General features: G+C 39.7%; 2 protein-coding genes across 4 annotated transcripts; both read right to left on the bottom strand.

Annotated features, from left to right (window-relative positions):
- Nucleotides 1-5,052: 5,052 nt before the first annotated feature.
- Nucleotides 5,053-12,168, bottom strand: arpp19a (cAMP-regulated phosphoprotein 19a). Its single transcript, XM_063065965.1, has 3 exons — nt 12,015-12,168; nt 10,448-10,570; nt 5,053-7,732 (listed from the first exon to the last, which is right to left on the bottom strand). Exons 1-3 carry the CDS (start codon nt 12,072-12,074, stop codon nt 7,562-7,564), a joined length of 354 nt encoding a protein of 117 aa, XP_062922035.1. The 5' UTR covers nt 12,075-12,168; the 3' UTR covers nt 5,053-7,561.
- A 15,148-nt stretch (nt 12,169-27,316) lies between these two features.
- Nucleotides 27,317-118,324, bottom strand: atosa (atos homolog A). Of its 3 annotated transcripts, none has more exons than XM_063065967.1 (12): nt 118,156-118,324; nt 58,760-58,944; nt 58,387-58,592; nt 54,817-54,942; nt 51,854-53,432; nt 45,040-45,165; nt 43,542-43,621; nt 42,324-42,429; nt 40,692-40,850; nt 40,382-40,450; nt 35,041-35,240; nt 27,317-30,754 (listed from the first exon to the last, which is right to left on the bottom strand). In XM_063065967.1, exons 1-12 carry the CDS (start codon nt 118,169-118,171, stop codon nt 30,601-30,603), a joined length of 3,006 nt encoding a protein of 1,001 aa, XP_062922037.1. In that variant the 5' UTR covers nt 118,172-118,324; the 3' UTR covers nt 27,317-30,600. The 3 variants fall into 3 exon arrangements, with proteins under 3 accessions (XP_062922037.1, XP_062922036.1, XP_062922038.1); XM_063065966.1 differs by having other exon boundaries at nt 27,318-30,754; nt 45,040-45,168; nt 118,156-118,321; XM_063065968.1 differs by lacking the exon at nt 118,156-118,324 and adding an exon at nt 94,259-94,444 and having other exon boundaries at nt 27,318-30,754; nt 45,040-45,168.
- Between the last annotated feature and the right edge of the window lie 25,855 nt (nt 118,325-144,179).

Raw genomic sequence — 144,179 nt, 5'->3', positions numbered from 1 at the left:
GTTGATGAAGCAAGACGGGAGGAGGGCAGGAGCAACACAGATATGAAGGCTGGAAGGTAAGGAAAATAATAAATGAAAACAGATTCGGAATCAGGTTTATCATCACTGACATTTGTCATGAAATATGTTGTTTTGCAACAGCAGTACCGTGTAATACATAAAACTATCATGTTATAAGAAATATGAAATATATGTAAGTGGTGCAGAAAGTGAGATACTTTTCATGGCTTCTTGGTCCTTTCAGAAATCCAATGCCAGAGGAAGCAGCTGTTTTTAAATATTGAGTGTATGTCTTCAGGCTCCTGTACTCCCTCCCTGATGGTAACAATGAGAAGAGGGCATGTCCTGGGTGGTAAGGGTCCTTAATGTTTGATGCTACCTTCTTGAGGCATTGCCTATTGAAGATATCCTCAATTCTGGGAAGGCCAGTACCCATTATGGAGTTGGCTGACTTTACAACCCTTTGCAGCTTTTTCTGATCCTGTGCCCTGGCATTTCCATACCATATGGTGATGCAACCAATCAGAATGCTCTCCACAAATGCTATATAAAATTACTGGAGTCTTACGTGGCATACTAAATCTCCTATTGCTGCTGTATGTATGCCTTTTTCCTAATTGCATCTGGAGAGATCTTCAGAGATGTTTGCACCCAGCAACTTGAAGCTGCTCACCCTTCCCACTACTAACCCTTCAATGAGGATTGATACGTGTCCTCCCAACTCCCCCACCTGAAGTCCACAATTTTCCTTCTGAAGTTGAGTGGAAGGTTTCCATTGCGACATCACTCATACAGCATCGCCGTGGCTATCCCTCAAGGTCGAGGTTGATGGTCTTCATTCTGAAGAAGTGGTATTTGTTTGATGTGTACATGATGTTGCACTCCAAGCAGCACACAATACTTCACAAATCAACCAACTGATTCCAATGGCATGGAAACCACGACGATTGGAGCTGATGGATTTGTTGCAGCCTTCCTCCGCCTTCACAGCTGTTGAGTTCAAAGTAACTTCGTCCACCTGTTCCACCGTTGAGGTCTTGGTTGGATTGGATTGTTCTTTCTCAGGGACCTCACCCTCAACCTTACCACCATGGGTGACCCTACCAGGAGCATAGCTCCAGACAGCATTGCTCTCGGGATCACAGGACCACACAAGCTTCTCCACCACGACAAGGTGATAATCCACGGAGAAGCATACAGCATATAAAAGAGCAATGATGAGACTAGTTAGGAGGGAATAAGGACAGACATAAAGTGTAATTCTTCTAGTTATGTTTGGCCATATACAAATACAAGTGTCAATATACAAATCCAAGGATCCCTAAAATGACAGTACAATCAAATAAGATGATAAAGGCATAGGAGTATTTGCCTTCAATAGGTGGGGCTTAGAATATAAGAGCATTGACTAGATCGCAGCTGAAGGACTGTGCATAGTTCTGGTTTCCACACTTTAGGAGGGACGTGACTGCATTGGAAAGGGTGCAGAGGAGATTAATGCTTGTCTGAAATAAAGCTCATCAGTGACGAGAGACTAGATAGTCTTGTTTGTCTTGGAGTGGAGGAGGCCAAAAAGGGACCTAATAGAGGTTAAAAAACTTAGAAGTCTAGGTAGCGTAGATTTTCTCCAAAGCAGAGTTATCAAAAATTAGAGAGCATAGTTTTAAAGGAAATCTGGGTTTTGCAACCAGAGTGCGGCTGGAATCTGAAATCTGAATGGGTAGTAAAGGCAGATACTCTCATAACATTTAATAAGTATCTGGACAAGCATTTGAATCAAGACATAATGGCTGCAGGTCAAATGTGGTGAAATGAGATTAGTTTGGACATAATGAGCTCAAGGGTTATATTTTTGTGTTGTATGATTCTATCAGGATGAGATTGAATAAGAAAGCAATGTGAATTGGAGATTACATGAAAAAAAATTATATCAACATAGACTCATTTTGAAAGTTGTAATAAGTGAAACCAACTTTGATGTCCAGAATTAGATTGATAACCTCTGGGATATTTCAGCAAAATGGCAGATAAATTGGTAATTCTAACACCATCACACTCAAGCTGAGACATTTGATGAAGCATGAAAATTTAGCATTGGAGGCCAGAGAGTAGTGAATCTTTGGAAATCATTGCCACAGATGGCTGTGGATGCCAGGTTTCCTGAAAAAAGAGATTTACATTTTCACCAGCCCATGACAACTCTAAGTAGAGGAAAACCATTCAAGGTGTTGAGAACCAAGTCTTTGCATTGAGGTTTACATAGAAGACTCATGCAAATGAACCACCTTCCTTCCAATTGACCATCTGCTTCATCAGGCACCACCTTTTTTCAGCCACACCCTGCAATGTTCAAAGGCAGCAAAAAAAATTGACACCAATTTATCTGGCACCTTTTTCCAAAGCCAAAATCCTTTTGTAGGAAATAGTGTGGGGACACTTGCATAATCACCTTGTTTATTTCAATACAACAAATTAATCAACAATACCAAATTCAGAGAATATATTTTAACCATTTAACTTTTTCTGTTTTGAAATTTCTTCCTATAAACTTCCATATGAATTGGTTTGTAAAATTTATATAATTATGTAAGTCACCATAACCAACTAGCTAATTATTGACAGGAAGAGGAAACTAGAGTTCCATGAGCCAGTCCTCAACGGGATCAGAGGTGGAGAGGGTCAACAACTTTAAATTCCTCAGTGTTATCACTTCTGAGGATATGTCCTGGGTCCAACACATAAATGCTATAACAAAGAAGGCATGGCAGTGCCTTTATGTCTTTAGAAGTTTGTGAAGATTCAGCAAGTCATCTACAACCGAGACAAAGTTCTATAGACATGTGGTGTAGAGTATACTGACTGTCTGCATCATTGTCTAGTATGGAAACACCAATGCTCTCGAATAGAAAAGCCTATGAAATGTAGTAGACACATCCCAGGCCATCATGGGTAAAGCCCACCCCACCATTGAGTACATCTACACAAAGTGCTGTCACAGGAAAGAAGCATCTATCAAGAACCCCCACCATCCAGGTCATCCTTTCTTCTCACTGCCACCATCAGAGAGGAGGTACAGGAGCCTCAGGAGCCACACCACCAGGTTCAGGAACAGTTACTACCCCTCAACCATCAGGTTCCTGAACCAGAGTAGATAACTTCATTCACTCCAACACTGAACTGTTCCCACAACCTGTGGACTCGCAAGAACTCTTCATCTCATGTTCTCAAGTTATTACTTGATTTATTTATTTTTTTATTTTTGCAGTTTGGTTGTCCATCTTGAGTGAATTTTTCTCACTAATTCTATTGTACATCTTTGTACTTACTATACATACTCAGGAAAATGAATAAAATGAATATACTTTGACAATAAATTTACTTTTAACAGTAGTGTAGTACAGGCCTTCTAGTCCATAATGTTGTGCTGACTCATTAACCTACTCCAAGATCAATCTAACTTTTCTCTCCTGTATAGCCCTCATTTTCTTTCATCCATGTGCATGTCTCTTAAATCTCCCTAATGTACCTGCCTCTATCACGACTCCTGGCTGCGTGTTTCATGTACTCACCACTCTGTTTAAAAATCCTGACTCTGACATCTCCCCCATCCCATTCTTTCCTCCAATCACCTTTAAATAATGCCCTCCCGTATTAGCCATTTCCATCCTGGGTAAGAGGCGATGGCTATCCACTCCAGCAATGCCTCATCTTATATACCACCATTGTCATTTCTCATTCCCTCCAAAAAGGAAAACCCTAGCTTGCTTAACCTTTCCTCATTAGACATTCATGCCTGGTAAATCTCCTCTGCACCCCCTTCTAAGGCTTCCAGATCCTTCCTGTATTGCAGTGGTAACAATTCTCATTCTAGAGTAACACTGCTTTTCAGTTCCTGTAAATCTAACAGCCTCCTCTGGTTTTGTAGATATCTGAATATACATTTTGGCAATGTTTTGTTCCAGGTCCACAAGAATAGACCTTCCTTCAGGCTACGCTCCGTCAGAACCAAAATTTTTGGTGCTGATACTTGTAGCAGACAACACTTCTCTCTTTCCATCTAGAAATAGTGTTTTTTTTAACATAAAATCAATCAATAAACTTGTGCTAATACCCGAGCCAGAAACTGGTGATTATTGGCTCAATTGTTTGGACCAAAGACGAGTATAAACCCTAGATTGACTGGAGAATATAAAAACTGACTCTTAAAAACGTGACCAAAAAGACTGGAGAGTTGCAAAATTCCATCTATTTTAAAGTCCAGAAGAGAAGCTCATGGGATATCCTGCTGCATTCTTCCAGTATTGTGTGTGTTGCTTGGGATATCTTTACCCCTGTATGACAAAACCGATGGTTTAGGAGCTATAAATGCCAGTTTTCTTAATGACATCCACACCCCTTTCATTGCAATGGAAACATTTACCTGATTAAATTTAGTCTTACACGTTTAAGGTTTATTGCCATGGTCGATTCTGGACTGAAAAAAAATGGCAGATATTCCAACAGCTCACTGACTGGAAGCTGATAGCTATGCAGGCAGTTCTTCATCTGCAGGTTTGCATAAACTCCTAGGTGGCCAAGATGAAACTATTAATAAAAAGCTTAGTGTCTTACATTCTTTAAAAATAGCTTTTTTTAAGTGCCAATATACTAAATAGATAAGAATTTGAAGACCAAGATCTTGTGATAAAGTAACACCTGACAGTTGGAACAAGTGGCACCTCACTGAGTGGAGGATTTTTAATTTCACTATTTCAATATAACACATTTAGTTCTGTTTTTTTTTAAAAAAATGATTATTCACTGTGATTGCCTTTGATGCTGTACTAATTGCACAGAAATTAAGACAATTAGACTAGCCTTATTCAGAGAGAATGGAGGTCAGCTGAAACACAACTTACAATTGTGACTGTGCTTCAAAAGATTCAGCAGGCTGTCAAGCTAAATTTATTTTGGTTAAAAACAGAAAATGTTGGATACACTCACTAGATCAAGTAGCACCCACAAGGAGAACAGCATCATAGTTACAGGTCAGCTCTGCCCCGCCCCCCACCACCCACCTCCCACTAAGCATTTGGAATTTGGAACACCTTAAATGACATCAAATAAGTACGTCATGGAACCTGTCAAGTATTCATCCATGCCTAGTTGAAGATCAGGCAATAAACTGCTAGAGATGAAATTGAAGAAGTGGAGCAGCAAATCAAGTGGAACATCACTCAAAATGATAATTATTGCAAGTTTAACACTCGGGGGAGTTATTGACGCAGACACTGAGTTCTGATAGTAGGCTATATTGAATTATAATAGTTATCTTTCCTGTTCTTTATTGATATTCAAAAGCTAAGGCTTATGTCTTGATTCTATTAAAATATTCAGTTTCCACTAAAACTGAAATTAGCCACCAAAAATAAAACACGTTTTTTTTCCAGACCAAGAAGACTTGTCATAAGCTACAAACATGGCACATTCAACGAGACAACTCTCAATATTACAAAGTCACCACCAATTTAAGCACTGATTCATCCAAATGACAGAGGAAAATACAAGTGGATGGCATATCTTAGTGCTTTTGGAAAGATTTGGCTAAACATTCTTCCCCTCCCCATCTTGGAGGAAACAATGTGCAGATTGGATTACATGTATAAAGGAGGATTTAATTTTTTTTAAGTATTGAGTACTGTGTTGAATAATGCTCTTTGAAGATGTACAACTTGAATATAAATTTCAAGGGTGGCATAGTTGAGATTAAAATATCAAGGTACAGTATTAAACTGGGATTGAATTTCACTCCAGCAAATTACTCCAAACCTGCTCACAGATCAGCCAATCTGATATGAAATTTATCACTGTGAGCAAATTATGTCCATGTGTCTTTGATGGTTAGTCATTTGGTAGAAATGATTCAGGTATCATGCCAAGCCTGTTCTGAATTGGCTTTAAGTATGTATGGGAACAAGCAAACTGGTAGCATGCATGACACCTCCATCACTCAGGGTCAACCATGGATGTTGTGTCCTAGCTGAATTAATAAGCAAGTCGAGGCAGTACAATATGGAGAGCAAGCTCCCCCTCTTTACATATCTCATGAACTCAAAGGAATGGCAGAGACCAATACAGTTTGGCACCAGCAGCATTGAACTCAATGCCTTTGGGACTCCAGCTCTGGATTGGTCACTCAGGGTTTATTCCTTCTCCAAGATGAGCTGTGAGCCACAGCTAACGAGGCCATCTGCCCAAAGCAATGCAGACAACAAATACATTTACAGTAACTGGCAAATGCTAGCATAAACCAACAATAAAAGCACTAATTCAGATACTGGAAGTAACGCGAAAGTGGTTCAAATACTAATTTGAAAGTATCATTTACTTTAAGACAGAGTTTCACTGATGGCTCCTGCAATGCTGCTGTGCCAAACTGTATTGGTCACGGCCATTCCTTTGGGTTCATTAGATGCGTGAAGAGGGCGTGCTACATGGGCAACAGCTTGCTCTTAATATTGTACTGTTCTGACTTGCGTATCTAGACAACTAGAAGGTAACATCAGGGTTGACCCTGAGTGACAGAGGCCACATGCATGCTGCCAGATTGCTAGTTTCCATACACACTTAAAGCCAGTCCAGATGGGGGAACATGCTTAGCATGGTACCTGAATTATTTCTACCAAATAACCAACCAATGACACATGGACCCAACACAATTAACCACTCCCAGTGATATCTGGAGGGTTGAGATCACCTTACCATTATAAAGCACTGAAACCTAACAGAGCAGAGAAGACTTCAATACCTACACTCTTGATTTATATATAGTAAACTAAGTGCACACATTCCCAGCATTCAAATGCAGCAACAGTACATAGTGCAAAACTATTTTATTTACAAAAAAATGGCACAAAGTGACTGCACAGTTTATGCTCATGCACATTTCAATCACCTTGAATATATAGCCACCCTAACCTACCAATCTTTAGGGATACCATTCAGAACTACAAGAGGCACAAGTTGTAGATTGAAATACATCCAGGAAGGGTATAGCAGTATGGACAAATATTGTCCAATTAACAAATATTTTAGTAGGTTTAACATTTCTGAAAGGTCAATGAAAACTGGGTTGCAATTTTTAAAAAAATATGTTTTGTGCAATTGTGTTAACATCCACTAAGGACTGTCACTTGCAACACTGAAGTTAGTAATAAACAGGGAAATGGTTAAGAAAAACAAATCAGACTTACCCAATCTAGAATTTTACAGTAGTACTAATGATCTTGAAACAGTAAAATCAAAATAATGTCAATACTTCTACATGAAGTTATATTTGTGCCTCAGTACTGTAGTCCACTACTTCCTACTTATAACATCAATGTCCTTGCCATCAGTGCATGGTTTAGTATCTGAAATCTCATTGTTCTGTGTTTACTGATCTTTCTTGCAGCAACAACAGTGTTGTAGTTATCTGCCAAGCTGTCAGACATATTGATGTAATGGTACAAGAAAAAAGCTAAAACACAGGAATTAATAGCAAGAAAGAGGAATGACAAGTTTTATGCATTCTTCAAGGTTATCAGACAGCCAGTTTGCTAGCAACAAGTGAAGGTTTTCTCTGAGGCAGATCTTGCGGAGTAGGAATGTGTTCGCCCGTCACTTGGTTCTTGTCGGCTCCACTGTTTGGCAGCTGCTTATTCTTGATTTTAGCTTTAGCCATATTGTAATCTCCTGAATCGAAATACTTTGGCTGCAATAGAAAAGTAATTCACAGTAAATAATCCCATTTCAAAACTTGCTTACAGTTTACTATTACAAGTCTGGCTTCTGATATTTTAAATCTGCAATTCCTCCATTCAATTTTTAACAAAGAAAACAAGGAAAGGCAGTAGAGATTAATGAAAAAGTCCTGAAGAATATGAAGGCTTGGAAGTATCAAGACATGTATGAACAAGTTTAGTAATACAGTTAGATGGAGGCAAAGGCAGAGAGGTTATGCAGTTATCTTATGTAAAAAAAAAGAGTAGCCAAAAATGGAGTACTGTATGAGAGCTTAGGAAGGAAGTACAGCTTCCAGAGAAAATGTACGTTTATATAAACAAGATTTTGGCTTCCAAAAAACTAGCTGCTGGAATTCTGAAACAGAAAACAAAAAATGCTGTAAACATACTGTAGATCAGGCAGAGGCTGTAAAAAGATAATCAGCTAATGTTTCATATCTGGGATTTGGTTGATTAAACTTTGTTTTCTTTCCCAAGTTCTGAAGATGGGCTGCACACCTGAAATGTTGCTGTTTCTCCTTTTCTCAAATGCAGCCTGTTCTGCTGAGTGTTTCCAGCAGCTTGTTCTATTTCAGCTATTCTTTGAGCAAAGTGGGTTTTGATAGAAATGACAAGATTCAGTCGAGATGCTACTCCAATTCGATGACAGTTTAATAAGTAAAAGCAAGTGAGGAGTGAGGGGGAAGTGATCAAGAATTTATTGTCCATTATGGTGATGAAAGGATTTTTCAAAAGGGAACTGAATTGAGAAAAAATTTGCTAGTCTACAACAAAGGAGCTTAAAGGATTGCTCCAAAGGACTCAGTTGACTAAAATGACCTCCTGATTCAGTAAGAATGGTTGAAAAGTTGACTAAAAACATCAAAATGCTGCACCTCAATGCAAATAAAGACAATGATATATATCTTTTATACATCGTTCACATTTATCCAGAGCCAATGCTTTTCCATATAGTCATTTAGACAACAGAATAACAACGGAACTGAAGCAGTTGGATTATCAACAGTGTAAATGCTTGTATGTGGATAATAGCATTACAATGTATATTAAAAGTAGTAACCCAAATTAAGCCTCCGTGAAGGAATGACAAAATATCAGTTGCTGTGTTATAGAACAAATAATGTAAAAGAAATATATTTTCTTTTAAAATAAAAAAAATCAGTGCTACTAAATTAACTTTAATGATCCAAACACATTGAGACATTGTATGTTCAGCATTACATTCTGTCCATTTTATCATTACTGTAAAGAAAGCATTATTAATTTGAGTTTAGAATCCTGGATAATTAATCAAGAGCATCTGAAGGTAGGTAAATAAAAAAGGAAACTTATCACAGCAGAGGAAAATGACGTATGAAAAGTACATCTTAGTAAGAGGAATTTGCACAGCTGAAATGTTGAGAAGAGTCCATAGATGGAAAGGTAGAAATTCAGTACATCCAGTAAGATAGAGCCTTGGTAGGATGGGGCCCATCTAGAAAATCTAGCAAAATTCACAAGGTAAAGAACAATGCTTAGAGAGCAGGTGGAACTTGCAGCACAGGGAACCTTTTTCAGTGACTAAATTGAATATCAAACCTGAATTGGCAAAAAGGGGGTAACCAATTAAAAGCACTTCAATAATCTGGTAGCTAGAAAATAGGATAAGATAGTGAGTCAAGAAACATTTTAGTGATACTTCCTGCTACGACATAAGAGCCCAAAAGCCAATACTCAACATTTTAGGCACACCTTCTTCCCCTCCACCATTAGATTTCTGGACAGTCCAAGAACACTACCTCCTTATTCTTCTGTTGCACTATTTATTTTTTATTACTTGTAGTAATTTATCTTGCACTATACTGCTGCCACAAAACCAATTTCAGGACATGTCAGTGATAATAATGTCAAAGAAAACAACCAATTAAATTAGTACCACCATCATTGAAATAGTAAAATCTGGAGGGAACTTCAGAGTTTAGGATTTTAACAGATAAAGGCACAGCTGAGAAAAAAAAAACTCATTAAAATTTGTAAGTTCATATAGGCCTAGAAATTGAAGAGGTCAAATTTCTCTTTAATATGGTACTGGAGGAAACAAATCAGGGGATATGAAAACAAGGATAAGATTTTAAAAAATCTACGTGCTGCTGAATCAATAATTTAAGTAGTTCAGTAAACAAAGTGATATGCAGAGCAATCATATCCAGCGAGAGCACAGGAAGTAGACTTCAAACCAATGTACAGTAGAACAAAGAATGCAACCAGTGAGTGTTTTCAAAGACTCAGTCTGAAAATAACAAAGGATAAAACTGTTTCTGAAAAAAACCAAAAAGTGTATAAAAGGATAAAATACCTTCAGACCATTTTTAAAAATACTAACTGAAGGAAAAAAAGAATTTTTATTACGAACAAGTCTAATTATCAGAGTTACGAGCACAAATACTAGTATATAGGTCCTTTTCAAAAGAAATGTTAACGTGCAAGTTCTTCCCAAACAAATTCTGATTCCCACTTTTAGATGCATTGTTTGCTTTACAGTCAGCACTGTATGGCTTTTTAAAAAATCTATATTTAATGCAGCTGGAAATGCTGCCAAGAAGTATGCATACAGAAATAAGTATGCCTAACACTAGACCAAGAAAAATCCAAAAGAATCCACAAGATTCAGCTGATATGCAATATTTCTTCCTCTAAATACTTGCATCTTTTTGTAGCCGCTTCCTCAAAAATTCCGATCCACCAGGTTTCTGTCCTAACTTTGGATACTTTAACTTCAACTTGGCCTCCTCAGCCTTTTCAGGACTGATGACTGTGTCCTCCATTTCCTGAAAAGGAAATCCATTAGGAAATTTAGTTGGACAGTTTAAAAACCAAGCACATGATCATAGAACATTATCAGTCGATCATCTCATCAACCCAAACTGTTGTCTTCCTGCTACCCATACATTATAGCCATTTTATTTTAAAAGAGGTAGTTGTCAACAAACTGATCTTTGATAATCCATTGTTTAGTAAGGGCATTGTCAGAAGGTAGGAGAATGGGATTGAGGGGAAATATAAATTAGTCATGATCAGATGGTGGGGCAGACTCAATGGACTGAATAGCTCATTCTGCTCCTGTCTTACGATACGATCTCTTCCTCCATATTAACTGAAGACTACTCTTTGGTCACTGCACATAGCACTTGGATGTGCACAGACAGGTAGACTAGCTTAGTATACCAAAGCATAAAATGACAGCTCTGGCAATGTTGCAGTTCTGTTGCACAAGATTGAAGTACAATTTTTTAATAGACTAAACTCAGATTTGGCAGGAATTGACATAATGACACAGCAAGCCAGTTGAAAAATCTTCAGCTGGTCATTTGTGACATCGCAGAAATCAAAAGAGATCATAGTAGACTTAACATAATTGGAAATGAACAGTTCATATTTAACTGAAATACAAAATTAAGTCAAACAAGCCATCTTGAAGTTAATCAAAATGATTTCTCAAGCTGTCCTTCAAATAAATCAAATCAAATTTTAAGGGGAATCTGATTACAAAACATTTTCATAAAAAAAGCAATGTTCAAATAAATTGATATTGGGACCATTTCATTTGAATTCAAACCTGACGTAGGAAGTATAATCATGAAAAATGAGCATCAAGGTGTATGTTATAAATACATTTGGATAATTGGCATGCAAAAAGCAAATAATTTCAATGTGAGTCAAGCAATTTACTCTGGAAAGTACCCCTTATATTTTGCCAATAAGGAAGAAAAATCAATTACACTTGGAAATTAAGGACAACAAATGTAGACCAACATAAATGTATTAAAGCACATTCTCCTCAACGGAGGGACACCAGATTGCAGATGCTGGAATCTGGACCCAGATTACTTTCCTCCCACAGATGCAGCACGACCCACTGTGTTTCCAACACATTGCTTGCAGCTGTTCAACAGAAAATACAGATTCCCCCCCCCCCCAAAAACACATGGAAGCAGTGAAAGACCGCTATTACAGGGGTTTCCGTAAGGAAGCAGAATCCGTTCGCGCAAAAATTGCTCCCGTTTGCCACAGTACTTCACAGAGTCCTGCTGAAAACATCCACACGATTCTCCCTCCTCCCCATTCCACCATCTTCCCCCTTCCCATGCCTGGCAGCCTCCCCACCGCCCCAAGGCTCCCACCCAACCCCGCTTTCCTCTCCCTTCCGTTCCTCAGCCACCCACACCCCTCGCCCTCTGTTTCCCCGGCCCGGCCTTCCCTCCAGCTCCCCACCTGCCGCTCTTCGGTCGACGATCCCTCCAACCTCTTCACCGCCTCGTATTTCAGTGACATCGCCAGCGGACCGAAGCAGAAAGCCACTAACCAGGCCTCCGCCGCCCTGTATCCCTCCGCAGTGCAGCCCTGGTGCGCACGCGCCGCCACGCGCTGCGTCGTCCCCAGCCTCGGTCCCACGACGCCGCCGCCCATTCATTACGTCACAGAGCTCCAGTCCCCGCAAAAGTTTTTTTCTTGTGTATATTTCATCGCATTCACAATTTACTCTATTGAAATAACTATTTTCATCCATTTCTTCTTAACTCATAATTACTTATGAATAAAGCTTTTCTGAGTCGGATTCTGGGAAATGTAGTTTCGAATCCTTTCGAGACGCCCTCACATGTTCAGCAGTCAAATTGTATCTGTTTCAGAGGAGCAGACGACAATGCTGAGCTGCAGCTGCTGAATATCTGAAATAAATTCAGAAAACACCATAAAACATATGGGCAGAATTAGGCCATTCGGCCCATAAAGTCTGCTTTGCCATATGATCATGACTATATCATTTTTCTTCTCAACCTCATTTCCTACCTTCTCTCCATAACCTTTGATCCCCTTGGTAATCATGAACCTATTGACTTCCACTTTAAATAACCCCAGTGACTTGGTCTCCACAGCTGTCTGTGGCAATGAATTCCACAGATTCACTACCCTCTGGCTAAAGAAATTACTCCTCATCTCTGTTCTAAAATAACATCCTTCTATTCTGACAATGTCCTCTGCTCCTAGGCTCTTCCATGATTGGAAACATCCTCTCCATATCTTCCTTATCTAGATCTTTCAATATTCAGTATCTTTTAAACACCAGCAAGTACAGGGCCAGAGCCATCAAAAGCTTCTCATATGTTAACCCTTTCATTCCTTGGATAATTCTCGTGAACCTCCTCTGAACCCTCTCCAGTGGCAGCGCATCCCTTCATAGATATGGGACCCAAAGCTATTCACAATTAGAAAGCCTCAACATTACATCCATAATTTTATATTCTAGAACTGTTGAAATGAATGCTAACAATTCACTTGCCTTCCTTACTACCGATTCAACCTTGAAGTTAACCTTTTGGCAAACTTGCACTAGGACTCCCAAACCCCTTTGCACCTCCAATTTCTGAATTTGCTCCCTGCTTAGACAATAAATAAATAAATAACAGATGTAACACCTTATATTCCGTCTGGGTAGCCTCCAACCTGATGGCATGAACATCGACTTTTCTAACTTCCGCTAATGCCCCACTTCCCCCTCGTAACCCATCCATTATTTATTTATATACACACATTCTTTCTCTCACTCTCCTTTTTCTCCCTCTGTCCCTCTGACTATACCCCTTGCCCATCCTCTGGTTCCCCTCCCCGGACCTCCTGTCCCATGATCCTCTCATATCCCCTTTGCCAATCACCTGTCCAGCTCTTGGCTCCATCCCTCCCCCTCCTGTCTTCTCCTATCATTTTGGATCTCCCCCTCCCCCTCCCACTTTCAAATCTCTTACTAACTCTTCCTTCAGTTAGTCCTGACGAAGGGTCTCAGCCTGAAACGTCGACTGTACCTCTTCCTAGAGATGCTGCCTGGCCTGCCATATTTCATCTTCCACTTGTTTGCCCATTCTCTCAATCTGTCCAAGTCCTTCTGCAGACTTCATGCTTCCTCAACGCTACTTGTCCCTCCACCTATCATCTACAAACTTGGCTAAAAAGCTATTCATTCCATCATCCAGATCATGAACATATAGCATGAAAATTAGCAATAGTCACCAATGCAGAACACCAATAGTCACCAACAGCTAACCAGAAGAGGCCTTTCTCTTCTGCCAGTCAGCCAATCTCCTGTCCATGCTATTATCTTTCTCGAAATATCATTATTTTATCTTGTTAAGCAGCCTTATGTGCAGCACCTTGTCAAAGACCTTCTGAACATCCACTGACTATCCTTTGTCTATCCTGACTGTTATTTTCTCAAATAATTCTAATTGATTTGTATGGCAAGATTTCCACTTAAGGAAACCATGCTGATTTCTGCCTATTTTATTGTGTGCCTCCAAGTACCCCAAAACCTCATCTTTAATATGGATGCCATAATCTTGCCAACCACTGAAGTCAGGCTAACTGGCCTAAGAGAGGAGTAACATTTGCAATTTTCCAGTCCATTCCAGAATCTAATGATTCCTGAAGCATCACTACTAATTCCTCCACAGTCTCTTCAGTTACCTCTTTCAGAACCCTGGGGTGTAGTCCATCAAGTCCAGGTGACATATCTACCTTCAGACCTTTCAGTTTCCCAAGCACTTTCTCCTTAGCAATAGCAACTACACTCGCTCCTGCCCCCGACACTCTGGCATACTGTTGGTGTGTTCCACAGTGGAGACTGACACAAAATACACCATTTCTTTGTCCCCCATTTCTATCTCTCCAGCATAATTTTCCAGTGGTCTGATATGCACTCTTGCCTCTCTTTAACTTTTTATATACAGTACCTGAAAAAAAACTTTTGGAATACTCTTTTATATTATTGTCCAGCTTACTTTCTTATTTCACCCTTTCTCTACTTATTGCTTTTTTAATTGCCTTCTGTTGGTTTTTAAAAGCTTCCTAATCATCTGGCTTCCCACTATTTTTTGCTATATTGTATACCCTCCCTTTTGCTTTTATGCTTTCTTTGACTACCTTTGTCAGCCATGGTTGCCTGGGCCTCCCTTTAGAATGTTTCTTTGGAGTGAACTGATCCTGCACCTTCCAAATTACTCCATAAACTCCAGCCATTGCTTCTCTGCTGTCATATCTTCCACTTCCAATCATCTTTGGCCAGCTCCTCTCTCATGCTTCCTCTGTTACCTTTACTCAACTGTAATACTGATACATCCAATTTTAGCTTCTCCCTCTCAAACTGCAGGATGAATGCTATCATAATATAATTATATATTGCCTATTTTATGTCAAGAATTCTCAGCAGATCAGGGAGGGAGAGAGAAATAGATTTAACTGTGCAGATCAATGAAAGTCTGTCATTCAGTCTACTCTAACCTTCAGTTAGGTTATGGCAGAGCACATGCTTCAAAATCAAAATCAAACTTATTGTCATATGGACTATACCTGCATGCATAGTTGCAATAAAAACCTCACTTGCAGCAGCATCACAGACACATTGTATTCACAAGAAAACAGGGTAAATCATACACTTTTTTTTACAAGGAAGAACATAATTAGAAGAAAATAAGAGCAAAGTTCGTTGTAGGTACAAGCACGACTTAAGATGCTAGAAATCTAGAGCAAAACACAGAGAGTGCTGAAGGATTTCAGTAGGTCAGGCAGCATTAATGGAGGGAAATGAGTGGGCAATGTTTCAGACTGAGATTCTTCATCATTCAGAGTGGTTGTAACATTACAGTACTGAGGAAGTGCAGGCTGGTTCAGGAGTCAAATCGTTGAAGGAAAGTAACTGTTCTTGAACCTGGTGGTGTACCTTCTGTCTGATGGTAGCTACTAGGAGATGGCATGGCCTGGATAGTAGGGATCGTTGCTCACAGATATTGCTTTCTTGAGACAGCATCTAATGTAAGATTCTACTAATGACAGGGAGGTATTGTGCCCACTGGTATAGGGCTGAGTCCACAACCGTCTTCAGCTTCTAATGTTTCTGTACATACAAAATGCCATGCCAGACCACGATGTAACCAGCCGGGACACTTGCAACAGTACATCAAATACCAAATTTGTGGAAAAATTCTGTTCCCGTCAGCACTCCCCTGAAAAAGTAATGGCATAATGCTTCTTTCATTTACATATTTTTGTCCAGGTCTTTCAACATAATAAAATGAGCTGAGCCACTTCATAAAAGTACAAAATTACCTCGCAGAACTTGACAGTGGGATGAGGAGATGTTTGGGCAGAAGAGCAATTGAGAGCATAATGAATTCCAACCTGATTCTGGGAATTGCACAAGGACATGGAAGTGGGTAGGTGGGTTGTGAGTGGTCATAAGTGCGGATGAAAACAAACACCACCATTCCTATCACCTGTATACTATGAAGGACAGTAATTGATTTGATAAATCGGCTGCTATAACAGTTGGAATTTGCATTTATATAATATACTATTAGAGAGCACTGTGCAAATATACTGGTGAAAATGAAAGTCCTAAATAGAAATTGCATAAGCTCTGAATTAAATCTTGAAAACACAGCTGAAAAGAAATGAGAAGTTGTTTCAGATACAGCCCCAGGGCAAGGACATGACATTGTGGGGGAAAAAAATGGGATAAAAAGCAAGAAATGTTTAATCATACTGCCAATGGCAAGGGACATTTTCTTTGAAACTATACAAAGAAATCAATGATATACAAATATTATTTCACTGATATTTATTTTAGTTTTTAAGTTAGTCATCTTAACGTTCTATGGTGTTCTGCAATCTGTAAATATTTAAAAACATATTTAAAATTATGCTTTTATTTTCTGGTATACAAGCAATTTGGTAACATCGTTGTTGCTGGATGCCTAAGTATCCCAGGGATTAGCAAAGGTGATCGCTGAATCTTTGGGAGCAGATTTCCTGAAGGATAACAGCAAGCACCATTTTTCACAAACTTTGCAGTTATGTCCTTTACAGCTATACTCGTTTCTCAAGGGCATTGATTGTTGTAAATAATTCTTTTATCCTATAGAGAAAACAATGCCTTTGCCTTTTGTATATATTTTTTTACAAAAATGATTCATTTTTAAAATTTTAGATGAATGCTATAGCTGAGTCTTGGTGCCCCATGGCATTATAAGTACCTTTGCCTCTGTACTTTGAGTACTCATTGGCAGTGCGACAACAGATGGAATACCAAATTTTCCTTTGAGATAACTAGCTAATGAATCCTACCTGTGACTTCAACGTGATAAAATAATTTAGAAAGATCTTGTAGGCTTTAGTAGGATGATCAAATAACTTATAATGAGACAATAAGGTCTATGCATATAGTTAACCTACAGTTTTAGAATTACGTTCAGCACCCACTTTATTCGCTACAGGAGTGGAACTTGGTGTGGTCCTCTGCTGCTGAAGTCCATTGACTCCAAGGTTCAATATGTTATGCATTCAGAGATGCTCTTCTACACACCACTGTGGTAATGAATGGTTATTTGAGTTACTGTCAGCTTGAACCAGTCTGGCCATTCCCTCTGACCTCTCTCATGAACAAGGCGTTTTCACCCATAGAACTGCCATTCGCTGGATGCTCTTATTTTGTTTTCACACCATTCTCTGTAAACTCCAGAGACTGTTGTATGTGAAATTCCTAGGAGATCAACAGATTTTGAGATACTCAAACCACCCTGCACAGCACCAACAAACATTCCATGGTCAAAGTCACTTAAATCACATTCCTTCCCCATTCTGATATTTGGTCTGAACAACAATTAAGTCTCTTGACCATGTCTGCATGCTTTTGTACTGCCACATGATTTGCTAATTTGCTATTTGCACTCACAAGCAAATGTACAGATGTACCTAATAAAGTGGTCACGGGATGTATTTAATTACTTTGTTCCGACTATTCAAGTTAACTGGTTTGGAGACACGAAAGATGGTAGACGTTAGAATCTGGAGTTAACTGGTCTGATCAATTGCCATGAAGGCTCAGATTGACCCCGAGATGGCTGAAACAAGTAAAATTCTTCAGATGCTGGAGATCTAAAATAAAAACAGGAATTGCTAGAAGTGGTCAGGAGAAAAGGCAGTGTCTTTGTAGGGAAAAGCAAAGTTAATATTCTTGTATCCCCAGAATCCTTTATACAGTCTTAGTCTCTACCCACTTATTAACCTTCCTTGTAGTTTATTTCAGTCTTCCTTCTCTTTACGTATCAGTCCATGATTGAAAGTTGATGACTAAACTTCAGTTATGACCAATCTAAAATGTTTATCTCTTCAGATATTGCTTGATGTGCTTATTTCCAACATCTTTGTTCTTTGTTCAACTCTAGCTTACATTTTCCATAACAGTAATTGAAGTTAACTTAGTTGATAAAGTACTGGCCAAACTTGCAATGAACTGTCAGCAAGTATGGAATGGAATGGATGAAAGAATATATTTTTGGTTACATTATGTGGATTGACGGTTCCATAAGTCAAAAGCCCCAACTAGTGTTGTTCAAAACTTTAATATTGTGTCTCAGCAAATAAAAACAATCTTATAATCATATAGGTCCTGATGAAGGGTCTCAGACACATCAGTCCTTTATTCCTCTCCACAGATGCTACCTGGCCTGCTGACATTTTGTGTGTGTTACTCCTACAACCATATAACCATGTCATTGACCTGCCCTGCTACCTTTATGGATCAGTGGACATACACAGGAAGACTCCCCTGTTCCTCCAGACCCCTACTCAATACTATTTAATATACAGCATGCACCTAGGACTTTTGCACAGTACTGTATTTTTACACATGGAGTGAAAAGCAACTTTGTAAATCTGGCAGGAGCAAAGAATGACAAAGAATGTTGGGATTGGCGAGGGTGGAGCGCTGTGGGAGGGGTGTGTGACAGGTGGCAGAAAAGGAGTGCCAGGTGTTAGGGGGGTGGCACAGGTATGAACACACCCAGCCCTGAGACACCAGGCAAGGTCATTTGCAGAATGCCTCTTTGGTGCTTCCCACCCCTTCCCCTCTCCCTTCACCTTTTCTCAACCATGATTCCCCTCTCCCTGCCCCCTTCCCACTCTCAGTCCACAATAGAGACCTATATTAGACTCAGGTTTATCATCACTTACATGTCATGTAATTAGTTTTTTTTTGCGTCAGCAGTACAGTGCAATACATAAAATTACTACAGTACTGTCTTAGGCACTGTAGCTATATACTGTATATATATATATATATATATATGTGTGTGTGTGTGTGTGTGTGTTTGTGTGTGTGTATATATATGTGTGTGTGTGTGTGTGTGTGTGTTTGTGTGTGTGTGTGTGTGTGTGTTTGTGTGTGTGTGTATATATATGTGTGTGTGTGTGTGTGTGTGTACGCGCGCGCTGACGTCTTCTGTATAGTACTGTTTTGCCTTGCTGGACTCTTATAAAAGCATTTACCTCATTCTTCCATTTTATTAAGTTCCATTTCCTATTTTCTGCCCAACTGACAAAGCCATCTAATCTTACCTGCATTCCAATTTTTGTGTCAACTGCAAGCTTTTTCTCTGTGTTTCCAACATTTAGGTTAACATATTACACGGCAGGAGACTGAGAACTCTGGAAACCCACTAGGCTACAACCTTATAAAAACATCCATGAACCATTACCCTTTGCTTCTTGCCAGAGAGCCAATTTAAAAATCATGACATCGGAGCAGAGTTAGGCCATTCGTCCAATCGAATCTGCTCCACCATCTGATCACTCAAAGTTCAAAGTAAATTTATTATAGTAAATTTGTTACTATATACAGAATTGTCTTGAGATTCACTTTCTTGCAGGCATTTACCATAAAGGAATACAATAGAATCTACCAAAAAAATACATAAACCAAGACTTCCAAACAACCAATGTGTGAAATACAAACTGTAAATAAAAAAGTACTGAGAAGATGGGTAGCAAAGAGTCCTTGAAAGTGGGTCTGTAAGTTGTTGAATCAGTTCAGTGTTGTGGTGAGTGAAGTTATCCATGCTCGTTCAGAATTATAATGGTTGTAGGGCAATAGCTATTGATTCATTATTTCTCAACCTGATTTGCCTGCCTTCTACCCATAACCTTTGATGCCCTTACCGATCAACCTCTGCTTTAAATATACCCAACAACTGAGCTCCATGGCTATCTGTGGTAATCAATTCCACAAATTCACAGTTCTCTGGCTGAAGAAATTCCTCCTCATTTCTATTCTAAAGCGACATCCTTTTATTCTGAGGCTGTGCCTTCTGGTCCTAGCCTCTCCTACTACTGGAAATATCCTCTTCCTCTCTATCAATATCTCCCCCATCCTTCTAAACTCCATCAAGTAAAGAATCAGAATCAGGTTTAATATTGTTGTAGCATGGATGAAATTACCGGAGAGACAGAGTCACTGGTAGATACAAAGCAGCTTCTTTATTCGATACAACAAGGTACAGCAGGCATCTTACGGACGGAGACACTTTCCGTAGAAAGGTCTGGTAGCTCAGTGTGGGCTCAATATTTATATGCTAAACACAAAGGCAATCGCTACTTAAAAAGTTAAAGACAATGCATCCTGTTGAAGCTACACACAAGATATCACACCATCCTTCCCTTCCGACGCCAACATGTCTGGGTTGGTATCCACAGCCTTTAGGATTTACTTGGCATTTTATGTGCTAACATAGAAGACAATTAATATATATAATATATAGATAATACTGTCTTCAAAACTACAGCATTAGGTCAAACTACTGTGCCAGAAGCACCTGGTATTCACAGCTTTTAGGAAGCCCATTGTGGTGGACTCAATCCACAGTACTTTGTCAAATAGAAGTCCGGTGACCAAAATCATTTAAGTGTAAACAAATCATCTACCCAAAAAAACTCACTCTAACAGTCCCTCCTCTTGGCCTTCCCGGACAAAAATTAAATTTGTATCAGGAAAAGCCAACCTAGGAGGATCTGCTCAAACAGGGCAGCCAAAAAATGCCCTCTCTTGAAAATCCCCCCCCCCCCCAATCTTATGTACCTCTATCTATCCTTGCATTACCTAATTGCTACCTACCAAATGTTAAGCAGAGAGGCTGTCACAAGTCTTTAGGAATGCAGCTCCTTTTGTGTGCCTGCAGGCTGACTGCATCTTAATCACATTCCTCTGTCTTCAGTCCTTTATCCTCTGGTCACTGAAACGCTCCTTCCAGGAGCACCCACAGGCCTTCTCATCGATGTACAGGAAGGGGTTGGGGTGGTCTCTATGCACATGTCTGCAAGGACCTCTCCCCGGTGGCACCCCCTTCCGATCACTGGCCCAACTGCTGAAAAGGGCCCTGCTCCTCAGACTGGGGGTGACTGCTTCCAGATGCCGTGTGCAGTCTGAAATGCCATCGAAGTGGTGGAACTTGCCGTCTCTGCTTTAACTCAAAAATCCCTCCCCATCTATTTCCCAATAAATTTCTATACTATGCTATAAAATTAATCATCTGCCTTCAGCAACCAGCCTTCTTTACAGAGTACCATCATCATTACACTTCAGCAGGCTATTCGTGGTTTTCCAACAAGCTCTCAGTGTCTTCTGCCTTTGTGTTTTCTCCAGGTATGTTTTCATCAGCTGTGGTCAGGTCTGACACGGTCAGCTGGTGTTCCTCGCTTAGGTTCTCTGTAATTACATGGTTGCTGGGTACACTTGATCCCCCACTCTGTCTGTGGGAGCAACAAGAGGGAGAGTTGTTTGCTTTAACCTGAGTCCAGTGTTTCCACTGGCTGCCTCGCTGAGTCTGTACACAGACACACGTATCATTCGTTAAGAGTACCGTCTGTGGTCCAATCCACCTGGGGGCAAACCCTGGCCTTTCTGGCAGCACCCTCACCATAACATGGTCGCCGGGCTGTGGAAGAACTATCCCCTTTCCCTCTGGCTCTTTCTGATCAGCGATTCACTGTTGTTGTTTCGCTCGGTCCTTTAATACTTTAAGTTGGTTACAAAGGTCTTTCACATATTGGGTCATTCTATCCCTGTAAGCCCCAGGCTCCCTGCAACCCGTAATTACCCCATAAGGGAGTCGCATTGCTCACCCCATCAATAATTCGTAGGGGCTGAGACCTAAACTGCGGCCCGGGGTTGCGCGCAATCTCATCAGGATTCCTGGTAATACATCAACCCATGTCTTTCCTGTCTCAGCTATAGCTTTGGCTAACGCATTCTTGATTGTTCGGTTCATCCTTTCTACATCCCTGAACTCTGGGAGTGGTAGGGTATGTGGAACTGTTGTCAAATCCCTAGCAGTCAGCACATTTCCTTCATCACTTTCCCCATGAAATGTGCACCCTGATCTGAATCCACCTGGACTGGGGTTCCCCACCTTGGGAGGATTTCCTGAACTAGGATCCATGCAGCGGTGCGGGCGGTGCAGTCCCTTGTTGGGAAAGCCTCTACCCACCGAGTGAAGTGATCCTTAATTACTAGACAGTAACTTTTCCCTCTGCTTTTTGGCAGGGGCCCTGTGAAGTCTGTCTAGATGTTTTCCCAGGGTCCCCTTGGCCAAGGCTGATTTGCCAGCTGTAGCTTTCTGCCCTTACCAGGGTTATGCTGGGCACAAATGATACAATGGTGGCAGAATTTCTCAACATCCCCGCCCATCCCTGGCCACCACCAGTCCTGCCGGAGGGTTGTGATTATGCTCTGCCTTCCCTGATGCATCACCCCATGATGTAACTTTAGTAGTATCGGTCTAATACAGGGTGGGGCCACTGCGACTCTTTCCTCCCCATGTGTCCAGCACCCATCTGATCCCTCCTTTGCTCCTTTTCTCCTCCATTTTTCCTTCTCTTCTGCCTCTACCCCTTCATATAATTTTACTAAGCTGGCTTCTGTCGTTTCCTGCTGCACACTTGCAATTTCAATTGCCTCTTGTTCCCCTGCTGCTTTATTCGCAGTAATGTCTGCCCTCAGAGGATCTGGGAAAACTTTATGTTCTGGAGTGGCCGCAGTCTCTCTGAGTATTCCCTGGTGTTTTTGTCCCTTCGCTACACCCTGAACAATGGTCAGTGTGTCAGTTTGTATAGGGTCCTGCTTAGGGGGTTTATACAAACCCTCCTCTATTTTAACTCGGTCTATCTCTACCTGCTCACAATCTTGCTTGTCTCTAGCCCACACAGCTGGGAACTGCTGACAAGGTAACCCATAGACACCATTCTGACTCCAGTCTCTGGTGATCGGGGCAACTGTGCCTATGCTAGCCAGGCCGTGTATTCTGTTGGTTGTGCGCGTTCGCTGCCCCTGACTCGTCCATATTATTTCTCCCTCTCCCGAATCTATAACAGCTCCTGCTTTCAGTAGGATGTTTATTCCAATGATCGTGCCCTCATTATTTGGACATACCCAGAAATACACTGGAAGCTGGACTCCCCCGATTTCTAGTATTTGCTTCTCGCTTCTTTCTGCTTTTACTGTTTTCCCTCCTACACCCCTGATATAACTGGCCTGTCCGGTTGTTGGTAAGGGTAAGTCTGTTATCGATATTGATGCCCCTATGTCCACTAATATATTGCATTGCCGTCCCCCTAACAATGCCGTTGTGTACATCCACAAGTCACCAGCGCTGCCAGTGGAGCCCACTGCCACATCTTTTTCTGCCTTAAGAGGCGCTGTCACTAACTCTTTGATCTGATCGACAGTCAGACTGGTTGCTGATGGGGTGAGTGACTGAATGTCTGCCGTGATCTTCGCCTGGGTTTTCCCCCTCCCTCTTGGACACTGTCTCCAGCCATGTCCCGATAGGCCACAGCTGTAGCATATCAACTCCTTCACTGTTTTATACTTGGTACGGCAGTCCTTTGCTAGGTGTCCTGGCTGCCGGCAAGTAAAACAAACTCTCCGGGACATCACAGCAGCTGCATCCACTATACTCACTTTACGATTTCTCTTGCCTTTTCTTTGGTCTATCTCACTGGCCCATGAAACTATCTCAGAGTAGTTGCACCCTACCGTTATACCTAAATCTAAAACTTCTTGGTGGGCTGAGCTCAGGCCTTCCTTCAGCATTTTTAGGAAGACTGGGTCGTCCCTCCCTGGATTATCCAACCATGAATACTCCTCATATGCTCGATATTTACGTTCTGCATAATCCATGGCTGTCTCGTCAGCTTTTTGAATCACTGCCATTATCGTTCCCCAGCTACTCTCGCCTCCCCCACCTCCAGCTGCTGCCTCACTTCCCCTTTAAAAGAGCGATATCTTTCTTCATTACTGGGGCTCCCGGTAGTTGCCCATGTACCATCACGCACCCCCTTGGCCATTCTGTTCCACATATTCCTCAGGCACTTGGCTTTCACTAACACATGTATATCTTTAGGGTGCATCTGGTGAATTCCAACCATTTCTTCGAGTTTGCGCCAGAATTCTGAATTCCCACAGGCGACTTTAAGTGAGCGCAACTCAGACAAAATGCTCTGTTTCTCCCCAGGGTTGAAGGGCTTATGAATGGTCGTAATCAATGTCAAGGGCTGGCTCGGATCATCAGGGTTCTCAGCCTGACGTTGCCTCTCAATAGGTGCCACTCTAGTACATTTATCCGGGTAACACCTCTCCCTGAGATATCCCCACACTAATTCCCACACTACGCAAAATATAAAAGATGGGTAGTAGTTAAACAGTACATACTTAAAACCACAGAGTATGTATTCCATAATCTGCCACTTTTGAGTACCTGAACTCATGATGCCTGCTGTATTCCCCTGCATCACACTTGCACACGCATACACCAAAATGCAGCTCCCCAAATGAGTATACACGCCCCTACTCTGGTGTCTCGAACCGTACCGTTGGTTCGCAACTGGTGGTCCAAGTCACACCAAGTTAACCAAGTTAACATGCAAAGATTCCTTAGTTACATAAACACACATGCACACGCACACACTACTTTAATATCTACCAGTTCAGCTCTCCACGTTCGTGATAACTCATGTTCCCGTGTGTCCACCAACCGAACAGACCCAAGTGTGAGTGTTATTTCAGAAGAATACTCACCAACTTAAGACTGCTAGGAACGCTGGTCACAAAGGTATCCCACTCCTGACACCAAATGTTGTAGTGCGGATGAAATTACCAGAGAGACAGAGTCACTGGTAGATACAAAGTAGCTTCTTTATCCAACACAACAAGGTACAGCAGGCATCTTACGGGCAGAGATGCTTTCCGTAGAAGGGTCTGCTAGCTCAATGTGGGCTCGATATATATATGCTAAACACAAAGGCAATCGCTACTTAAAAAGTTAAAGACAATGCATCCTATTGAAGCTACACACAAGATATCACACCATCCTTCCCTTCCGACGTCAACATGTCTGGGTTGGTATCCACAGCCTTTAGGATTTACTTGGCATTTTACATGCTAACATAGAAGACAATTAATATATATAATATATAGATAATACTGTCTTCAAAACTACAGCATTAGGTCAAACTACGGTGCCAGAAGCATCTGGTATTCACAGCTTTTAGGAAGCCCATTGTGGTGGACTCAATCCACAGTACTTTGTCAAATAGAAGTCTGGTGGCGAAAATCATTTGTGTAAACAAATCATCTACCCAAAAAAACTCACTCTAACAAATATCACCGGCATATATCGTGAACTCTTGTTTTATGGCAGCAGTACATTGCAATAGATAATAATAGAAACTATAAATTATAATAAGTACATATAAAAAGTAAGTTAAATAAGTAGTGCAAAAAAAGAGGGTCCATTCAGAAATCTGATGGCAGTGGGGAAGAAGCTGTTCTTGAAACTCCTGAACCTCCTCCACCTCCTCCACGATGGTAGGAATGAGAAGAGGGCATGTCCAGGGTGATGAAGGTCCTTAATGATGGATGCTGTCTTTTGAGGCATTGCCTTTTGAAGGTGTCCTGGATGCTGGGGAGGCTAGTGCCATGATGTTTACAACTTTCTGCAGCTTTTTCTGATCCTACGCAGAGGCTCCTCCATAGCAAACTGCGATGCAACCAGTTAGAATGTTCTCCATGCTAGTTAGAAATCTGTGAGTGTGTTTAGTGTCATACCAATTCTCCTCGAACTCCTAAGGAAATATAACTGCTGTTGTGCTTTGCTTGTAATTGGGTGAATATGTTGGGACAGGATTGATCCGCAGAGATGTTGACACCCAGGAACTTGAAACTGCTCACCCTTTCTCCATCTGATCCCTCAATGAGGACCAGTGTGATCCCTTGACTTCCACATACAGTTCCTTGGTCTTACTGACATTGAGGCCGATAGTGAAATGGTCCTCATAAATTAACACTTTCATCCTGGGATCATTCTCATAAACTTGTTATGGACCCTCTGCAATTCTAGTATATTTTAGATATGGGGCCGTAGACTGCTTACTATACTACACATGTGGTCTGACTAATACCTTACAAAGGCTCAGCATTACATCTTGCTTTTAAATTCCAGTCTTCTCAAAATGAATGCTAACTTTGAATTTGCCTTCTTTACTTTAATCAACTTAACCTGTAAGTTAACCTTTGGGAAATTTTTCACTCCAACTGCCAAGTCCCTTTGCACCTCCGATTTCTGAATTCTCTCCCTATTTATAGTCTACGCCTTCACTTCTTCTGCCAAAGTACATGACCATACATTTCCCTACCCTGTATTCTATCTGCAACTTCTTTGTCTATTTTCCCAATCTTTCCAAGTTTTTCTGCAGACTCCCCATTCCCTCAACTCTTCTTCCTCCACCTATCTTTGCATCATCCACAAACCTGACCTAAAAGCCATCAATTGCACCACTGTCCTCACATAACACGGCACTACATTAAAAAAAAATCAGTCAGATTAGTCAGACATGACCTTGCCTTAATAAATCCATGCTGGATGTCTTTGATTAATCTGCGTCATTCTCAACGAAAATTTACACTGAGCCTTAAAATGGATTACAACAATTTGTTCACCAAGTTAGACTGTCTGGCCTGCAATTACTTGGTTTTCCCTTCCTTTCTTAAGCAATGTTTTAAAACAATCATTCCTCCAATCCTCTGACACCACTCCAGGAAGGAATAGAAAACTGTAGTCAATGCTGCTCTGATTTCCTTGCTTGCTTCTTTAAGAGTCTGGGATATACACTCAGTGGCTACTTTATTAGGTGCATCAGTACACCGGCTCATTAATATGAATATCTAATCAGCCAACCATGAGGCCGCGACTCAATGCATAAAAGAATGCAAACACAGTCAAGATGTAATGTTGTTGTTAGGACCAAGCATCAGAATAGAGAAGAAATGTGACTGAAGTGACTTTGACTGTAGAATAAATGTTGGTGCCAGATGGGGTGGCTTGAATATCTCAGAAACTGCTGATTTCCTGGGATTTTCACGCACAACAGTTTCTAGAGTTTACCGAGAATAGCGCGAAAACAAAAAAACATCCAGTGAGTGAAGCTCTGTGGGTGAAAGAGCCTTGTTGATGAGCGGTCAAAGGAGAATGGCCAGACTGGTTCAAGCTGACAGATGGCGATAATAATTCAAGTTACAATGTGTTACAACAGTGCTGAGCAGAAAAGCATCTCTGAACACACATCATGTCGGACCTTGAAATGGATGGGTTACAGCAGCAGAAGACCATAAAGACGCCATCAGTGGCCACTTTATTACATAGTGTATTTTATATCTCCATGATACAAACAGAAAAAATAAATAAATTATGTTATATGCTTTATTAAGTAACACTAACAATCTTTTCAGAGAATCACAGAAAGGGATTACATGGAAGAAGGGCATTTTGGTTCTTCAAGCTTGTGCTGTCTTTTTGCAAGAACAATCCAGCTGGTCCTACTACCCAAGAGCTTCGTCGTACTCATTCTGTTTCTTTTGGAATGCCACAGTTGAATCAATATCCACTGACAGCTCATTGACAAAAAACATTTCTGTGATGTTACTTTTGCCATTTATTTCTTGACCTTTTCATCAATGGACCAGTTTCTCTCTGTCTCCTGTACATCTTTCATGATTTTAAATACTTCGATTGGATCCCCTTTTCTGTTCTGAGAAAGAACAAGCTTTTTCTGTCTATTCAAGTAAGAAAAGCCCTGTATCTTTGGTATTATTCCAGCAAATCTATTCTACACTCACTAAAGCCACATATTTCCTTACATTTGGTCGCCAGAACCAGGTTCAACAATCAATATTGCGTCCAAACTTATGTTTCATAAAGGCTCCTTGTAACTTCATCGCTCACTTGCTCTGTGTCTCAATTTACTGGAGCCCTGGATCTCATGCTGTCCTTTCATTTTCATTATCTATACAAATGTACTCCCAGATTTCACTGTTCCTATTCTCCATTTGGAATTGTGCCACCTAGTTTGTATTGCTTTCCTCCATTGTTCCAAATAAAATATAACACCATCGGCAACTTTTTTTCAATTAAGTAACATGTGCTGCACATTTGCCCTCTCCATCAAGCTGATAACACTCTGCAAATTCAGAAATTGTGAGTCATATTTCCAAGTTCATGTATTGTGTCATGTATCATAAGAAATGCAGTGATAAAGACTCCCAAGGAATACCACTGCACTTTCCCTCCACTCTCTCTAAATATTTAATTGCATATTTTCCATTATATCTTGCTGTAAACCAGCAATTGATTAAGTAGGGGGAAAAAAAATCAAAATTTAGATGTTATATCAATTACAGCAGGTATTTTCATTTCTCCAGCTTCCAGTTTTCGAAGTTAAGTCACTCTTACAATAACATGGTTGAGAAAAGTTCTGCCATAAAGGTAGTCACCACTCCATATTTTTGATACATTCCTACCATTAGAATTCACCCCAAGCTGAAAAATTGGCGTTCTAAGCACCACCCCAAAAGGACCAACATGTGAATGCAATACTATTTCAAAGCATAAGAAGTTATTGATAAGGCCCAGAAATTTATTGCTTGATCAATAAGATTGAATAGATTAAGACATTAGATTTCTTGATGCCACAACCAAAATGGTCATTGACATGGCATTCAATGACTATTTAAGGCACTTGTCAGTCTGCGCTTCAGTTTCCACATACCCCTTTGCTGGTTTATTGGTGCTTATTGTGTCCAAATTGGCTGCTACTTTCCCAATATTAGTACCATGACTACAGCTTAAAAATACTTGAATGTTTGTAATGTGCTCTGTGATGACTGAAGTTCATGTAAATGCAGGTCTCAACTTTTCTCGTATTCTATACTGTACAGCTTAATTCCTCCCCTCTCAACCACATCCCAAATTCCTTCCAATGCACTGTATTTCTTTAGTTGAAAGGTCCTCAATGGTTCCTTTGCATTCAATGCTGCTCGTTCATCTTTCAAACTGCTGACATTACTGCTTCAAAAAACCTCACGAATGATTCATTACTCATCTTTTTTTTTCAAAAATAACAGACCGAACCAGATCAGATTGTCCTATCCATTATTATGCAAATTTCAATGGTGCTTCCAACCTGCTTGAAGCAAACATCAAAATATAGCTGTGACCACATTAAAGGCATTTATCCAGTCAAACCTCAGGGCTCATTTAACAAAGTTTATCATTTTTTGTCAAGCTTGCACCAGAATTCAAATATATAAAAAACACAGATGCTGAAAATCTGTTAAAAAAAAGGGATGAGCTGTAAACACTCAGAATGCTAGCCAGCAACTGTGGAAGTGAAACAGTAAAAACCTTTCAAAGCCAACAGCCTTCTCCAAAATATTTAACTGTTTCTCTTTCTACAGGTGCTGTCTGATCTACTGAGTGGTTTCAACATTTTGTTTTTACTTTACCCTCCAGATTTGACTTTCTACATGTTATTCTGATTAATTCCATTCCGGGATTGTCCCAGCATCACTTCCAGATTGCTTCTACTCCGTGTTACTTTCCCATCTGCATCCTAACCATACCTAGCTCCCATATAACATCTCTTTTGGAGCCCTCTACCTAAACTCTCATGCTATTGATTCCTTCCCACTATGACGTGTTTTAGAGGGGGTTGGTTAAATATTTCTTTACTGTTTTTGAATCTATTACAGAACAAGTAGTGAGAAAATGTGTTCAGCTATTAGGTCCTGTGTAATCAAATATCTTGATACCTCATAGCCTTGGAGGATGACTTGGGCAAGATACTGGGCAGGTTGCTCAAATTGAACAGAAGCAAAGGATCATGCCTTTAGGGAACTGGCGAACCAGAACAATATATTTTAAAAACTGCTTAAGGAAAATACAATGCTGATACAGTTATGAAGAACAGACTCTTATACAGTACGTGTTAATAAAAACACGGGGTAGAAATCTATCAATGGAACTAAATTCTGGAAGCTGAGCAAAATATGCAGTTATCAACTATATGTGCACCTGACATAAGTTACTGAAGACATATTTTTACTTGTGTTTCTATGCACACAAACACACAGATTCATGGACAGACAGACACCGATTTACATAGATTTTGTATATTTGAGTATTAACCATGTCAAAAAAATACAGAGTATGATTTTACATGGAGAACTTTATGCTACATAACACTAAACAGGACAAAAAAATTATCTGCCCAATAAGTGAAACATTAATTTAAATATTAAATAAAATACAAATAAAATAAAATGTTTTAACACTAAACTACTTCTTGTTTTTACTATTGCAACACATCCAATAAAGTGGTTTGTGACTTCCATTGTAACAGTACAGATAATATCAGGACAACATGGTTTTCATTCCAGTCTACTGCTTGCTTAAAGTACAAGGGATTTTATTCAAAACACTTACACAAGACTGGCCCACGGTCTAATAGGTGCTGGGGTTCTAAAAGACTAGTACCAATAATTTATCACAATTATGTACTGTGCATATTTTATTTCCATTAATTAGCTGAACATGTGCCATTCTCCGGAAAAAAAAGAAAAATATATCCTAACCAATGAAAAATATTGCTAACATCGTGCTGAAAAATGAGGATTTGTTGGAAACTCTGTATAAGATTTTAATTCATATGCAGCACCACTATCAACTTCCATTGACTTCCGAGAAAAAAGGAGTCTGACATCTCTGTGGAGGTAGATCTTCCCAGATTTTGAACTCTGGAACCTACAACATAAAAACAATCTGATTATACGTTCATCAGATCTTAAATTATTACAAGCAAAATAAACATCTGATTCATCCATCACCTATTTTTAAACACAGATACATACTATATTTATAACAACTTTTTGTATGCTACCCAAAAGCAGAGTTATGGTCCACAAGTCAAAAAGAATTGATTAAAGAATCGATTCATTAAAGAATAAATTTAAATATTGAAGTTACTTTTACAAATCTAGCTGAGGTTAGCCTCAAGTTAAATGTAGTTCTGAAAGACAATACAACTTAGTGGACACTGAATTTATGTTGTAACTATCCCAATATACAGAATTTTCTAAAAACAACAAACAGGGATAACGAATCGTTTCTAGAATTTTAGACTTTGTAACAAAAACGAAGATTCCAATCTCATTTTGTTGTGTTTATCCATCAAACCATTCTAACAAGTTGCATCAACTCTCACTGTCTTCATTCTTTTTACCAATTTTAACACATTTTTCTACTTATTCTCCTTTACCTTTTAATTATCTCTAAAAGGATCCTGTATGGACTTGAAAATCCCCTCAATAATTAAGTTTGCGAAGATCATCATACACAACCACTCATTTCTGGAATCCATGCTACTATTTTGACTATTCCTGTTGATCATCCTTGGTTTGTGGGAATATAAAGACCAATGTCATAAAGGCCAGCAATTACCCAGATCAAAATTGGGTACCATCCTAGTCACACTAAGATTTTGGGTCTCTTAGAGATGTTTAAATTATAACCCTAAGGACATGGTAGTTTATTTTCTCATTTTCCTTAGGATCCTATGGTATACAGTATATGGGTGCATCCTGAAGCTACATATTCCTTTAGCCAAATACATCTTTCTAAAAATGTCCTCACCAATTACAATAGCATTCAACTTGCTGTCAATTAATTCATATTCATCTCCTCATGAATATCCCTTTCTTCACTAAAAGATCAATGAAAGCACAACAAATATCTTATTATTTTCTTTTAGATCATTAGCTACGAATCAATAAACCTCTGCAAATTAGACGGTCAATTTTGCTTTTAACAGCTATCACTTTAAACTGATAGTTGTAATATAAAACACGAGTGTATATTGTTCATTTTTTCTTCTCATTTCTACTTATCCAATTGTTAAAGCCCTTTCTTCCAACATTCACTTTTAAATTGATCACTTTTATTATCTTATAGGCTTTATCTTCAACATTTCTTGGCTGATAATATCAAGATTCCATTAAAATGTATAAAAGTTGCAAATTTCTATTTTCATATACATTTAATGTTTCCAATACTTAATAACTTTGCAATACCTTGCCTAATGTTGACATGACTAATATCTATCAGCTGTCTTAATGTCATTGATGTTTCTGAGACTTTCCTGTGTGCATATTTCTGAATTTCAACAGTAATATTAAAAAAGTAATTGGCAGTAAAACACTGAGAAGTGTTGAAGTTGTAAGGGATGCTTGAAAAATGCGTATAAGTACTGTTAATCAACAGTCCTGTGAACCCATTTCTTCTTCTGGCCCTGCAGTTTTCTCTAGTTCTTGTAAGTTGTCAAGTTTAAATGAATGTGTAACTCTTCCATGATAGTTCAAATCAAACCATTGCCAGCAGTTTGCTTGGAAATGCTGGATTTTAAACTCAGTTTTGTGAACTTGTATCTTTAGCAATAGGAGTAAAATGTTTCCCCTAGGGGCTTGTACTAAGCCCCAAGAAATATATAAATCTCTTTTTATTTGAAGTCAGTCTCAGATTGCTTCCAAAGCAGGTTAGCTGGAAGGAAACATCAAACTTAAATATATAAAGGAAATCATGTACTTCTACCTTGTTCTTAAGAAGAACAGCTGAACTCCATGGTTAAGGAAGTAGCATTTAATAAACAGCAACCATTTAATCTCAGGTCCATTCTTTTGTTCAATCAAATCACAGATGTTTTCTAATCTAACTATAAATAACATAATTTGCCCCATCTTCCTTAATTCCTTTAATTGAGAGAAATTCATTAAAATTAACAAATGCTGTTTGCAGGGAGGAATTCCAACCCTTACCACTCTTTGCATGCCGAAATGTTCTTCAAATTCACCCCTGCAAAGTCAGGCTCTAATTTTCATTCTATGCTGCCAGAACTAGAGTCCATTACCAGTGGAAATAATTATGTATACCCTATTGTGGTTCACATTACTATGTTGTAAACTTCAATTAAACCACCCATTAAACCTCTCAATTCTAAGGAAGAAAACTGTGTATATTGTCTTTATAATTTAACCTTTTGATTCCAGTTACTAAACTAGCTGTATACTCTTGCCAGGTTTGCAGTATTCTCAGGATTTATACCATGACAAACTCAGCTTTTTGATAATTTTCTCCATCTATCAATTATACTCAAATAAAGTCTGCAAACCCAAGTCTCTCTATATATCCACTGTTTCCAGCTTTTAGGACAGGTATATGAATAGGAAAGGTTGACAGGGATATGGGACAAATGCAGGTAAATGGGACTAACTCAGGAAGAAAATTAGAAAATACTTGTCCTTTTAGTGCTAAATTGAATGACCACATACAAGAATCTATTTGCCTTTGTTTTATCCATTTGTTTAATCCATTTACAGCTGTGTTATTCAATGCTTCAGTACAACAAGCAATGTGAATTATCAAATAGGCTGCATTGAAGAGAGCAGGAGTGAACTTTAGGCAATTTCCAACTAATTTTTGTTTCTGCCATAACTGTCATAACTGGTTTGTTAGGAACTAAGTGATTCACAGCACATAAGTAAGTACTCTGCATCATCATAGCTGTGGTTCTCATTGCAGAAATGAAAGGAAAAATCCCACTTTGAAACAAATTTGCTTTGCATAGGAAACTAAGATTTTGTCTCAGGACTCAAATCATAAAATAATTAATTCTAAAGCAGAATACTACTAATGACAAAAACTATGATATCTTACCACCAGATAAATCCAATGCACATCCAAAAAAAAACAAACACTTGAAGATTATACAATTAATTATTTTGTCACCATATTTACTTCAAGATTGAGATGAAATTTAAAATCTTCTGTGTGTATGATCAATGAGGGACTCAAGGTCTCAGTTCAGTATAATGGTTGTATATAGTATATAGGCATCCATTATTTTCGTGAGACCATGGATTTGCGCCTTGGGTGGTTTCCAGGGCGCAGGCCTGGGCAAGGTTGTATGGAAGACCGGCAGTTGCCCATGCTGCAAGTCTCCTCTCTCCACGCCACCGATGTTGTCCAAGGGAAGGGCACTAGGGCCGATACAGCTTGGCATCAGTGTCGTCGCAGAGCAATGTGTGGTTAAGTGCCTTGCTCAATGACACAACACGCTGCCTCAGCTGAGGCTCGAACTAGCAACCTTCAGATCACTAGACCAACGCCTTAACCACTTGGCCACGTGCCAACACATAGTAGCCATAACTTCAGAATTTATATGATAATATTTACAAATTACAGAAAACAAACATTCTATGTAAATGTAGTATTTCAGGAATGCAACATCATTAGGAGGAATTGGCCTACAACAGGTCTGTATCTTATACTGGTTGAAGAAATGAGGCCAAAAAGTAAAATAATTCTACTCCATGTAGTCATATCACCATCGTCCCTATTCCCCACACTTCCACCAACTGCTAAATGTCACAAAGAATAGAAGTGTAAAAATACAAACATTTTGCTCATTTTAAGCTTGGGCTTTATGAGCAAATGTGTATCATGATATGTGGTATGTGGAATAAGATCACAGATCAGTCATTACCCTAACGAGTAATGAATTCAATGGGCTATTTCTGTTCCCAAAACAGGTTGAAATTTCCAAGAACTTTGAAATAGTGTGTTAGACTCTATCTCTAAATATTGATTAATTACCGGTAGATTTTTTCTGAGCTGTTTTAGTGTTCAACTCATGGAGTTTGTTGCAAAATTACTGTTCTAGGTCTATTCTGAAAACAAACGAAGCTTTTTCCTGTGATGTTATCCTGTTTGAAGCAGATTCCAAGCTAAAGACAAAAATATCACATTCTTTTCTAATAGAGTCCAGTGATCAATGCTATGATGAAATTAAAACAATTGTTTTTAGAATTTTCCCTGAAAAATTAGAAGATTGATATACAGAATATTTGAATACTTTGGCCACTACAAGTTAAACCATGTAGCTTTGTGTTAAAAGATATAGATGACAACAATTACTTACTACCCCTACTAATAACAATTGCAATATACTGTGAATTTATTTTTATCTTTCTGCTTACCTCAAATGTACGAGGTAGCGAAGTATCCTTTCTTCTGTCTGGATTATGTTTTCTTTATTGGCATGTCCAACAGTTTCACGTTTCACAGGAACAGAAAATGTCCTCTGTCGTAGGAATGTCTGGTGATTGGCTGGCATCTCTCTCAAGTCATAAATCACTACAAACATCTTCACCACTGTCTTGTTAGGATTGAATAAGGTCTGAAACGCAATTTACATTTGTACATTATAAATTATTATAATATAGAAAAAAGTGCTACATAAATGGCTCTACAGGCCATGAGAAAATCTGATAAGCAAATTTAATATATACAAAATGTAAATATTCCTTTAGGGAACCATGACATAATGGTTTTAATACCAACCTACACTGCAAAAATCTATTCATATTGATGTTAATGACCAATAATAGCATGACGTTGCAACATTTTCAAACTTTTTAAACAGACTTGATTTCTGTTTTCTCCTAGTCTATCATCATTGCCAACTATGGGTAGGGTATGCCTGTCCATGAGAAATATCTACCAGTTTGCCAAAGCCACTTAAAGCCGGAAAATAAAACATAAAGCAATGCAGTAATAACTGGCCCGATTCTTTTGCTGCTAAAGATGCAATGAGGGCTTCCTGCATTGCGCCACACATCAATGTGGTGAAGTGTTGAAAATAAAAATCATTCTTTTATCCCATTACTGTATGCCTCTCTGTCAACACACGGAATGGGGGGGTACGCTATTTATAATGCACCTTTTGTATTCCTTTTAAAATGTAAATAAAGTGAAAAATAGCAAATGCAGTGACCAATTTGGCATGGCAAGCTCTCAGAAAGAGTCTTGTAAAGATGACCTGATAATCTACTACATAGCAATGTTCTGAGATTAATATTGGCCAGAAAGTTCTGAAGATGCACAAACTCATGTAAAATCTATATTTTAAAATGTGAGCATAGATTTGCAATGCATAAGGCTAAGCTACCTAGGCATCTTTAGAAATGCAATGAAAGACTATATCAAACTGAATATTTGGTACTTTTAAAATATCATACAAGCACAAGAAAATTGGAGTAGGCCATCTACACCTAAGAAGAGTTAAGTAATAAATTTATTTATCCTTTTTTTCCTTTGCGTTATTCTAATGCAGAAGAACAAAAAGTATGGACTGATGTTAGCTTTGAATAGTTGCTCAAAATATGATCAAAGAGTAAATTGCAGCATCTATAAACACATTCTGTAAGCAGTGTTGAATACAGAGGATGATTACAATGACATGCATTTCAACTCACCAAATCTGCACCCCTATTAGGAAGTACTAGTCATGTAAGTAGTAGTCAGAAAATCAGAACTGCAGTAGAATAATCTTAAAAGCTAACCAATTTACAGTATCAATGACAAGGACTGCAATGACACACATAACCTCTATGACGAAATCTCAGCCTATTCCCATTCTCAAAGCAAAAAATGGATTATAATAATATGGTTGCATTACTCTGATAACAATTCATAAAATAGTAGATTTTTTTTCTTAAAGATAATTCTCAATTTTGGGCTCTTGAGCCAAATTATTCGCTATCACTGATAAGCTTTCATCATTTATACAGATTATCTATGTGGATACGTGTTTTGAATCAGCTATAAATACAGCAGTGATTTTCTATTCCTATTCAGATCCTAAAATGGATGTGGTCAGCCTCCTCAGCTAGTTCCATTTCACAACAATATGGCTACTGAAAAATAAAATTAATGCAACAAATTAAATGATTGATTGGAATACAGTTCTCAGAGAGTGATCTAATCTAATAAAAAATAAGGAGAAATTTCTTCTCGCATGGGACTGTGAATGTAGAATTCTCCACTCCAGAGAGCTGTAGATGTCAAGCCAGTAAGTTCATCCAAAGCTGAGATGGATAAAATTTTGGACTATAGGGGAATCAAGGAATATGGGGATCAGGCAAGGAAGTGGACTTGTGACCAATGATCATATCAGCAACAATCTACTGAATGATAAAGCAGGTTCAAGGGGCCATATGGCTCTTCCTGCTCCTATTTCTTGTAATTAGGCTGGATTGACAGTACTGATCCAGAAAGATGTCAAATTCAAGTCTAGTATTAAGGAAGTTCTGTTTGTAATAGGATGGTATTTCTTTCCGAGGCCCTGTAATCTTTTAGGAGGTGGCTAATCCCACAGAGATTTTTGAAAAAGAGCTTGGAGTTCTCTAATCATAATCGTCAACTTAGTTTCACTCAAAGAGCACCTTTAAAACAGATAAACAGAACTGGACCAAACTGAGTACAGATTAATTTCCATTAATTATGCAACGTACTGCTACTATCTAACTATGGACTCACTTTCAAGGACACTTCATCTCATGTTTTCGATATTTATTGCTTATTTATTTATTAACATTTATTTATTTTTGTATTTGTGCAGTTTGTTGTGTGACGAGAATACACATAAAAATTAAGATGTTTGCTGGCCTGGGTTAGCATCAGTGACATCAGCAAGTGGTCTGCCACCTGCCCTCAGGGGAAGGAGAGATAAGGAACAATGGAGCAGCGTCTGGAGATGTGTAATGAAGGGACGGGGGAGAGAGAGCTGTCTGGAGCGGCTCCCCCCTTTGAACCTTGAACTGTTTGAAGTGATGGACAGGCGATACCCCAGCAGGGGGATAAAAAGGGACCGGTTCGCTAAGGCAGGACACACACGACACCCGAGGCAACGAGACCCTGGAAGCGGTACGCCTCTCACGAGTCGGTGAGAAGTATCAGACAACAGCCAGGGTGGAAAGGTACGATCAGCGGGAACCCGGTGTGTGTCCGCCCTTGCCTGGGTGCCGGGTTCACTGCAGAGGATCGACCGCATCTGGAGGAGGGGTCACAGTCGGTGACCTCAGGTGACATCACCAAGGACCCGCCCAAAAAGTTGCTTGTGAGCCATCTCGCCGGTCTGTGAGTGAAGCCGTGTCTGAATGATCAGTTGTTCCTGTTCTATCTCTCTCTTCCCCCACGTTGTCCATCGCCATGGCAACGATTACTGCGAACTGAACTACTAAACTGGACTGAACTTTGAGTCACTTTGAAATTTGGTCATTTACCCCTAGACAACGATAGAGCTTGATTGATGCTGTTATCTTAATTCTGTGCACATGTGTGGTTATCATTGCTGAACTGTTGCATTTATTATCCTTTCGATTACTGTGTTGCTTGTTTCTTTAATAAAACTTTCTTAGTTCTAGTACTCCAGACTCCAACTGAGTGATCCATTTCTGCTGGTTTGGCAACCCAGTTACGGGGTACGTAACAGTTGTCTTTTGCACACTGGTTGAATGTCTAGTCAGTGCAGTCTTTCATTGATTTTGTTTTGGTTATTATTCTATCATGGATTTATTGAGTATGCCCACAAGAAAATGGATTTCCAGAAAAGTTGGGATATTTTCCAAAATGCAATAAAAACAAAAATCTGTGATATGTTAATTCACGTGAACCTTTATTTAATTGACAAAAGTACAAAGAAAAGATTTTCAATAGTTTTACTGACCAACTTAATTGTATTTTGTAAATATACACAAATATAGAATTTGATGGCTGCAACACACTCAAAAGTTGGGACAGAGTTAAAATAAGATTGAAAAGTGCACAGAATATTCAAGTAACACCATTTGGAAGACTCCACATTAAGTAGGCTAATTGGTAGCAGGTGAGGTATCATGACTGGGTATAAAAGTAGCATCCATCAAAGGCTCGGTCTATGCAAGCAAGGATGGGTCGTGGCTCACCCCTTTGTGCCAAAATTCGTGAGAGAATTGTTAGTCAGTTCAAAAGGAACATCTCTCAACGCAAGATTACAGAGAACTTAGGTCTTTCAACATCTACAGTACATAATATTGTGAAAAGATTCAGAGAATTCAGAGACATCTCAGTGCGTAAAGGGCAAGGTCGGAAACCACTGTTGAATGCGCGTGATCTTCGAGCCCTCAGGCGGCACTGCCTAAGAAACTGTCATACTACTGTGACAATTATAGCCACCTGGGTTTGGGAGTACTTCGGAAAACCATTGTCACTCAACACAGTCCGTCGCTGCATCCAGAAATGCAACTTGACACTGTATTACGCAAGGAGGAAACCATACATCAACTCTATGCAGAAACGCTGGCGAGTTCTCTGGGCCCGAGCTCATCTCAGATGGACTGAAAGACTGTGGAACCGTGTGCTGTGGTCAGATGAGTCCACATTTCAGCTAGTTTTTGGAAAAAACGGGCGTCGAGTTCTCTGTGCCAAAGATGAAAACGACCATCCAGATTGTTATCAGCGAAAGGTGCAAGAGCCAGCATCTGTGATGGTATGGGGGTGCATCAGTGCCCACGGCATGGGTGAGTTGCATGTATGTGAAGGTACCATTGACTCTGAGGTGTATATTAGGATTTTAGAGAGACATATGTTGCCATCAGGGCGACGTCTCTTCCCGGGACGTCCATGCTTATTTCAGCAGGACAATGCCAGACCACATTCTGCACGGGCTACAACAGCGTGACTTTGTAGACACAGAGTGCGTGTGCTTGACTGGCCTGCTGCCAGTCCAGATCTATCTCCTATTGAAAATGTATGGCGCATCATGAAGAGGAGAATCAGACAATGGAGACCACGGACTGTTGAGCAGCTGAAGTCTTATATCAAGCAAGAATGGACAAAATTTCTAATTGCAAATCTACTACAATTAGTATCCTCAGTTCCAAAACGATTAAAAAGTGTTATTAAAAGGAAAGGTGATGTAACACAATGGTAAACATGCCTCTGTCCCAACTTTTGTTGAGTGTGTTGCAACCATCAAATTTTAAATTTGTGTATGTTTACAAAATAAAATTAAGTTGGTCAGTAAAACTATTGAAAATCTTTTCTTTGTACTTTTGTCAGTTAAATAAAGGTTCACGTGAATTAACATAACACAGATTTTCGTTTTTATTGCATTTTGGAAAATATCCCAACTTTTCTGGAAATGGGGTTTGTACTTTCAAGATATTTAATTTGAACTTTGAAGTTTGATTCACTTGAGATATGAATCACTGCATTTAGACACCTGTGTTATGATTGATATGGAACATATTGCGAGTCTATTTTTGATGATAGTACCCAGTTGAAACATGTGGGGGAGAAACATTCGATTCAAAGTATCTGAAATAAACAGTACTTTATTGACCAGTTCCTAGGTGAAAATTCTGGTAATTTCATCAGATATAATCAGTTCTGGCAATTAACCAAGGCACAATGTGTCACCAGTTCTTTTTAAGGTGTTTCTTCACATAGGTATAAATAGCCATCAACGAATCAGGTACAAGTTCTAACTAAACTTACCACTTGTATTGTTCCTGATGGGGGCACTCGATAGCCTCGTTTTCCCAAGGATTCCAAACTAATCACACCCTGTAAACATACAATCCTCAATTCAGAACAGATTGTTTCAAATGAGATATTCTAGTTCTTAAAAAAAGTCAATTGACTAATTTGAAAAGAATCAGCTTCAACATACCCATCAAGAAACAAAATTCAACAAATGAATAAGTGAGTGATTTACCAGTCAGTGAGATAGGGTCCTAATCAATTACTGCTACACCATGACCTTGATCACAAGTCTTTAACTACAAGAATGTGTGATAACACATACCATGTAGGGTGATGGTGCATTATCATCCGAGACACTGTAGAAGGACACTTCAACTGGAAGAGTCATGTGACTGGGACAGAATGTTCCACTTGCTCCCACCTCAGCTGTGAAACCATCGACTGCTCCTAAAGGTTCCAAGCGGAAATTCAAAATAGATTCCTAAGAACATTAAGATACATCAATGTTAAGAGTTGCAAGGTAGCTTAGACTGAATTACAATATTTTATTCTCGGTACATTTTGTAATGTTTCTGAATAATTAACCACTAAATATCTGATCAAGTTCTTGCATTAGTGTTCCGGACATTTCAATATCCCTGTATTTAATGAAATACTCTTATAACAAATCTGCTTAATCAACCCCACCAGTATTCTACCAAGTAGCGTATCTCATTATTGTGAGAAACAGACCTGAATGTCTAATATTCGATGGTTTACATAAATAAGATTAAAACCACATACAGTATGCAGAAGAGGCTGACAAACTTCATATATGTGAACAGACAAGAGAAATTGTAATTTTGTTACACCAAGCTTTCTCCATGGGAAATTTGGAGGGGAAAAAGAGGATCTGATGAAGATGCCGCAAAATTACACAAAGGAAAATTCAGTAGAGAGAAAATATTTCCATTCATTGGTAAATTAAGATCTGGCATGAGTTTAGGATCTCCTTCAAAAGAAAAAGGCTGGGGTTGGGACAATGTATGGTCACTCTGCCTGCAACACTGGTGGTGACAGAACCTATTTCGAAAAGAAGCATTAAAAAATGGAAGCGTAGGAAAAATTGAATCAATTTAAAGTCCTTGTTTTGTTCTCCAACTACACTGTAGATATTTTTCAATACTATTTTCTACCACATTATTTTCTTGAATCACAATCTAATCTTGGAAACACTTTAATTCCTTTGAGATACTGCGAATATTCAAATAGTATCAAGGTAATCAACATTGCCAGTGCTGTTTTCTGACATGTATTAAAAGAGCCATGTTATTCTTGATTGCATAATTTATGTTCTAAAAGGGTTCTGTACTAATCTCTGAATCTTCTTCCCTAAACTCATATGTTATCCAGTAAAAACATATTCATGCCAGTCAAAAACTCTTCAGTAGCTGTTATGACTTTGCTGCTTTTACTTTTACAGATTTGTTAACAGCTTCTTTCCAACTGTGATAAGACTGCTGAACGGATCCTGACCCGGATCTGGGCCGTACACTCCAAATATCCAGACCTGTCTCTCGGTTTTTTTGCACGACCTTACTTTCCATTTTTCTGTTTTCTATTTATGATTTATAATTTAATTTTTTAATATTTACTATCAATTTATAATCCAGGGAGCGGGAAGCGCAGAAGCAAATATCTCTGTGATGATTGTACGTTCTAGTATCAATTGTTTGGCGACAATAAAGTATAAAACAGTTACACCATTTGCAAGCTTGCCACCAGTAAATTTGTGAACTGGTAATACAACAGTAGAAGTGAATAAATCCAAAAAGTCTTTAAAGGTCAAGCAAAGGAAACTCAAAACCCAAGAATGGTCCTTCTAGTAAAAAACCTCTTTTAAATGATATAAACACTGAATCAATTGTTTAAATTATTTCTTTCTGAATGATACATATGCATTACTAATCTGTACCTCAAAGTTTCCAAGTAGGCTTAGACTAGTTGCGGGTGGAGCACTAACACTCAGTTGCTGCTTCCCTTGGTCAGCATCATTCTCTGGTCTTAAATACTTCCTCTGGCTATAAATAAAATGAGAACACGTCATAGAACTAAGAAACTTTGCCTTGTGTCGAGTGGAGTCAATAACACAAGGAATCAAACAGTTTATTAAGTTCAATAGTAAAAGCTGTACAAACAGAATATTTTGTTAGAAATTAAAGAAAGAATATTAATCCTTAATTAGTTCAAATAAACGGTTACTAATATTTCTAAATTGTGTGTTTCAATATATGATTCCCTTCACAGTAAATTGTTTCCAACAATCAGTGCAACAATGTCAAGTTCTGCCCCCATTCCCTCCTCCATTTTGCAGTATTTTCCATTTCTGTATTTCAACTCTTCACTGGGGATACTTATGCTGGTAATCAATACTGATTTATTTGGCTTTAATGAGCATCTTTTTTTTTGCACAAGTACCAGGTCAAAATCAAATGCCTCATAACAAACACCAATGACTCGCCAGCAGATGGTGCTCAACTCTATTACTGATACTTAAGAGCAAATGTACTGAATAATACCAACATTAGAACACCAAGTTATATTCTTAAAACTGACTTTGGCAACCACAAAATAGAAAGGGTGTTGATGTAGATCAGGGAAAAGTCTGACGTGGACTTTTTACTAAATAGTGTTGCAGGTTGCAGACGTTAAAACATATTATTTATCCAGTAATATTACAGGACAGAAATATGAAATATTTATTTGGGCACTAGGAGATTAAAATATATCCCAATGAGGAAAGTGGCATCAAGACATCCAATTCAAATTCAGATAGTGATATTATTTATCATAAATATTAAAAAAAAACGGGTTCTCTGGCACACAACTCTGTGGATAGGTCATCCCAATATCACCATTTCACCTACAGCTTCATTTCAAAGTCTCTTGACCAGAAATGGTCAGTTGTAGCTTGCTTAAAGAATTTAAGAAAAGTCAATAGAGCAAAATGTTCTCAGTTAAAACAATTATTTAAAAATAGAACACAGCCAACCTAAAAATTCTGAAATGCAATCCATTAGAGTTGATGAGTAAATTGCCGACTAAATTTGGTAAGCATCTGTATCAAAAGACTGTCACTTGATTAATAATGAATGCCACTTTCTTTTAACTGTAGAAAAAGACACAGAAATACCTTTTGCAAGGTACCCCTTTTAGTCTTTGCAATGAAGTGTCCAGGTCAAAGTATCCCGATTGTATTTTTCTCGGTGGAACCTTGATGTACAACAAGATAAATTCTATTAACAATTAAGTTATGCCGATTTACAGACTCTTTGACACTAAACCATTCCTACGATTGTAATAAACAATGCTCAACAATAATCCTGAGGAAATACAAGACTTCAAGATTGTAAGGAAATCAAGAAATATGGATTTAGTGCAGGAAAAGAGGGGTGAAGTGAAAAAAAATGCCATAATCTCATTGAATGACAGAGCTCCATGACAACCAAATGATCTATTCATGCTTCTGTTTTTAAAAATGTTTTATTACAGTACATGAACACGACATTCTGATGCTATCAAGAATGTCCCAAAAGCAAAGCCCTCCAGCATGGAACTGCAGGAACAGTATGTCAATACATAGTTTTGTTTGAATCCTAGGTAGAGAAAAAGAGATTTCAGTGTATTAAACAGTATATATATAGGAATGTAGATGTAGGTTATTCAACTCCACAAGCCCGTTCTATCATTCAATTAGATCATGGATTATCTGTACCTCAATTGCATTCACCTGCTTTTGATCTATACATTTGCTCTTAGCCTTTTCAGATATGAATCTATAAATTCTGTATTTGGAGATTTCAATTGACGCAGCATTACAGTCTCTTGGGAGGTGCAGGCTGAGTGCTTTTTGGATTGCTTCCTGATTTCATCCTAAATCATCAAACTCTAATTCTAAGATTCTGACAGTGCTCTGGATTTTCCTCACCAGAAAACAACACGGCTTCTCCGGATCTCCCTTATTGAATTCCATTATCATTTTAAAGAGGAGGTTTGATAATCTATAATATTTTCAACCAAGATTACATCATGTTTGTTTGCCAAACAGAAAGAGGATGTCAAGTGTGAGTTATTTCTAGACTTTGATAAATAAACAATTGTATAACTCAAATATCAGACCTTGTTAGCATTGGCAACAGGAACAAATTTGGAAATCTATGTTAATATGTGAAATAAGTTGTTTAACTATCTGAAAGTATAAATGTGCTATTTTCTTAGGGTGCACATATGACCAATTTCAATTTAATTGAAATTGGTCATAAATTTAATTAAAGACAATGTAATTTAATAATTCAAATCTTGCATGTCTAGTTCTAATGAAACAGTACTATACCATGTAAGTGCAACACTTCGAAACATGAGGTTTTAACATTTTAACATTAACATTTTAAAATCTCCTTTCTAAAACAAAGCAATAAGAAAAAATGTGCATAGATTTGTACGCAGCTAGGACTGAAAACACCTGTATTAGTTATTGTTTCATGGGGGACTCGAGATGTAAAATACCCAATTTTAAAACTGTCAAAATGATAACAGTATTTCAACTTTGTAAAGCTTTGATAAACGTTCAAAAGCTGTAAACTATATTTTTGCATTAAAATATTTAAAAATTGTCATCAGTCTTAACTTACAGGACTTGAATGTAAAGGTAATCCAGTACATGGATGAAAAACTTTTGTTGAGATTCCATCTAATGAACGACGATTTTGCTTCTTCCAAAAGTTTCCAGAAGGTCTCAGTGGAGATTTTGAAAAATTCTTCTGCAAGGAAAATCTTTATTATGAACCCGAACTAAAATTTTGTCATAAAGTATAGTTTAATAGGTTAATCTCAATTTTAAAACTTTTGATATTTCCGAAGTGTTCTTTATTGCTTTTATGTTGGGCGGTACTACACCTACAATACTGTGCAAAAGACTTAGGTGTCCTAGTATTTTTTTTATATGGTTTCAGACAGTTCGAGCTCCACAGAGCCCAGATCTCCGAGACTCTATAGGATTACCTACAGAGACAGAAGTAAGTGAGACAGCCAAAGTTTGCAGAAGAGCTGTAGCAAGTTCTCCAAGATGCTTGGAGAACCTACCAGCCGATTTTCTTATAAAACTGCAAGATGGTGTACCTAAGATAATTGATGCAGTTTTAAAGGTAAAGGGTGTTCACACCAAGTATTGATTTGATTTAGCTTTTTTGAACCTGTTTACTGCTCTTTATAGTAATTTTTTTGATAGCTAAACTTTTCATTTCATTATTTTTGAAAGCATCTTCACTTTACAGATTTTTTTAAACATGTGCCTAAGACTTTTACACAGTACTGTAGATAATGTATGCCATCAAACATTCTTTGAATCTACACCCCTAATGATGACTTGCCTCTGTTGGTTGGAAAAGACAGATGAGGTGATCTTGAACAAGCACAACAAATCAGCAGAAAAACGGTTCAAATGTGACAAGAGTGCAGAAGAATGACTATCTCTAAAATTACAGTGTTTATGCTAGAACATTTGGTGTCCTTCTAGTCTAAGTGCAAAATTGTTTGGGGGAGTGAGCTGGGGTAAACTGGACTGGATGCAATATAAAATCCTAAAACTTAACCAAGAGTGCACACTTCTGGTTTTAAAGGAGGCAAGATTGTGAAGCTGATGATAGATTGGATCAGAGATGGTAGATTGGTCAGACGATCACCCAACTGGGCAAGTTTTTCAGACTACTTGAAAAGCAAAACTAATAAAAGTAACGGACAGATGGATCCAAAAGGTTTGCACTTCTTTGAGTCCTACTACTTACCAATTGGAAAAAAAATTATTTCAACATAAGCTACAATCTCCCATTGACTAGACTCTTTTGATCAACCACCCCTCTTCTCGATTACTCCAATGTTGTCTCTCTATCTCTTCCTCTCTGCACCCCAGCTAGGGTTCAATGCTATCAGCTTCCCTTTCAACTGCCCATCACATCCTCACTCTCACTATCTGCAATTGGGAAATGTTAAATCACTCTTTATTGTTTTTCCCCTATTCATTCATGAAACATCACTAGCAATGCCAGCATTTATTCTCCATTTCCAACTGCCTTTCAAACTAGAAATTAGTTATAAACTTCTCCTGGACATTTATTGTCAGGAGGCACGATTCTGCAGCAGCAGATTGATACGAGACCTTAACCTGGATGTTTTGTAAGGCCTACGCGCTTAAATGTTTCTTAAATGACTCTGTGGTGATTGTAATTCAACCCCTGAATGTGTGCACACATATTTTAAACTATGTAGATTTCTGCAAGCCGCCAAATTTTACAAGAATGTGTCAAAGACCCTCTCAGCTAAAGAAGGTAAAAGCTCTGCAAGAAGTAAGACAATGTATGTGGGCTACTTCTACTCCCTACATTTTTCTTAAAAGTTGACAAAGTGAGAATCATGTCCCTTATGTTTCCACATAGGTAGGATAAAATTCAAACTGCTATTTGGGGAGTAGTGTGGAGGACACCGAAGAGGCCCCTGAGGGTTCAATTCTCCTTCTGTGGCAGACAGCAAGGACAATCCTTTGTAGTTAGCCCAGCTGGATTTCTCTCCTTCCTCGGAGATGGTCACAATTATCCTATCTCTGAAGTTCTTACACACGTCCTCCTCTTCTAGGAAGTGAGAGATGCAATTTTGAATTTATAATTAGTTTCTCTTTACATCCAAATTATTATTTTTCATTTCCCTACTGACACTTTGTCTGGCTAGGATGGATTGTTGTGGGATAGAGCACATCACTGAAGAGTTCTTCACTAAGTGTTCCATCTGGCAGGCGCTGAGTCCCTCTTTGCCCTTGTTTAACTGTCCTCCATTCCTTGCTCTCAGTGGTTGTTCCTTGGGTGTGTTTGCTAAAAGTGGGATGACACTGTTGAACAACCTGCACATCATGCTTATCAGCAAGTTGCTGAGACTCTTCCAGTTTCTCCACCTACCCTCTGTTCTGTAGATTACATCCTTCAACGTGGTAATTGGGCATGCTTGTTGTCAATAAGGGACTCACCTTCTACTTAAAGCCCAGTAGTTTTGTTTGGAAGAAAGTGGCTCAAAACCAACTTTTCTACAGTAATTAGGGATAACAATATGATGGCCTTGCCAGAAGCACTCTCCTCCGAAAAAAAATGAGTAACAAAAAATGTGCTTGTGTGCGAGGACTGCAATTTAGTATCTCTAAAGTGAACGTCTGAGCAACATACACCAAGACGCTGCAACCTTCCTAAGGAAAGGTGCAATAGATAAAACCTTTCAGCAGGTAACGATATTTAAAATATATAAATAACAGGCAGTTTCAATTAATAGTTGGAAGAAGTTAACATGATAGAAAAATGAGTAACTATACCAGTAGCACCTATTTCTTAGTAGCTACTATCCCTCTCTGCACCTCCTAAGTGGTGTTTGTGGCGTACATGCATGCTTGTAAGGGTGTTCGGTTCTAGATGTTCTGTGCTTTCTATACTTATTCCAAATTTTAAACCTCCGCAGTTACATGTCAAGCACCAAGGACCCTTTTACTGACATTTTTGTCAGTTACTTCTGAGCTGCATAAGTAGGAGAGAAGTAGGGCAACCTCCTGCCTGACTTTCAGAGGAACAATATTGAAGCCTTTTAGGTGTCCTCACTTGAGGCTGTCACTTCCTACATCCATTACTGCCTGCTGAAAGCAGGACAGCACCATCACAGTGACAGTTCTGGAGATGATTATAATTTGTCCCTGGCTCCTTTCAGGCCAAAGATGGGAAACGCTCAATTTACCTGGTATCATGGGTAAGGGAGATCATTCAGTGGGAAGTGACTTCATTTAATTCTCTCTGGTTCTGACCGGCAGGCAGCTAGAGCAATGTTCTTTGCTAAGGGTCCAGGTTTCTCTATGGCCCAATCTACATTGCTTTTGAACATTGCATTCCACTGCTGATCACATAGAACCAAAATTCATTAAACTCCTTCAATATGTAAAAACAAAGTACAACTGGTAAAACAGAAAATGCCGTAAGTACTTTAGCATCTGTAGAGAGAGAAATACAAATATTAATATAGATTAATGATCTTTCATCTGACAAAATGTTATCAACCTTAAATGTCATCAGTTTCTCTCTCCACAGCACTTCCCTAAATATCCAACTGGCGTACAACCACTGGTAGTGAATCATTGATGCCAATGGAGTGTATGCTGAAGCCTTTATTCTGTTCTGTAACAGTCTGCTCTAGCACATGTACTTATGCTATACTGGCAACCAAATGACCCAATACATTAAAAAAATTCATCAGCAATCTTCCACAGCCTAGACCAAAGTCTTCATTTGAAGCACCTGCAGCACAGTTTGTGTGCAATTTCTCCCTCCAACAAACTAGAAGGCAAGATTACACATGAACTCTGCTGCAGGGACCTGAGAAGCAACTTCTTCAGGCAGAGCTTGGTAATATATGGAATGAGCTGTCAGAGGAAGTGCTTGAGGTACAATAACAACATTTTAAAGACACTTAAGTACATTGATTAGGAGGGGTTTAGAGGGACATGAGCCAAATGCGGGCAAAAGGGACAAGCCTGGTGGGCACCATTATTAGCATGGACAAATTGTGCCAAAGGGTCTCTTTCCATGCTGTATTATTACTTTATCACTCAGACCACTTGCATCCTGTGTTTCATTAATTGAAGATTCTGTCACTCTACTATCCTCAGAACATTGAATCACAATCAGGTTTATTATCACCGGCATGAGATGTGAAATTTGTTAACTTAGTAGCAGCAGTTCAATGCAATACATAATACAGAAGAGAAAAAAATAATAAATAAAACAATAAATCTTATTCAGTATACTTTATACTGTATATGTACATCGAATAGATTAAAAATCGTGCAAAAACCAGAAATACTATATATTTAAAAAAAGTCAGGTAGTGTTTAAGGGTTCAATGTCCACTTAGGAATCGGATGACAGAGGGGAAGAAGCTGTTCCTGAATCGCTGGGTGTGTGCCTTCAGGCTTCTGTATCTCCTACCTGATGGTAACAGTGAGAACGGTGTGAGTAGTGCTAGTATCCAAACTGGGGCTAGTGTAAAAGTCTTTACCCTCTTGTTGTTAAGCCACCCACCAGGGTATTTGAAATGAAAAATCAACGAAGTTAAGACTGTGGTACAGGGAAGAAATTAAGACTTCCAAGCTTACACTAGTTACAGCTTGAAAATCAGAATATACCCAAGTTGGAGAAACATGGAATACTAGAATGAGGACAGAGCATATGGATACTATCAATTTCAATGGCCATAGCAATGAGAATCCCAATAATCTCCCATGGAGGATCAGTACATGCTGATCCATCCATTTACCTCCTGCTGTCTTCACAGTTCTCAATCACTGTGTCCTGCACAATGAAGGATGTATGGCAGTGCCATGCAATCAATTTGATTGATGTGATCGTCATGACAATGTGGCCGGCAAGCTGAGATAGGTGTATTTTGCAGCACTCCTGATTATGTGTACAGAGCAATATTATGAATGTGGGCCTAACTGGTAGACATTGTTGGGAGCAGAATGATAACGGTGAGTTGAATTAAGCAAATGAGAAGATATGATACTGCAGTTAAAGACATATTCAACACTGAATCCATAATCTCAGAACTTGACTTGTACAGCTCCCTTTAAGAACACAAGCTTTTATTTTGTAAACATCTGGAAAACCTTCAGGTCTAATATTAAAAGCTCTTTTTAACTGACCACCTTGTCTATCAAATATGAAAAAGTATTGGAAACTGTCCCTCGTACAGTGTCATACTTCAATGCATTCCAGGTCAGATTGGCAATGCACATTTCCCTTTTTCAACTTATATGCTCAACCAATGAGGCGGCAGGATGCTACAACCATGAAAATGGATGGATGACACACTGTTGTTATGCTTCCTTCATCCACACCATGGCCAACAGGTACTTGTGCATCATGATCCCAGCATGGTTTCCAAGGCTATGAGCTTAGTTCTCATGGAATCCATTATTCTTGAATAATAAGACCATAAGATACAGGAGCAGAAGTAGGCCATTCGGCCCATCAAGTCTGCTCCGCCATTCAATCATGGCCTGGTCCAATTCTTCCAGTTATCCCCACTCCCCTGCTTTCACCCCATGCCCTTCGATGCCCTGGCTAATCAAGAACCTATCTATCTCTGCCTTAAATGCACCCAATGACTTGGCCTCCAAGCTGCTTGTGGCAACAGATTCCATAGATTTACCACCCTCTGACTAAAGTAATTTCTCCGCATCTCAGTTCTAAAAGGACATCCTTCAATCCTGAAGTCGTGCCCTCTTGTCCTAGAATCCCCTACCATGGGAAATAACTTTGCCATATCTAATCTGTTCAGGCCTTTTAACATTCGGAATGTTTCTATGAGCTACCCCCTCATTCTCATGAACTCCAGGAAATACAGCCCAAGAGCTGCCAGAGGTTCCTCAGAGTAACACTTTCATTCTTGGAATCATTCTCGTGAATCTTCTCTGAACACTCTCCAATGTCAGTATATCCTTTCTAAAATAAGAAGCCCAAAACTGAACACAATACTCTAAGTGTGGTCTCATGAGTACCTTATACAGCCTCAACATCACAGTCCTGCTTTTATATTCTATACCTCTAGAAATGAATGCCAACATTGCATTCCCCTTCGGCACAACCAACTCAACCTGCAGGTTAACCTTTAGGGTATCTTGCACAAGGACTCCCAAGTCCCTTTGCATCTCTGTATTTTGAATTCTCTCCCTGTCTAAATAATAGTCTGCCCGTTTACTTCTTCCACCAAAGTGCATGACCATACACTTTCCGACATTGTATTTCATTTGCCACTTCTTTGCACATTCCCTAAACTATCTAGTCTCTTGACAGGCTCTCTGTTTCCTCAACACTACCAGCTCCTCCACCTATCTTTTTATTATCGGCAAATTTAGTCATTTACTGAATAATCTGAATCATCTAATATTGGATTGATCATAGAAGCTAAACAATAGGATTGAACTCTCTTCCTAAAGACAGAATACAGACTTCCATTAGTCTCGGCCTGAAACGTCGACTGCGCCTCTTCCTATAGACGCTGCTTGGCCTGCTGCGTTCACCAGCAACTCTGATGTATGTTCCATTAGCTTTATTTGAGCTCAGGATGTTACCAGCTGTACTTAAAGCTGTATGCAGACTTGTATGTCAACTACAATGAAGCTTTTATAAAAGCTAGAGCAACAAACGATCTGCTGGAGGAATTTAGCAGGTCAAGCAGTATCTGTGGGAAGAAAGGAACTGTCTGAGTTGCAGTTGGAAACTCTGCATCAGGACTATAAAGCGCTAAGTATGATGTTAACAAGCTGCTACTTTAGTGCAAGTCTAATTAAACAGCTTTTATTTGAGACCAACATAGATTTTTTTTTAAAAACTACCAATATGGTAAAAGGTAAAGTTTTCTTACATTTTGCATTTGATATTCTCCAGGTCTTTCTCTGCAGTCTCCATTCAGTCTTCTTGGCATCGTTGAATTACGTAAGCACTGCGATGCATCACAGCTCTGGGTTTGCAGGTCTATCTTTTCTTGGTCTCGCTTTTTTGAACTGACAGTTTCATTTGTTTTTATTGTTCCAGAATGGTCATCAGAAATATCCAATTTATTGCATTCACTTTTAGTCCCAAATTTGCTACATTCTACAGAGTCTGAATGCCAGGCACATGAACATTCTATACTAACTGGATTATTTTTTGCATTGTTGACACTATTTTCAGAACAAGTGCCCGAGTTAAAGGAACAGTCTGATTTGTCTCTATTAAATGCACTGGCATCAAGTTCTGAAGGACCATGATGTATAGGAGTACGTAGTTTTAATTCAGAATTATCTGTAGAGTTCACAATGTTCTTATGGAAGGAACCAGAACACAATGACTCAACTTTGGATTTTTTCTCATTTACACTGTTGCCAGATGCTGGGCACTTCCAGTTCACTTTACCTACATAATTGATTTGTGACAGTTCGGATTTACCATGCTTATTTACAGTTCTTTCAGCAGAGTGTTTTGTTTCAGATTTACCAATGGTATCGGTAAAAGAATCAGCTGGGAATAGCTTTCTTCGTGTCTGTGGCTTTGGAGAAGCTGTTTTATCGTGTCCAAATTTAGCCTTTCTACATAATGTGACTGGAGTATCTTGAGATGGGGTTCTGGCCTTTTTTTTGTTTTCTAAGAAACTACTTTCAGTGTGGGTGATAGAACTACAAAGTGTTTCTTTCCCTGTACTTCTTGGGCTTTCTTCTTCAAAAGAGCTCTGCAGTAGTTTTGCACTTGTTGAACTTGACTCTTGTACTGTATTAAAATGGCTTCCAGAAATAGATGGAGGATTTTGATCACAAAAACTCAGCCGTTGAGCAATTCTTGCAATCACTTCTTCTCTTTCCTGAAGCAAGCTTCCTATCAAAGGGTTCATCTCACCCAAGGACATTCGAGTAGATGGACTGCTGGTTTGATTGGAATCTGTCACAGAAAATGACTTTAAGGTTTTGACTGTATGGGTTTCATAGGGATGTACCTTAGTTATTTCAGCAGTATTTGCCCATTTACAAGACTGAGACTTAGTCTGTGAACTTCTGATATCACATATTTTTTCAGTATCACTTAATATTCCCACTTTGTTTGTTTCCGAGATCTCAGGAGAAGGGCATTTTCTTACATTTACTGAACTTGTTGGCAACAATTCATGGTTTTGAATAGCAGTGCATGTTTGCTTATTGTACTTTTGTTGTACTTGTGGCATGTTGCAATAGTCTTGCTCTTTTACAATGGTACGTTGATAAGTTTCCTTTTCTTGATTGGGGATATTTTTCCCATAGAAACTGAAGTTGGTGTGAATACTGCATGTCAGCAATGGGTAACTCGGTTGCCTAGGGAGGGATAGCACACTCACTTGCAAAGCCAGGCTGTGTGAAATATTAGGAACTGGAAACACGTGTTCAACTGGTGGCTGTGTAAAATTTAGCAACATATCTTCATCGGTTGCACTGATCCTAAATATTAAAAAAAGTCATGAACAAAAGCATTGGAATTTTGTTACACAAAGGATCATTAATGCATGCCATATCCATATCGAGCTATTTCATTTTAGCTGGGACAACAAAAATGACGGTACTAAAAGTCAGTCTGATGTCCCTAACATCCTGCTTCTTGCATCTTTTTTGAAGATTACATGCAGTTGAGTCAACCTCAAATCAGTGGTTAGTTCCCATGCCTAGAGCTTAAAGGCTGAACAGTCAAGCCACACTGCAGCATGAAACTATAGACGAGATGTTCCCATGTGCTGCACTGTCAGGGGTGGCACCTTTCAGATGAAATGTTAAACCATGGTCCCGTAAGTTCTCTAAAGTGGATTTTTGGAGAACAAGGGACCTCTACCAAAGAGACCTGGCCAAAATTTATCTCTCAGTCAATTTGCTAAAACAGTTTATCTTGCCGTTTTCATTTTGCTCCTACTTTAAGCGTGACTATACATCAAAAGTACTCAGTTGAACTTAACTGCTTCAGGACTTGACAAAGTTGTCAGGGGTGGTAGTGAATGGTAAATTTGAGTAGCATTCTAGAAAGGTGCCGGTGTCAGTGGAACTCTAATTTATTTTAGCATCATCTGTATCAAAGGTATAAAAGGGGCAAGAAAGAACACAGGAACATGAAAAGGATATTCAGCCCCTTAAATCCACCGTTCAATTAGATTGTGATTTATCTGTTCTTTAAAATCCATCTACTTACTTTGACCCTAGGACATAAAAGTCTTGCTGATCGAAAACTTCTACAATTAGAATAGTGACTATAGTTTATTTTTGCCTATTTGTATTCCTGAATCCCACTAGCTATGGATGGAGCAAGTTTCTGGCACCAAGCCATAATCTTAAAATTGGAGCCAGGTTCTAGATTCTTTGACCAAAAGGAGTAGCTTCATTCTTGTTTACCCTAATAAACATTTAAATCATCTTAAGCATTTATAACAAATCATTCTTTAATCTTCGGTATTCAAGGGAATTAAACCTAACCGATACAACCTATTGTCATAACTCAACACTGGTAAATACATCCTACATATCCTTAAAGGAAAATAATTATTTCTTAAAGTTCACCTCTAGGACTCCAAATGGAGGTTATACAGCTCTAACATATCTGTAACCCTCTTATACTCCAGATCTCATGATAAATTCCACACCCATCAACCTTTTAGTTATTACTTTTGATTTAGCTATAAGCTTTTTAGTGATTCCTGTACTTAAAAGTCCTTTATGCACACCTGTAATTCATAGCTTCATTGCTACTTAGAAAAAGCTCTAATCTACCTTTCTTATATCAGAAGTGAAAAACCTAGCACATTCCCACAATGAACTCTAACTCTCTCTATATAATACTCACCGGTACAGAATATTACGTGGAACTGCACCTTGTGATGCACTCAGCCAAGCACTCAGCTGAGAAAAAAAGACATATGAACGAACAGCCTGCAGAAGACTTTTCTCTTCAATTAAACGATCTCCAGTTCTTAAAATTAAAAGATAGGAAACATTAATATAATTAGTTCAAAGTATTGTTAAAATGAGACATCTGTCAAACATACACACTATTGAAACACTATCAAAATCTAATATTCTCGTTGGATACAGTGAAGGGAATGACAGTTCTTTCTTGCCTTTCTCAAACAAAAATGATAACCTTAATAAAGCAATTCTTCAGAAATAAATCAGTAATTTCATTTTTTAAAATTAAAAATATAAGGTGTGCTATGGAGATACTAAAGAATGGACTGTAGTGAGTGACCAGGTTCTTAGTTTCTTTATAATAAACCATCCTCTTGACAGTTATTAAAAAGTAACTCCTTCTCCATTTCTTAACAAACGTACCCATTGATCTAAAACGAGGAATTTTCGTCATTACAATTGGATGAATAATAATGAAGCTCATGTCCCTTCCTTTTCAGTAACTCCAGTTGCAAGCAAATTGATTCTTATACAGTGCTGTATCTACACAAAGAAATTATAACTTAGCTTTCAAAAGGACCAACACAAACATGTACTTTGTGGTTCCCAAACAAAGGTAAGATACAATCTCCCTACAATGAAACCATAATACACAAGAAACCACTTTCAAAAAATTGTGCATGTTTGCTGACAACACTTGAGAAAGAGAGTCTGCTTTCTCTTGGACAGCACTGAAGTTCTTGAGTTGTTGAGGCTACACTCAAATCACACAAGGGGAGAGTATTGCATCATACTCCTGACTTGTGCCTTGTGCTGGTGTTAAAGCTCTTTCACCAAAGGAAAGCGAGGTTCTGACCTGTCCTTATACCCACAAGATTCATGTGGCTGGTCTGTTTGGGTTCCTCATCAATGGACGGCCACCAGGATGGTAATGACAGGGGACTTGGTAATAGTAATGCCGCTAAACATCAAGGGTAAGTGATTAAATTCTCCCTCAACATTCCCTCCCTGTTAGAAGTAGTCACTCCTTAGCAGCTTCATGGCACAAATATTACTTTCAATTTTCCATCCCAGGGCTAACTGTTGTTTAGATCTTACCAAGTGCTAGCATGGTCTGCTTCATTTGCTGAGGAATTGCAACAAAATCTGAACACAACAATCAGAAAACATCCTAACCTCTGACCTTATGGAAAAGTCATTAGTGAAGAATGAAGAACTGAGGAAGTAATAATTAATTTCTCCTGCATCAGAGGAGTATTACTAGTAAAACATTTATCCAACAATGATGGTAAGATTGCAGCACTTCAAAACTGCTTTGTACGCACTATCATCACCCCATCACTACTTATCAACAAAACCCAAATTCTCTGCACCTCCCTCTGCAAATGGATTCTCGACTTCCTCACTGAAAGAGCATAGTCAGTGCTACACTCATGGCTGTGCGGCTAGGCAGAGCTCAAATTCCATCTCTATTAATTTGTTGATGTTGTTGGCAGGATCTCAGATGGCAATGAGGAGGCTTACAAGAATAAGATAGTCTGGCTGGTTGAGTTATGTCACAGTAACAACCTTGCACTCAACTTTAGCAAGCAGCTGCTTGTGGATTTCAGGAAGGGAAGTCAGGAGAATACACACCAATCCTCCCTAAGGGGTCAGCAGTGGAAAGGGTAAATGGCTTCAAGATCCTCGGCATCAACATCTCAGAGAATCTATTTGGGCCCCAAAATATTCATCAATCACAAAGAAGGCGTACAAGCAGCTCGATGTCATTAGGAGTTTGAGAAGATTTGGTATCCTCTCAAAGACGAGCAAATTTCTACAGATTATATTGTGAAGGATTGTAGACTCAGCCAGCTCCATCACAAGCAAATACCTTCTCACTATTGAGGACATTTTCAAAAGAGGATGTCTCAAGAAGGCACATCCATCATTAAAGACTCCCACCACTCAGGACATGCCTTGTTCTCATTGTTACCATCAAGGAGCCAGCACTGGAGTCTGAAAACCTAAACTCAATGCTTTAGAAACAGTTTCTACCCCTCTGTCATCAAATTTCTAAACAGTCCATGACCTCATATACATTATGTCACTATTCCTCTTTTGCACCATTATTTTCATTGTACTTTTTTATGGCTTTCACTGGACTGCTGCCACAAAATAACACATGATGATATTGGCAATGTTTTTCTTTTACAATCTTGATATCACATATAACCCAAAAGGCGCTTCCATGCAATTAAGATCACCAATTTCCATTTGATCTGCTGCTAAGACCCTTGAACTATTCCTTCATGAATAGAGTGATTTGAGATTTGAGATTACTCCAACATAAACCTATTTCTTCTCTTAGTGTTCTCAAGGTCTTCCAAAACTCACCCGTCTCTGCCCATTTCTCTTAACATCACTGTGCTTGTTAATTAATAAGTGCCTTCCAATTAAACAATACTTTGTCCAAGAAATACTTTGGTTGATCTCATCCAGGGCATTCCCCAGATCATTCTCAGATTAAAATTGTTCCACTACTTTTGGCTGTATGTTCAATTACTAAGTATCTATATACCAAATAATCTCCCTAAACCTGCCCCCGCCCAACCTCTGCTTCTATACTTGAGCCACATCTGTTAAAACCTACATCTCTGACAAAGTCTTCGGGCACCAGCACTAACAGATCCTCATGGAGCTCAGTAAAATTTGCTGGCTAATGCTCCTTGAAGCATTCTTTAAGATTAAAGACAGCAGATTTATACACGAATCTTTTCTTGAGGTGACTGAAACTCATTTAAGTTTATTATTTAACATGATTTCATCTTTTTTCTGTTGTTGTTTTTAACTACAGTGCTGATCCTGATCCATTACTCAAATTAACTGACATTTTACTGAGAAAATTATTTTCCCCAGTCTATAAACTAATGTATAAACCCTGGCAGTCTAAACAGGAGGATAAAGCAGCTTAGTGCAAATGCACCTGAAACTGTGGTTTGAACTATTCCAGTTATGTAAGCATCTGTACATTGGGATGAACAGCAATTAATTTATCTACTCAGGAAACCGCTGCATATTTTCTGAAACAGCATTTAGAAAAGTAGACTACAAAAGACAACTACCAGGGAAATGCTTTCTTAAAGGTGCATATAATAACAAATTTAATCACAATGTTTTAATAACTTGCAGTTTATTTTATATATGGATTATGAAACAATTTATCACATTGAAGATTGTACCAAGATTGTACTTCTACTTATAACAGATTCTGAGTCTTTCACTTATTGTGAAACAAAATGATTAAAGTCGACAGCTATAGTGTGCCGTATCTAAACAAATTCTAACAAATACATGGCCTGTAAACTGATTCTTAGACTCAGACAATGGTGTCTGTATTTATGCTCTTTGTTTCAACTGTAGGCATACTCATTAATTTTACAAGACAAAAGGAGGAAAAATATATTAGATATCTGTTAATTTTATTGACTTTTTTAGTATTGCATTATGCTGAAGAACAAAGACTTACTGTTTGGGAACTGGCTGTAAAGACCACCTTTCCAGCAGCAAAGCATCCTGTTTGATAGCAGGGTCGTTTATATCACTCCCCTCTGTGGATGGACCGTCAGCATCACTATAGCAACAGTCAGGAAGCAACATCACTTCAACCATGATGGAAGTATTATTCCTCCACAGAACCAAAACCTGAGATCTGGTCTTTCTGGCCTGGTAACACTGTCAGAATACATGTGCAAAAAGAAAGGAAATTATCAAAAGAATATTTGAAAAACAACTTTTTCCAGAACTAAAGCCACAAATCTTATAATTCTGCATCATTATATATGATTTTCTTCAGTTAAAAAGAAAATAGAACCCAGTAAAAATTTTATTTCCAGAGGTACCTGCGGCACTTTCTCAGTGCATTCGTGTTTTGTACTTAAGGACTGTCCAAGCTGTGCTGGAGGGCAATGAAACCCTTCTATACGACCTTTTGCCGAGCATTCTGGTGTACGACCCTCTGTGATCAACAACGTCAGAGAAAGCAAGAACTCCTCTGCATCATATTCAAAGTACTCATCTGTTGTATCTGTAAAGAACAAAGAGAATCTACTTAATGCACAAGATATCTATATAACCCTTTTATTAGTCATCAGTATTTTATTACGTACAGATGCCTATACATGAACAAACTCAAAATACTAAATAATGCTCACTGCTGTAAATGGGAGTTCAGCAAGTTCTTGAAACTCTGTAAACACAAAACACTAAGTACATATAACAAAATTTAATAAGTAGTGCAAATAGAAAGGGAAAAAATACTGAGGTAGTGTTCGTGTGTTCATTGTCCATTCAGAAATCTGATGGCTGAGGGGAAGAAGCAGTTCCTGATAAGTTGAGTGTGTGTCTTCAAGGCTCCTGTACCACCTCCTTGATGGTAGCAATAAGAAAAGGGCATGTCCTGGATTATTTGTGTCCATGTCAGCTATTTGTGACAATTAAAACCACCAAAGATATTTTCCTGGAGCTCTTTAAAGTAAAAAAAAATACAGGTCTTACTAATGTATTTCTTTACCATATTCCACTTCAGGTAACATTTAGACTTTACTGTTAGTAGAAAATGGAAGATGTAAATACGATCAATCATAAAAACACTTGTTTCTTCTTTAAATGCAATAATACCTACATCCCATCACACACAGGGAAGGATTCATGCTGAACATATACAGTGGGTCCTTTGTTACCAGCTGATACCAAACCTAGCCAATAATTAGCAGCAGGAATTAAAATTCAGCACTTCATGGCGATTACAACTGCAGCTGTCAGTATACATGTTGCAGAGCTGTTTTTAACTGTAAATTCTACCGTGCCAACAAACTACAGCACCATTTTTTGCAGCCATAATGACATATTGAGCAAGGTAGATATTTCACAATTTCTGTAATCATTAAAATAAACAAAATATGAACAATTGTGTTTCTGTGGAAGGCATCATCCAAAGAAGCATATTTTCAGTTCAATTTGTAAGGAGTAAAATTAGAAATATATTTCAAGAATTATTCTAAGAGTTTTTCAAAAATCCATTAGAACAAGTAAAGTAAGTTGCCACAGTATACAAATTTTCTATACTGCTTTTTTGGATAGTCCAAGCATCTGACCAATAACATCTTATGAAGTACAGACCATAAACAGTCACAGTATGTATGATGGTATTCAATCATTGCAAGATGTTATGTTATCACTAACAGTGTGTGAAGATTGTTAAAATTTTTCAAATACATTTTACCCAATGGCGATATCTTGGATTATATATTTCTTACATTTCATCATGAAGACCATTTGGCCCATCGAGTCTGCGCCGCCATTCTATCATTGGCTGATCCTTTATCCCCCCCTCAGCCCCACTCCCTGTAACCTTTGATGCCATGTCCACACAAGAACCGATCAAGCTCTGCCTTGAATACACCAATGACTTGACCTCCACAGCTGCCTATGGTAATAAATTCCACAAATACACCACCCGCTGGCTAAAGAAATTTCCCTGCATCTGTTATAAATGGACACCCCTCTATCCTGAGGCTGTACCCTCTTGTCCTTGACTCCCCCTTCCAAATCTACATCCTTTCCAAAACTACTGTGTCTAGGCCTTCCAAAACTCAAAAGCTTTCAATGAGACCATGGTGTCTTTTGAAGCTCCAATTTCAGTCATTTGGTCAACTCTGTAATGTGCCCTCCATGTCTGAAAACCCAGGCTTCATTTATTCCCACCCTCTCCCTTTAAGCTTTTGGGTGACCAGCAGGTCAATCTGATTCCCAGCTGTTAATTTAGTGATTGAGATACTGCATGAAGTAGGCCCTTCCAGCCTAACATGGGACAAATTACAATAACTAATTAACCAACCAACTAGTACATCTTTGGGTTATGGGAGGAAACCAGAGCACCCAGAGAAAACCCACGCAGTCACAGGGAGAACATACAAATTCCTTTTAGGTGATGGCAAGAATTGAATCCGGGTTGCCTGTACCATAAAACACTATGCTAACCACTACGCTACCGTGCTGCCCTGTATCAACAGGTTCCAAAAATTGTGTTATTCTGTTGCTACTTCTGATTTGCCACAATTCCTTACAAAATTACTGTCTAAAGAGCATTAGTCTTGGCTTGTTTATTCATAAGACGATGGTGGGTTCAAGCCCTATTCCTCACACTCAACCAATGCTAACATTCTAGAGGCACACAGGAGGAAAGGTGGTGATTTTTCTTTGCACAGGAATCACCTGTTCAGCCAGACATTCAAAATTCAAATTTATTTATCACATGTACATCAAAGCATACAGTGAAATGCATTGTTTGCCTTAAGAACCAACACACCCAAGGGTGTGCTGGAGGCAGCCAGCAAGTATTCCAACGGCAATGTAGCATGTCCACAGTACTTGGCGGAACAACATGGAACACAACAAACAACAAAAAGTAAGCCCCGTTCCCCTTGGTGCGGATTAAGGCCAGGGACAGGGAAAGTGGTGAGGAGTGAGTCAATAAGTATGATAGGTCAGGTCAATGGCAAAAGGAGGGGAATGTGGGTGAAGTGTTGCTTTGTTCTTGGGGGTCAACGTGTCTTGAGTGTGGAGTGAGAAAGCCATGACACAGAGAGGGCTTGGGATGTTAGTGGGATCGGAGAGTAGGGCCTACCTTTGGGTTAAGGTTGATATGGAAAATGAGACTAACTGAATCAAAGTAAGGGGCCTCGCATAGGATCCAATCCAGCACCTCTTCAAAGAAACGCAGCTTGTACCAAGCCATGGTTGCTCTTGGGGATATTTTGTCTAAGCTCTCTATGCAATGTTCTAAAAGAAGCCTTGCATAGGGAATGACATCATTCCAAATGCAACTGAAGCAGAATTTATTTAAATTGTGCAAGAATGATTGTAAGACCCTAATTATATTTCTGGATTGATGTTAGAAGGTTCTAAAAATTGTTGTTATGGTGTTTCACTCCAGTGAAAGCTAAAAATATCTTGACTCAACTTGCTTCTTTATTAGCCTTAGTTTTGTGAGGGAAAGAATAACAAGAATAAAGGAGTTCTATGAATAGGGGGTGCAGGCCAGAACAGATTAAATGATGGAAGTGGTGTTATTGTTAACTGAAAGAGGAACTGTAAATAGGAAATGACAAATGAAATTTAAAATACCGAAAGTGAGGTAAACAAAAATACTGGAAATGTGAAAAACAATCTGGAAGGGCTGAATCTGAAACAACTGATGTCCTGTAGTTTGTTTAATGAGTCATGTTGCATGAGGTGCTGGTACCTGAGCTTATATCTAGCTTTACTAGAACAGTCCAGAGTTTTTAAAGAAACTTGTAATTGGAAGTTAAGGGTCACCCTAGTAAAGTGAAGAGCCACTCTGCAAAGCAGTCAATGTTCTCCTTCCCACGTAGGGTAGATTATATCATGAGCAGCAAATGCAATGTGCTAAATTGGAAACAATAACAGTACAACAAAAATAAAATTCACTGGAATGATTGTTTATATATTGGGAAGTGGGGAGCTAAAAGGGGCTTGTGCCCTATCTCCTGTGGTTGCATGAAAAAGTGGCGCATATTGGGAATAGAGTCAGAGCATCACAGAAGGGAAAAAACCCTTTTGGAATGCTGAAAGGAGAGGAGAGCAGAAGGCTAAAAGGGTAAAGGAGAGGAAAAAGTGCCTGAGGCTGGCATGCTGGAAAAAATGAATTATATTAAATTATATTGGTTATATAATAGATAAGACTCTAGCATATTTCTACAGATGTACAAGAGATGTAGCTGGTTGCACCACTATCCGGTATGGAGGGGCCAGTGCACAAATTCGGAAAAGGCTGCAAAGAGTTGGAGAGTCAGCCAGCTCCATCATGGGCACTAGCTTCCCCATCATCAAGGAAATCTTCAAAAGGTGATACCTCAAAAAGGCAGAATCTATCATTAAGGACCCCCACCAACCAGCACATGCCCTCTTCTCATCACTACCATCAAGGAGGTATAGAAGCCTGAAGATACAAACACAACATTTCAGAACACTGTGTGTGTGTGTGTGTGTGTGTGTGTGTGCGTGTGCACACGCGCGCGCATGCGTGTGATGAAAATTTACATACATATTTTATGTATTGTGCTGCTGCGACAAAACAACAAATTTCATGATATGCCAGTGATAATACACCTGATTCTGATTCTAATTCAATATTAGATTTCCACATTCTGTTAAAAACTGAGCAAGTATTCCACAGAAAAAAAAACACTCATGTTAACTTTTTCTTTGGTTTACTTATATTCAAAATAAAATTCCTCGTGCTCAGTTAAAGTTTGTCATGAACTAGGGTAGCTGCATTAGTATCAAACTGTAAAGAGTAAATATAAGTGGTTTGGAAAATAATTCTTTTCAGTGATATACAATAGACTATGTGCAATTCAATGGTGAAGTTAATGGCATTAAATAAAAGGAAAGTGAAATTTGGTAGTTGGAGCAGGAGTGGACTTACTTCGCCATTCGATAAAATAATGTATGATTTGACTGCAGCTTCAACTCCATATTCCTATCTACCCACAGTAATCTTTCAACCCATGTTTATTAAATATCTACCTAGCTCTGCTTTAAGAACATCAAAACACTCAACTTCCACCAACATCCGCGGAGTTCAAATGACTTATGGCACTCAGAGAGAAAAAAAATACATCTTCCTTCTTAATAATAGGCAACATTTTGATTTCTTTCTGTGTTCTCCCACAAAAGAAAGCACCCTCCCCACATCCACCCTGTCACGACCTCTCATGATCTTGTGCTGATTCAAGTTACTTTTAAACCAGCATGTTCAAGCATAGCCTGCCAATTCCACGTATTAGTCCAATAAGCGTTTGCTAAACTGCCTCCATTGTATTAACATCCTCCCTTAAATAAAGAAACCAATACTATACTTGTACTCCAGATATGGTCTCACCAGTGCCTTATTGATTGGCCTTATCTCAAACAATAATGAGGTGGCCTACAGGGAAGAAGTCATCTCTCTGACACAGTGGTGTCAAGAAAACAACCTCTCCCTCAATGTCGCAAAATCAAAGGAGCTGGTTGTGGATTACAGGAGGAATGGAGACGGGCTAACCCCTCTTGACATCAATGGTTCTGGGGTTGACAGGGTAAATAGCTTCAAGTTCCTTGGCATCCACATCACCGAAGACCTCACGTGGTCTGTACATACCAGCTGTGTGATGAAAAAGGCACAACAGCACCTCTTTCACCTTGATGGTTGAGGAAGTTGGGTATGTGTCCCCAAATTCTAAGAACTTTCTACAGGGGCACAATTGAGAGTATCCTGACTGGCTGCATTACTGCCTGGTATAGGAACTGTACCTCCCTTAATCGCAGGACTCTATAGAGTAGAGGTCGCCAACCCGTCAATCGCGATCGACCAGTCGATCTTTGAGACTTTACCAGTAGATCCCGAAAAAAAATCAAAAATAAATACACAAATACTGTTGTAATGTGAGCATTATAAAAATAAGTAATACTAATTAGGATAATGGTAATATGGCAATACTTTCACTACTGAATGCTGTTTGTAAAGAGAGATTGTTTCTGGGTTGCGGGGTTTTAGTTCCGTTCTTTCTGCCCAGTGCGCATGTGTGTAGCTCCCCCGCCATGCACCGCGTTTTCAGCGTAGCCTCTGCTGCATCAAAGTGACCAATTAGATTAGATAAGAGTACAGACTGTTGCAAACATCAATATACGGCACTCGCTTGTGCTATCCTGATAGCATGGAGGAGGCTCCACGAAAGAAGGCAAAAACGTACAAATTCCATCCAGAATGGGAAGAGGAATTTCTATTTACCTTGGTGAAAGACAAGTGTGTATGTATGTTGTGTCACCAAACACAAGCACTGACTAAAAGAGGGAATCTGGAGTGGCACCACAACAACAACCACCTGGTATTTAAAGACACCTACCCTTCAAAGACTGCAATTCATGCCAGGAAATTTGAGGAGCTGAAATCGGGGTTGAAGGCCCAGCAATCGTTTTTCACAAAACATGCTGCTCAAAATAAGGCTGCTATTGAAGCATCATTTCGTGTAAGTCACCTTTTGGCTAAATACAAGAAGCCTTTTACAGACGGCGATTTATTCAAGAAAGCAATGGCCATTACCACAGACACTGTTTTTAATGACTTTAAAAACAAAAACGACATCACAACCACAATGCATAATATATCGCTTGGCCCTGCAACAATGACAAGGAGGGTAGAGTCACTGTCAGAGGATGTGGATCGACAAGTGTTAAAGGACTTATCACTCTGTGAATATTTTTCACTACAGTTCGTTGAATCCCAGGATGTAATGCAAACAGCTCAGCTTGTTGTATTTGTCAGAATGGCTTTCCAGGATTTTACAACAAAGGAGGACTTCCTCACTCTTTTACAATTAAAGGAGAGAACGCGAGGTGAGGATATTTACAATTAGTTTAAAAAATATGTCCGTGAAAATGACATCCCCATTCATAAACTGGTGGTAATTACTACTGATGGGGCCCCAGCAATGCATGGTGTGCGCGTTGGTTTTATAGCACTAAAAGTCAGTGCCTACTTCGGGTCAACTTATCTATGTGAAATTGCATTTTCACAGATGAAAATTATTAAATCTAAGTACAGGAGCTGTCTTACTGACAAACATCTCACAGACTGTCTCAGACTGGCTGTCTGTAGCTATGAGCCAAATTTCAGGGAACGAGCAGAAAGTATTCAGCCCCAGTCATCACACTGGGTGCAACAGTCAAGTTGTATTCATTTATTTTTCGTGTTGAAATAAAATTAAATAATGAAACGAATTAAAGGTGTGAAGTATTGTAATATTCGTAAAGAAAGACAGCTATGGCCTGTTTGATATGCTAGTTAGTGTTTTCTTGTTTGAATTAATTTGGAAGTGTGACAAAAGTATTTTGTGTAATTCAAATTAGCCCAAATAAAAGTCCTCAAATTGGAAGTACAATCTAAGCTGTTTTTTCTCTAAACGATTTAGTAGGTAGATCTTGCCTTTCACTAAGGTCGAGGTAGGGGATCTTGGGCTTAAAAAGGTTGCTGACCACTACTATAGAGAGTGGTGCGGACAGCCCAGCGCATCTGTAGTTCTGGACTTCCCATGATTCAGGACATTTACAAGGACAGGTGACTCAAACCATTCCAACCACAACTATTCCAGCTGCTCCCATCCGGGAAGCGGTACCACGGCAGAAAAGCCAGGACCAACAAGTCCGGGACAATTTCTTCCACCAGGCCATCAGACTGATGAACTCACGCTGATTTGAGTGTACTCTATATTATACTGCCTGTTCTATTTATTATAAATTATTACAAATTACCAGGATTGCACATTGCACATTTAGATGGAGACGTAACATAAAGACTTTTACTCTCATGTACAAGAAGGATGTAAGAAATAAAGTCAATTCATAAAGCTTTTCATCTTTGTATTCAACTCCTCCAGCAATAAACAAAAACTTCGTTAGTTTTCCATTTACTTGCAAAACTTGCCTACTAGGCTTTCACAAACAAATCATGCACCTACCTTTGCATCTCAAAGCTCTGCAATTTTTCATCATTTCAACAGAATGTTTTTTATTACTATTCCTGCCAAAATAGATGATTTTATGGTTTCCTGTTATGTTCTATTTGCTGGATTTTTGTCCACTCTCTCAAGTTCACATATACTCTTTGTAGCCTTTATGTGCATTTCGCAACTTACTGTCCTAACCATAGCTGTCTCATCTGAAAATTTATCCATGTTACCATCAGTGCCTTCCTTCAAGTCATTTATGTAAATTATGGTTGAGTATACAACAAACCCTTTAGCTCACCACTCGGTACATCTTACCAAGCAAAGATTCTCAATTTCTCTCAGACAACCAATCTTCTAAACATGACAACATGTTATTCTCCTCACCATGTGCTTTTGTTTTCTGTAATAATCTCTGAAGTGGTATCTTATCAAATGTCTTCTGGAAATCTACATCCATCATTTCCTCTTTATTCACACTCATTACTCCATTCAAAAAATTCCTAAACTGTTCAGAATGATTTCCCTTTCAGAAAAACATGTGCATTTTGCATGATATCTTTAATTTTCTAGTGCCTTCTCACAATACCTTTAATAATAGCTTCTAACATTTCCCTAAGATCGATGTCAAGGTAACTGGCCTGTAGGTTCCTGCTTTCTGTTGCTCTTCTCATAACAGTGCTTTGAAAATAAATGAGCCCAAATTATCCCATTATGTCTAATTCACAAAAAGAATCCAATCTGACCAACAATAGCTTGCCTACACTATAATCACTGTCTAAGTGTAGTTGACTGCTGCTAGTAGCATTTGGTCACCAATGATTAGTTTAGGTTTCACGAGGACTATTTGGCTCCAGACATCAATGCAACCATGATTCAGGAATGGACTATAATGTGGAATTCCAGATGTGAGGCAGGAGTAACATCAGAACAAGATGGTAAAATTGAATCAACAGCCATCAAGGGATAACCACTTTGGTGGGTGGAATCATGGAGGTGTGGTTTTTGGTGATCAACTATCTCAGCCACAAGTTATTGCTGCAGGAATTCCTCATAGCAGTCTTCCAGACCCAATTGTCTTACTTCCATTTTTTAATCTCTCTCTAGCCTCACCCCTTCTTCAACTCTTGCATATTCTGCACTTGTCCAGTTGTGGTCTAACAGTCCACGTGGATTCACAGGAATCATCACTTATGCCTTTTCTTTTTATTTTCTAGCTTCTCCCAAATATGTCTGATCTCCTTACAAAAGGAGTTGACACATATAATGCCACTTAGTTTTGTAGAACTATAAGATCATAATAGCACAGTAAGAAAAGCATTTGGCCCTTTGAGACAAGGAAAAACATACTTAACTAACATTTTCCTTAATGTGCCACCAGCAAATGCTACCAAGGGTGAATCTTCAAGAGGTTTACAAAGCTTCTCCTTTCTCGTCTTTTATTCTTCTTATTTCAAATGGTGTTAGGCTACTGTTGGAGCCTGAGATCTACATACTGGCAGATCAAGTGATCTGGTGCTTTGCTGTCTCCGAGAGGGGTCCATGAGGCTGGGAGCGAAGGTATGTACGGATGTCAAGAAGCCTGGAGATGGGGTGCGAACCCATGATCAACGGCATTTCTCAACAATCTTATCGATAAAGCACTGAGGAAGATTGAAATCATCGAGGCAGCTGTTCAGTGCCATCTACCAGCCTCCAGCTCGCTGCTGCTGGAGGAAGGTATCTTGTGTGTCTGTCTGTCTGTCTGTCTGTCTCTCTCTCTCTCCCTCTCTTTTCCCCCTTCCCCCTCCCCCCCCCACGACACTGTCGGAGGATGGTAGCAGAACAAAGTTTATTTGATGCCATTTGTGGATTGGACTCTAATTAAGGTTATGATGTGTTCCTAAACACAAAATAATCTGCGGATGCTGGGATCAAAGCAACGCTCACAACACGCTGGAGGAACTCAACAGGTTGAGCAGCATCTGTGGAAACAATGAGTCGACGTTTCCATGGATGCTGCCCGACCTGTTGAGTTCCTCCAGCGTGTTATGATGTGTTCCTAGTTTTCTGGTCACTCCTTTTTTTGTTGCAATTTTGAATTGGGATGGCCTGAAGTTAACACTGAGCAAAACTGAAACATGTCTTTTGACTTTGTATTTTATATTCTGTGTTTTTGGCTGATTTATTTTTGTTGCCGTTTGCGTGATTTTTTTTGTGCGTGAAGGGAGGGCAGTGTTTTATGTTTTTTCTTTGAACGGGTTCCATGGTTCTTCTTTGTTTCATGGCTATCTGTCTGGAAGGTGAATCCCAGGGTTGCATACTGCATTCCTGACGAAGGGTCTCGGCCTGAAACGTCGACTGCGCCTCTTCCTATAGATGCTGCCTGGCCTGCTGCGTTCACCAGCAACTTTGATGTGTGTTGCTTGAATTTCCAGCATCTGCAGAATTCCTGTTGGTTGCATACTGCATACATACTTTGAAAATAAATATACTTTGTATCATTTGAATCTTGCATTATTTTTGTAAACTTCTACTCAAGTATCACTTAGTGTAGTAAAATGAAAAAGATATTTACTTCAACTTTAACAATTTGGCCCACCTATTTTAAACTAATTGATTAAAAAATAACACTGCAGCATATATATGTGTTGATACTAAAAAAAAATCATCACTTATCTACAAATTCTACTTATTATATTCTTGTATTAACACTCTAGAAAAGTATTGTACTATTCAGATTATGTTAGTAATGCACAATTTGTTTCTTGCCAACGAAATGTATAAATACTTCTGAAATAATTCCCATATACACCAAATTAAGATAGAATTCCTTTTCTTGAAGGATAAAAAAATCCTCAACCTGGTCCATAATAAACTACATGGATAATCATCTCTTACTATTAAGAAAATATCTCCAATCAGATAAAAGTTTGGATATTCAACAGTCCACAATAGCCATTTCTTACAATGTGGGTTACCATAATAGATCACAAACAAGAGAAAATCTGCAGATGCTGGAAATCCAAGTAACACCGCAAAATGCTGGAGGAACTCAGCAGGCCAGGCAGCTTCTATGGAAAAGAGTACAGTCAACATTTCGAGCTGAGATCCTTCATCAGGACTGGCGAAGTGCCTTGGCCCAAACTATCAACTATAATCTTTTCCATAGATGCTGCCTGGCCTGCTGAGTTCCTCCAGCATTTTGTGCATGCTGCCACAATAGATGTCAAATTTGCTGTCATTTTTGTTGGGTTATCAAAATGCCTTATGTTGATAAATATTGGCTAATACTGCTTATCCAATAAAATAATAAGAGGCCAGTACAATGGCACTGCTAGATAATCTTACATCACCTCATCATCTATATTTCTCTAAATCTCTCTGAAGTCAAAGCAAACACTTGGCTGCTTTATTTCATAGTATCTGAACAAAGGACAACAGTTATGATGAATTTCATTTATTTCAATCAATAGAGCTTGTCTTTACATAATAATAGAGTGAACATAACAACCAACCTGACATTATTTAATTTAAACAGAATAGGACAGCACAGTGCCTGTTTGTTGCACCGACTCATAGCTTTTATTGAGCCCTTTTCACAAGAAACAAGAAGTTGTTTTACAAAACAATTAATATAAGGTTCTTAAACTGATTACCCAGAAAACTGCATGTTATTTAATTGAGGAGGGATATCTTCCAACTTGATGTCTTTTCTAAAAAATGAGAGAAAAAACAGCTCTGCTCAAATAAAATTCAAATAACTTAAAAAAAATTCAGTGGAAAAGTATGCAAGACTTTTAAGTAATTACTGTTCAATTGTACACACTTTTATGAGCATTTGCCATGTCATCAAGATATCTTTTGTTTCCTGGATTTGTGCAATCTATCTGAATCAGTTGAAGAGAAAGACAAGCCTTGATTTAACATTCTATTCAAAATACAACACATCAAAGTATGCAACCTTTTCAGTACATTTCAGTGAAAAGTCGTCAAAACCAAACGCTCAAATCTTAAAGGACTGCTTAAACATAAGGAAGAGAAGACCAAGTAAGAAAAATAACACAAGTTTCCGGTCTGTGCTCAAAGCTCAGTAACACAAACATGACACATCCATGGGCCGGGCCGGGAAATATGGCTAGATGTCAGACTGGTAGACCACTATGGCCAAAGGCTAATGGTACCCCCAGGGTCAGTGAGTTGTTGGCAGCTTCCAGAGTTGGAGTTCCATGCTGCTAGGAGGAATGAGGTCCAATGCCCTCTGTGCTTGTGAATTGGTGAGACCAGAGTTCAAGGCCTATTGTTTAGAGCACTTTCATCAGCGAGCCTGGAGTTTTGGGCACGCTATGCTGGCACACTTGCGGGCTGCTCCTGCACATCCTTGGGTGTATTGTTTGTCAATGCAAACAATGCATTTCAATGTATGTTTCAATGTTTTAAAGTAATTGATATTACAGATATGAAATATATGTTCATGGCAAGAACATGCAAATTCAGGAAGTAACTTTTGTTATCAAAGCGCTGCTAACAAATAGTTATTATTTAGACTGGCAAACATTCTGTTCATGTGAAGAAGACAGTTGACGTTTACTGAGATATTACAGCATTCACAGCTTGTATATATGCTAAAAGATGCACAATTTCAAGATGGTTAGTGATAATAATGCTGTTTCCAAGAAGGCACTGGCCTAGTTTGCAGATTGAAAATGTACAGTCCAAACAATCAGCTTTTAGCTTTATAGATTCAAAATTAGTAAATATAAAACTCTTATGCTTAAAACTTGTAAAACTGCAGTTGTAGTCAATGGTGTTTGCCAGCAAGTATTTAAATAAGAAACTACTTAACATTTTATATTTAAGTCTGGTTGATTTAATTGTTTCAACTATAGTAATCTTTCACTTCTGTTCGAATGGTAGGGAAAAAGCTCTGAATTTTGACACCTGATTTGTAACCTTGTTAACATTAAGGGCAGAGGCAGAAGTCGGCCATTCAGTCTCTCATGTCTATTCCATCACTCCATAAGATTATTGCTTATCTTTTATCTTGGCCACTTTCCTGTGCTACCCCCATATTCCTTGATATCTAAAATGTATTGATCTGTCTTGAATTCATTGTGACTCTGTCTCCACAGCCCTTTAAGTAGAAAATTCGAAAGATTCACTAAAGGATTTACAGAAGGAATATTTTCTCTGTCATGAAATGCTAATTTCGCATTTTGAGACTGTAAACTCTAGTTGTGACCACCAAGCCAGAGAAACCATCATTCCAAGATCTATCCAGTCAATCCCCACAAGATGCGATCACCTTTATACATCACGAGTTTTAAAGAATGAAAGTATAGATCAATTTACTGAAACAAAATATGTAAATAAATAAGGATGATTTAAGAATAGGTGTATTTTAAATGGCAAGACAGTAAATAAGGTAATTGACCTATTTATCACTTTAGCCATCAGTACACACCAAACACTGCTTGTACGAATCCATATGATAGCTAAAAGGGGTCATTTAACTTAAGGAAATTCTTAGGACATAACCGAAGTAAAATAATGGCAGAGCACAAGACAAAAGACAGTGTATATTTACTTAAGTTAATGCATATAGCCCAGTAACTAGTTATATACAGATGGGAAATAATCAGGTTATGTCACACTAACTCAAATGCTTCAGAGTCAAAAATATGAATTTCCTTTCAGCTTGTAACACATGTAAAGTCTAAGTATACTTCACATTTGTCATTTGTCATCAGTGTACCAAAAGTGGTCAAATTGAATTTTGAATGAAAAGGAAAGAGATTGTGTTTAAACAATTTCAATTTTGGCAGAGCTTCTTTTAAGAAGTTTGGAAAGAAGTTTTCGGACGGACTCAAGAGTCGACTGCGGTCGGGTGCTTCCAATGCATCGGCAAGTTTGCGGCGCTTGGAGTTCGTGGCAAGGAGAGTTTCTCCCTTCTACCGCCTGCGTGAGATGATGGGGCTATCAGGACTTGAGACTTTTTTTAAACCGTGCCTTTGGTCTGCTCTTTATCAAATTGTGGTATTGCTTTGCACTGTTGTAACTATGTGTTAGTTTTAGTCTTGGTTTGTCCTGTGTTTCTGTGATATCTTTCTGGAGGAACACTGTATCATTTTTTAATGCATGCATTTCTAAATGACAATAAACGAGGACTGAGTGTCCTCATAATCTAAAAAAAAGTTGTTCATACTTCCTAGAAACTGCTAATAATTTTGAATGTACATTTGAAATGGCAACAAACTTATCAAAATACATTTATAGAGAGAAAAGCAGATAAAAACAATGTCTCAATACATTTTAGTGACTTCGAGATAACAGAATAAGAAACAGCATCAGAAAGCAAATGCAAAAATCCTTCCCTTTATCCATTTTATCCCATTCAAAAATACACAATACAAGTGAAACTGGGTTACCTCAATGACAAAATCTTGGTAGTAGGAGAGGAAAAAGCTGGGTTGTCAAGCAATGAAAAACAAGATGAATGCTGGACGGATTTCTTATAAACAAAGCACAAAGCAGCTAAGCTCCTAAATGCTGATGTAATTGTGAATGTAGGCAGCTGGGAATATTTTGTCTCAAACACAACACACCCTGTGCCTCACTATGTTTAATATTATTTAACGTTAACTATGTATCATCTAATGAAATGCCTTAGGTTCAAAATTTGAAGTATTTAGCCTAATCGCAACTATCACACTGATCAAATAAATTAAATGCACACAATTCTTCTGCATGCTCTTTTATTAGCAGGGCACTTGATACCACTATGACCTCAGGTGAACTTCAATGTTTTGGAGGAATGTCTTCCTCCAAAATATTTGTGTATCCAAGCACTCCACCCAAATGGAAGCAGTGAGTTAGCCATAGAAGAGTCTGTGTATCACCCATCTTTATGAGTTCTATGGCAACAGCCTTGTGTTTATAAAGTCTATTTAATGTGAATGATGCAGGTCCATGACAGAGCAGTGAGGAATATAACTTTCAATCTAATCTGAGAGGTTAAAGAGAATGGTAAAAGAGAAGGAAGTGGTTTTAAGCATCTTCTTAAATGGAGGTTAAAGAAAGAATTCCTAGGCAGAGAATTCCTTAGGCAGCATGTCCTGAAAAACTGAAAGAATAGCCATCAATGGAACAAATGAAAAGACATTAACTGCATAAATAACTGGACTCAGAACAGATCTGGGCAGGGTTCAAATTTGATAGCAGAGAGAAATAGGACAGCTAATTATTTCGTGGATCATAAGTACCACAGTTACCAGGTTTATTTTTAAACTCAAACCTTCATCAGCAAATCACACAAGAATACCTGGATATAAATATATTCCAATTACTGAGTAAAGTGGGTTTGAAATGTACAATGTTACATACTTCACCCGCTTTCAATCTCATCAACTTAATCATGCTGCATTTAGTTGCCTAATTCATGGACTTCAATTGGAAGTGAACACCTATCATAGTAATTTTGGGATCTGTGCATTACAATATAAAAGTAGGTAAATTTAGCACCTTGAAATCCTGAAAATAATAAACAAAAAAAAAGCAAACACGATCTCAGTTCACAGATCACTGCTCTATATACTTTGCTAATAATCATGGAAGAAATTCAAAGCATTTTCCATGCAGATAACCATCAGCCAGCTCCTATATTTGTGCTGTAGTATCATGTTACTGACTATAGTTAAGGTTTTATGAAGCCTCTCAAATCAAAATATATTCAGTATCAGCATACACAGTACATTCTATATTACCAAAAGTATAAGAATCAATGTAACAGATGATAAAGTGAATTTTCATCAGGCTTGCAATTTGTAAACAATTAAGACCATATTTGATTTACTTACATTTTATCACGTAACACCAGAATTCAAATTTGTGCTGGAAAATTTTTAAAACTTATTATTGATATATTTAGTGATACAGTGCAGAGTAAGCTCCTCAGCACTTTAAGCCATGCCATCCTAGCAACCCCTGACAAACATCAATACAGTGACCCCAACCTAATCATGGGACAATTTACAATGACCAATTAGCATGCATTCCATAGGGAGGACATACAGAAACTCCTTACAGAACCACTTTGGAATTGAACCCCGAAAAGTACCGAGCTGTAATAGTGCCTCGCTAATTGTGGCTTTTGAAATTAAGAAAGCCACATATTTTCCTGTTCCTGAAAAAATGTTTGGTATATATTGGTTAGCAGGTGTCTGAATTCTGGAGCTTGTGACAAATTCATTATTTCCCCTTCAGATAAATTAACTTTCAAAAGCAGTAAACTTAAATAAAGGCTTCTGTATCTGAAGTATGTAAATAAAACCAAAGAGAATTTAAGGGATCAAAGTAAATGCCATTTGGCTGAATCCATTACATAATGATGAATACAAAATATCAAGTACAGCACCTACAGGGTGTTGTCACACCCACATCCATTTGTTGAAACCCCATTCCACTACTAGGTATTCATGTCATAACCTTTGCTCTCAATCAAAATCAACCTAGCAGACAAGCCACCTAAATAGAGGAAAAGCTTGCAGTACCAGATCAGGTATGCCAAATATTCATGTGGTTACCCTATTTCTGATATTAGCAAAGGATAAACTTCCAGTTTAGCTTGCTCTCCTAAGGGACAAGAGCAGCATCACAGCAAGTGACTGTCAGGGAGCTTCCAAACTGAACAAATACTAAAATAACCATGCTAATGATGGAAGTCATAATACACTGTTTCAGAGATCGAAGGATCAAACTAAATTGCAATCACTTTCATGCCTTCAATGACTTGCTGATTCATGGTCATGTTCTATTTTCACTAACTATAGCACAGAAGTTGTCAAAAACATATGAAATTGGAGAAGCCTACATAAACCTTTGCTCTACAATCTACCAAAATCATAATGATCTTAGCTTCAACTCTACCTCCCCACCCTAACTTTATATCCTGAATTGCATACAGAAATCTAAACACTCTTCAACTTGGATATATCAGTCTTCCTAGAACTCCAAAGATTCAGTTTTCAGAGTAAAGAAATCTTCACTTATTTTAATTCAATACGATAGAATCATGAAACATTAACAAGCTACTGATGATTCACAATACCAATCAATAGAGACACTTTGCCCTAAATTCATAAGATATAATGGCCACTAGCCAACTTAAACTTTTCCTATAGTTCACCCAGCTATATGCATTTGACTTGTTTTCAATTCCATTTGAGTGTTCAGCTGACTTGTAAAGCTAGAAGAGCAAGATCTTTTACTTCCAAATATTATGAACAGAATTATATTCCTGTAAGGCTAATGAAACTGGTTCTACTCAATAACTAATATAACAATTGGTGCCAATAACAATTTAGTACTCCAAATCTAGACTTTGGTGCAATGCACTTTAAGACAATGCTTATATCACATTTGTCATTGATCCATAAAATGTAGTGCTTTTTAAACACAGAAAAATATTTCAATATACCTGTATTGTAACATATACAAAATGGTGGAGGACTCAGCAGGTCAGACAGCATCTACGGAGAGGAACAAACAGTTGACGTTTTGGACCAAGACCTTTCATTAGGATAGAAAAGGAAAGGGGAAGAAGCCAGAAAGAGAAGGGGGGAGGGAGAGGAAGGGTACAAGTTGGAAGGTCATATACAAAGTGAAGTGAGGGAGAAGGGGAGATGCAGTGGGAAGCTGGGTGGTGATAGGTGGAAAAGATAAAGATTGAAGAAGAAAGAATCTTATAAGAGAAGAGAATGAAGAAAGAGAAGGAGGAGAGGCACCAGAGGGAGGTGATAGGCAGGGGAGAAGAAGATAAGAGGTAAGAGGGGAGCCAGAATGGATAAGGAGAGGAGGAGGAGGTGGGGAAGTGGGGGAGAAATTACCGAAAATTGTTGAAATTGATGTTAATGCTGGCAGGTTGGAGGCTAATAGCCAGAATATGAGGTGCTGCTCCTCCCAGCTGAGTGTGGCCTCACTGTGATAGTAGATTATCGAAATACTGTTGAATATTGAAAGGCCTAGATATAGTGGATGTGGTGAGGAACAAAACATTGGGTGTATTTAAAGGGGAACCTGATAGGTTCTTCATTATTATTAAATATTATGGGGAGAAGGCAGGAGATGGGGGTGAGAGGGATAATAACAGCCATGATGAAATGGTGAAGACTTGATGGGTTGAATGGCCTAATTCTACTCCTATGTCTTAAGGTCTAGAGGAGGCCATGGACCAAAATGTTGGAATGGGAATAGAAAGTGGAATTAAAATGGTTGGCCACTGGAAAATCCTCTCTGTTGCAGATGAAGTGAAGGTGCTTGATAAAGACCTCTCCCTACCATCGTCGGATCTCACCGATATGGAGGAGGTTGCACTGGGAACATTGGATACAGTAGATAAGCCTGACAGACTTACAAGTGAAGTGTTGCCTCCCTTGGAAGGACTGTTTGGGGCACTGAATGGATTTGAGAAAGGAAGTGAGTAGGCAGGTGCAGCATTTCTTCTGCTTGGAGAAACAAGTGCCAGAGGGAGGATGAATGGCGAGGGATGAATGATTAAGTGAATCACAGGGAGAACGAGCCCTGCATAAAACAGAGAAAGGGGGAGGTAAAGATGTGTTTAGTGGTAGGATCCTTTTGAAGATAGGGGAGATAGCTGGATGTGGAGGCTCATGGTGTGGTAACAAGATCCTAACCAATTACATGGAAGAAAAGTGTAGGCTCCATTTCTGCATATAGAGTACATTTTGTTCCATGAACTTAGACCATTTCTTATTACTTGACAGGTGCTTTGTTGAATTGTAATGTATTTCTGTTCATCAATAATGCAAGTATACATTATGAGTCATCTCAGCTAGAACATTATGAGTTGGGAAAATTGGGAAAAATGTAACAACAAATAATATTAGAATAAACTTCATAATGTACAGCAGTTGTCAAATCACTGGAAGTCTTCTGGGTGGTTACTGATTTGCTCACAGTAGCCCAGCAGTGCAAGCACTGTGACCAAAAGGTTACTAGCACATTAACCACAGCTCTTGTTATCTTCATCGTGTGTAACCACTTACTGATACCTTCTACTTTCTGAGTTGATAATTAACAGCACTTGATAAGGACCTTCCCATGCAGCTCCCAGTGGTTCCTTCTGTAGTTTTTTAATCAGGACATACTCGCCGGGAATCATAGTGTGACCTCCTTCTGCTGGGTCTTCCCAAGCAGCAGAAACTAGTTGAGAAGTGGACTGAACAGCTTGGGTTAATTTCACATAATAGTTAACTAAACTGTCTCCCATAATGTGTACATCAGCCTCTCTGAGATCGAGGGCTCACGGCAGTGATGTAGGATGTCTTGCGTTTAGCTTTCTCGTTTGAGAATGCGCCAATGCTACATATGACGATAGGAAGAGCTATAGCCATGATTCACCTTTCTCATGATAGTCAATTGCCATTTGATGGTTCCATTCATTCATTCTACTTGTCCTGAAGACTCTGGCTGACGCGGACAATGAAAACACTATTCAATGTTATATAATTCCATATAATTCCTGACAAACACTCCCAGTGAAATGAGTTCCTTGATCAGAGTCAATGTGACACAGCAATCCTCATCTAGGAATAGAAAGATCACCAATTCTATTTGCAGAGATGCAGCCCTAAACCTGCAGGGAACTTCTGTGTGCTTCACTGTTGGCTGCAGACACTCATCCATGTAGCGCTCCCCAGCTCTTCTATGGATAAACTGCCTCCTGTTTGAGCCGAGAATGTCAAATTTTGACTCCAGAGCACTTGCTGCCAAAAAGCCATTATCATAAGTGGAAACAAAGCCAAGAGACTCACCTACGCACATACACAAAAGGACTGGGGTGCTAAACACAGGCAGCAAGTGGGACAGGAGCATTTAATTATGGTAATTTTTCCATTGCACCAGGGTTTGTTTTCTGGCATGTCATGCATCTTTCAAATGTTTGTTGAGCTTGTGCCCTTAATTTCAGATTCCACCATCATTGGGAGAACCGTCGATCATTTTTGCACTCCAGTGTGTCCTTACATTTGCTGTGCCAGATAAGGATGCAACTTAGTTGTTGTTACTAGTCTACGATTAGTGCCATTTCTCCATGCTCCATCACTGCTTAACTTCCTATCATTTTCCATCCAGAACCACTCGTTTCATGTTTTAGTTGTCTTACCTATAAGTCAGTAGTAGGCATTTTTTTTCTCGCAGGCATTTCCTCGATCTTAATAAACTTAACCCTGCATTCGGCTTTCAAATTTTACCTTCCAAGGTGTAAACCTTCACATTTCTCTGGATTGAATTCCATCTGCTATTTCTTAGCCGAGCTCTGCATCCTAGCTAGCTTTGTTTCCTTCTCGCTCTAAGTCCATTCTTAAGTTCCTTCCTAACCACCTTGAAACTAACTCCCTGTCTGATCCTTGCTTGTTAAATCTTAAGTATGCTTCCTTCTTCCTCAGGATTAGATATTCCACTTTTCTTGTCAACTATTATTCCATTTTTCTTATCAACCATTATTCTACTATCTTTTCCCTGGCTCAATGGTACAAACCTATCCAGAACCCCATGCAAGTACCCCCTAAAGAACTTCACATTTCCAATGTCTATTTCCCCGAGCACATCCGTTCCCGAGTTCCTGCTTAGTAGCATCTTAATTCACCCTTCTCCAGTTAAATACTTTCCATTAACATCTGCTCCTATCCCTGTCCAAAGCTATGCTAAAGATCCAAGAAACGTGGTCACTGTTTCCGAAATGCTCACCCACCGAGAGAACGGTTACCTGACCAGATTCATGATCTAGTAATAGATCCAGTACAGATTCTCCTTTTGTCAGCCTGTCCAAATATTGCGTCAGGAATCTTTCCTGGATACAGCTAACAAATTCTGCCCCATCTGAAGAGGTGCCAATCAGTATTAGGGATGTTGAAGTCACCATGACAACAAACCTATTTTTTTTTACCTTTCCAAAATCTGCCTACCAATCTGCTCCTCGGTGTCTCTGTTGCTTTGGGGGTGGGGGGGGGGTGGAAGGTCTATAGAAAACAGCCAAAAGAGTGATTACTCCCTTCTTGTTTCTGACTTTCATCCACACTGACTCAGTAAATGATCCCTCCAAGACATCCTTCCTTTCTGCAGCTGTGATACTTTCCCTGATTAGCAATGCCACTCACCCACCTCTTACCTCTCTCCCTGTCTCTTTTGAAACATCAAAACCCCAGAACATCCAGCAGCCAACCTTGCCCTTGTAACAGTCAAATCTCTGAAATGGCCACAATATCATAGTTCCAGGTACTGATCCATGCTCTAAGTTCATCACCCTATTTTCCAAATACTTCTTGCATTCAATTCAACCCATCCAACTGACCGCATTTAAAACCCTACCACTGTTTATCCTTCCTCACTGTCTATCTTTGCATCTACCTTTATACCAACTGCTCCATTCTCAATTTTGTGGAGATTGAAGTTTCTGTGAATGATATGACGTTATGGTAACTGTTAATTTAAATCTATGATAGTTAAACAAATTAAAGAATATGGGCAAAGGTGGGTATGTGAAGTTAGGCTGCAGATCAAATATGATTTCACTGACTGGTGGAAAATGTTCCTATTTATTCTTATTCCTACATAGTTATGTTCAAGGATTTGATTTTCTTGGATGGCAGAATGAAATATAGCCATTAAAAATTAAGAGGGATTTTTTTTTACTTTCTGGAAGGAGAAAAAATTCAAAAGGCCTGACCAATGATGTCACATCCCTAAAATCATGTCCCATATGCTTGGGAGTAGTGGGAAAAAGTACAAGTCTTAACTGCAGACTGAATTTCACTGATTTGAAAGAATGAGTAACATTTGATTCTAGCTTTCTTGGTATTTTCACAAAACTCATTAAAATTAATAATAATAGTATACCACATTTATTATTACAGTTGGGTATCATAGCAATTAATTTTGTTTACTTCCAAACCGGAATAATTTGAATTGACTCCATGAAGCATATCATTTAGGTCCAAGAAATTAGTTTATAAATTGGGATGCCAATTCAAAAAAATTAAAAGATTCTCAAAAACTTTTTTTTTGATAAAAGTGAACACATGGCTTACCATGTTAAGAACAGAGACAGTGTCCATTATCCATTCTACTTCAGGTCATAAAGAAGATCATGCTGAATATATAACAACACTGTGTCGGAGTTTATGACAGTTGATAGTCCTATCTACCCCATCTTGTTGCGTACAAAAAAATGTGTGACGACAACTGGGGTTAACCCCATTTACCACTACATGTCCTCATGCTCTCTGTACATCCATAATTAAAACTACATTACTGAATTTTGTAGTGGTATCATTTTCATTATCCATGATTGATTCAGAGGTTCTTGCGTCTATGTGAATAAATAGTTTGTTCCTGCAATTTGATTTTGAGAGTCTTTTAAATTATATGCACACTGATTTTAATCTGAAGTATGTTGATTTAGCTCCAGTAGAACCCTACAATCCTGCCTTCCTCTCATGGCCCATGCCTGCATATTCATGGCTAATTACTGCTTTACACAACTACCCTGTTAATCAGCAAGTGATGTCAGAATCTGCATTTTCCCTTTCATAGCTTACCATGGCAAATACAAGTTCAGGCTTAGTATGACAATGCTTTCTTTTCTTCCATCCCACATGACCCATATTCAAGTCGCAGCGGTCAAATAAACTGAGCAGAAAAGACTGATACACGACTTCTAAGACGAGTCAAGAATTTGCTCACTCAGCATTACTTCTGAAGACGTAAGTCCAATTCATCAAGATCCAGCTAGCCAGGCTACACACAAAGTCTGTGCAAAACTGTTATCTGTGCTTCCTTATTCAAACCTATAGATACTATTGAGGGAATATTGCTTCTATTTGGCTGTGAGATATAGGATAGAAATTTTAAAACGCAAAGGAAGAGAAAAGAAAATGCAATTTATCAGAACACATTAACTGCTGAGTGTAAGTTATATTTTTGTCATATTGGTTTGTCACTTTTATCAGTTGAGATGAAAGAAGATATGCGATAATAAACTACAGACCACCTAGAACTGTTATTTGTCATTTAGGATTTCCATAAATCTGTTGGAAGCCTAACAAAGTAAATAACTGAATGGGCACAATTACTGCTTAGGCTTCCAGACAGAACTAATCCTGATCATCACAATTTTATTCAATATTAAGGTTCTGGAAAAATGGTAGCTTGTCTCAGTGTCCTGAATGAGAAGTATGGAAAAATGTTTTTAAATTCTAACTAAAATTACAAATGTATGTAAGAATCATCTGATCTTCTGGGCAGAAGATGATGTTGGGGGCTCAAGATTATTACTGAGATTTGAAATGGAAATGAACAGGATGCTGAGAAATAGTCCGTGGTCTTTGTGTCTTTCTCCCCACAGATACAACCAGATATTTATTTATTTAGTTACAAATATAGCACAGAACAGGTCCTTCTGGCCCTTAGAGCTCCCCCAGCAACTGCCAACAAAACCCACACTGATTTAGCCCTAACCTAACCACAGGACAATTTGCAATGACCAATTAACCTACCCAGTACATCTCTGAACTGTGGGAGGAAACTAAAGCACCCGGAGAAAACACACATATTCCACGGGGAGGGTGTACAGAGACTCTTTACAGAGGATGCCGGGTTTGAACACCAAAACTCTGATGCCCCGAGCCATAACAGCGCCATGCTAACCGCTATGCTTTGTGACCAAATCATACTTATACAAATCTGATTTCCATTTAGGTAATGATTGAGATACTAGACAAGTTAAATGAAAACAACAACAGTCTAGAAGAGATTATACATGAAAGAGTAGTTAGTATCTGGAATGCACTGCCGGAAGAGATGGTGGGGAATCAGAAACAATTATCGTATTTTGCAAGAATTTAGACAAGCACTTAAATAAGCAAGGCAGAGATGGGTACGGTCCTAATGGGATTAGAATAGATGGGCAAAGGTCATTATGGGTGTGGCAGACCAAGGACTCATTTTGTGCTCTATGATTCTGACTCTGTGACCCTGCAAGTTAAAGTCCATACTTTGCTGGCACAGAACTGCCTGCCACCCAAATATATCTGTAAAGGAAAGCAGCATCCATTATCAAAGACCCCCCACTATCCAGGCTGTGCCCTCTTCTTGCTACTACCAGACAGGAGGTACAGAAGCCCTAGCATACATGATAAGTAAACTAATCTAAATCTGATCTCTGACCTACATACATTGAAAGAATTCTTCACCAGTGTAGCTGATAGGGCCAACAAGCCCATTCATATCAATTTAGAATCAGAATTAGGTTTAATATCACTAGCATATGTCATGAAACTTGTTATGTGACAGCAGTGCATTACAATACATAATTATAAAAACTGTAAGCTACAGTAAGTATATACTTACTAAAAAGTTAAACTAAGTAAATAATGCAAAAACAAAAAAAAAGGTAGTGAGGTAGCATTCATGGGTTCAATGTCTATTCAGATATCTGATGGCAGAGGGGAATAAGCTGTTCCTGAATCACTGAGTATGTGCCTTCAGACTCCTATATACCTCCTCCCTGATGGTAGCAATGAGAAGAGGGCATGTCCTGGGTGGCGGGGGTCTTTAATGATTGATGCTGCCTTTTTGAGACATCGCTTCTTGAAGATGCCCTGGATGCTGGGGAGGTTAGTGTTCATAATGGAGCTGACTGAGTTTACAACATTCTACAGCTTATTTTGATCCTGTGCAATGGTCCTCCATAAAAGATGGTGATACAGAATGCTCTCCACAGTACATCAGTACAAAGATGTGAATGTCTTTGTTGACATACCAAATCTCCTCAAATTCTTAATGAAATATAGCCCCTGTTGTGCCTTCTTTGTAACTGCATCAATGTGTTGATCCTCAGAAATGTTGACACCCAGGAATCTGAAATTGCTCACCCTTTCCACTTCTGATCCCTCTGTGGGTGTGTACCCTCATCATACCCTTTCTGAAATCCATAATCAATTCTTTGATTTTACTAACGTTGAGCACAAGGTTGTTGCTGCAACACCACTCAACCAGCCGATCTATCTTGCTCCCGTACGCTTTCTCATCATCCATCTGAAGTCTGCCAACAATATATGAGTTGTGCCTAGCCACACAGTCATGGGTATAGAGAGAGCAGTGCAGTGGGCTAAGCACACATCCTTGAGCTGTGCCAGTGTTGCTTATCAGCAAGGTGGAAATGTTATTTCCAATCCCCACGGACTGTGGTCTTTTGGTGGGGAAGCTGAGGATCCAGTTACAGAGGGAGGTACAGAGACCCAGGTTCTGGAGTTTTTTGATCAGAACTCTAGTAATGATTGTGTTAAACACTTAGCTGTGGTCAATAAACAGAAGCCTGACATAAGTATTAGTATTATCTAGGTGATCCAAGGCTGCTTAAAAAGCCAATGAGATAGTATCTACTGTAGACCTATTGTGGCAACAGGCAAATTGCATAAATTCCCTATCCTTGGTTAGGCAAGAGCTGATTTTAGCCATAACCAACTTTTCAAGGCACTTCATCACCACAGATCTGAGTGCTACTAGATGACAGAAGTTAAGGCAGCTCCTCCTGCTCTTCTTGGGCACCGGTATGACTACTGCCCTTTTGAGGAAAGTGGGAACTTCCAACTGTAGCAATGAGAGATTGATTGCCATAGACTTTTCTCTTTTCCTCAGAATTAAGGTAGGATGCTGTCCTCCCTTATCTTCAAATTTGACTGATTACATAATGTTATGATTCAAGATTGTTTAATATCATGTCCATTACAGAATTGTAAAGGAGAATGAAATAATTGTAACTATGGATCCGATGCAGCCCAAAAAAACAGAATAAAAACACAATAAATATAAATACATAAGAAAGTTGATATACATTGATTGATCATATGTCCACTAGGCCCGGAAGTGGAGAGGTGGGTTAGTGAGTGGAGGTGTTGATCAGCCTTACTGCTAGGGGAAACTGCTTTTGAGTTTGGTGCTATCATAGAAACTACTATCATCTTTCAAGGTACCATCTTCGGTGCAACAATCTTAGTACATTCACCAGTCTTGAGGGCAGCCCCAAGCACACCCTTAGGTGTGTTGGTTGTTAAATCAAAGGATGCATTTCACTATGTTTCAATGCACAAATGACAACTAAACTTGAATCCTGAATCATTCTAACATCTTGTATCCTTTCAAAAGCATGTTCTTGTGCAATGCAGGAGATACACTACTGCATTTTCACTTCTTCATTCTGTGTTCATAATGTTCTCCATCTCCTGCTGCTTTCATCCTATTTGAATTGGCAAATACCAAGGCTCTCTAACAGACTCTTGTGATAGTTATAATCTTAGTGGTTCTCTCCAATCAGGTACAATCCTCTCCATTTTAAATCTGCCATTATTACCTATTTCATTAAAATGAAACTAACCTTGATTCTTCCATCCTCAAACATCTCGCTCTAAAATCTTAAGGCCTCTTACTCTCAGATTTAAGTTTATATTGCACAGAATTCCTCATCTGAATGACTGAAATTAGCTTTCTTCCCCTGCTACCATACAAAAATGCACCTCAAATTGAATCTATCCTTCTTCCTTGTAACTGCCTGTAACTAAACCAAGGCCAATGCCAGTTCCTTGACTGCTGGAACTCACATCACAGAGCTATTCAGAATTCCCTCATTTTGCTCTTAACAAATAACAATCACCCAAAATTCAGCTATGTCTTAGTTACTTTCACCCATTGCCTCCACACTTACTGACATACAATGAATCCCAGTTGAGTAATACCTTAATTTTAAAACTCCCTCATCTGTTTATAAATCCCTTCGTGATATCAACCCCACTCTATCCGTAAGATCTCCTCCTACCCTTTAATATTCTGAGATATTAATACTTCTTAGAGTCTGGCTTCTTGATCATCCCTAAATTTAGTGAATCTACTATTGGCACTGTGCTTCCAGTTATTAAGACCCTATATTCCAGAATTCCTTCTTTAAACCTCTCTACTTTATTCCTGTTCAAGGAAATTATTACTAAATATTTTATCATCACCCCTAATATCTCCACGTGTTAAAGCATCAATATTGTTAGAAAAGGTTTTGAATTCCTTCAACATATTAAATAATGATGAAAAATATTTCCACGAATGCTTGTTATTCATTTAATACTAAACTCTTTAGGTTCCAGTGACTTACTTCATTTCTTTCCATTCATTTACTGTATAGTTTGTTCTCATTGTAGTTTCCTCTACACTGGGGTGGCAAACACTAGACGTCTGACCATTTAGTTGCACATCTGTGTTCAGGCATACTGTGACCATGAACTTCAAAGTGTTTGCCATTTTACTTTGGTTCTCTCTGCTCTCAGCATCCCACTCAATGGAAGCTCAAAGAACATCTGGTCTTTTCAATATTTTAGTAGCTTATTCAACCATTATTTCAATAACTTCTGCTCACAGTTACCACACCCTTTTAAGTTTTGTCTTTTACATATACAGCTTCTCCTTTCTGTTTAGTTAATTGTTCCATCACTAAATCATTTTGCCTATATTGTCATATTTTAATTAATCACACCTGCCCTCACTTACGAGCTTTACTCCTTCCATTCTCTCTCTCTCTTTCTTGTTCTCCCTCATGGAGGTAGTTGGTGTAGAGCTTTGATTCAAAACCCTAAACTCAAAATGTTGACAATTTCACCCCCTTTGAGTTTTCTGAAATAGTATGCTAAATTAAGCTTTTGGCTGCCCTCTGTTTAATTTAAAAGTTACAAAACATTTATAAGAAAGAATGGATGAGTTTCTTTTGTTGTCTATGAAACCGTACCAAATACAGTACTTATACAGATATATAACACTGTTTCTGGTGGTGTTGAATGAGGGTTGTTCCTCCACACTCAGGTTGGAGGAACAACACCTTATATTCCGTCTGGGTAGCCTCCAACCTGATAGCATGAACATTGACTTCTCTAGCTTCCATTAATGCCCCACCTCCCCCTTGTACCCCATCCGTTATTTATTTTCATACACACATTCTTTCTCTCACTCTCCTTTTCCTTCCTCTGTCCCTCTGACTATACCCCTTGCCCATCCTCTGGGTCCCCCCCCCCCCGTCTTTCTCCGTGGGCCTCTTGTCCCATGATCCTCTCACATCCCCTTTGCCAATCACCTGTCCAGCTCTTGGCTCCATCCCTCCCCCTCCCGTCTTCTCCTATCATTTTGGATTTCTCCCTCCCACTTTCAAATCTCTTACTAACTTTTCCTTCAGTTAGTCCCGACGAAGGGTCTCGGCCTGAAACATCGACTGTACCTCTTCCTAGAGATGCTGGCTGGCCTGCTGCGTTCACCAACAACTTTGATGTGTGTTGCTTGAATTTCCAGCATCTGCAGAATTCCTGTTGTTTGCGTTATATATCTGTTTAACTACCATGCACAAATGGTCATAATATTTTCTTATCTCAAAACAATTACTATTTCATAAACAACAAAGCAGGCTGAAGTCCAACTATTATGGTGACGATACATGGAAAAGAATTGTAAACTGGATTGGCTCATGCTTTTTTTTTAAGATTCAACCTGGTCCAAATTTACCTTTTAAAAGCACAAATATATAAGTCATTTTGAAATAACATTCATCATAATAGCAGTCTATATGCTTACAATTAAACCAGTGCATACTTTCTTCCATTTCAGATCCTTATTATACTATTAAATGAGAAGAAACTACTCTATCTTTAGCAAAGTCTACAAACAAGCTGCATACGATACTATTAATGAAATTTATGCTAGGATCTCAATTTCCATTGTTATCTGTTCATCATTTGTTATTTTCTTAAATAGTACAAAGTTCAAAGTAAATTTATTATCAAAGTACATATGTCACCACATACTTGTGAGATTCATTTTCTTGCAGGCATTTACAGTAAGTACAAATAAATCAGAGGAAGACCACATCTAACAAGCCAGACAAGACTACGGACTTGTGAGAGAGAAGGTAAAGCCCTCCCCATTATTGACTATATTCCTGACCATATACTTCCCTATACTGCATTCCATCTGCCATGTCTTTGTCACTTCTCCTAATCTGTCCAAATCCTCTGCAGACTTCCTGCTTCTTCAACACTATGTACCCCTACACCTATTTTTGTATCATCTGCACACTTGGCCACCGAGTCATCAATTCAGTCTTCCAGGTCATAAACATTTAACATGAAAAGTAGCGGACCTAATACTGACCACTGTGGAACACCACTAGTCACTGGCAGCCAACTAGAAAAGGCCCCCTTCATTCTAAGTCTTTGCATTCTACCAATCAGCCTATCATCTATCCATACTAATATATTTTCTACGGGCTCTTTAACTTGTTAAGCAGCCTCATGTGCAGCACTTTGTCAAATGCTTTCTGAAAATCCAAGTAAACAGCATCCACTGACTCTCCTTTGTCTATCCTACCTGCTATTTCCCCAAAGAATTCCAACAGGTTTGGAAGGAAAGATTTCCCCAGAAAGAAACTATGCTGACTTGGTCCTTCTTTGGGTCGGCAACTTTAAATTCCTCGGTGTTGTTAGTTCAGAGGAACTGTCCCAGGCCCAACATGCAAGTGCAATTATGAAAAAAGCATAGCAGTGCCTATACCTTCTTAGGAGTTTGCAAAGAATCAACATGAATTCCATTGCACCCCGATTAAAGCAACACGAGAGATTGAAGCATCGAAGCGAGAGCAGAGTGGGTCAGCACTGGCTGTCTGTCTTTAGATTGGTTGTTCTGTACTGGAGAGGGGAGAACCTGCTGCTGTGTCCAGGGGTTCAGAGAGTATTGTCCAAGTTTTTTTCTAAGTTTTGGATTTGGACTTTGGACTATAGACTCTATTTTTCAGTCTTATATTTTTTATATTCTGTGTTTTTTCCAACTGATCTTTTTTTTGGGGGAGGGGGGATTTGGGGGGGGTATCGATGTGCCTGTTCCATTTTTGCTCATTTTTGTGTGGAAGGAGGGAATGGGGGGGGGGGGGTTGATGTGCCTGTTCCATTTTTGCTCATTTTTGTGCCGAAGAAGGGATTGGGGGCGGGGGGGGGGTTGATGTGCCTGATCCATTTTTGTGTGGGAGGGGTATTTGGTTAATGATCATGCTGCCTTTCTTTTCCTTTTCTTTCTTAGTTTCATGGCTACCCAGAGAACTGAAGAATTTCAGAATTGTATACTTTAATAATAAATGAACCTTTGACATCCAAACTTTGACAAATATCTATAAATGTGAGTATATTGACTGGCTGCATCACAGCTTGGAATGCAAACACCAATGCCCCTGAACGGAAAATCCTACAAAATGTAGTGGATATGGCTTAGTCCATCACATGTAAAGCTCTCCCCACCACTGAGCACTTCTATATGGAGTGCTGTCGCAGGAGATCAGCATCCATCAATAGGGAGCCCCACCACTCAGGACACGCTCTCTTCTCACTGCTGCATCAGGAAGGTGGCATAGGAGCCTTAAGACTCACACCACCTGGTCCAGGAACGGTTATTGCTCATCAACCATCAGGCTCTTGAACCAAAGGGGATAACTTCACTTGCCCTATCACTGAACTATCCCACAATTGATGGAATCACTTTCAAGGACTCTTCAACTCATGCACTCAATATGTATTATTGCTATTATTTTTCTTTCTTTCAGTACTTGCTCAGTTTGTCGTCTTTTGCACACTGCTGATCCACCCTGTTGGTGCGGTGTTGCATTAATTCTATTATGGATACTGGATTTATTGAGAATTCCAGCAGGAAAATGAATCTCAGGATTGTATATGGTGACATATATGTATTTTGATAACAAATTTACTTTGAACTTTTGGTAGAAGCCAGTGACGATATAAAAGGTGGTGGGAGGTGAATTAATAGCATGCAAGATAAGAGAAAGTAATTTATAAACACTCCCAATTTTAGTATCATAGCAACTAACTAATAAATAGCAATGATATTTGCTGGTATACTGTTGAAAATTAAAGCTACTGTACATGCGTACATATGAAATCTAATTTTGTACTTCTGGTGATACCACAACAGTTTATCAGTTAGATAATTAAAAGAACTAAACAAGAACAATCCTGGGGAGCATTTACAGTTAATATATGATGCAATATGGTATTAAAAACAAGGGGAACTGGAGCTCACCAATTGGATGGAGACGAAAAACAAACTATATCTTAAGTGCTAAAGCAGCAAAGTGTGCTAAGAAAACAAAACTCTGAATTCTAGGACTGAAATCTCCAATCCTGAAGATGCAAGGTGGAGGATGGGGGCGGGGGGGGGTGATGTGACTGAGTGGGTAGAGATCTGGGCACATGCCAAGGGAATTGAAAACAGAATAATACTGAGAAAACCTGAAACTGGAAAGTTAATCAAAGGTTACCTGGCACAGAGAGTTTAAACGGTAACTTTGTGTTGGTAATTTATGAATTGATGGTAACAGGGTGTTCAGTGGTCAGAAGAATTAACTGGTATTTAAAAATGGGGAAAAAACCGTTTACAGACAACAATCATTTTTCATGAAATATTTGTTTTAATCCAAGTAAAATTATTCAGCATACATGGTAACTGAGTTACATAATATGAACATTTTTCAAAAAAAAGCTAACCTAGTAATTTGAAGCAAAGATGTGAGAAAACCACCACCAAAGGTCACATTTAGAAACGTAATTACATACAAAGCCTCAGTCTTTCAATGTCCTCTTGGTGCAATGACATCAGGACAGTAAAAAAGGTCACATTATCAAGAGTTGCAGCCTAAGCTTGTTGCAAAAGCCTTTTTACAAAGAGTCCTAGTTTCTTCATAATAAAGAGATTTATTCCCTTGAGTTGCAATACGGGATATTGTTTCAACCTCACATAAAAAGGGTAACCGAAGTAGCTGCAATCAAATTCCATACAATAGTGGTTTTCAAATGTTTGTTTGACAAAAGTCCCTGAAATTACCAACATAATCCTAAGAGACTCCCTGCAAATATTGATTTACTTCCAAGGATTCTATCCTCTCAAAAGTAATACTAATTATCCATAGGCAAACATTGATTTTCTTTTTAAAAATTCTACAATTACAAAAATAAAATGCTAACATGGTAAACACAACTATAGCCCTTTGAGATTCCCTGCCAATCCTGTAGGATCTCCTTGCAAAGCTCTCAATATGAGGGGCCTCATTTTGAAAACTAGTGTATGTGTCAGGACATTTAGAAGATTACAATCTGCAGATGCGTCAATCTAAAGCTGAAAAATCTAACATGATTTTGACATCAGTAATAGACAATTAAGCAAGAATTTGAGAAGGTGTTGGAAGTCATGATAAATCATATTTAGAAACTACCTCAATCTGCCTTTTGGATTTTCCTTTACATAACTCATTACTTTTTCATTTTCTCCAGAGAATTTTAATAAATACACTTGATAAATACTTCTCCAAAGGAAGGTGAAAACTACAATCCACAAGCTACATATAGTCTAGCCCCCATCCCCAAATACCAACCAATATTCTCAAATGTTTATTGCTTTCTTTTAGTCTTTAGGCTTTGGGGTCCTGCTGATTTGGAAAAGTCCCACTCTCTTTACTGTCTGTCACTGGTAAATCTTACAACAGAATACCAAGATCTATTAGTATTAACAATGTGAAGTGCAAAAACTAATGTAAACATCATTCCAAACATTACACATGGCTTGGAGGTTCCACAGCAAGCACTAATAAATATTTGGATACTTTTGTTCCACAGCTTGGTATTTCAACATATGTCATATGGCAGTAGAAGTAGTACTGATCATGGCACTTTGTGTATTTTCAATGAAATGTCCAACTTACGTTTCCACAGAAAAACTCTTCAATTTTTGCCATTATTTTTAGTAACTACAAAAAATGAGGTGAACAGAGGGGATGTGGAGATGAGATGGTGTACACAATACTTATGAAAGTTGGACTATTAACTGAACAGAATCACAATATTCAGATCATGAAAAACGTTGCGATTCATGGCACTAAATTTTGCTGCAAGACTTTGGAAGGCTTCAATAGATATGCAAATAATAAGCTGCTCATTGTAACAGTGAGCATCAGAAATATAGTATATAGACTAGAGCCATCAAATAAGTTACAGGTGACAAAACACCAGCAACCAGTTTTACTGCATTGCTGTTAACTATAATGTAAATATTGGGGATGATTTCATCACTGTTTTTCCAAAGTGATTCTTATCCAAATCATTAAATTTGCATAATTAGCTATTATTCAATCCCTACTTTTGCAGTCTAGTCCACGAATATAAAACGCACAGATGTAAAGCGTTATGTTTAAACGCTTCCTCATCTACATTATAAACAATATACAGCCAGAACTGGTAAACAGATGATCCATCTCAACTACCGTGTGAAATCAAGATCATCATACAAGCTGTGTTTCAACAAATTTGACACACTCTATACAAGAAACAGCTCAGAAATCTAAATATAGCAAAGACTATGGAACTGACAACACCCTAGCCACCATATTGAAGACCCACAGTACTATGTTCCATTATTGACATCTTAAGTATGACAGTATTTGCTGTTCACAAAAAGCAGGATAAATCCAACATGGCTGATTATCACACAGTCTTCTCAATCATTGTTGACAGCATGATCAAGCAGCACCTACTAATCAATGACCAGCTTGGGTTTCATCAGGTCAATTCTACTCCAATCCTTGCTCCAAAAATGGAATTCCAGAAAGGAGACTGAGTGTCTGATAAAGCTTAAGTCTATGGAAATAGCGGAAGAAATCTTCAAAGAAAGTCAGTGGTAGTTGTTGGAGACAATTATTCCAGCCCAGAATATTACAGCAAGAGTTTCTCAGGGTGGTCTTCTACGGTCAATCATCTTCAGCTGCTTCAAAAAATAATTTTCCTTCCATACTAAGCACAGCAATAGGAAAATTCATGAGGTATGCACAGTTTCAATTTCTTCCGCAACCCTTCAACAAATAAAGCAGTTCATATAGCAAGACCTAGCACTTTGGTGCAACTGGTGTAGCCATTGACCCACAATGCTGCAGACCAGAGTTTAATCCTGATCTCAGATACACTCTGTGCAGAGTTGACACATTCTCCCCATTACCATGTAGATTTCCTTCAACATCCCAAAAACGTGTGGATTAACTGGACGTTGTAAATTGCCCCAAGCATATAATAGGTGAGAGATAGAATCTGGGGGAGTTGATGTGAATGTGTGGGATCAGCAGAAAAGGGTGGTTGAAGGTCAGCGCAGATTCATTTTATTTTGAAATATAAAGACAGCTTTTATTTAGTCATGACCCAAAATTAAGCAACAGCAATTGCAGTAACTTTTCAGATAGTCCACTGGTTAGCTCTTGCCTTGCTGATCTAGCACCAAATGTCAAATCACTTCAGAAATATACATGGGACATGCCCAGATTACAAAATCACAATTTGCATACATCCCAGACATGAATGAGTGTTTGGGACATCAGTGGGATGGATTTTCTCTCTGTTGTAGGGGCTACAGGTATCTTCTGCTGTGCGGGAACTCAGGTTGTGAGTTGGCCTGCGTTTTTATTTAAATTTACTACTGGGCAGCTGATTTCCAACTTGTGAGCTGTCTGGGTTATGAACTGCTCTCAGGAACAAAATCCTGTCATAATCTGGGGAAGAGCTCTAAAGTGATCTGAAAAGCATTGGGAAATCTTAAGTGTGTTGCACAGATGATTTTCTCAAGTTTGGGCACACGGAAGGAAAGAAAAAATTTAGACTGAAGACGCAGACAAGAAATTTTTGGATTGAATCATGACAGTGAAAGACCAGAAAAAGTAGATTTTCTGGGAGGATCTGAGGTGGAATGTTGAATGTGAGGTAGTACTGGTTGTATCGAAAAGGAGCCATAGAGAAGTTTAATAGTACTAAAGGTGGAAACAATCCCTGACAAAATAACATGTTTTGCAGATAGGGAAGTGAGTATGAAGATTGCAGACCATATGAGGGAGTAAGACCACACTGTTTCACTGTCAACAACAAGGAACTAAAAAGTATGACCTTAGTGTTGCTGTACCAAATGTCATTGTAGCTTCTGTAACATGAAAGTTAGTTTAACCTGGCATGATTAACAAAGACAATTATGTACCAGTCGCCAGAATAAATCTCTTATGCCAGAAAGTCAGTTACAAAGTTGATTGTAAATTCGAAAACTGGATAAAATTTGCAGACTCAAAGAACACCAGAAAAAAAACCTTCAACACAATATAATGGAAAGTATCAATAAATTCTTTAATGGTGTATAACTCATTAATTTTCTAGTTAATTGCTGAAATAAAACAGGTACTGAAATTTGTCTGTTGCCTTTACATAGCTTTGTTTCAAAGGCAAGATAGGTTGAGAATGCACTAAATTCACAACTTCAGACAGAAGCCGTGTGAATCCAAAGAGATGTCTGGAAGGTGACTTTTTAGGGGTTTTACTCTTATTTTCATAAACTGTAAACTATGTCCAACCTAAGGCAGACAAACATTAACAAAAGATTTTTTTTGAGGTAATTCAAAGATAAAATACTTCTGAAGCCAGAAATTAAAGAATCTGCTACGTGCAAATGAAACATAACCTAAATCTTTGCTATCCATTGAGCAACTGATATTAATGTGAATCATAATTAATAAATATGCTGAATTCAATCGCATAGAAGAATAAAGTTAGGGAAACTCAACATTTCTGTGTACACTGTTGTGATCCACCCCTTTAAACATCTTACATATGGGGAAATGTAAGAGAAAGCAATGAAAATCTTACATATAAAAGCACTCTTCACAGTACACACCTTTTCTATGCAGCCATAATTTTCCTTTTTGAACAAAGAATGTTTGACTTCTTGAGTAAAGGAAGTTGCCTCTGGCTAATGCTGGGCTGCACTGTCAGTATCTGAGTGCACCAGATGTCTGCAATGGTCAAAACAACATGTTCTGCTGTGGTGCATATTAGCTCCAGCCTATCACTCTGCAATGCACTGCTTCTACAATGAGGCAGACTTCGACTGGCATAGCAACAGCCAAGCGACCTGATTGGCTGACAGCAATACGAAACACACAGTGTCAAACTCTGCTATAGTTTCCTGTCTGTTCAGCAGCAGCCAGTACTTCCCTGCTCACAGCTGCAATCAGACAAATTAAAGTTAAGAGTACAACAGCACCTTATTACATTGGCAACGATAGGGCTGAGTCACATATATTTTCAAACATGAAAATTCATATTCCCAATATAGAAATAATCAACAGAAAAGTTTAATGGGTATGTCACCAGACAAAACTTATTAAATATAATAATTTTAAACAAAGAAAAAGCTTTCTTCTGCCACTTTGCTTGCACTGTTAATCAGCCACCTTCAGAAGCAAAGTGAATGTTTCTTTAAACCAGTCACCAAAGCTAATCAATTATCAACTGATAGAGTGGCACAGTGCTCGACTCAAAAGAAATAACTGACAACTCATTTCCTTTCTTGCACACATGTATGAATCTCTTTTAATATCAATTAAGATGCTTATGTCTCAATAGAATAACCCATCCTCCAATTTCACATACAGGTTCAATTAAAGAAACTAATGAACTTGACAAAACACCTTTAGAAATAAAATGAACCACAAACATTTAGGACCCAAAATGTCTGTGCGATATATTTGTTTGCCATTTTCACAAGAGGCAAAGAAACTATTACTGCTGCAATCTAATCATGGTGCATGTGATGAATGTAAACAAGTCAGTAGAAAGGACCCTGAATTATTCTGAGCTTTACAATACTATGCTTTCAATCTGGAATATCTGTTCAATGCCATTAGATACTACAGGGATTAAAAATCTTCTGTTGCTTGTAAACACAGTATCATGATGAACCATACAGGCAAAAAAACTACTGGTTCAGTCACAGGTCTGTGCCAATTTAGTTGGAGACTATTAAAGTAGTTGCCTCTGGGCTATGGAAGACAAAATATACAACTCAGATTTCCCTTTCATAATTGGTGTATATATGTATAAATGCTTCTGAGACCTGGACCACAAACAGTAGATATCTCAAAGTTCAATGTAAATTTATTATCAGTACTTTGCAAAAGTCTGAGGCACATACACACACACACATATATATATATTAGGGGTGGGTGTGTGTGTGTGTGTGTGTGTGTGTATTTACGCGCGCGCACTCTGCTGCTGCCACAAAAAAAAACAAATTTCATGATATATGTGAGTGATGATAAACCTGATTCTGATATGGGTCTCTATTGTGAACTGAGAGTGGGAAGGGGGCAGGAAGAGGGGAATCATGGTTGGGAAATGGGGAACGGAGAGGGAGGGAACAGAGAGCACCAGAGGGACTTCCTGTAATGATCAATGAATAGATTGTTTGGAATCAAATTACCTTGCCTGGTTTTTCATGGCTAGGTGTGTCTGCACCTGTGCCACACCCCCCCCCCCCACCCCTGGCACTTCTCTGCCACCTGTCCCATCTCCCTCCCATGGTGCTCTACCCTCACCATTCCCAATATTCTTTGCTCCCGCCAGGTTTACAAACTCAGTCTCCCTAAGCCTTTTACACAGTACTGCATATGTCACCATATACAATCCTAAGATTTGTTTTCTTACAGGCATACATATTCAATCCAAGAAATACAATAGAATAATTGAAAGACCGCACCCAACAGGACAAACAACTAAAATGCAAAAGACAACAAACTGTGAATATACAAAAGAATGAATAAATAAATAAACAATAAATAGCTAGAACATGAGATGAAGAGTCCTTGAAAGTCAGTCCATAGGTTGTGGAAACAGTTCAGTAATGGGGTGAGTGAAGTTATCTCCTCTGGTTCAAGAGCCTGAAGGTTCAGTGGTACTAACTGTTCCTGAACCTGGTGGTATGATACCTGAGGTTCCTGTACCCTCTTCCTGATGGCAGCAGTGAGAAGAGAGCATGGCCTGGGTAGAGGGGGTCCTTGATAATGGATGCTGCCTTACTATGCTCCATGTAGATATGCTCAGTGGTAGGGAGGGTTTTACCCGTGAAGGACCGGGCTGTATCCACTAATTTTTGTAGGATTTTGTACGCAAACAACTTTCAGTGTCCTCTCCCAGACCAACGCAGCTCTATTGTGCAGGTCCTGCTATTGAATATATCCAACAGACCTCTGAAATAGACATGATTCCAAGCTGTCACGTAAAGACTACCTCGCAGTGAAAGGGAAAGGTGAAAGAATTTGCTCAAAACCTGAAGAAAAATGGAGCATTCTCTCTGAATCTTGTGATTTCAAAAATCATGCTTGTTCAAAGTGGAGAAGAAACATTTGAAGTAATGTTAGAAACCTCAGGTTAATGCATTAGGAACACACACGGGGCCACCATAAACAGCAGAAGATAGGCACAACTTTGCAAACTATTATCAGTAACCCTGCCCCATATGTAAGCAAGTCTGCAGTCCCATGTTGACTTCCAGTTGCCTCAGAAACTCTCAAATGGGAGTGAACACAAACGGTTTTTGATTATGAGCAACTGCCTGAGAAGAAATGGTGAGTTGGGATTAAATGAAGGCAATGACTTCAAGAAAAATTACTCCATTGTCTTACCTTTATTAGTAATTGTTTTAAGAAAGCTACTTAACTCATTGACATCATTCAAACTCTTTCAGAAGATCACTTACTGCTTTGCACAAAATGCAAGTTCTCCATAGGTTCAGAACACACCACAGTGTTATTGCTATTTGTCCTTGATACTTTTAAGCAAAACCATTTGAACTACATATACAGATTAATTCACAAAGAAGAAAACATGGAAACAACTAACAAGTTAGCAAACAGAAAAATAATGCAAAAATTGATTTCCCAATTGTGAAATTTTCTATTTAACAAAACAAAAGATGTCAGGTTAAAACAAAAGTTATTAAATCAAATGGTTTTATTAAGAATTTTTCCAATTGAAAAGCATGTTTTAAAATCTTTCAGATCAATTAAATAAATCTTAAACCAAAATTGCCTTCTGGAAGAATAGTGCAATTGTGATAGGTACAAGTAAACGGATGAATCCAATTCGATCAACTTAATTTTCAGATGAAAGATCTTGAAGTACCATCCTGACAAAGAAAGTTTTAAGTCATCAGAGATACCACTACAACAGCTGCATAACTGAAGACAGAAAAAAGATGTAGAAATTGTAAGTCATTTTGACTATCAAACAATTAAAACATTAATAAAAAGTTTTCAGAGGACATATTTACTTGATGCAGTTATTTTGTTAAACATAAAATTCAATTAACATTAAATACAATATTTTACATCATGGAATTGCATTTTTTAAGGCCACAAGGTATAGGAGCAGAATTAGGCCACTAGGTTTGTAGAGCCTGCTCCACCATTCCATCATAATTGATTTTTAACTCATAATTCTTAACCTGCTTTCCAATCAAATATTATCCAAATCTTAATGGACAAAGTTATATTACAAGCTTCATGGTAACATTATAGGCATCCGTTAGTCTCGTGAGACCATGGATTTGCACCTTGGAAGGTTTCCAGGGCGCAGGCCTGGGCAAGGTTGCATGGAAGACCGGCAGTTGCCCATGTTGCAAGTCTCCCCTGTCCACGCCACTGATGTTGTCCAAGGGAAGGGCACTAGGGCCGATACAGCTTGGCACCGGTGTCGTTGCAGAGCAATGTGTGGTTAAGTGCCTTGCTCAAGGACACAACACGTTGCCACAGCTGAGGCTTGAACTAGCGACCTTCAGATCACTAGACCGACGCCTCAACCACTTGGCCACGCGCCAACACATGGTAACATTAGGATTGCCCTATTATTGCAAGTAGTGGGGTAAGTGAGGAGCACCCACTATGAAATTCCAATAGAGTTCCAACCTGAAATGTACTTTGGTATGTTTTTAAATATGATTCTACAACAAAATTGAATTGAGTTGAGCAACACACATCAAAGTTGCTGGTGAACGCAGCAGGCCAAGCAGCATCTGTAGGAAGAGGTGCAGTCGACGTTTCAGGCCGAGACCCTTCGTCAGGACTAACTGAAGGAAGAGTGAGTAAGGGATTTGAAAGTTGGAGGGGGAGGGGGAGATCCAAAATGATAGGAGAAGACAGGAGGGGGACAGATAGAGCCAAGAGCTGGACAGGTGATAGGCAAAAGGGGATACGAGAGGATCATGGGACAGGAGGTCCGGGAAGAAAGACAAGGGGGGTGACCCAGAGGATGGGCAAGAGGTATATTCAGAGGGACAGAGGGAGAAAAAGGAGAGTGAGAGAAAGAATGTGTGCATAAAAATGAGTAACAGATGGGGTACGAGGGGGAGGTGGGGCATTAGCGGAAGTTAGAGAAGTCGATGTTCATGCCAGCAGGTTGGAGGCTACCCAGACGGAACATAAGGTGTTGTTCCTCCAACCTGAGTGTAGCTTCATCTTTACAGTAGAGGAGGCCGTGGATAGACATGTCAGAATGGGAATGGGATGTAGAATTAAAATGTGTAGCCACTGGGAGATCCTGCTTTCTCTGGCGGACAGAGCGTAGATGTTCAGCATAGCGGTCTCCCAGTCTGCGTCGGGTCTCGCCAATATATAAAAGGCCACACCGGGAGCACCGGACGCAGTATATCACCCCAGTCGACTCACAGGTGAAGTGTTGCCTCATCTGGAAGGACTGTTTGGGGCCCTGAATGGTGGTAAGGGAGGAAGTGTAAGGGCATGTGTAGCACTTGTTCCGCTTACACAGATAAGTGCCAGGAGGGAGATCAGTGGGGAGGGATGGGGGAGGAACGAATGGACAAGGGAGTTGTGTAGGGAGCGATCCCTGCGGAATGCAGAGAGAGGCGGGGAGGGAAAGATATGCTTAGTGGTGGGATCCCGTTGGAGGTGGCGGAAGTTACGGAGAATAATATGTTGGACCTGGAGGCTGGTGGGGTGGTAGATGAGGACCAGGGGAACCCTATTCCTAGCGGGGTGGCGGGAGGATGGAGTGAGAGCAGATGTACGTGAAATGGGGGAGATGCGTTTAAGAGCAGAGTTGATAGTGGAGGAAAGGAAGCCCCTTACTTTAAAAAAGGAAGACATCTCCCTCGTCCTAGAATGAAAAGCCTCATCCTGAGAGCAAATGCAGCGGAGACGGAGGAATTGCGAGAAGGGGATGGCGTTTTTGCAAGAGACAGGGTGAGAAGAGGAATAGTCCAGATAGCTGTGAGAGTCAGTAGGCTTATAGTAGACATCAGTGGATAAGCTGTCTCCAGAGACAGAGACAGAAAGATCTAGAAAGGGGAGGGAGGTGTCGGAAATGGACCAGGTAAACTTGAGGGCAGGGTGAAAGTTGGAGGCAAAGTTAATAAAGTCAACGAGTTCTGCATGTGTGCAGGAAGCAGCGCCAATGCAGTCGTCGATGCAGCGAAGGAAAAGTGGGGGACAGATACCAGAATAGGCACGGAACATAGATTGTTCCACAAAGCCAACAAAAAGGCAGGCATAGCTAGGACCCATACGGGTGCCCATAGCTACACCTTTAGTTTGGAGGAAGTGGGAGGAGCCAAAGGAGAAATTATTAAGAGTAAGGACTAATTCCGCTAGACGGAGCAGAGTGGTGGTAGAGGGGAACTGATTAGGTCTGGAATCCAAAAAGAAGCGTAGAGCTTTGAGACCTTCCTGATGGGGGATGGAAGTATATAAGGACTGGACATCCATGGTGAAAATAAAGCGGTGGGGGCCAGGGAACTTAAAATCATCGAAAAGTTTAAGAGCGCGAGAAGTGTCACGAACATAGGTCGGAAGGGATTGAACAAGGGGTGATAAAACAGTGTCGAGGTATGCAGAAATGAGTTTGGTGGGGCAGGAGCAAGCTGAGACAATAGGTCGGCCAGGACAGGCAGGTTTGTGGATATGGGTAGCAGGTAGAAACGGGAAGTGCGGGGTGTGGGAACTATAAGGTTGGTAGCAGTGGATGGGAGATCCCCTGAGCGGATAAAGTCGGTGATGGTGTGGGAGACAATGGCCTGGTGCTCCTTAGTGAGGTCACGATCGAGGGGTAAATAAGAGGAGGTATCCGCGAGTTGTCGCTGTGCCTCGGCAAGGTAGAGGTCAGTACGCCAGACTACAACAGCACCCCCCTTATCGGCGGGTTTAATAATAAGGTTAGGATTAGTGCGGAGGGAGTGGAGAGCAGAGCGTTCCGAAGGAGTGAGGTTGGAATGGGGACAAGGTGCGGTGAAGTCGAGACGGTTGATGTCCCGTCGGCAGTTAGCAATAAAGAGATCCAGAGCAGGCAGAAGACCAGAGCGGGGTGTCCATGAAGAAGAGGAGGGTTGAAGACGGGAGAAGGGGTCATCGGTGGGGGTGGAAGAGTAATCAGTTCCCCTCTACCACCACTCTGCTCCGTCTAGCGGAATTAGTCCTTACTCTTAATAATTTCTCCTTTGGCTCCTCCCACTTCCTCCAAACTAAAGGTGTAGCTATGGGCACCCGTATGGGTCCTAGCTATGCCTGCCTTTTTGTTGGCTTTGTGGAACAATCTATGTTCCGTGCCTATTCTGGTATCTGTCCCCCACTTTTCCTTCGCTACATCGACGACCGCATTGGCACTGCTTCCTGCACACATGCAGAACTCGTTGACTTTATTAACTTTGCCTCCAACTTTCACCCTGCCCTCAAGTTTACCTGGTCCATTTCCGACACCTCCCTCCCCTTTCTAGATCTTTCTGTCTCTGTCTCTGGAGACAGCTTATCCACTGATGTCTACTATAAGCCTACTGACTCTCACAGCTATCTGGACTATTCCTCTTCTCACCCTGTCTCTTGCAAAAACGCCATCCCCTTCTCGCAATTCCTCCGTCTCCGCCGCATCTGCTCTCAGGATGAGGCTTTTCATTCTAGGACGAGGGAGATGTCTTCCTTTTCTAAAGAAAGGGGCTTCCTTTCCTCCACTATCAACTCTGCTCTTAAACGCATCTCCCCCATTTCACGTACATCTGCTCTCACTCCATCCTCCCGCCACCCCGCTAGGAATAGGGTTCCCCTGGTCCTCATCTACCACCCCACCAGCCTCCAGGTCCAACATATTATTCTCCGTAACTTCCGCCACCTCCAACGGGATCCCACCACTAAGCATATCTTTCCCTCCCCGCCTCTCTCTGCATTCTGCAGGGATCGCTCCCTACACAACTCCCTTGTCCATTCGTCCCCCCCCATCCCTCCCCACTGATCTCCCTCCTGGCACTTATCTGTGTAAGCGGAACAAGTGCTACACATGCCCTTACACTTCCTCCCTTACCACCATTCAGGGCCCCAAACAGTCCTTCCAGATGAGGCAACACTTCACCTGTGAGTCGACTGGGGTGATATACTGCGTCCGGTGCTCCCGATGTGGCCTTTTATATATTGGCGAGACCCAACGCAGACTGGGAGACCGCTTTGCTGAATATCTACGCTCTGTCCGCCAGAGAAAGCAGGATCTCCCAGTGGCTACACATTTTAATTCTACATCCCATTCCCATTCTGACATGTCTATCCACGGCCTCCTCTACTGTAAAGCTGAAGCCACACTCAGGTTGGAGGAACAACACCTTATATTCCGTCTGGGTAGCCTCCAACCTGCTGGCATGAACATCGACTTCTCTAACTTCCGCTAATGCCCCACCTCCCCCTCGTACCCCATCTGTTACTCATTTTTATGCACACATTCTTTCTCTCACTCTTTTTCTCCCTCTGTCCCTCTGAATATACCTCTTGCCCATCCTCTGGGTCACCCCCCTTGTCTTTCTTCCCGGACCTCCTGTCCCATGATCCTCTCATATCCCCTTTTGCCTATCACCTGTCCAGCTCTTGGCTCTATCTGTCCCCCTCCTGTCTTTTCCTATCATTTTGGATCTCCCCCTCCCCCTCCAACTTTCAAATCCCTTACTCACTCTTCCTTCAGTTAGTCCTGACGAAGGGTCTCGGCCTGAAACGTCGACTGCACCTCTTCCTACAGATGCTGCTTGGCCTGCTGCGTTCACCAGCAACTTTGATGTGTGTTGCTTGAATTTGCAGCATCTGCAGAATTCCTGTTGTTTGAATTGAGTTGACTTTATTTCTACATCCTTCACACACATGAGAAGTAAAAATCTTTACAATATGTCTCCATCTAAATGTGCAATCATAGTAATTTATAATAATTCATAATAAATAGAACAGTCAACGTAACATCAAAACACACTCAAATCAGCATGAGTTAATCAGCCTGAAAGCCTGGTGGAAGAAGCTGTCCCGGAGCATATTGGTCCTGGCTTTCATGTTGCGATACCGTTTCCTGGATGGTAGCAGCTGGAATAGATTGTGGTTGGGGTGACTCAGGTCCCCAATGATCCTTCAGACCCTGTTTGCACACCTGTCTTTGTAAATGTCCTGAATCATGGGAAGTTCACAACTACAGATGCGCTGGGCTGTCCGCACCACTCTCTGCAGAGTTCTGCATTAAGGGAGGTACAGTTTCCATACCAGGCAGTGATACAGCCAGTCAGGATGCTGTCACTTGTGCCCCTTTAGAAAGTTCTTAGGATTTGGGGGCCCATACCAAACTTCCTCAACCGTCTGAGGTGAAAGAGGTGCTGTGCCTTTTTCGCCACACAGCTGGTATGTACAGACCATGTGAGGTTCTCAGTGATGTGGATGCCGAGGAACCTAAAGCTGTTTACCCTCTCAACCTCAGATCCATTGATGTCAATAGGGTTTAGCCCGTCTCCATTCTTCCTGAAATCCACAACCAGCTCCTTTGTTTTTGCGACATTGAGGGAGGGGTTGTTTTCTTGACACCACTGTGTCAGAGAAACGACTTATTCCCTGTAGGCCATCTCGCTATTGTTTGAGTTTAGGCCAATCGATGTAGTGTCATCAGCAAACTGAATTAGCAGATTACAGTTGTGGGTGGTGACACAGTCATGGGTATACAAGGAGTAAAGGAGGGGACTTAGTACACAGCCCTGAGGGGCTCCTGAGTTGAGAGTCAGAGGGGTGGAGTTGAGGGAGCTCACTCTTACCACATGCTGGCAAACTGACAAGAAGTCCAGGATCCAGTTGCACAAGGCAGGATCTAGGCCGAGGTCTCTGAGTTTTCTGATGAGCCTGGATGAAACTATATGGTGTTGAATGCTGAACTGTAGTCCAAGAACAGCATTCTCACATAAGCATCCTTCTTCTTCAGATGTGTAAGCACGGTATGTAGAGCAGTGGCTACTGAATTAGTGAATTATCGATGCTGGCTTAGTACTTCCAATACAGATATTTACTCATTCTAATATAAAAGGCAAAAGAATAGGTTCTTTCAAATATCTCAGCTTTTACCTGGTGCTCTTCATCAACCTTGTTTGATTATGGCTGTGTTTCATACAAGCAAGATCCCAAATTCAGCAACAGGATGAATGACCAGCAAATTCACCCTGATTCTTGTGGTTCAGGAACCCATAACTGCCAGGATACTGTTACAAAAAAATCATCACTCTCAGTCAGCTATGTTGGACAGGAAAGTCGCTCACAAGCTTAGTATCAAACTCTTAAATCGGACATTTTACTCCAATCTGTGCGGTGGGATGAGATTGACAAACAAAAAGAATAAAAAGATGGATGCACTCTTAGCCCTCTTCAAGAAATTGGGGGTAGGGTACTGACATGGATAGAAAATTGATTGGCAGACAGGAAACAAAGAGTAGGGATTAATGGGTCCTTTTCAGAATGGCAGGCAGTGACTAGTGGGGTACCGCAAGGCTCGGTGCTAGGACCACAGCTATTTACTATATACATTAATGATTTAGATGACGAGATTAAAAGTAACATTAGCAAATTTGCAGATGACACAAAGCTGGATGGCAGTGTGAAATGTGAGGAGGATGTTATGAGAATGCAGGGTGACTTGGACAGATTGGGTGAGTGGGCAGATGCAGTTTAATGTGAATAAATGTGAGGTTATCCACTTTGGTGGCAAGAATAGGAAGGCAGATTACTATCTGAATGGTGTCAAGTTAGGAAAAGGGGAAGTACAACGAGATCCAGGTGTCCTTGTTCATCAGTCACTGAAAGTAAGCATGCAGGTACAACAGGCAGTGAAGAAAGCTAATGGCATGTTGGCCTTCATAACAAGGGGAGTTGAGTATAGGAGCAAAGAGGTCCTTCTACAGTTGTACAGGGCCCTGGTGAGAGCACACCTGGAGTAGTGTGTACAGTTTTGGTCTCCAAATTTGAGGAGGGACATTCTAGCTATTGAGGGGGTGCAGCGGAGGTTCATGAGGTTAATTCCCTGGATGGTAGGACTGTCATATGTTGAAAGATTGGAGCGACTGGGGTTGTATACACTGGAATTTAGAAGGATGAAAGGGGATCTGATTGAAACATATAAGATTATTAAGGGATTGGACAAGCTAGAGGCAGGAAACATGTTCCCAATGTTGGGGGAGTCCAGAACCAGAGGCCACAGTTTAAGAATAAGGGGTAGACCATTTAGAACGGAGTTGAGGAAAAACTTTTTCACACAGAGGGTTGTGGTTCTGTGGAATGCTCTGCCTCAGAAGGCAGTAGAGGCCAATTCTTTGGATTCTTTCAAGAAAGAGTTAGATAGAGCTCTTAAAGATAGCGGAGTGAAGGGATATGGGGAGAAGGTGGGAAAAGGGTACTGATTGTGGATGATCAGCCATGATCACAGTGAATGGTGGTGCTGGCTTGAAGGGCTGAATGGCTTACTCCTGCACCTACTGACTATTGAAATGTCACAACACCACTGACTCTTGGGAGCTATGACCCCCATTAGCACTCAAAGTGGAGAAGCAACAGAGCCCTGCTGCAGTTGGAAGGAATGTATGATTTCACTAATTACTTGTTCACCCTCTCAGGCACCTCATTCTGCAGAAGAGTCGACACTTTCCACACTGCCCTCATTAGCCACTTCAGAGCCAACTAAACCAAAGTGGAGGAGGAAGACAGAAAGGAAAATGAATTAAATTTGGGCATAGAAATGAAGGCAGAACAGGACATATGAGGGATGAGGAGTGCCTAAAACAGGGGAAGGATAAAGCAAGAGAATGGAGAGAAAACAGAGGGTGAATGGAGAAATCAGGGTGAAAGGAGGGAGAATATAGGAAGAGGAGGAACAGGCATGCCAAGAAAGAGATTGCAGTTTGAGGGAATGTACTGTACATAACTCATGACCTCAGTAGGAAGTCCTTCTCCGTTATATTCAATGCTTTATTGAATAAAAGTAGACCTCCACTGCATTTCATCAATGTCATTAGACCTTTAATGTCTCAAGAAATATCAGTCTTGATTACAGGTGTATGTCCTTAAATAGGGCTTGAACCCACTGGGTTAAACTAGTTCTGAATAAATTCTGGAAAGTATTCAACAGTATTGACAAGTTCATATGTTTTTGGTAGTAGAAGTGAATTAGAAATTTTTCTCTAGAATTTGTAGTCTTTACCTCATATCACATTATTCAAAACGTCTTCAGAACTCTAGTGATTAAAAATTGCATGCATTGTGGCCTTCTCCATCCTGACCACAGCTGACAAATTAAGTTGAGGCAGGAAACTAAACATGCAAGGCAACACTGATTGTCATTCCTCTTCACGCATTGTGGCTCATTGGGTGGCAACCTTGCCGTTTCTTTAGCATTTTGTCTGTTTTTTTACAAGGCTGACTTGTTAGCTCAACGCTCAACCCAGCATGGATGGAAAGTGTGCAAGGAGCCGGCTAGATTTGAACCCGGGACTACTTGCCTCAAAGTCTACCACTACACCACTGGGTGGAGGCAACATTGATACTTCTCCATTTAGTTACTGAATGACTACTTTTATATTTGCTTAATTCAGGTACAGATCTGCCATATATGGTGAAAACAAATGAAGCACAAAATTAGGTTAATATATTACTGAAATAAACTTAATTTAATTGGAACTAGTTGATGGGAAAAATCCACTCACAAGGAATAATTGATCCTGAACCTTTTGATTCGTGTTTCACTTAAAACATTATAGGAACTGATGGGAAGAAAAGCTATGGGTTGAAATCTGTTGCAACTACTTATTTTACGTTCTAGACAAGGCTTCAGATTCCTATTTGCAAACACACCAGTGCATATCCCTCAATCCTTTAACAAAACTGCTATACTTGTAAACAAATCACCCAAACAGAAAAATGTTGCTATCCTCCTGACCTTCACAGCACAATAATCTTGACAGCTGCCCAAACAGCAGGAAATGACGTTAAGATGACAGATACACAAAGTTGTTGCTAGGTGGTGAAAGCCATATCCTATTACATTGGGTTAATGCAAGTCTGAAGTCAGCTAGGATGATTAATACTCCGTTAAGTACAAACACCAGATAACTAATCAACATCCACTGTCTCTTCCTTTTGAGGCAATTCTGTCTGGTATTGAGGGGCCACTGCACAGGATTGGAAAAAGCTGCAGAAAGTTGTAAAAGTTGTAAACTCAGCCAGCTTCATCATGGGCACTTACAAAAAAAAGGCAATGCCTCAAAAAAGGCGGCATCCATCATTAAAGACCTCCATCACCCAGGATATCCCCTCTTCTCATTGCTACTATCAAGGAGAAAGTGCAGGAGCCTGAAGACATACACTCAATGTCTCTGGAACAGCTTCTTGCCCTCAACCATCAAATTTCTGAATGGACAATGAATCCATGAACACTATTTCACTACTTTTCTCTCTTTTTGCAGTTTTAAAAAATATATACTTCTTATTGTAATGTATAGTTATTTTATCATTATGTATCGTTATGTATTGCCACCGCAAAACAACAAATTTTATGACATTTTGCCAGTGATATTAAACCTGAATCTGACACTTCTTTAAAATTCAAAATAACATTTGTTGTTGGTCCCTAAGTATACTGGGTACATGACCAACAGTAATTATTGCTACAAAGAGTTCCCATGACCATACTTCACTTGGCCAGAGGCACAGTCTGTTACAGTGCCCCACCTTTCAATTCTTTTTTCCAAAACAAGTGCAGGATTCCTGTAAAATAACATCCAGATCCTTATAAACAAATATCAGGCAAAAACTGCAGATTAAACCTCAACGCTGTATACATGTAAAAGAGTTTAAGGATTTTTTTTAAACATTTGCTTTTGATAAGGTTATATTCCAGAGTAACAGGTGCTGAAAGTACCTTCAGTTAGACACATGCTGAAATCAGCTGAAATGAGATTTAAACACAGATGTCTGACTGTTACTTTTTTCCAAGAAATGTACCTTTTTTTTAAGGAAAATAATTAAAGATTGGTCATTAACTGAGCTGATTCTATATTATGTTACTCAACAAACCAATTTTTTCAAACTGAATCTCAGAACCTCCTGCTTAACTTAAAATGCCGAAAAAATAAAACATTTCTGTCTAAACTGCCCAACTCTGTTCTGTCTGCTTGCCACCACCCTTCCTGCTTTTAAAAAAATAAAAACACTGTTCACCCCTTCAGTTCCTCACTTGGTCTCGATTTTTACTCTTGCACCCAGTTCTGTGTACATGGTCTCACTCTGCTGTTTGGAAGACATTTGGTCACTTATACCCGCTCTACAAGTACATGGGTGACCTTGAACCTCACATTGTGCACTTTCCCACATTCATTCCTTGATACTAATCTCCTGTTGATTATCTACAGTGACTTTGCCTCCACATCTATCTAGAATAAATATTAAAGATTCATTCTTCTCTGGTGAAGAGATTTCTTCTCATGTTGTGCCTCCCGTACCTAATAAAGTGACTAATGGTCTTCTGCTGCTGTAGCCCATCCACTTCAAGATTCAATGTGTTGTGAGTTCAGAAATGCTCTTCTGCAAACCACTGTTGCAACATGTGGTTATCTGAGTTACTGTCACCTGTCAAATACTTCTTGGCTTGAACCAGTCTGGCCATTCTCCTCTGATCTCTCTCATTAACAAGGCATTTTGTTTCTTGCCCCGTTTTCTGTAAACACTAGACACTGTTGTGCATGAAAATCTCAGGAGATCAGCAGTTTCTGAGATACTCAAACAATACCACAAACAATCATTCCACATTCAAAGTCACTTCAATCACATTTCTTCCCCATTCTGATGTTTGGCTTAAACAACAAATGGACTTCTTGATCATATCTACATGCTTTTGTGCATTTGAGTTGCTGCAACATGATTGCCTGATTAGATAGTCATATTAACGAACAGATGCACAGAATGCATAATAAGGTGGCCACTGAGTGTATATGGCAGCCACATGTTTGGCTGATTAATGAACAGTCTATAGGTGTACACCCAGTGACCACTGGGCTTATATTACTTATAAACAATATATTTATTCTTTAGATTTTAACCTAATAAAGAGATCATACATGTGAAGACAGCTATAGAATTGCTCTCCATTCCATAATGTTAACACTATAATGCTCCTATTATGAAAGCACTGGGTGAAATACAACTCATTATCACTACCTTTTATTGCTAATATTTTTTTTTAAAAAGAGAGAAGTTCTATCACTGCAGGGATTATTTTGCTACTGGGCAGGTTTACACAGGACAAGTTGGCTCTCTAACCTAGAATTATCCAGTCAAGTGGCAGCTGCTCTTTATTCTCCTCACGCAGAAGCAACAAGAGGCTTCTGTGCACATTTAATCTACATATTCCAGCCACAGATGCATTGAATTTCCTGTCTCATTACTTCAACTGCAGCAATATTAAGGAGCTCTTTGGAATCTGCACGTAAACAACTTATCAAAGTTGCAGTGAAGGTGGAACCATCATCTACCTGCTCTGGGTGTTTGCAAATGGAGAAGTGTACATGTTGCACACAGGACAACTTAGGGTGTGCTGTAACTCTTAATGAATCTGGGCACGTGAATCATGAATCAGAAATCCATGTCACTGTTGAATGGAACTACAAGATTATCACCAATTGGGCTAAGTCTGTAGTTGGACATGTGCCGGTGATATTAAACCTGATTCTGATTATTCAACTAGACCAAACTTGTGCTCTACCCATATGTGGAAAAGTCGCCATCTTCTGCATGGATCCAAGGTCAGTCTATAACGGGTGTGAGGTGGCATCAGGGGACAGAGCAGGAAGAACAAATCCATGATTTTCAGCAACTGGCTTAAATGGTACACTGTCTCCCTCAGAACCATCTGACCACCTGAAGGTGATTGAGATCTGATTTGGAAGAGCTGAGTCATGTAACAAAAATTGACATAAGCAGATAGGCATGGTTAAATGAAAAAACTGAGACTGTGAGAGTGGTGCTCTCTCTAGATGACAGACAAGAGCCTGGCCATCAGATGCAATATGGTCTCCATAGTGCTGTACTTGGCATAGATGTTGCCTATAGCCCATTCCTCTCCTCAGACAACTGGCCATCTTCTGCTTCATCAGGGGATCCAAAGTAGAACATGTCCAATAAGGTGAGATGCACAAAAAGGAGGGGAGAGCATAACCACACCTGCCCTCATCCTGATAGCCACCTTTGTGTGTGCACAAACCAAAGTCTCTACAACATCAAGTGTCACTACATGCTAAGGTTCTACCAGACCCTAGTGATGCAAAGGATGGGCCTGATCTTGTTGCTTGCAAATGGTCCACTTAGTTGGACAATGGCGCACTACCTGCCCTTAATGAAAAAATCCATCAGACAGTGGTCTGCACAGGACCTCTTCCAGGCACTTTGGAAGGAGGACACAATGAATGGTTTTCTACATGGACTGCTGAAACCATTTTGCAGAATGCTTTTTGCCAGAACTCACCAACAAGCATCAGGATTTTCCTTGGCTCGATCCTCTTCGTCAGATCCTTACTGTACATTCAGAGTCTCACTCCCAATGCATTCTGCCATCAGGACAGTAGTCATAAGGATGAGACAATGCAGACTATGGATTTACAAAGAAGGTTTGGAAAAGGATGCAAGGGTCTTTATCAACATTCATCCCAAGCAACTGTAAAACAAAGTACTCTCATCAACAGACTGTTCCCAGGACCTCACAATGAGACAAACATCAAGTGCTGCTGGAAGACCATTAAATGAGTGTAAGACAACACTTGTTGGTCTTCTAGTTTCATATCTGTAAGGAGATGCTGAAAAAGTACCAGTGCACCTAACACATGAAGAATGACATTCTAAGGTCCTGCTGCCACTATACCCTGAGGGACGTATTTAAAATAGTCTTAAACACTTGAATTTTGTATCACGGATGGCAATAATGCCTCGTTCATAGACTGCATTGACATGACAAATGCACAGTCTCAATAATATGAATGTATACACTCAATGACAGTATGATTATAAAGAAAGCCATGCACTCTTTATATTTATTGTATATATTTTTATGAATTTACTGTAGTTTATTTTTGAAATGAAAAAAATCTAGCTTCCAGCTCATCTCTTTATTATAATATTTCTATGACAGGCACTGAAGTTAGAGACAAACTGAAAAGCAAATACCAGTTATTTACAGAAGTTTTGATTAAAAATAATTTCAAACTTACTCTATAATATTAAGATCAGTCAACTTTCAAGAAAATAATCAACAAAAACTCCTTTACAAACTCTCCAATCATGGACAGGAACGGCTAATTTAATGACATAGTAAATCTTCAATGAGATCTTCAAATGATACTATTGGTTTGCCCATCTCCAAGGACATAAAGACTCAAATTTTTATTAGGAATAATTCTTGGGCTGTCAGTATACAATTCGTTATGACAGTAATTTTAAGCACAGTTCAATACAAAAATCCCAAAGCCGTTTGTCGCAGCTTTCTGTTCCTCTACAATTCACAATATCAATGCCAAAGTGTACAAGGTATTTGCTCACTACGTAATAAATGTTCCAGAGAAAGTTAGACTTGTACATCTGTGCATGAGAATTTACTAATTAATATATTTTATGTCTTAATTATTGTCAAATAAAAGTTATTTACGCATTTCCTCCCATCCTACCTTCCTTGTAATCTTCCTGACACCGTACATTCCCTATACACCCAAACCCTTCCCTCTCAGCTGATGCCAACAACTCTCCTCCCCTCCCCCCCCCGATCCCAGCTCTAATCCCTGCAGTGACTTTACCATTCCCTCTGACCTTCCTCTGAGGTGGAATACCGTCCTCAGAAAGGGCCTTACCTTTGTCCCTCTTTGCCCACACCTCAACGAGTTCCAAGCCCACCATGATGGAAACTATTCTTCCATCACCTCCAATTCCAAGTCTACTTCTCTGGCAAGGATTCCCCACCCTGCACAGATGACACCTTTTCCTGTCTCCAACCCTCCTCCTCTTCTTGGATACCCTGCTCTAGTTTTCTGCCTGCTCTGTATCTTTTCATCTCTAATTGCTAATGAGACATCAACAGCCACAACTTCAGCACTCTTTTCTCTTCGAAATTTACTCCATCCTCAATGCACTGTCCTCTACTCTCTCTGCACCAATCCCAACTTCACCATCATACCCACAGACAAAGGGGTTGCTGCTTTAGTCTGGTAGACTGACCTCTACCTTGCTGAGGCCAGGCAGGAACTCTCAAGACACCTCCTCTTACTTACCCCTTGAAAAAGAACCCTATTCAGATCCATCAGGCCACTGTTTCCTGCACCCTCACCAACCTCATCAACCCTAGAGATCACCTATTCATTGTCACCAACCTCACAGTTCCCTTGCCCTGCACTGCTCATCTCTACCTCTCACTGAAGATCCACAAACGTCACTGCCCGGATTAGTCCACTGAATCTGCTTGCTCCTGCCCTACTGAACTCAGTCAGCATACTTTGACTCCATTTTATCCCCCTTGGTTTACTCCCCTCCCATCTACATCCACAAAATTTCACATGCTCTCTATCTCAACAACAACTTTCAATTTCCTAATCCTGATCACCTCATTTTCACTAGGGACGTACAGTCCCTATATACTTCTATCCCCCATCGACTGAAGGCCTTAAAGCTCTCCGCTTCTTTCTTGACAACAGGCCCAACCAGTTCCCTTCCACAACCACCCTGCTCTGTCTAGTGGAAATGCACCTCACCCTCAACAATTTCTCTTTCGATTCCTCCAACTTTCTCCAAACTCAAGATGTAGCCATGGGTATCTACATGGGCCCCAGCTATGCCTGCCTTTTCATTGGTTATGTGGACAGTGCATGTGCCACCCATTCCTGGTAATGCTCCCCACCTCTTTCCACGCTACATCACCAAGTGCATTGGTGCTGCTTTACACACCCATGCTGAGCTTGTCGATTTCATCAACTTTGCCTTCAACTTCCGCACTGCACTTAAATTCACTTGGTCCATTTCTAACACCTCTCTCCCCTTTCTTGATCTCTCTGTATCCATTTCTGGGGACAAACTGCCTACCAAATCTTTTATAAACCTACCGATTCCCATGGCTATCTTGACTCTTCCTGGCTCGTCCTACCCTGTCTCCTGTAAAAATGCTATTCCCTTTTCTTAGTTCCTTTGTCTCCACCGCATCTTTCCAGGATGAGGCTTTCCTTTCCAAGATATCAGAGGTGTTTTCCTTCTTCAAAGAACGGGGTTTCCCTTTCTCTACCAGTGATGCTGCCCTCACCTGCATCTCTTCCATTCTCCAGACATCTGCACTCACCCCATCTTCCTGCCATAATAGGGATTGGGTTCCTCCTGTCGTCACATAGCACCCCATGAGCTTCCACATCCAACTCATCATTCTCTGCCATCTTCAACAGGACCCTACCATCAAACTAATCGTTACCTCACCCCCAATTCTCCACTTTCCACAGGGACCACACCCTCCACGATTCCCTTGACTATTCATCCCTCCCCATTTATACCTGCATGTGACAGCAGTGCTACACCTGCCCATTCACCTCCTCCCTCACCTCCATTCAGGCCCCCAAACAGTCCTTCCAGGTGAGGTAACACTTCACCTGCGAATCTGTTGGGGTTGTCAATCGTATACAGTGCTCCTGATGTTGTTCTGTATCTTTGCTCCATCCACAAAAAGCAGGGTTTCCCAGTGGCCAACCATTTCAATTCCAGTCTCCATTCCCATTCTGACATATCAGTCCATGATCTCCTCTTCTTCCATGATAAGGTCATTCTCAGGTTCGAGGAGCAACACCTTATATTCTGCCTAAGTCGCCTCAAACCTGATGGCACGAACATTGATTTCTCCTTCTTCTGTTAATTCTTTTCCCCTTCCCCCATCCCTCTTCCTCATTTCCCCACCCTGGGTCCCTCCTTACCTCTTCTCACCTGCTATTCTGACTTCTAGAGTCACAGCTCATTTTGTATAAACATCACTTCCAGTACACAAGCTGATTTTTATATCATTGCCTGCATGGGTAATTTTTACTTGATTTGAAGCACATAGTGGAAAAACATTCATCTCCATCCTCTTTTTATTTGCCCATGAAACAACAATATCTGCAAGTCTTAAGTTTTTGTTGATATTGGTAAACATTCAGTAGATATATTTTGAACAAAGTATTATGTTTATTGCTTATCATTACTAAGATATTGTTGTGGCATGAGTTTATTCTTGTTCACACAGCGTAGTTATGAAGTGTTGCAGGTATGCATTACTTTGGTTAACACCAATTGTGAGAATAATCTGTAGTATTAGTATATTGAGGCGTGCAACAATTCTGTGTTTGGTAAGATCTCATTAAAAACCCAGAAGAAAGCTCTCATCTTGGGTGATTTTTGAGAAGGTGTTTAACTCAGTGCATAGCTTTGTACATACGCACTGCAAGGGCAGTAGACTGAAAAGATAATGCATCTTCAAAGGCATTGCCCACGGAATGGAGATGTATCTGAATGCCATAGATGATAATATCGGCTTCCAACCCGAGCAACATCTATCATAAAGACCTGGAAGTCAGGTCAGAATGTGGCTCATGAATCACGGTTATATGATGCTCAAATGAAGCACAATCAGCATAGCTGCAGCACAAAACTGTGTCAGAGGTGAAAGTGATAAGAACGAGAGTGGCTTATGCTAAGCTCACAGTTGAGATGCAAATAGGAGAAGCTTATTTAGATGTGGAGGGAGCACATGTAGAGGCTATCTCCAATCAGATTCCTTCTTCTCCAGCCCTATACCTTTTCTACCCATCTCCTCCAGCTTCTTACTTCATTTCCTACCCACCTGGCTTCACCTATCATCTTTTTCCAGAATTAATGAGATGTCCTGCTTCAAAGAAAGGGGCTTTCCTTCCTCTACTTCAATGCTGCTCTCACCCCGGTCTCTTCCATTTCATGCACTTCAGCCCTCACCCCATCATTCCACCACCCCACCAGGGATAGGGTTCCTCTTGTTCTCACATACCACCCTAGCAGCCTCCGCGTCCAGCACATAATTCTCCATAACTTCTGCAATCTCCAATGGGATCCCACCACCAAGCACATCTTTCTCTCCCCCCACTTTCCACAGGGATTGCTCCCTACGTGACTCCCTTGTCCATTCATCCCCCCCCCCACTGATCTCCCTCCTGTACTTACCCTTGCAGGCGGAACAAGTGCCAAACCTGTCCCTACACCTCCTCCCTCACTACCATTCAGGGCCCCAAACAGTCCTTCCAGGTGAGGCGACACTTCACCCATGAGTCTGATGGGGTCATCTATTATATCCGGTGCTCCCGGTGTGGCCTCCAGTATATCGGTGAGACCCAACATAGATGAGGAGACCGCTTCTCTGAGCACCTATGCTCCTTCCGCCAGAAAAAGTGAGACCTCTCAGTGGCCAGCACTTCAATTCTACTTCCCATTCTCATTCCAACATGTCAGTCCACGGCCCCCCTTACTACTGTGATGATGCCACACTCATGCTGAAGGAGAAACACCTTATATTTCATCTGGGTAACCTCCAACCTGATGGCATGGACATCGATTTCTCAAACTTCCGGTAATTTCCCCCCTTCACCATTCCTATTTTCATCTCTCACCTCATCTGTTTACCTGCCCATTTCTCCCTCTGGTGCTCCTCCCCCTTCCCTTTCTTCCATGGTCCCCTACTCTCTCCTATCAGATACCCCGTTATTAAGCCCTTTATCTTTTTCACCAATTGACTTCCCAGCTCTTTACTTCACTCTTCCCCTCTCCCAGTTTCACCTATCGCTACTACCTTGTACTACTTCTTTCCCTCCCACCTTCTTGCTCTGACTCCTCATCTTTTTCTTCCAAGCCTGAAACACTTAATGCTTATTCTCTTCCATAGATGCTACCTGGTCTGCTGAGTTCCTCCAACATTTTGTGTGCGTTGCTTGGATTTCCAGCATCTGCAGATTCTCTTATCTTTTAACTTGCACTCCTTCCCCTCTCCCACCTACTGATTCTGGGATCTTCCCCCTTCATTAGCAGTCCTGGTGAAGGGTCATTTCCATAGATGCTGCCTGATCTGCTAAGTTTTTTTTTGTGTTTGTTCCATCATATTTTAATTGTTATTGTTATTGGTGAAAATTCCTTTGTGCTGGATAGATTTAACATCCATACCCTAATCTATACTCCCTTATTTAGAGAAGTTCAGTGGTGATTCCTCAACCTCATTGGTAGCAGCCACAGTTGTCTGCCTTCTCACACAGTTCCCCAGATCTCCTGTGGGGGGCGCAGTGCTGAAGTCTATTAGGCAGCTGCAAGCAAAATGTTCATTCACCAGTGACTCTCAAATCCCAGCCAGTTACATGTTGCAGGATCGCAAATAATCAAAACTTTGCTGACCTTATCCTAACCCAGACTGACCTAATGACAGTAACCTCCTGATATAGGTCCTGGACTATCATCTCAAACATCTGACAGCTGTCTCGTAACACAAATAGTTAGACCCAAAAGTCAGCTGTTGATTATTTCAAATGCATGGGAAAAAAAACCACAGGTGGCAAAAAATACTTGACGAGAATGAGTGTTAAAGGGCAAGAAATGCATGTGTGTCATAGGGGACAGTGTGGAGGGAGCAAGGCTCTCCTCCATCTTTCAAATAGAATTGTTAAGGCACAGAAGGCAGCAGTTTGGTCCATCAAACTTCCTTCACTTGTAAGAGGACGCAACTTGGCTCTTTCCCTGCAGCCCTGCAATTTTTTCTTTCAAATCTTTATATAATCCTTTTCCAATAAAAATATGAGTTGTAAATTCCAACCATACTCAACAATCAGATGAAGATTTCTGGTAAAGCTTGTTCCTACCTATTCTGATATTTATTTATTTATTGAGATACAGCACAGAATAGGCCTTTCTGGCCCTTCGAGGCATGCCACTCAGCAACCTCCAATTTAACCCTAGCCTAATCACGGGGCAATTTATAATGTTCAATTAACCTATCAACCGTTATGCCTTTGGACTGTGGGAGGAAACTCACGTGGTCATGGGGAAAATGTACAAACTCCTTACAAACAGCGGCAGGAATTGAACCCAGGATGCCTAACCACTACGCTGCCATGTACATCAAGATTCCTGCATAGCTCCATTTTATAGAGAACAATGTTTCAGATGGATGCAGTCCAGTAACATCAGCTGGTGGATCTTCACAATACAGATCTTGAAATCATGATGAGGAACACGCTGTCTATTTACAAGTAAACCTGGATAAATTTCCCTGCTGACAGTAGTCCTGCCAAATGCTGTAATGTTCTTTACCATATCTATATTAAAAAACAAACACACAAAATGCTGGGTGAACTTAGCAGGCCAGTAACTATGGAAGAGTAAACAGACAACATTTCAGGCTGGGACCCTTCACCAGGACTGTGCATTATCTTCATTTCCACCATCTGCAGATCTTCTCTTGTTTAAGAAAGAAACATCTTTTGTTCCATCCAATTTCCCTAGATGTTTAGCTCATTGGAAGTAAATACCACAGGAATAGTTTTTATATATTTTACAACCCATTCTCTCAAAACCATCTCCAACCAAAATCAGAATCTCCTCCTTGACAATCATTGCGCAGAATGCCATCCCTGCACCTGTGTTTGCTTTCAGTATTACATGAAGTTGAGGTCTGGGTGTTTTAAAAAAAACAATTTTTTTGATATAAAGCATGTCTTGAGAAGATACATTTTAATTACTTTCTTTGACGCGTCATTTTTTAAATCCTCCAGTTCCTTTGGAAATTCAGTGTCACTTAGTTGGTGTTAGGTTTGCCAGCAAGTGACACTACAGCAGAGATGTACTCGGCTGAAAATTAAATACAAAATTATACAAAATCTGTAGGGACTTCCAAACGAAGTAAATAGTTTACAAGCATCTACAAATCTTGTTGCCAAGAAAAAAAAACACGGAACACGATAAATGATAAAAACTTTGCCATAGTAGTTAAAGGGAGCTTGTTACTACAAACAGTCAGTGATGATGCAAGACGGGTGAAACGTATGGCTTACTCCATTTATAGCTCCAAGACCAATAGGAGAGTGCTTTTTAAACTGGCTCGTTTTCGTTCAGTATCGGCGATCATCGCCGATGACAGTCCGCTAGACTGACTGACACGTCGCCAATATACATCACAGTTATTTTGAGTGACCGAATATTGAATAACTAAATGCACTGGAGCCAACCGATCAGTGAAGTTTGTTTCCCAATCCATCCAACTACTTCCTAAACTTCTGAAAGCCAAAGTTGCAGAGTTCGATCACAGTACATAAAAACTCACCTCGCATTCCACATCCCTCGCCCCCCGGGGCAGATTACAATTACCTTTTGGACAGAAGCAGTATTAATAGATGCAGAAAATGCCCATTACCTCGGTCTGACTTCATGATCGGCTGTGGCAGTCGTCCGGCTTGCTCCGGAGTTGATGCAGCTGCCGTGCCCGTCTCTTCCCGCAGTCCAACTTCGAGCCTCGAGATGGGAGGGTAAGGGTGAGGGGGAGGGGGGGCGAGGTGTAAACTGACGAGCCCCCCCCAACTCCTCCCTCCCCCGGCGTCAGCCCCTGGCGGCCCCCGGCTCGCCTCACCGCCGAGATGTCATTGGGTCCCCCCCTCCCCTTCCACACCGAGGTGGAATCTTAAGAGCAGCCGAGGCTAATGCGGTGTCTGGGAGGGCAGTGTGACAGTGCAGGTGCCTCCAGTGGTGGGCCCCACCCTCCGCCTATCTGCCCGACTGTCCCGACCTCTTGTCACTCCACAGCCTCCATGTTGTCAAAACACAACACTCTCCTCCCCACCACTTTGCCCAAAGCCCATCCCCCACCCGGCCCGCCGCCAGGTCACGTGTCCCAACAACAGCCCGCCCCCCTCCTCTTCTGACGTCGCCCCGCCTCACTTCCGCTCTCCTCGCCCGAGTCTGGGCACGTTGCCATGGAGACGGACTCGGCGCTGTCTGAGGAGGAGGAGGAAGGCCTGTCGTCGCCTCGGTAATGGTCCTCCCTCAGCAACTTCGGGAAAGTTTATTACCTCCACCTCAAAGTGTTTTCGTTACAGCGCTGACTTGTCATGTAGAAAGAATAAAGACAGACTTACATTTTTTGTAGCATCGTTAGCATCCCTTTCAATTTCCCCAAAGCGCATTCCAGGCAACGAAGAAGAAATGTTGGAAGCACAGAAGTTCAGTTATAACAACAAATGAAGTAGAATTAGCTCAGTCGGCCCATCCAGCCTGCTCTGCCATTCAAAAAGATGAAGACTGATTCAATCTTGGTTTCAACATCCCTTTCCCAAGCTGTCCCCATATCCCGCGTCTCTCTCTCGTTCAAATGACTGTCACGCTCGTCTAGTTGTAGTCTCCCTGATACAGTATAGACATAATACACTGATTTTAGATCGAACTATTGCACCCACCATTTCTATGAGAAATTCAATCATTCAGTCAACAGATTTCACGACTTAAGCCAGAGATCTTAAACTTAATTCTGATTTTGACTGTGATCGCTCTTTTCAAGAAGATCCCTAACTACAAGATTTTTAACCTGTCTAATTTTACGAAATCCAGGATAGCATTTTCCATTATTCACATGCTGTTAAGAAGAAAAAAACATTTGTATTAAGAAACTTGTTCTGCATTGTCCCATTACCAATAGCTATGAATAGACTGTATGGAATAAATGGAAAGAGCAATAAAAAATAATTGAATACCCAGTTTGGATGTGATGGGCAGAATGGCCTCTTGCATCATAGAGATTCCATGTTCCTTCAATCATCAACAAAACATATAATCTGGTCATTATCTCTAGGAAGAGGTACAGTCGACGTTTCCGGGCCAAGACGTCGACTGTACCTCTTCCTAGAGATGCTGCCTGGCCTGCTGCGTTCACCAACAACTTTGATGTGTGTTGCTTGAATTTCCAGCATCTGCAGAATTCTTCATGTTTATCTGGTCACATTATCACATTATTTGTGGTTGCGTAGAAGTTGTCTATATTATAATAATGAATTACTTTACAAATGTACTAATTTTGTGTAAAGTGCTCTGTGAATTGCTGGAAGAGGTGTGAGAACAAGGTATTATGAGGAATAGATAGAGTGGATAGATAGATAGATAGCCAGCGCCTCTTCCCCAGGGCACCACTGCCCAATACATGAGGACACGGCTTTAAGGTAAGGGGTGGGAAGTTCAGGGGGATATTAGAGGAAGGTTTTTTACTCAGAGAGTGGTTGGTGCGTGGAATGCACTGCCTGAGTTGGTGGTGGAGGCAGATACACTAGTGAAATTTAAGAGGCTACTAGACAGGTATATGGAGGAATTTAAGGTTGGGGGTTATATAGGAGGCAGGGTTTGAGGGTCGGCACAACATTGTGGGCTGAAGGGCCTGTACTGTGCTATACTACTCTAAGTTCTATGTAGAAGCATGAGCATTTCCTTTGCTAATCTCTAGCCCTGTAGCTGCTTAGTAAAAGACAAAAAACCTTCACAAAGTTTAACAAGAATATCTCTGCATTATTAATCATCCCCAGGACTCTTCCTTTAGTGGAATCAAGATAAAGCATAATCTTTTCAAGAGGCAGAGCTAGAAGCTCGGACAAAATGAATGAGTAAATTCGTTCTGGCAAAAGCTCCTGGACCTGAGATGTTTACTATTTCTCTTTCTACAGATGTGTTTGAGTGTTTCCAGCATGTTCCATTTCTTTTATTTCAGATTTCCAGGCAATATAGTTTTTCTTTTAATGTTCAATGAATTAGTGCCATTTGCCCAGAAATCCATTCCTGGTATATAGCACCTAAAACACGATATAGTAGCAATAGTATGATGGAATACTCTGACTCTGAATTAAATTCACTGATGTTAATAGACTGTATTTTTGAGGCAGAAAGCAATGTAGCATAGAAACAGCCTCTCTGGCCTAGCCAGTCCATGCTAGCATGTATGTTCCAGTCAAAGCCAGTCCAGTCAATAAGTCTTTCTTATTTAATTCCACCGGCACAACTCGCAATTCTACTGTCTTTCATATGATTTCTAGCTTCCCCCAAACACATTTATTGCATCTGTCAGATGTTGAGTACGCCTTATATGAATTTCCAAAATCCGAATTTTTTTTGAGTGCTAACATAGCATCACAAATGGAAAATTCCAGAAGGCGCTGGGAAGGTTCCCAGGTGATGCACATCACACAGTCCTGAGAAGTTAATGAAAAATAGGAAAACATTTCATAAAGCAAAAAATAAAGATCTTGGTCATATATTGAAAGAATGAATTTGAGAGCAGAAGGGTGAACATGTGCTGCTTAACGGTATGCTGATCACGAAACAAGAAAAGATCTATTGTGACGAACTGAAAATTGAAGGTCATTGTGAATAATTCAGCAGGCTGGTTGCAAAGATTTAAGAAAAGATTTTTTAAAATTTAAAGTGTCTGCTGTTCATGAAGCAGCAGATAAATTCATTGATAAGTTTGCTAAGATTGTCTCTGATGAAAATCTAACGCCAGAACAAGTCTACAGTGCTAATTGCTCTTATACCTTAAATAAAACCTAAAACATAAGTGAAATACAAATATTGTAACCTTTTAATCAAAACACGGCATCGTAGGTGGTGACTGAAAGCCTGCTGTTGTTTGTTGTTGTTCAACAGCTAATTCAGATATTTTCCCAAAGTTGCTGTGCTGCATTTATCTTCCTACACACATTATATTTTCATTGTATTAAAGGTATTTAATAATTTTTACTGTTAAGTACATATGTGAGATGAACAAGTGTAAGACAAAGACTGCTTACCGGTAGCACATAAATTCAGAGTTGGAAATGATGGTGGTACCAACCTATTTCATTATATATTCCAAAATCTGAAAAAGATGAAACACTTCCGGCCTCAAGCATTTTGGATGAGGGGTTTTCAAGCTGTATTTGTAATAAATTCAACATTCTCAACCCACTCAATGTAAGCTGCCTCATATTATTTTGATTTCTTAGTTCCTACCAAAAACTATGATGAATCTGAATACGGTGGATTCTGGTTAATTGGTCCACCAGTTAATCAGGGTAGCTGCTTACTTGGGACAACTCTTAAAGAATAAAAACTAACTGAGAAAATAGCTGGGATTCCCTTAGTTTATTTGGGACACTGTACTGATTAATTGCGGCAGGAGACTGTTCCTGGACAGTTTCTAACTAGCGTCAGTTGTGCGAACCTCTTTGGCTGTTGGACACTACACTGTGCTTAGAGTGAACAGCATTTAAATGGCAACAGTTTTATGTGTTTGTATCCAAAAAGCAGTGATTCTTGTCACGGACAGTTGTTGAGAACTAAGCAGCAAGATAATTTAGAATTGTTTTGCTCACTGTGGTTTCAAGTATTCAGACTTGAAGATGCCAGAAACGACCGGAAGTGAAAATTTCACTGCTTCAACAAGTGAGGAACTACAAAGAATTTGAAGGTATCAACAATAATCTTGAATGCTACATTGAAAATGAAGATTTGGATGATGCAATTGTCAAAAACATTGTCTGCAGACCATTATCTGTATTTGTTGTCTGCTCTAATTTTGATCATTTGCAGTCAATCAAAAGAACATGGCAGCGAGATTGGTTGTCTGTCATATCCAACGATGACTTTGAGACCTGTGTAGGAAAATTTTTAAAGTGGAAGAGCTGCTGCACTGGGATAGGTCCACTCTCTCGACCTCACAAGTCTATGTCCAGTGGTACGAGTAGTTGTCACCAACTGGGGTCTCCTTTGGTTGCAGAGATTAACCATGACTTTTTCTGTGCCTTATCATGCCATTCACTATCCATCAAGTGTTGTAGAACCACCTTCTTGGCCATTGGATCTCACTGTTGATCTGACTTCACATGCTAAGACAGGCATGTCCCTATTTCACTGGTATATGAGGCCTGCTGGCCACCACCACCTGATTTAGCTTGCTCGTTGACGCGATACACTGGGGTGTGGCCGCCGTTGTGTGCGAACAGTTCTTGGTGCCACAGATGAGAGGTGAGTGTCTGGTGGGGACCAAAGGTAAGTGAGCTGCCCCAGAATTAACACAACAAGTCACTTCACCATAGGTGCTACCACTCCTTAGACCCCCATACATGGCAGTGTACACTGAATGAATTCCTCTGTCAATAACTATCAGGAACCAATATATAGTTTTATAGTGCTGTAGTAGCACTGGTAGATGCTGCCTGACCTACTGCGTTCACCAGCAACTTTGATGTGTGTTGCTTGAATTTCCAGCATCTGCAGAATTCCTCGTGTTTGCACTGGTAGTGTTCTATTTTGTTTTGTATTTCATTTAAATACATAATTTATTACTCAGGGAAATGGTAGTTTGTCTTTTTTATGCCTTTTTAACTATTTCCATGAAACTTCAGCTAATTGGGGCAACTGCCTTATTGGGCCAAAATGTACTGATCCTGATGTGCCCCAATTAACTGGAATTGGCTATACTGTATACGTCAAAACTTCTCTTAAATTTATTTCCCTCAGTAAAAATAACCAAACTTCTCCATCCTTTGCAGAATCTAAAGGCTCATATCTGTGGTACCAATCTAATGCAGGCTGTAGACCAGTTGCTTCAGTTGAACCTCACTGCATTGGGTGGTGGGTCAGGACAAAGAGAACTCTAATCCTTGTGTGCTGGTGGAGGGATGGGGTGAGAGCAGACATGTTGAAAATGGAGGAGAGTCATCAGCAAACCTGCTAGCCATGCCTTGTATATTCTCATCCAATTAATTTATATAAATGATAATCATCAATGGCACTCCACAAATCATAGGCCTTGAGACTGGAAAACGACCTTTCGGCATCACTCTCTGCTTACTACCGTCAAGCAAATTATGTATCCACTTAGCTAGCTCCCCATATTCCATGCAAACTTAAACTTTTAGGTTCACCTTATATTCAGGATCTTGTCAAGCACTTTCCTAAAGTCCATATAGACAACATTTACCAGCACACCCTCATCAACTACTTTGGTTATCCCTTCAAAAAACTTCAGACAGACATTTAAATTATCTCTGTTCAGTTCTTGGCTATCCAATGCAGGTAAATCCTGTGTCTTAGAATCCCCCTCCAATAACTTACCCACCACTAATATCTGACTCACCAGCCTGTAGTAGTTCCCTGGCTTGTCTTTGCAGCCCTTCTTAAATAACAGTACAACATTAGCTCTACTCCAGTCTTCTGGAACTCATCTGTGGCTCAAGATAATGCAGGTATCCCTGCCAAGGGCCTCTGTAATTTCTTCCTCAGTTTCCCACAAGGTTTAATAATGCACTTAATCAGGCCCTGGGGGTTTAATCCACCTAAATGTGCATTAAGCCAACAACTTTTCTTGGGCCGTTCATATATAGTTCAAGTCATTGCAATTTATTCACCTCAGTTTTGTAGCTTCCATGATCTTTTCCTTTCGTAAAGGACTGCTGGAGGATGATAAGCAGAAACACAAAGGAGGACCAACGCTGCCATCTGATAATGAGGAGTTAATAGGAGCAGTTAGGGAGGCAGTGAGAAGCACCAAATGTAGTAGACAACTAAGCTGTGTTGTTTGAAGCCCATAACCAATCGTCAAGAATTTGAAACATGGAGTGATGAATGAGTCAATAATCTTCATACCTGCTCTTTCCCAACATCCTGTGCCCCCCTGACTACGAGGTTAGCATTAAGACTGAAGTAATACCACAGATGGCTTCTTACCTTTTTGAAACTAATTGCATATAGTTGTGTTATTCTATATATTAGCTCTCAAATACTTCACAAACATGTTGAAATTACTTTGTCAGTTCTGAATATTATCAATTTGCCTTAATAGATCTTGTCTTCAACATCTTTATAACGAGGAAACATTCCATTTTAAAGAGGTGTCTATAAAACTCAAATTCCTGTAACCTCCTCCACTCTGCTAATATTTCATCAGTCTTAATTCTATTTACCAATCACCTTTTAAACTTTTCTTTATCTTTGTTCTTTTTCTAGATATTTTTTCATACTATGCTTTCTGGACATATCAGTTCTGAATTTTAACCATTCCCTGATTTTGCCCTTCCAGCTGAGCACTTAATTATCTTTTGGTGTTAGCACTTTTCTCATGTTCTGTTTCTTCTTAAATGCTATTCATTTATAGTACCATATAGCCGAACAAATGATTTTATACCTGAAATGTCATCGGTCATGTTTTCCTGCCAGATGGTGTTTGACCTGCAATCCCCTGCATTTTCCATTTTTTTGTGAGCTTTTCTTTCTAAATTCAGCAGAGATCAGTCTCGATGTTTAGCTTTCCGTGTTGGCACTATTACATCCATTTTTAATGTGTCAACAATAACTTCATAAACTCATGAAAAAAATTCATTCTGTTGTCAAGATTGGAATTAGGTGAAAATTCAACTACTGGCTCCTAGAATTTGAATACAGTAAATAAGTGCCAATGTAAAGGTGACATTTTACGAGCAGATCTCTTTTCTGCCTGTAATAAATATGGTTTTTAATTTTTTTTCTCTGTAGTTTGATGTTTTTATTAGGAAATAGCACTAAATTGAATGTGTCATAGAAATGTTAAATTACATGAACTCAAAAATCCTATCATTCACTCCACTATCTTATCCTTCTCTGCAACTTGGAGAAGCAAAGCTTTTTTTATTGATGCGTCACGGAAAGCATCTTTTCTAGATGCATAATGGCGTGATGTGCATCTGCTCTGCACGTGATCACAAGAAACTGCAGAAAATTATGGATATATTTTAGCCCATCATGGAAACCAACCTCCCCTCTATGGTCTGGACTTCTTGCTGCCTCAGTAAAGCTGCCAGCATAATTAAAGACCACACTCACCCCAGACATTGTCACTTCTGCATGATGGGGGAGGACAGAGATGCAAAAGCATGTACCACCAAGCTCAAGGTCAGCTTTTACCCTCCTCATAAAAGACTATTGAATGGTTCCCTGGTATAAGATACACTCTTGACCTCACAATCTACCTTGTGATGAGTTTGCACCTTATTGTTTACCTGCACTGCACTTTCACCAAAGCTGGTGCACTTTAACCATATACCCACATAACAATTACAGCACAGAAACAGGCCATCTCAACCCTTCTAGTCCGTGCCGAACACTTACTCTCACCTAGTCCCATCTACCTGCACTCAGCCCATAACCCTCCATTCCTTTCCTGTCCATAAACCTATCCAATTTTTTTTAAGTGACAAAATCAAATCTGCCTCTACCACTTCTACTGGAAGCTCGTTTCACACAGCTACACTCTCTGTGTAGAGAAGTTCCCCCTCATGTTACCCCTAAACTTTTGCCCCTTAACTCTCAACTCATGTCCTCTTGCTTGAATCTCCCCCACTCTCAATGGAAAAAGCCTATCCATGTCAACTCTATCTATCACCCTCATAATTTTAAATACCTCTATCAAGTCCCCCCCCCCAACCTTCTACGCTCCAAAGAATAAAGACCTAACTTGTTCAACATTTCTCTGTAACTTAGGTGTTGAAACCCAGGTAACATTCTAGTAAATCTCCTCTGTACTCTGTCAATTTTGTTGACATCCTTCCTATAATTCGGTGACCAGAACTGTACACAATACTCCAAATTTGGCCTCGCCAATGCCTTGTACAATTTTAACATTACATCCCAACTCCTATACTCAATGCTCTGATTATTCTGCATTGTTTTACCTTGTTTGTAGCTCACTGCACTGTGTAATGATCTGATCAGTAGGAGCAGTTTGCAAGACAAGCTTTTCATTGTATCTTGGTAAATGAGACAATAATAAACCAATTCCAATTCCAAATGAGATTGATTAAAAATAGAGACAAGTATTTTAATTAATACACTTTACTGAAATTTGATAAAGTTGGGACATTGACTTTCTAATGTACTATTTTAATATTTATATCTAATAAAATGTTATCATTTTTTCAGGAATCAAAAAAGCATGTGTTTTCTTGTTTGATCAAGTCAAGTCAAGTCAAGTCAAGTCAGGTCACTTTTTATTGTCATTTCAACCATAACTGCTGGTACAGAACATAGTAAAAATGAGACAACATTTTCCAGGACCATGGTGCTACATGAAACAATACAAAAACTACACTGAACTACGTAAGAAAAAAACACAAAAACTACACAAGACTACAGACCTGTCCAGGACTGCATTTAGTGCACAAAACAGTGCAGGCACGACAATATATAATAAACAAGACAGTAGGCACAGTAGAGGGTATAGTAGGTTGGTGTCAAGCCAGGCTCTGGGTATTGAGGAGCTTCATGGCTTGGGGGAAGAAACTGTTACATAGTCTGGTTGTGAGAGCCCGAATGCTTCGGTGCCTTTTTCCAGATGGCAGGAGGGAGAAGATAGCCATGCTTATGGTTTTCAAACAAGAATGCTTTGCAGGAATTAATTCATGACTTGTTGCTGGGACAACAGTCTTCAAGTGTGCTGTCCGAGTTCTTATATCCATCCAGATGTTGAAGTCACTGTAAATTCTGGAGCAACACATGCTTAATAAAATGAGATCTTGTTAATCCCCAATTATTTTTCTTTAACTAAGGGGATGGTAAATATACTGTAGAGCTGTGGGAAATGTCATTTGGATTATGTGCTAGATCTTCAAATATCTGGACATTTTACCAACTGCATTTTCAAATGGAAAATAATTTCTTTAATAACTGAATATGAATAGGCAGCCAGACATTTAATTATTATTAATTTTGCTCCTGAGATCCAGGTCACCATATACAACAGTTGTTGGGAACATTTTGTTCAGCTCAGTTTAAATACAGTGGATCCTGATTCACTGGGACACATCAGGACCAGTACATTTTAGCCCAATTAAGAGCCTGTCGCAATTAGTTGAAGTTTCAAGGAAACAATTAAAAAAGTATAAAAAAGATGAAGTTCCATTTAAGTGATTAACAAATTATGTATTTGAATGAAATACAGATCTAATTAGAACACTACCAATACCACTACAGTGCTATAAATCAGTTCTTAATAGTTATCAACAGATGAATTGATCCAGTGTATATGCAGCTGCATTCTTTTGATTGACTATAAATGAACATATTCATAGTAGATGCCTAGCGTAGATAATGGACTGCTTCCCTCAATGTCTTCAACAATTGCATACTCCATACCTTCATTCTCTTTGTAACATTCAAGATGATTGTTGATTCCTTCAAATTCTTCATAGTTCTTGACTTGTTGAAGTAGTGAAATCGTTTCTCTTTCATTTCCGGCATCTCCCAGCTTGAATGCTTGAAACTGCAGTGAGCAAAACAGTTCTGAGTTATCCTCCTGCTTATTTCTCCCAACTATCATTGATAAAAATCACCGTTTTTTTGAACACAAGCACAAGCAGCTGATGCTATTCAAAAAGTCTTCACCCTGAGTACGATGTAGTGTCTAGCAGCCACACAAGTGCATGTGACTGATGCTAGTTAGAAAATGTTCGGCAATAGTCTCCTGTCCCAATTGAATGGCATAGTGGCCCAAATAAATGAAGGGAATCTGGCTTATTGTCTTGACTGTTTAAGAGTTGTCCCAAATAGGTGACTGCCCCATTAACGGTTAGACTGGAATCCATGGTATATTGTTTTGTTTTCATTCTGCTAATTTGTAAAAGGGGACATTGAAGTCTTACAAACAAGAGAAAATCTGCAGATGCTGGAAATCCAAGCAACACACAGAAGTCTTTCTACTGGAGGCCAATTTTAGTACTATATGATTAATCCTATGCAGTAAAGTTCAAGGTTATTCCATCATAATTCACTGAAATTAATGCAAAAAACAATATAAATGAACAGTATCCCACAAAGATTACTTCCTGAACAAATACCTATATATTTTAGTAACAAAAAAAAACTATGAATGCTGGAAACCTGAAATGAAACTCATTTATTTTCACATCTTGCAATGTTATTATGTAACAATGCATTTATCAGAATAATTGATGTCTTTTTCATATCTATAGTCTGAAAATCAACAGAGAGACTCGAGGGCTATTTCCAAATAAATGCATTGCAGTTTTGTAATAGACTTAAACATTTTGCATTATTAATGTGCATCTCTGAAGAGAAACTTACATGCAGGCTCTACACTTTCAAGCCTGAATTCATAAATAAGGAGGGTTATTTTTGGAGTATCAGTTTATCCCCAATAGCAACTGAAATCTGGCAAACAAGGTACAACAGCAGCTGAGTACTGTGATGTAAACTGCCGAAGATGTTTTTCTTCCTTTTTAAGAGTCATGTTTATTCACTGAGAATAAGCTGAACAGCTTGATACTGATGTACCACGCAACAAAATGCTTTTGTTTTGAGTGGTGTCCACAGTAATTTACCAGATTTTACAACAACTGCTCTGCAACCTGATTGAGATGTCAATGGATAGTAAAAATTTATTGTAACCTGCTGGTTTACTAGTTCAGGAACTTGTGGTGTAGATTAATAAAGAAATGAAACTAATCCTAAGGATTTTTTTTCTTAAATTGCTACATTCTCATTTGCTGTGAGCTGCCTTGATCAGCTGTTTTAGGCCTTGTGGGATAATGTTCCCAACAACTTAGTGGTTTGTCTGGCCACTACATAAGATATTAAGAATCTAACCTAAGATTGGAATTGACTAAGCTGGATCGTGAAGGCCATTAATAAGTAAACTAAGTAGGCTTTCTTTATGACAATACAGAATTCTGACAGTACTAATCAATAATGTGCAAATCTATTGAATTGTTGAGATTAAATTTATGACCTTATGCAACCTAATCCAGTATAATAATACTTACACCAATATATTCAATGGATTTCGTATACACAAACTGTGGACCTCAAGATTAGCATCAAACTGGAAAGGGTAGCTAGAAAGTTGCACTTATTCGGTGCTAAATACATGATTTTTTTTTCCCCCTAGAAGAGAAGGCAATTGTGATAATTTCCCTGTCAGATCTTACCCTTCTAGAAATTTGACCAGGCTAGTAATTGCTCCTGTGGTAAATGCATTTGGATTGGTGTGACTCCTTGTGCAATGGTCCTGAAATTAAATCACATTAGAAGGAGACTTACTATTTGCCTTTCTGTAAACATCCATATATTAATTTTCCTTCTCCTTAAGTAATGGACTGAGATTCCTAATGAAGTAGTTTAAAAAAAGAATGTGTTTGTGGCTCCAATCTGCTAACATCTATTACACCTCACTGACTCAATAATTTCTCCTCAACCCTCCCCTTCCTAACACTGAATGCTCAGTGTCCATGATCTAGTCTCTGACCAACAAACATTTAGTCCCAAACACTGTGGTCCACTTGGACTTATTCCCTGGTCAAGATCTTTCCTTTGTGAATTCTGCAAATGGTAGCAGGTAAGAGTACCTTGCAATTTGATCCTTCTGCACTCCTCCACCAATGCCAGTAACCTTTTTGCTAAGTTAATGAGCAGGAAAAGTTATTGTAAGGCAGAGTTTTGTGGGGGCTCACCAGCAGTGGTATTTCAACAAGCCCAATGTCTTCATGGGTTATGTTTGTGTAAATGTGCACAGAGGACTTTAACTTGCAAGCTCTAATGGAGAAAATCTATTAGGCATATTTGGGGTGTTAGAGCAAGGATTGAGAACAGGAGTCAGAGTTGGTCAAATAATGAGGCCTGGATGCAGTTTTGGAGATAATAGGACCTTGAACACTTTAGCAGTTGAATGAAGAGAAAGGGTAGAAGTAATCACCAAGTAAATCTCTTACACTCTCATACCTACAAGATGATGCATGCTCCGACTCCCAACACTGGACCAAATAGGACCCTAGGCCCTCAACCATGGATGTTGCATCTATGCTGTTTATGTGATAGCAAGCAATGTCCCTTTCAATTAGCATCGAAAGCTTTAACTCTTTAGAATCATTACATGAACAGGTGATCTTACACAAAATCCACAAGTGTGCTACTGGTGTACTAAGTATGAGATGAGTCTGTTTTCTTAGAAATAAAATGCCATGGCATAGCCCACTAAGATGTTGTGCTTTGCAATATACATAAAATGCTGGAGGAACTCAGCAAGTCAAGACTGATTAAGGATCTCAGCCCAATTTGTTGACTGTTTATTCTCCTCCACAGATGCTGCCTGACTTGCTGAGTTCCTCCAACATTTTGTGTGTGCTGATCAGGATTTCCGGCATCTGCAGAATATCTTGTGTTTGTACTATGCAATATACAGCAATTTCCATTTGAATCTTTATTCTAGTTTGTTACATCCTACCAGCAAACTGCATAGCATGACTGGGGTTAAAAAGAGTATGTTATTCCAGTGAAATGTTTGTGAGAAGGATCTGACCCAAAACAAGAAGAGGTCACATTCATTTTACAGTCAAGTAATAGTGTCTCATTCAGACAACACTGCCAACTTCCAACTGCTCTTCACTTTGTGAACTCTGACCTCCATTCAACCTTGCTCAGCTGACCTGATATTCAATGAATTCCCTGTAATCTCGCTTTTGCTCCATGCTTAGCCAACAGGAGTTTATTGGTCACAAACAATGGATTGTTTATTGCTTCATCTTAACAATATGGAAACTGAAAAAGTACATTAGTGCAGAACAAACAGTTTTTGCATTGAACCAGGAAAGAACAGCAAAGCAAAAAATGTGTTTCAAGTATATTACTTTCTTCAATTTGACTAAATTAACACTGGAAGGGTGGATTCATTAATGATTGAATAATTGCACATGTTGAATCTTGCCCATGAACATTCATTGCAGGAAGGATTTTCTTTTTACCATTTTAATTCCATCTATTAATTGTTTAAAATTGATCAGCCTGCCATTGTTAGACCAAAATAATAACCTTAAAGAGACAATAGAAGCCTTTGTCACCAGAGGCAACCTGTTTCTGGAAGTCAGAGATAAAAGTACCTTCAAACCATATACTTCTGGCTCTGAGGGTGTTGGGGCTATCTTACTGTGGCAAGGTTACCTTGGAAGGCAAAACTGCATCTAAATACTTTAATGTAGATGAATAAGGAACAGTTTCTAAACTGTAAAATTAATGAAGTTAAGTTGTTGCCTGTATTCCAACACATTTAACTCAATTCAAAACAGAGCCTTTAGCTACAATGAAACATGCTGCAGATATTCTTTGATTAGTATCCAAAGTATGTCATAATATTTACTTTTAAACTAATGTTTGAAACTTAATGGAAAACAAACTTAATATGTTCCAACTATTGGGTGGGGGGGGGGGGAAACAAAAGATTTAAACTGAAATTCATAGAATAGAAAAGGCATGAACACAGTCAATTAATGTGATGGTCCCACAATATTATAAATGATTGTGAGTTTGGAAAAAAGATAACACATCCATCAGGTTTCTGAAACTCAAGTTCATTTGAAAATGGACACATAGAATTCTTACGTTTTCCATAAACAGATTAAATATTAACCAGTGACAAAGTGACGTTTAAGCCAAGTTAATATGTATGTACTCTAGGGACAAGGCCAGGATGCACAATAAACAGAAGAATCATCACTACAGTTCCATGTTACAATGTGACAAGGCTTTACTCTGCAAGAAATTTATTACAACTCCGGCTAAACAATTGCAGCAGTACACAAAGCACTTCCAATAGAGATGTGCATTGTAATTCCATGACATGGATGGAAAAAATGAGATGGTCAAGTTACTGGAATTGGCACAACTCCAATTCTCCTAATGTTGTACAGTTAACATAAACATGAAGTAGAGTAAAGGCAACTGCACATATCTAATGATCCATTTTCTTGAATCTATGATGCCACCATACATAACTTAGTAGGTTAATACGATATCAGTCTTATTGTCTGATTTGATGCAGCATCCTCTCACAGTATACAAAATCTGCAGCAAACTATCAGGTCAGCTGTAGAGATTATTGACTGCATTCCACCATGACTACAGGATTTGTATGCGTTCACGACAAAGAAACAGGCATGAAAAACCACTGCAGACGCTACCAACCCAGCAAATTGCCATTTTCAAAAGTTCCCGTCTAGAAAGTGCTTATAGGGCTATTAAAACTAAAACTTTACGCCATCTTAAAAGTTTCTTCCCCCAGGCAGCTAATCTGATTAACCATTCTAGTGAGCCACTCCGGCCCCCTCTATCTAACATCTCAGTCACTGAACTGCAAATATTTTAAGCCACTTTTTAAATGTGGTTTATATTGTAACTACATGGTATTTATGCACATTTTACTCCATATCCACACCTCAACCTCTAACTTTATTTTTACATCATTCTTTATTCTTATAATTGTTGAATGTTGTCAGACTTCTGTTGCATATTGCGCCAACACAGCACAGCAAACTCCTGAAGTTGTTCTATAATCCTACAGGTGTGAATTTTGGACTCCTTTTGAACAGTATCCTTGCAGGTAGATGTTGACATCATTTGTTGCTTGGGAGGGAAGCTAATCCTTATTCAACCTGGATCCCACTCTAATTAATGAGACTTAATGTATTTTTGGGGAATAAATTATAATTCTATATCCCAATTGGGGATTTCCAAATAAAAGAAAACATTTGCTTTTAACAACAATAAATAACATCATGCTCAAATAGAAGGATACTTAAAAGATAGTCATTTAATAGTTTAAGATTGGTTGGCCATTTCCATTGGATTTGTTTCCCAGCACCCTATGTCTTGAGTAGCAAGGGCATTCCCCCCAGAATACTGGTACCTTTATTGATCATGTTTCATAGTGATTGCAGTTGTTGCAAGACTATTCTGAAGTTGGAGTGTCCTGCAACTTATTTTAAAGTTTAGGATTAAGATATTTCAAATAACTGTCTTAATTTTATTTCTTTCCAGTCGTTTCTTTCTCAAGTTGCTAACAATTCAATGCAGAAGACACAATGGGACGGCACATGCTGGAGTCTGGAGCAGAGTCAGAATTTATTCTCACCAAGTTAAATGACATGAGATTTGTTTTGCAGCGGCCATACAGTGCAAAGTCAAAATTACTATAAATTATACAAAGAAATAAAGTGCAAAAATGCATAATGAGGTGGTGTTCATGGACCATTTGGAAATCTGATGACAGAGGGAAAACTGTTGCACCTGAAGTGGTGAGTGAGAGTGGTGTGGCTCCAGAACCTATGGTAGTAATGAGGAGATTAAAGGCCTGGATGGTGAAGATCCTTAGTGATGGGTGCCCTCTTCTTGGGGCACCACCTCCTGAAGGTGTCCTTGATGGAGGGGAGGGTTGTGCCCTTGCTGGAACTGCTTGAGTCTATAATGCTCTGTAATAACTTGCAATTCTGTGCATTGGAGCCTCCGTACTGGACTGTGATGTAACCAGTTACAATGCTCCCCACTGTACATTTATAGAAATTTGTCTTTGGTGACATACTGAATCTCCTCAAACTCCTAATGAAGTAGAGCCACTGCGTTTTCATGGTTGGATCAATGTGTTGGGCCCAAGACAGATCCTGAGATGTCGATGCTCAGGAACTTGAAGTTGCAAGCCATCTGCAGGAGGAGCTCAGTGGATTGAGCAGAATTTATGGGGTGTGGGGGGTGGGGAAGGTATGATCAATGCTTTGGGTTGAACCCTACATCAACCTGAGAGTTGCAAGGGGAGATGGCTAGTACAATCTCCACTGCAGACCCACTACTACAACTTACACGTTGCCATTCTCCACGCGAACCTAAACAGCGAGAGTCTGAAAACTTTAGAGCAGAGGATAATGGCATTTGTAAACAGAGCTCATGAGTATTTATTTTGAATGGTGCCACTGATTCCACACTGCTTGCTTGAAAGCTGCGCTTAACCACTGGGGGTAAAGATCAGCACAGATTCCAAAAAAAAATTCCTAAACTATTAAACAAAGAAACCATCTGGGAAAATATTTGATTCATTTTAGAATCTAATTAAAATCAAATGTTTCACATACAAGTAAAGAACTTTAAGATCCAATATTATTGATAAAAGCATACATTTAACATCAACATAAGTAATTTGAATTGTGGTGTACTAACATGCTAAAAATAATCCAATTGCATTGATTTTTTTCTTTAAAAGCTTCATCACCCTTGTAGATACTTTCCCTTTCATCTTTGCCACTGCATTTTTACCCTTATAAATAATCTTTCTTCTGCAGCACTTAACTATGTCTACCCACCAGGCTCCACCTATCACCTCCCAACTCTCCTCCTTCCCCTCCCCCCAACTTTTTATTCTGGCATCTTCCTTCTTCCTTCTCAGTTCTGAAGAAGAGTCTCAACCCGAAATGTAAACTATCTATTCATTTTCATAGATGCTGCCGACCTCCTGAGTTCCTCTAGCATTTTGTGGGTGTTGCTTTGGATTGTCAGCATCTGCAGAATTTCTCATGAAAATAATCCCAATGGTGTTTAATTTTCTTTCAGATTCACCAGTGTATTTCAATCTGTTGTGAAGAGTATGAAATTCTGCAGAACAAACTTATGTTCAGTCTACCTTTTCTTGGTCACCACTTACTGACTTTTTTAACTTCTGAAGATTTCATCCAAAGCTTGTTTCATTCCTGGATCCAATATGGCCCAAAACAACGTACCTAGAGAGTGCAAATTGTAGTCTTTCTTCCTGTTTAAAGCCACACAAATGATCTCTTTCACTTTCCTATACTTAGCCGACATATTTTTAAGGGAAATTGATAATTTTTGTTTTGAATAATCTTACTTCTTTTGTGGCTAATACAACTAGTTATATGTCCAATGGGGACTCATATGAAGGTTTTAATAACTTCATGTTAAAAACTTCAATTTGGATGAAATCTGTTAACCTAACATAAAAGATCTGGTAATTCTAAGCCCAAATGTTTAATCAGTAACATTTATGTTTTTACTTGATCTTTTATCCTGCTCTAAGTTTCTGTTTACCAGAAAGTTGGGGTTGAACGAAGTTCAGAGTTATGTGAAATACAAGGTACATTTACACGACATGAGTGAAACTTGAACGAAACCAGTTGATCAAGTGCAAAAGATCTAGAAACTTGAAGCACATGTTTAAACTAGTAGCTGAAAAACCAAAACAAAATTGTGAGTGGTGGTAATCTAAAACAAACACCTGATCTGAAACTTCTCTTCCACAGACACAGCCTGTCCTGGGGAAGAAATTTTTTTTTTGTTTTAAACCAGATCAAGTATCTTAACTTGATCTTTTATCTTGTTTTCAAAGTCAGTTAATCAAATCAGGCCGTACCTGCTAACTGACTACAGCTACAATTCAACTTAATTCTATTAAGCCTTTGAAGATTTAATCACCTCTGATGATATTTCCAGACATCCCACCCCGCAAAAACTCGTTTCAGGGAGGTAGCACCATCAATTTGCGGCAGACTTCCGGGAGAGGTGGGATGTCCGCAATAGAGTAGCTCCTTAGCAGCTAACCAGCTAGTTTAAATAACGTTAGCTATGCTAATGAACGAATGACACCTGTTAAACTCAACTCAACATGACTTTTACAGTTTTAACCCACCATGGGCAATAGAAAAGTCACTGTTGCAAACAGCGCAGCAAGCAACACTGTCATTATTTTGACCCCTATTAGGCAGGGGTACACTTTAGGGTAGTCTGGGGCGACATACGTTTTATATTTTCTTTTTTTGGAACACTCTGCTACTCTGACTTTTTTTTGGAACTCTCTCGCTCTCTCTGTCGTTCGTGGTCGCTCTCACTCACGCGCGCTCTCTCGCGATCGCTCTCACTCGCGCTCGCTCTCTCGCTCTTACTCTCTCGCTCTCTCACTCGTGCTCACTTTCTCGCTCTTGCTCTCGCTCTCTCTCGCTCACTTGCGCTCGCTCTCTTGCTCTCCCTCGCGGTCGCTCTCACTGGCGCTTGCTTTCTTGCTCTTGCGCTCGCTCTCTAGCTCTTTCTTGCGCGTTCTCTCACACTCGCTCTAAAAAAAAAATCAATTTCCGGGACATTGTGTATAATTTGCGGGCATCAAGGGAGCCACTATTAATATGCGGGAGGCTCCCGGAACTTCCGGGAGAGGTGGGATGTCTGTATTTCCATTCCAAATTTGACACTTCATTCTTGCCTTCATGAACATTACAAGATCCAGGATCCTGATAACTGCATTGGCTACAGAGTGATCTTCAAATTGCATTGACACTGAGAAATGATCTACTGTCCACCAATTAAATTAAAAATATACTAGCTGGCTCAGTTGGTTTAAGTACATTAAAAATTAGTTTGCTTTCAGATTGTGGATCAGATGTCCTTTCTTAAGATGTTTGCACTTGGTGATGTCCATTTTCAGTTGTATTAATTAAGTCATTGGTCTTAAGTACATCAAAGAATAGTTCCAATGGTTGTGGGAAAAATAAGCATCTCTCCCCCTCTCCATTGGTTCATTGATGTATGTGAAAATATAAATTAATTTTACAGAAGGTTTGATCTGTACACAATCCAGTGCAATTTCCCTTCTTGACAAAGTTAGAATGTAGAAGATACTATATGAATAAAATGATAAGAGAAAATACACTATTTCCATGTAGCACAAAATAAACCAAACCTGAGAAATTCGTGTACATGATGCACTGTTATTATTGTGAGAATACTTGTGGTAGTGACACCTTAAATCAAGTTGCTTATTAAGTACTAATATTCATAACAGTAGTGGTATCAGCACCGGACCTTGAGGCGAATGGTTCTGGCTTCGAATCGGGCTGACGCCTTGCACACTTCCCATCCATGAGGAAATCTGCAGATGCTGGGATGTCAAGCAACACACATAAAGGTTGCTGGTGAATGCAGCAGGCCAGGCAGCATCTCTAGGAAGAGGTACAATCGACGTTTCGGGCTGAGACCCTTCGTCAGGACTACAATCGACGTTTCGGGCTGAGACCCTTCGTCCTGACGAAGGGTCTTGGCCCAAAACCTCGATTGCACCTCTTCCTAGAGATGCTGCCTGGCCTGCTGCGTTCACCAGCAACTTTTATGTGTGACACTTCCCATCCATGCTGGGTTGAGCATTGAGCTAGCAACCTGGTTTTGCAGAAAACAGACAAGTGCTAAAGAAATGGCAAGGTTGTCACTTGATGTACCACAAGGCTCAGAGAGGAACAGCAACAATTGATAATGGTTATGAATTATACTTAGAGATTTTTTTTGATTTTGGCAATAGAATATTAGTTTGAGCTTTGTTGGCTGTGAATTGGAAGTACTTTAATTATTTGGCTAGCATTTTATACTCTTGATTGAAGTCAACAACAGCTGTCATGTATATAACACTGTAGTAGTAACGTTTCTTACACTCTGAATCACAGTGTTTCTGCCCATCTAGAGATATCATTGACATGATCTTCACAGTGTGCTAATTACAAGAAAAATGCCATGAGCAAAGGCAACCCTTGTACTTGGCTTTCATGGATTTGACAATGGCATTTGATGCAGAAGACCACCAAGCTCTCTGGTGTATACTATCAAGACATGGCTGCCTGACAAGTACTTATAACTACTGAGGCTACTGAGAATAGAGGTGAGAGATTTAGGAAGATAATTCCAGTTTGTAGGAGCTAGGTGGGTGAATCGTGGACGTCCAAAATGAAGTGACGGAGATGGTGAATGAGAAAGAAGCTAGAATTGAAGGAGAGTAGAAATTATGGAGGGTTTTATACCTGCAGGAGAATACAGAAATAAGAATGGCACAACCACAGGGCAATTTGAAATTTGTATTGAGAATTATAACATTTGACAACAGGGTTAATACATACAGTTGAAACATAAATTCAGTTGAATTGCGATTCACTGTACGTGATAGCTGTTGCTGTGCAAAGAGGAATTTATTTAGGCAAGTCAAGCTGAGAGCAAAACTGCACAGTTTTCTGTGTTACTGAACTTGTAAGATTGGGCGGGGGTTAAACTAGAGTTGCAGGGGATAGGAACCAGGGTGCCAGAACTGATAGTGGTGTGGTTTTGGAGAAAGATGTTATTAAGCCTACGTACAAGGTCAGGAATCAGAAGGTCAAGCATGGTGGGACTAAAGTTCTGAGCTGTGTATATTTCAGTGCGGGGAGTATTGTAGGAAAGGCGGAAGAGCTTAGGGCATGGATCAACACATGGAATTATGATATTGTCGCCACTAGTGAGACTTGGCAGCAGGAGGGGCAGGACTGGCAGCTCAGTGTTCCGGGGTTCCATTGTTTTAGACGTGATAGAGTAGAAGAGATTAAAGGGGGAGAGGTGACATTGCTAGTAAGGAAAAATGTCATGGAAGTACTCAGACAGGTCAGGCTGGAGATCTCAGCTAGGGAGGCTTTACGGGTGGAACAGAGGAATATAAGAAGTATGAACATGTTAATAGGATTATATTATAGACCACCCAAAAGTCCGCAGGAATTAGAAGGGCAAATTTGTAGAGAGATTGAAGACTTTTGCAAGAAACATATGGTTGGGATAGTAGGTGATTATAATTTTCCGCATATTAACTGGGACTCCCATGCTGTAAAAGGGATGGATGGGATCGAGTTGTCAAATGTGCTCAGGAAAGTTTCCTTAATCTGTACATAGAAGTCTCAACTAGAAAGAGTGTAATACTAGATCTCTGATTAGGGAATGAGACAGGGCATATGACAGAAATTAGTGTAAGGAAACACTTTGAACCTAGTGATCATAATGCCATTAGTTTCAAGGTAATTATGGAAAAGGTTAGGTCTGGTCCTTGGGCTGAGATTCTAAATTGGAGAAAGGCCAATCCTGATGGTATCAGAAAGGATCTGGCAAATGTGGATTGCAGCAGGTTGTTTTCTGGTAAAGGTGTATTTGGTAAGCGGGAGGCATTCAAAAGTAAAATTTCGAGAGTTCAGTGTTTGTATGTTCCTGTCAGAATAAAAGGCAAGGATAACAGGTTTAGGGAACCTTGGTTTTCAAGAGATATTAACATGCACAAAATAGCAGACCCTGATGCCTTCACCATCATTTTGGGGGATTTTAACCAGGGCTACTTGAAAAAGTCACTAAATAATTGCCATCAACAGATCACCTGTAGTACCAGAGGAAACAACACACTGGACCACTGTTCCACTAAGATCAAGAGTGCTTACCGTGCTATTCCATGGTCTCAATTCAGAAAGTCTGATCACCTGGCTGCACTCCTACTCTCTGAGCACAGGCAGAGACTGAAGACCGCGGCACCAGTGGTGAGCACCAAGAAGGTATGGACAAGGGAAGCACAGGAGCGATTACAGAACCGCTTTGAATCGGTGGTCTGGATTGTATTTAAGGATTTATCTTCAAATCTCGATGAGTATGCTGCAGTTGTTACTGACTTTACTACACCTGCATGGATGAGTATGTGCCTGCAAAAAGTTCCTGTACATTCCCAAACCAAAAGCCGTGGATGAACCAGAAGGCTTGTCATCTGCTGTGGGCCAGATCTGTGGCATTTATATCTGGCGACCCAGGCCTTTAAGAAAACCAGGTATGACTTGCAGAGGGCTATTACAAGAGTGAAGAAACAATTCTGAGTGAGGTTGGAGGCAACATCAGATGCACATCAACTCTAGAAAGGTTTGCAGGACATTACTTCCTACAAAGCAAAATCCAATAGCATGAATGGCAATGATGCTTCACTACCAGATGAGCTCAATACCTTTTGTGCCTACTTTGAAAGGGAGAATATAACTACAGCTGTGAAGATCCCTGTTGCAGCTGGCCACCCTGTGATCTCTGTCTCGAGGCTGATGTCAGTCTGTCTTTCAGGAGGGTGAACACTCATAAGGTGATTGGTCTCCATAGCGTGCCTGGCAAGGCTCTGAAAACCTCTGCTAACCAAATGGTGAATGTACTCAAGGATATTTTCAACCGCTCATTGCTATGGTCAGAAGTTCCCACCAGCTTCAAAAGGGAAACAATTATACCAGTGTGCAAGGAGAGTAGTGTGAGCTGCCTTTATGACTATCGTCCAGTAGCATTCACATCTACAGTGATGAAATGCTTTGAGAGGTTGGTAATGGCTAGAATCAACTCCTGCCTCAGCAAAGGACCTGGACCCACTGCAATATGCCTATCACCACAATAGGTCTATGGCAGATGCAACCTCAATGGCTCTTCACATGGCCTTGGATTACCTGGACAATTCCAACACTTATGTCAGGATGCTGTTTGTTAATTATAGTTCAGAATTTAACACCATCAATCCTACAGTCCTGATCGATAAGCTACAGAACATGGACCTCTGTACCTCCCTCTGCTATTGGATCCTCGACTTCCTAACCAGAAGGTCACAGTCTGCATGGATTGGTATTAATAATTCCTCCTCACTGACGATCAACACTGGCGCACCTCAGGGTGTGTGCTTAGCCCACTGCTCTACTCTCTCTAAACCCGTGACTGTATGGCTAGGCATAGCTCAAGTGCCATCTATAAATTTGCTGATGATAGAAACATTGTTGGCAGAATCTCAGAGGGAGTTGAGAGGGTGTACAGGAGTGAAATATACTATCTAGTCGAGTGGTGTCACAGCAACAATCTTGCACTCAATGTCAGTAAGACCAAAGAGCTGATTGTGGACTTCAGGAAGGGTAGGAGAAGGGATTAAGAACCAATCCTCATAAAGTTTTAAAAGTGGAAAGAATGAGCAATTTCAAGTTCCTGGGTGTCTAGTTCTCTGAGGATCTAACCTGGTTCCAACGTATTGATGCAGCTATAATGAGTGACTATATTTCATTAAGAGTTTGAGGAAATGTGGTTTGTCACCCAAAGCATTCGAAAATTCGACAGATATACCATGGAGAGCACTCTGACAGCCTGCATACACTCGGTATGGTGGTGGGTGGGTGGGGTGACTACCGCACAGGATTGAAAGAAGCTACCGAAAATTGTAAAACTAGCTCCATCTTGGGTACTAGCCTCCATAGTATCCAAGACATCTTTAAGCAGCAGTGTCTCTGAAAGGTGGTGTTCACCATTAAGGATGCCCAGCACCCAGGGCATGCCCTTTTCTCACTGATACCATCAGGTAGGAGGCACAGAAACCTGAAGGCACACAGTGATTCAACAGGAACAGCTTCTTCCCCTCTGCTATCTGATTCCTAAATGGACATTGAACCCATGAACACCACCTCAATTTTATTATTTCTGTTTTTGCACTAGTTTTAATCGGCGGGAGGAGAAGATGGCAGCGCAACGCAGCGCGCGCAGCTCTCCGGTGAAATGATATCGTATCTGTTAAATAGGGGCCGTGGACAATTCTGATTTGATGGAGACAGACGTGAAAGCACGGGGGAACATCTGGAGAAATTTCTGAAATGCTGGTTCGCTGTTGCTGCTACTGTGCGATCGAGAATCTCCAGAGGGAAGGCCCCAAAATTCCCGGCTTTGCCTGTTCTGGCGACCGAGGCTGAGGTCGAAGCGTTGGGACAGAGATGGTGCTCGGTACTCGGTGTCAGAGGGCTGATCAGAGCTCGAAGTTTTCAGACGACTCAGAGTCGGTCTGTGGTCGGGCATGGCAGGGAGAGTTTTCTTCCTTCTCCCGTCTGCATGGGATGTAGGACTTTCGAGAGACTTAGAACTTTTTTGCTGTGCCATGGCCTGTTCTTCATCAAGTTGTGGTGTTGTTGCACTGTTGTAACTATGTGTTATAACTGTGTGGTTTTTGTTAGTTTTTCAGTCTTGGTCTGTCCTGTGTTTTCTGTGATATCACACAGGAGGAATATTGTATCATTTCTTAATGCATGCATTACTAAATGACAATGGAAGAGGACTGCGTGTCCTCATAATCTAATCTAATCTAATTTAACTATTTAATATGCATATACACTTACTGTAATTGATTTACTTATTTTTTTAATTTACTCTATATTGCACTGCTGCCGCTAAATTAACAAATTTCACAAAATATGCTGGTGATATTAAACCCTGATTCTGATTTTGAACACAATGGCAGTGTGTAGCAACACCAGCCTGGGCTCAGTAAACTGTTTCCAAGGCAGAGTTCATCATCCCTGTGTATTGAAATAACTTACTTGCAGGTGAGAAATAAACTGTTTCTATGAAATATGAAATACCATTAATGCTACATATATTTTCTCTAGTTAAGCACATCAACCTAGATCCACTCCTTTCTTGACACCATGAAGTCCTATGTTCTGGCAGATGATGTCTATTCAATGTATTTCCACGGTCTGAAACAGTCAACTATTGTGGCCCTATGCTGATCAAATCTCCCACATGCTGAATTTACATATTTTGAGAGGGAATTTCATGCTACCGTCTTGGTGGGTTTGGACTGTAGTCATCAATGAAGAAAGGATAGTTTGTCCACTTTGTCCTCACTCACCAAACAAATTCTTGTTTCCAGACAGTCAGATCTTTTGTAAGCCAATCTCTTCAATGCAGCCTACACACAGCGCAGAATTTAAATGATAAATCCAGCCTTCCCACAGAAGCCTGGAACATGATATCACGAACCTCATCATATACAAATGCCAGCTTTGTTTCTTATTTTTTTGGACCTTAGTAAGTTCTAGTGCAATTATCATTCATAACCTAATAGCAAAGCTTATTCAGAATTGGGATTTATGACCTTGGAATGAACACATTCATGAAGGATATCATAGTCTGATGTTCTTCCAGATTATTGTCAGCAAATAAAGGAGAACAACTCAGGTTCAGAACATAGAACTGCACAGTGCTGTCATGGTCCCTTCCGGCAATGCCCCATCTTGCTATTATCTCCTTGACTAGGTCTTAACCCCCTCGTCTGATTTCCAATTGTTCCCAGTTTTCATTAATCACAGCACACCTGCTTTCCATCAGCAAACTGAGGATAAGAACCCTGGCATCACTGTCATGCTTCGCCAGTTCGTTGGTCTATTCTAGGGTGTGTAAACCTCGTTTCCTGATCCCGTAGTTCTCAGTTCTCAGCTCCATACCATTCCCTGGATAACCTACGTCAACCTTGTCTCCGTGTAAAGGTTCTCCTGAATACCTGTTCCACGATTCACGGCTGCGCCAACGCCTCCCAACCCTGTCTCCGTGCCTGTGTCCTGCTCTTGGGTTCGTCCCCAGCCACGTCCTTGCAACAAGCGCAGTGCAAGCGGTTTGGCCCACAATGTTGTGCCAATCCCTTAACCTACTCGAAGATCAATCTCACATAGCCCTTTCTTTCATCTACATCCTATCAATGGCCCACTGTAACCTGCAGTTTCTTTTACACTATCCACAACACCACCAACCTTCATGTCATCTGCAAACTTATTAACCCTCACGGTACGTTTGTTCCACAGTGTTGACTGTATGATGTCAACATGGATTTTGTGGCTGTCTGTAAGTGAAAAAGGGACTTGCCATTTATAACAATTGTCCTTACCAAGCAAATTTGTTGATATTCATAGTGCAATTCGAGGCCACCCATTAAGGTGGTAGAGTGTCTTTTACAGATGATTTGAGGCC

This window comes from Mobula hypostoma, chromosome 13 (genome assembly GCF_963921235.1).
Source record: "Mobula hypostoma chromosome 13, sMobHyp1.1, whole genome shotgun sequence".
Taxonomy (NCBI): domain Eukaryota; kingdom Metazoa; phylum Chordata; class Chondrichthyes; order Myliobatiformes; family Myliobatidae; genus Mobula; species Mobula hypostoma.
The sequence above is the reverse complement of the archived record's forward strand: the minus strand, read 5'-3'. Positions and strand labels throughout refer to the sequence as shown.

Coding starts and splice junctions, on each gene's coding strand:
- arpp19a (XM_063065965.1), bottom strand. CDS start 12,074: ATGTCACTGAAATACGAGGCGGTGAAGAGGTTGGAGGGATCGTCGACC. Junction 10,571..12,014: donor CGTCGACCGAAGAGCGGCAG/GTGGGGAGCTGG, acceptor TTTCCTTTTCAG/GAAATGGAGGACACAGTCAT. Junction 7,733..10,447: donor GGAAGCGGCTACAAAAAGAT/GCAAGTATTTAG, acceptor TTTCTATTGCAG/CCAAAGTATTTCGATTCAGG.
- atosa (XM_063065966.1), bottom strand. Junction 54,943..58,386: donor TTACAGCCAGTTCCCAAACA/GTAAGTCTTTGT, acceptor TTTAATTTTAAG/AACTGGAGATCGTTTAATTG. Junction 43,622..45,039: donor TACCTTTACATTCAAGTCCT/GTAAGTTAAGAC, acceptor TTGTACATCAAG/GTTCCACCGAGAAAAATACA.